Source organism: Pavona decussata, unplaced genomic scaffold (assembly GCF_977016875.1).
Source record: "Pavona decussata unplaced genomic scaffold, jaPavDecu1.1 SCAFFOLD_61, whole genome shotgun sequence".
NCBI lineage: Eukaryota > Metazoa > Cnidaria > Anthozoa > Scleractinia > Agariciidae > Pavona > Pavona decussata.
The window spans coordinates 27961-172139 of NW_028145482.1; the positions used below are offsets into that span (position 1 = coordinate 27961).

The 144179-nt window shown below is 39.1% G+C and overlaps 3 protein-coding genes and 1 long non-coding RNA gene across 16 annotated transcripts; 3 read left to right on the forward strand and 1 right to left on the reverse strand.

The window, feature by feature from the left end:
- The first annotated feature begins 2800 nt into the window (after nucleotides 1–2800).
- LOC146478922 (uncharacterized) lies at nucleotides 2801–31693 on the forward strand. 2 transcript variants are annotated; one of them, XR_014864975.1, is made up of 9 exons: nucleotides 2801–2946; nucleotides 16682–16742; nucleotides 19816–19923; nucleotides 24319–24474; nucleotides 24645–24725; nucleotides 25990–26151; nucleotides 27324–27398; nucleotides 27918–29168; nucleotides 29223–31693. XR_014864975.1 is itself a non-coding variant. In XM_085111177.1 (8 exons), the coding sequence occupies exons 1-8, from the start codon at nucleotides 2801–2803 to the stop codon at nucleotides 28533–28535; spliced, it is 1407 nt and encodes a 468-aa protein (XP_084967303.1). In that variant the 3' UTR covers nucleotides 28536–31693. The 2 variants fall into 2 exon arrangements, 1 of the variants encoding a protein (XP_084967303.1); XM_085111177.1 differs by having other exon boundaries at nucleotides 27918–31693.
- Nucleotides 31694–36886: 5193 nt separating this feature from the next.
- LOC146478923 (TNF receptor-associated factor 2-like) lies at nucleotides 36887–97103 on the forward strand. Of its 11 annotated transcripts, none has more exons than XM_085111213.1 (11): nucleotides 36887–36997; nucleotides 46330–46447; nucleotides 80526–80611; nucleotides 83730–83815; nucleotides 87529–87818; nucleotides 88402–88462; nucleotides 88774–88878; nucleotides 89529–89693; nucleotides 91022–91099; nucleotides 91494–91583; nucleotides 93393–97103. In XM_085111213.1, the coding sequence occupies exons 5-11, from the start codon at nucleotides 87673–87675 to the stop codon at nucleotides 94449–94451; spliced, it is 1704 nt and encodes a 567-aa protein (XP_084967339.1). In that variant the 5' UTR covers nucleotides 36887–36997; nucleotides 46330–46447; nucleotides 80526–80611; nucleotides 83730–83815; nucleotides 87529–87672; the 3' UTR covers nucleotides 94452–97103. The 11 variants fall into 11 exon arrangements, with proteins under 11 accessions (XP_084967339.1, XP_084967340.1, XP_084967347.1 ...); XM_085111214.1 differs by lacking the exon at nucleotides 36887–36997 and adding an exon at nucleotides 43769–46112; XM_085111217.1 differs by lacking the exons at nucleotides 36887–36997; nucleotides 46330–46447 and adding an exon at nucleotides 51796–54740.
- Nucleotides 54896–65302, reverse strand: LOC146478924 (uncharacterized). Its single transcript, XR_014865005.1, has 2 exons — nucleotides 55290–65302; nucleotides 54896–55068 (listed from the first exon to the last, which is right to left on the reverse strand). It is a non-coding gene; the product is annotated as an uncharacterized LOC146478924 (long non-coding RNA).
- A 10936-nt stretch (nucleotides 97104–108039) lies between the features above and the next one.
- On the forward strand, nucleotides 108040–131540 carry LOC146478925 (uncharacterized). Of its 2 annotated transcripts, none has more exons than XM_085111178.1 (9): nucleotides 108040–108121; nucleotides 108429–108592; nucleotides 111845–111917; nucleotides 112425–112496; nucleotides 119827–119901; nucleotides 123896–123964; nucleotides 124849–124923; nucleotides 127331–127402; nucleotides 128776–131540. In XM_085111178.1, exons 2-9 carry the CDS (start codon nucleotides 108483–108485, stop codon nucleotides 129460–129462), a joined length of 1233 nt encoding a protein of 410 aa, XP_084967304.1. In that variant the 5' UTR covers nucleotides 108040–108121; nucleotides 108429–108482; the 3' UTR covers nucleotides 129463–131540. The 2 variants fall into 2 exon arrangements, with proteins under 2 accessions (XP_084967304.1, XP_084967305.1); XM_085111179.1 differs by having other exon boundaries at nucleotides 111845–111911.
- The last annotated feature ends 12639 nt before the right edge of the window (nucleotides 131541–144179 follow it).

Below are 144179 nucleotides of genomic sequence, written 5' to 3' on the forward strand. Positions count from 1 at the left end.
TCAAGACTGTCAATATGCTAATTAGATCCCAACCTGAAAAATGTTTCTCGCTTCCTAGAGGTGGAAATTTCGCGTAAAGTATAAAAAATACCTTTCTAGTAGCTAATAAATAGTAAGATTTAGTAGCAAATGGAAATATATAGTTGATCGCCTGCGGTAGTATTTTTATTTCTGTGTTAGATTTTATGCTTGTACACGCGCATTTGGTTATCTGAGATCAAGACTTTCAATATGCTAATTAGATCTCCACATTCAAAATGTTTATCACTTCATAGCAGCGGGATTTTCGCGTAGCGTATAAGAAATACCTTGAAATCTTGTTGTTAGTAAATAGTAGTAGCAAGTAGAAATAAAAGTATACCGTGTTGTGTTAAAGTACGTTCTTCAATGATTAAAGACGTTACAAAAATATTTTGCAAATGTCATGCAACCTTAATTATAATTTTTCTCTGTCAGATCTGTCACGTACTCGGGTTTGCCCCTAATCTCGTAGCTGCAGGGTGGGAGAGTCAAATAATCCCTCATGCTCCAGATGTTTCCTCCCCTCAAAGTTAAGATTTTTATTTGCCCATTAACTTTGCTTTATTCAGGCTGGGTAACCAGCAGTAAAACTGTGGTTATTAATTGGAAAGGAAACTTCAAATATCTGTGAAGATGATGATTATTGCAATAAAGAAAAGTTGCATAAAGAGTAAAACGAACGAAATAAGTCAAATTAAAACGAACAGGAAAGCGCCCACCATACCTAAGTTTTGTCCTATGTAAGGAATCGAACGCACTCCAATAATCTGTGATTACTACTAGTTGTAACTTATTCCCTTAGTTCTTTTTATTTAAATCTTTTCATTTTTTGGTTCCTCACCTGTTATTAATTTCTAGACATCATTATGCAATATGGAGGCCAACTAGAAAATCAGATGGTTAACTTGGCCTCCATCCTCAATCTACCTTCAAATTTTCAAAACAAACTAAACAAATTTAACCATATAAGAATGTAATGAAAACACTCTAATTAATCTTGAGGAAAATAAAGGTTGTTGTTGTTGTTGTAGCTTAACCGCGAAAGCCCATGATAAAATTGGGACGTTTTATGAAATGAGGGATCATCTAAGGCACAATTCACGAACAAGTTTTGTTTTGCGAGTTGTTTAAATTTAGGTCCTGTATACCTTGTTGCAGGAGGTTTATATGACAATTACAATTTTTGTCTATGTGAAGAAAGTTTTGACAGATATTTTCCATTAATTTTATTCGCAAAACTTCACTGCCACAAAATGTTGACCCACCAAAAATATTGTGAAATTAAGATGCTGTAGAAAGTTCCTGGGAAAGGTTTCCACAGAGCCCCTTCTACATTGAATTATACAATTGCACCACTGTTGAATTTGAGTTTGAGTCACAAAATGTATACATCATCCAGGTTACATTCCATGTATAGCCAAAGTTATAACATAGCATGCATGCCTCCCTATCAAATTCCTATTGGCGTCATCATGGTACATTTCTCAACATTATGCACAGCCGTGCATCTATACTGGATGACATGTGCAAATCAGACAAACTCTGATTTCCATCGCTTAGTGTTTACAAAGTTTCCTCAGAAATGGAAGAAAACAGTGAAGAACTACCCAATTTTTTCATGGAATTAATTCTTCTCCAACTGTACCGTGCACAACATAAACATCATGTTTATTCAAACCTTTGTTCAAGCCTTTAACTTTGATTTGAACATTTGAGTACTTAAACATTCTGTGGGCTTGGAAACTCGTTTGTGTACATTTTCATTGACTTTAAACTAATTCAAAGAAGCAAATTTTCATTGACAATTTCAGATGAAACATTTTCGTTCAGACCATACCATTATGGTGTATTTGTAACCAGCCAATAAGAACTTTTGTTTTTCTATAATAGAGCACTTTGAGAGAATTTTCCATGTACTGCTTTGTTGTCACTGTGTTATAAAAGAAATGTCCCATGCTTTTAGCTGTGTGTATATCGAGTTATGGATGCAACTTGGGAAGTTTGGAGAGCACTCTTAAAAGAAGCTAGAGTTGCTCTCGGCTACACCTTGAGCAACTCTTAAGCTTCTCTCGTGCTCTCCAAACTTCCTGTGGGCATCCATACCTTGATATAAGCACGCTAAGCATGAACCAGTAATTATTCTTAAACATGCCGAGAATTTCGAAGTTCTGTGCCAAATGGTGGCCAAGTCACCTACACCAGAAAATGTTTAGTACCCTGACTGCCATGCATGCCTTGTCTCCTCCCTGCTCCCTGCTTGTAGACTCTAAATCCTTACACTGGGAGAGAAATCCTGGATTTTTTGTAGAACAATGTACATAGCTTATTTGAATGGTAGAAGTTTTTAAAAGTCATGCCAAGGTCCATGAGGTAATCTACCTCTGTCTTATGCCACTTTACGCCAAGGACCATGATTGTATGCCAGTGTACCAAGTGATTTGGAAACCACACCAAAGATCTTTGGCGTAACCAGTACTAGTTGTATGTAAACTGCAGCCTGGTACATCATGACAATATTACGGGATTTCTGCACAGTCCCATACATAAATTATTTATGTATGGGACTGTGCAGAAATCTTGCAAGTTCCCGTAATACTCGGACCGGAACTTTACTGTTATAGTGTCACTTTTCCTTTTGTTTTGCAGTTAGCATCTCCTAAAGTCCAGTGCCTCCAATCAGAGTTTGAACAATGTAACAAAAAAGAGGCTCCCTAGAGAGCCTTTGATTCCGAAACCAGTGAGGGAAACAGAACTGATGTGATTGATCAGTATTTGCAGAATGCCAGGTTACGCCATTTTGGACATAGACAAGAAGAATCTTGACAAAGAGTTTCTTTGTGAATGCTGTGGTTCTGTGTTACGAGGTGCAAAAAGGGCAGGGTGTGGTCACTTTTTCTGTAGTTCCTGTGTTGAACATCGTTTCCGGTAAGTTAAAATAATGATTAATTGAAATCCTAAATTATTTTCGAGCAAATTAAAAGCTTAAATTAAAAAGTAATATTATTGACACTTTTAGTACTTCATTTGGTAAAACTGCTGCTCTAATAATTTATGTTTTTATACTCAGATAAAGATCATAGCACATCATTCCACTTCTGAGATGGTACAAATGTATATAATTATAATTTTTATAGAAAGAATGAGCCATAGGCAACTCACACAACTCATTTAAAAATAACTTCAAAAACATGTTTTCCCTTATGGCTTTTCTAAGTGATTATGTGTAATTATTAAATTCTCAGCCTCGGATATTGCGTTTCTAGTGTTCTGATTGGTTCACTAAATCCTGGTTATCAGCTCATATACCGTAGTTTGACCTTATATGGAAAATGATTGCCCCAGGTGTTGCTAAGCTAAAAAAAATTTTTCGGCGGGAAGTGAAAGTTTCTTCGGAAAAATGGAGGAAAAAAAAAGAAAAGAAAGAAATACCAGACAATGCCATCTCAATATAACAACAACAAAAGCCACAATTATTTAATGGTACGTATCTCTGAAGTTTCCTTTAAAATCAGAAAAATTGCACGATTTTAGGATTTAGATCACATAACAACAACAACAATAACAACCGGTTACCTTCAAAAATTTCAGGATGGCTTGCAAATCCTGGTGGTAAGAGGTTAAAACCGATTGAAGAAATTTCTCAAGAAGAGCCTAATGCCTGCCTTTCTGTTTCTACGCTTTTACGAGGGCTTTAGTCACAAAAGTTCATCTATGAAATCTGTACGAGCGGCGGCCATAATGTTCATTTCCGTCGCCCGGCACCACTCAGTAAAACATTTGTACAAATGTGCACAGCTCTTACGCTTCTCGATAGGCTTGAACTTCAAAAACTTGCACTAAATGCTTGTCGTAGTGAGGTTGTACCTCGTACACTTGGACTGGGCTTGCCTTAAAGTGTTTTTTTTTTTGCGAGGAATTCAGTTCAGCATAAAAAAGCCGTCCTTGATCCCTTCCTTCGCTCAGCACCACACAGCAAAACATTTGCTCAAATGTGCACAACTATAACGCTTCTCGATGAGCTGGAACTTCAAAAGCACTTGAATGCTTGTCTCAGAAAGGTTGTTACTTGCACACTTGAATTTTTCTTGAATTTAAAATGTCAGGCTGTGTCCGATCTACTTTGCTTTCGATTTTTCATTCAACTCCGTTCGCAAAGAGCTGCGCGTGTCATGTGATCATTACGTTGTCGCTTTAGTTGGAAGTTGCCTCAACATCCAGTCGTTTTAATTTGAAAGAAATTTTTACTTAAAATAAAATTCAGTAAACTTCAACAACAATATCCAAACGGGGAGAATTTAATAAAACAATTATTCCATTCCCGCCTGTTGGATATGAGATTGGTTACACCCAACTTGGCGCTTCGCGCCTCGTTGGCTATTTACCATCTCTTATCCAACGCGCGCTCATGGAATAATTGAAGGGGTGCGTGGAATAAGGCCCTAAGTGACTTTTGATGGAAGGTCAAATTCTCCTTTTGTTTCACAAGCCAATACAATGAAAATTGGAAGGAGAATCTAGCAATTTATCAGAAGTCACCTACAGTGTAGGGCTTTTTTCCAGGCACCCCTTCAATTGTTAAATAATAGAGTCCTAAAGTGATGACGTCACCAAAACTAAATTTATAAAATTATGGAATTTGTTAGTATATTTGGAAAGAGCATGATGAAAAATGCCTACTTGCCAAAAATGAGCATCTTATTGCAATTTGGGGGCGAGATATTAGCTCTGTTATGCCCCTATGACTCCACACAAATCCCTCTAATTTTGCGTCAGTTCCTAATGTTTGGAACTTATTCTATCTATTGTTATTTATAAGGCTGCATTTATCTAAGAGATTTTTACGGAAACCACAACCACCTCTTACGATCTCATTAGGGAGTTTAAGAAACGAGGCCGGCAACGGTAACGAGAACGCCACAAAACAATGGGCTTAATGAGCAAAAACAATCGCTTTGCACGTGCGTTTTACATTTTGGTACATTTCTTTACCGTCCTCTGCAAAAAAACAAGGTGAAATGACCAAATTTTAGGTTTTCTCGAGAACGGGAGCGTATGACGCAAAATCTTCTTTATTTTTCCTTACTTTGACGTCGTTCATACTAATTTAGTTCCTGGAGAGTTCGCCAGCATTTTCCAAGTTAAACAAATTTAAATGATTGTGAAAGAGTTACAAAAACGAGAAGTTATATTTTTAAATGACGTTCTCGTTACCGTTGCCGTCCTCGTTTCTTAAACTCCCTATTAATGCATCGCTGACATGCATGGGTTGAGCTACTGTCACTCGAGACCAAAACGTACATGTACGTCAATACGAAAAATTTCGACTAATATCACATGTTGTTTATTTCTCAGTAAATCTGGTATAAGAGATCCATGCAGGACTCAGAACAGAAAATTTTCAAACAAATTGATTGTAAATGGTGAATGAAGTGTTGTTAGTGTTGTCATACTTTGATTAATTTTGTTTGTAATTTGCATGTGTGCTGCTTTTGTTTGTTTTCCACGTCAAGTATTTTTCATCTTTTTATTTTTTTTTCATGGTATGTCTGTAAAGTAGCTGATTAGCTAAGAATATTTACCACGTAAAATAAATGTATTGTATTGTACTGTATAATCAATGAAGCTTTTTTGCCTGCCAAGCGTCAAATAGCATTGGTGCAATATTCAAGCATAACAAGACACCTATGGGCGATTACGTAGGATCAGTTGGTGTATATTTAGCACGAAGTACATGTGGAAATGTATTCTTGTGTCATGATTGAGCTAATGGAATAGTTTGAGTCACAAAGATAGCATAATGTTGTTTCGGTATACAGCTTGTGTTACGCTTCTTATCATCATACCGTATGTCATATAATGTAATGACCTAGGCCTGACTCACGTTCTATTCTGGTTATGTAATGTTTCATCAAAAAACACAAAGAAAAACACACAAAAAGCTTTTCCTAAATGTAATGTTTAGGCATCAGTTTTACAAAGTCCGCAAAACACAATCTGGTCAGTCAAGACCTAATTTTTTTTTGCCGTGAACTGTCCGCCAATTTCCACCATTTAAACTGTTGAGTACTTGTTAGAACTTCTCCTTTCAATTTACCACTTCAAAAGGGTCAATTTTCTTTCTGAGAAATGCATTTTTGAGTCTAAAACTTGTAAACAATATGGCCGCTGAAAGTTCCAACAGCTTGAGATCATGGGTATGTGATGTCACACTAGAAGAAAGACTCTGTCCCCACCCTCCTGACACATGCAGATAATGGGTTCTGATTGGACCTTGCTTGTTGAAGACAATGACAACAATAGAGGACAAAAATATCCCCTCTAGGAGAGAACAGAGTTTAATTCAGGTTAAAATAATTTATGCATCAGATTTTGGGTCACCAATTAATTTATTCATTACATTTTGTGACTACAATGAAGAAAAAAAAATTTTCAATGCAGTCTGTCCGTAATAATTTCCTTTACCTACAGCAAAACTACAAACGAACACAGTCGGCTGCCTGCTGCAATTGAAAAGGCTCCGTGCAAATTATTTGCATATTTTCAATTTTCATTAATACTTGTAAAATGGTCCGTTTCTTTACAGTATAAAACACCAATTTTCAAAAGTACAGACAAAAATATTTCTTTCGACCTCTTAGGTAAGTAAATACACAAAAGCATGGATTAAAAGCAAATTACACCATTGAATGCACGCTTGCAAAAGCTGACAAGATACTTACTTTTGAGACTGACATAAAGCGTACCGCACATTAATGTCAGTAATAAACCATTGATTTTGAGAAAGAGAGGAAAGATATTTTAAATGTCTAGAGGTAATAAATTCCTTAGTAAGATTTTGATTTAACTTGAACATTTCAAGAAGAAGATGAAGGAAGTTTATACATTACATTTATAATTATATTATTGTCGGATAATGCATGTCGGTCATGCAAAGGTATATTTATCTGAGGAAGGCAAATCACTCGCTCGATCTGTTTCCTGGATCTGTTTACAGAAATCCTCATAGGTGGGACACGTACATGTAATCTATGGCCATCAATTTAGATGGCTAGAGAAAATGTTTGAATGGCTCGCGCACGTAAAATTATTCGACAGTGGAAATCCACCTAAAACAGTCCCAAGACTAGTCTCCTGCGTGACGACTCCAAACAATGGCTGCATTTCAAGGCATATCGTTTCATGCGGTTTACAAGTGATTAAATGTGAGAATGAATCTATTCAACAGAAAACAATAAAATTACAATAGGCTATAAGATGCTATTGTGTTGCAAACAGTGTGTGGGTTCTTTAGCATCCCACAGATGGGAAGACTGTACAAGTGTTGTGAGATGTCACATACGGTTTCCCTTGCAAAAATTTCAGCGAGATCTCGCCGAGATTGGCGAGATCTCGGCGAGTTGACCGAGATCTCGCCGAGATTTCAGTAATTCTCGGCGAGAATTTTAGCGGGCAAAAAATTTCTGCGAGATCTCGCCGAGATCGCGTTAATCTCGCCGAGGTAGGCGAGATCTCGCCGAGGTAACCGAGATCTCGACGAGATTTCAGTAATTCTCGGCGTGATTTTTAGAGGGTAAAACTTTCAGCGAGATCTCGCCGAGATTGCGTTAATCTCGCCAAGGGAGGCGAGATCTCGGCGAGATTTCAGTAATTCGCGGCGAGATTTTTAGAGGGCGAAAAATTTCAGCGATATCTCGCCGAGATTGCGGTTGCGTCTTCCATCTCGGCGAGATTCGCGGCGAGATTTTTAGGGGCACCGAGACAGGTGAGATCTCGCCGAGACAAATGTGATCTCGGCGAGAAAACCAAAATCTTGCCGAGACAACCACGATCTCGACAAGACACCGCGATCTTCTCCAGATTCGAAACAAAGACATGTGAACTCTTCAGTGGTAAGGATTAAGTTACGAGCTTGAATGAGTTAAAACTTCAGCTTAACCCTCGGTGAAAATATTGTTTGCTTTCATTTTTTTCATGCTATAACTGGAAATTGATGAGCTTCAACTAATTGATTTAAATTGTTGGTCGAGATCGCGCTTCGGCAGATTAATATTAGTGCGCGTCTTAAGGACGGTGCCTACTAATACCGAAGTATTTTTGTGAGGCTTATGACTATGCGGGAAAAGCAGATCTTAGCAAGGCCTCTTGGAATCCAAAAAGAAAATTGGGGGTAACCACGCATTTTTCAGAGATAATTAAGCCATTATATCTCTAAAAAGCGCCAAAATATAAAGGAATGTATGGGATTTTTCCCTAAATTGAAGCTTAATTATCTCTGAAAAATGCGTGGCTACCCCCAATTTTCTTTTGAGTTACCAAAAGCACTTGCTAAGTTCTGCTTTCTCCGTATAGTTTTAAACCGCGCAAAATTATCCCTGTATTAGTAGGTACCACCCATAGGAAACCCAAGTATCTCGAGATGCGCAGAACGTATGCGCAGTAACAATAGTAGGCACCGTCCTTAAGATAAAAGTGAGAGGAACGCTACTCATACCGGACGCTCGTTAACATATTTATTTACTATCATAAAATGAATTCATTGACCTGATAATCTTATCGTTTTATTGTCTAAATCTTTAACTCACCTTTTAAGGCGATTTTTGTCCCTCAAAAGGCCGTTTCAGTCATGTCGTAATGCCTGCTGCGAACGATTTTTCGGTACAGGTAGCACAAGTTTTAAAAACGCGTTCTTTCCCTTTTCATTACACTGTCTTCAGTTGTCGACATATTTCGATTGTGCTCTTTTCCCTCACAATCTGTCTCTCAATCCTCGTAAACAACTTGCTTGCCACTTGACAAATGGCGCGAAAGTCCCCAACAACAACGTGAATTGGGCGATGTGATTGGTTAATTCAATCACGCCACCCGGCAATCTCGTACCCAGAGTCTTCAGGCTTTTTGGTCAGCGGGGCAACGCCGGGAAGACTCTGGGGACCTGTTCACTGGCGAAAAATGTCTGATTGGCCGAAATTCAACCACGTGACTTAGTAGTTCAGCGCGACGCGCGGAGCCTGGACCGTAACAACAATCCCTATCAAAATGGCGGCCGGTGATCTGCACGATTGCGGACTTTTCAAAATTTTACGACCAGCCTGAAGACATAAGCGTAAAATTTTCAAACTGTCCTTGTCGTGAAATCTCTGTAACGTAGTTTTTTTGTACAGAGGGTTTAAAGTTTGCACAAAAGAGGAAGAAAACAGACGGACATAAACGTTTGTCGCGTGAAGGGTGCACGTGATCGATATATGAGATGTCTTGTTCTCGGCCAAGAGCTATACGTGTGGAGTAATGCTCATCTTGAATTGCGGACCTGCTGATTTAGGAAGAAAAACAAGAGCAGGTGAAGAGTGCCATGGTAATTTGAGAGAATCCGATGAGTCTATGACTCGATTTTCGAGTAGAAACGTAAGTAAATTGCGCGGTTTACCTTCGTAACTGGATGAGAGCCTCTCGAGAAGCAAATGAATACTGGTAATGCTGATGTCTACTTTCACAACAATGGATTAAGCTCAAGTCAATAAATTCCTCAAGATTTTTTACCTTTTATGTGATAGGATAGGGGGAAATGTCCCTACTTAATACCGGCCCACATTTCCACTGCAAAGGTACTATCTTTCAGACATTTCATTGCGAGCGTAAGTTAAAAGAAAATTCTACGAACAAACACTATACTTGACTATCTGTTCTTTTTTATTTCAAAGACAGGCTACAAGCTCTGTCTCTACAAAACAAAACAACTGATGTGGGTTTCAGTGAGTGATTGTTATTCCAATAAGGTCTAACAACAGACCTGAAGTAGCTTGATAACAGACTTGAAGTGGCATTGTTATTTTCATTAATGTAAATGTTGTGGTTCAAATTTTTGTTTGTTTCAGTATAAATATTTTCTTTTAGTTTATACCCATAACATAAATCACCGAACACAAAAAGAAAGGGAAATAAAACTAAAAGTTAGTAAAAGTTAAATTTGAGCCACAAATTTATAAACATGATAAAAAAATGGTAAGTTACACTGAAATTTGTGTCTTGTGTTTTACTTATGTGTAGTTTCAGAAATAATATGCATGTCAATAACAACAAAGCACATGCACACATGAATGGAAGGAATGTCATGTACACGGTATTATTCCAGACAGAAAGTGTCCATTGGTGCTTAACAGCATGAAATGTTATCACTGACAGCGAGCTACAATGTTATCATCCAATATCTTTAATGGTAATGAATTTCCATGGTAACATAATGGAAAATTTATTACATTTGTTTGTTACACAGATGAAGACAAATAAAAGGCAATTCTCTCTCAAACATGGGAAGTAGAATTATTTGTTTCTAAATATTGCATTGTTTACTCTGGTACCAAAAATATTAAAACAAGATTTAAAAGCAAATAGTGGGCAGCCACAGAGTGACCACTGCTTGTAAATTTCTCCATTTATATCCATTCATATTCAATTTCATCCAAGAGAGAAATTTCATACAAGAGAGCTTACATGCAGTTTCACTTTGTAAGTAAGCAAATTAATATTGTACCATTTCAGTGATAGCTTATTAATTTTGATTATTGACAAAATGCACTGATCAAGTAAAAACTTCAACATCCCCCCATCCCCAAGCAACCCTCCAGGTATTTGAACTTTGTAAACTTAGGGTGACAGGTTAATTGTTCAAATTTGTGCCCCCAAGGGCCAAAAAGCCATTCAAATGCACAACCCTTAAGGCCTCTCATTGAAGACAAATTCTCAGCTTCAATGACTTGCTATTACCTTCAAAACGAAAGAATTTTAAGGAAAAAAAGTTGGTTTTTACTTCATTTTGTTATCTTATTCACTCCTCATGGGGCTTTTCAGGGATAATTTGCAACACTCTTTTGGGCAGTTTGCCAGACTGCTTAAGCTGCAGATTACAATAATAATCTGCGGCTTAAGCAGTCTGAAGTAATGAGTTAGAAATAACCCTGTACAGTGAATTTGGATTTGTGATAGACACTAGGGGTGGTCACTGACAGAGATTTGTTATGCCCCTAATAATAATAATAATAATAATAATAACCTTTATTTACCCTCGGCAGTGTTTATAGCACAAGTGCTAGTGGGGCCGAGCATTAAACCTCATAAAGAAATAATATAAATTGAAAATAACATGGTTAAAAATCCCAGCTGGCTATTTACAAGCGCGTCCGAGGAGTTGAACTTGGGGCCACCGAGAAACAACTCCAGCTAGCGGTCAGAGCGGGACTTGAACCCGGGACCACCCGATTTCAAGTCCGGCGCCCTAACCACTCGACCACACTGCCCCCTAGCAGTTCTTTTATGTCCCACAGAGTCAGATTTAAGTGAAAGTACAATGAGATGTAGCCTATGGTTTTTTGTCCTTATCAGAGAAGACTAGAAAGTCTAATCATTTGCAGGTGACAGTGCAAAGGTAGCACTTTCTCCTCAGTTATTTAAAGACCCTGAGAGTTTGTCTGGTCAAAAATCGAACCCAGGCCAACTGCTGCTCAGTCTGGTACTCAACCAACTTTGCTAACCAGGCTGCAGTGTTTCTGTGCTCAGAAATTAAGGAAAAATATGGGTAATAATACCAATGTTTTGAAGAAAAAGGTTTACAAATAACTTCTAGTTTGCTTATCTCAGGGATATGCTAGAGTTTCTCAAATTCCATTTTTAATTCATTTGGAATTCATAATTTTCTACTATGTAAGCATCGCATGAGCATAACAAAACTCTCAAACTGCAATTATTTTATAACATTTATTTCATCTTCCTGGTGGCAAGAAATTTTAGATGGCACTAAAAGTGAACAAAAGATGTCCTATCACTTGAACACTTCTCTGGTTTCAAGGCCTCTTTCAATGCTGCCAACCCTAAAGAAAGAATCAATAATTAAGCCAACATTAATAAATGCAAGTAATTCAAGATCCTTTGCATAACTTCTTTCTTTCCATTATTTACAGTGTATTTTTAGTGTTTTTAAGTCTGGTGGCACTAGTAATAATTATTACTAGTGTAAATGTAATATGTAAATGTTTTTATGTTTTACCATTTGCTTCATCTTATTTTTCTGGACTATCTATTTAAAAATATGAAATTTAAAATAAACAACCATGGAGTAAAAAATAAGATCCCTTGAAAACTAAGACCCCATCAAAAACAATGATGATGTTGTGCAGCATGGATGTGGTATAAAAAATAAAGAGTGGAAAATTATTGCTTAGCATTAAGGTAACAATCCTTATTGGATTTGAATCCATGTGAATAGAGAAATATTAGATTAATTCGCTTTACTCAGTTGCACATGCCATTTAAGTAAGACATTTGTCTTGAAAATAAATAAATTGAGAAAACATTAACACGAAGAGGGAAAATAAAAAAATTAAAATAAAACAAAAAAAAAAAACTGGATGTTACATCATATGCTGACTAATCGATCATGTAACCACCCCATCAAATTCTTTCAAAACTGTTTTAACTTGAAACTCTTATTTGATATATTTTAACTGTACATCATCTACAAACAGCATTGTTTTTAGGTTGTCTAGTGAATAATCATCCCGACAGAAAAGTTGAAAACTTTACTTATTTAGTAATTATATCTGCTCAATAATACATAAATTCCAAGCATTAATTTGCATACATGTAGTTTGAAATGAAGAAATATGCAGGGAATAACCTTTGTTAAAAACTGTAAGTGTCTCCTCTTTTCTCTGAGCAAAATATTCATGAACATATTACAAGCCCTTCGGTCGCGACCACTCAGTGACTTAACATTTACGACTGAATATTACTAGTAAGGAAATCAACCTATTGTACACTCTTCTTGCTTTTCCTTTGACTTATTACAGTGGTGCACAAGATGAGCAATTTAATAGACTAGCAATTGTTCAGTTTAATATGAGCATAACTGTTTATAATAACGCATACCTGTCAACCCCCGGAGTACAAAAATCTGGAGACGTCTAGAAATCTGTTCTCTTTGTTCCGCGGTCCGAGCAGAACCGTGACATCAAGCCTACATTTAGGGATTCAGTTGGGGGGGGGGGGGGGAGGAGGGGGGGCAGCGATGACCCGACGAGAAATAACCAATATTAATAAACATATCTCAAAAAGACTGGGGTAGGTATTTCCCGGGAGATTTGGTGCTCTACCCGGGAGACCGGGAGATTTCATGAAAAACTTGGAGACTCCCGGGAAAACCGGGAGAGTTGGCAGGTATGATAACGTAGCATAACGTAATTAATAATAATAATAATTATAATTCAAACATATTTATTCAGGATTGCTGTATCAGTTTTAAGAAGAAAACTGCTATCAATGCAGGTGCTGTTAAAAAAAATAAAAGGAGATCACAATATGCTGGGAACATTAAACATTACAAGGAAGTTTCAAACAGTCATAAATTCTAAGAATTATTGAAAAAAAATTTGCACCTTTGTAGAAAAAAGTGCTTCTTGCATTCTAAGTTAACTTTTTCAAAAATTATCATTATTTCTAGTTTTCTAGTGGTGGATGTCATGGTTTCTCACATTAAAAGAATTAAAAAGGTATCTGGGAACTCTATTTGAAAAGCATTCATAAAATAGAGGTTTCCAGCCCAGATTGGTCAAAATTATATAACATATCTGATCTGGAAATAGTTGGGAATCGTTAGATGTATAGAGAGCTTAATTACGTATTCAAAAACAAGATCGGCGCCATCATACGATTACAGTCTGTACAGATTTTTCCCTAAATCGAACCATCCACATTCTACTCACGCGTAGGCCAAAATTGGTGCAAAAAATGGGCAACAGATTATATACAGCTGCACCTTCCCTGCCACCTGGTACAAGCTAATTCCTGTATCTTCCTAAAGCCTAAGAGTTGCTCTTCTGACTCTATATAACAACTTTTTGTACCAGGTCGCAAGACACTTGCATTATCATAAAATGTGACAAAAACATACCTTTTTCGCAGCTCTTTCCAGCGAGAACAACGTTTTACATCACCGATTTCTACTCGATCACAAGTTGGAATCTCCGAGTCAAACGTTACCGCAATGTAAAATTTTTTAGACAATACGTTTCACTTGTAATCGGCGATAAAACTGCCCTTGATCTCTCACAGAACTGGCAAAAGCAACAGGTACTCGACTCTCCTACGGCAGCCATTTTCCCTTCCTTGCTTGTGGGCAGTTTTCATCAAAGAACCAATAAGATTCACGGAATCCCATCACGTGATAATTTGCACAGCGCCTGCGCAGACATTTTTCGCCAGTGAATCTGTCCTGCGGTAATAAAATTTGATGTCCCGGCGTTGCCCGCTGACCAAAAAGCCTGAAGACTCTGGGTACGAGATTGGCCACCCGGCGATGCTCGCTTAAGGTGAAAAAAAAGTTTGACTGAAAGTTGAGGTTTGCGAGGCCACAAAAATTAAATATGAAAAGTTAAGCTTCATGACAAGTTAACCATTTGTTTATGGCTGGAAATCATGATAAAAGAACCTGTGGTCAACCGGAGAATAGCACACAAGGGATATGATGGGCACTGGTCAACTAAAATGATGCTGATTAAGTTAACAAACTACGGTACCCGAACTAACTGAACTAAACTGAACTGCACACTTTGAACTCAGTCACCGTACATTTTTTACGGAATGTCCTGGATAATTAATGTGCTGAAGAAGGAGGACTTAAAATTTGCTAAAAGGATGTTCAAGCTCGTTAAGCTATAAGCGTGTTAAGAATCAACTCAGTGGAAGTGACCATCAAGTTTGCGCGAGAATTGAGGTTTTAATGGCTTTCTTCCACAGCCTTGTATGTCTTGATTGAGAAAGAGGTTAGTTTCTTATATTATTTATCCGTATTTCATCTTACTTAATAGCTTAAAGAAACACTGAGAGTAAAAGAGTTTGTTTAAGAAATCGATAGAAGCTTTCACAAAGCGTAATTAGCTACACGAACGATTTCATCTTTATAACTCGAAACCTCGAAGGTAAAATTTTTGAAATAAATTGTTGGTGATTCACAACTTCTATATTCGTTTCCAATTTGAAGCAGTTAGTTGACATAATTCATTTACATCATAAGCTTACCGCTTAGTTTCGCTCTTTTGTCCAGATTTCCCAGCCGTAATGATTCAAATGATACGGTAGAAAGTAAGTTAAGTGGTTGTTTACTTACAGAAGTTATATATTCACTTTTTCGTGGAAAATGCTTAGGGGTGTCTTGAGAACGTAGTTCGGTTATAAGTATCCTTCCAATGTTATTCCGCTGATTAAGAATTTCAAACCAAAAAGCTTTACTTTCACGTCTGGGCCGGGTTGTTCGAAAGCCGATTAACGCTAATCCACAATTAGAAGTTAATCGGCGCTTTTCATCGCGCTCGTTAAAAATGGTTTTAAAGACTAATTTCGAGCTAAAGGTAAAGAAAAGTCTAAGTAAAAGCTGAGGGCCAAAAATCTTTTCGAAGAATCTTTGTTGATTAGCAGTTACACTCGAGTCAAAGTTTGCGTTAATCCAGGATTAGCTTAAACGGGCTTCGAACAACTGAGCAAATTTTCAGTACACCGCTGCGGCTCGCTCGCCGAGATCCTGCCAGGGATTCCTCGCCGCGTTTTTGGCCGCCGAAATTCTCATCTCACCGAGATCTCGTCACTAATCTCTCCACGTTTTTGGTCGCCGAGATTTGGCGAGATCTCGGCGCGTTTTTGGCCGCCGAGATTTTCATCTTGCCGAGATCTCGCCACTAATCTCAGGGCGTTTTTGGCCGCCGAGATTTGGCGAAATCTCGGCGCGTTTTTGGCCGCCGAGATTTTCATCTTGCCGAGATCTCGCCACTAATCTCGGCGCGTTTTTGGCCGCCGACATTTGGCGAGATCTCGGCCGAGATCTCGGAAAAATTTTCACAAGGGTTATCATGCGAGAAGCTAAGGCTAGAAAGTCTGACCATTTGCAGATGCCATCATAAAGGCGGCACTTTCTCCTCAGTTATTTAAAGACACTGAGTGATGGTCTGGCCGGAGTTTGAACCCGCGACCTCCTGTGTGTTAGTGCGGTGCTAATACCAACTGAGCTAACCAGTCAGCTTACCACCCTAGTATACAAGTAGTGTTGATGAGTGTCCCTCTATTTGTAACTTGAAAAACGTTAGGGTAACATTGAAAAACATTGCGTTAACAAACATTTTTCAAGTTCTTCCATTTATGTTTCCAAACACGTGATACTGACAGATCATGAGTTGTTCCTTTCAATAATTAAATTTGGTTCTTTTGCCTGGTGTTCTAGAGATGTTATGCAACTAATAATAATTATTATAAGCTACAGGTGTATGTGTTGTAGTTTAAAATGAATTTCAGGTTAAAATGACTTCAACCTAGTTTGAATTTCACTTTCTTTGTTTCCAAAATATGATAATGATTAGGAGACAAAGGAGAATAAAAATCAAACTAGGTTCAAATCATTTTAACCTGAAATTCATTTTAAACTACAACATATATGACATACATGTACTGTTGTGTATCCTTTATGCCAACAATGATCAAGTCATGGTGACACTTCCCTGTTTTTTTTTTTGTAAGATTTTGTTGTGAGAAGTATTTTACATGATTGTTATTAGCAGCCATAATGTAGCGTTGAAAACTTGTAGAAAAGTATGGTAGTGATTCATTACTGCTCTTTGTTTACTAGGAAAAATAAAGGAGCAGTGTCCTACTGTCCAGAAACTAGGAGGCCACTTTTTTATGTTGAGGTGAGAATGCAAGTGTGTACCCCTGCCCTCACTCTTTTCCCATAGTTAGAATCCTTTTCACTTCTTCAGACTAATGTAAAGATTTTCTTAGTCTTTATTTCTTAAGTAAGAATACCATAGTCATTATTACAATCTGGTTGTCCATACTGTTCATCAGGGGAAAATTAATCACTAAGTAACCTCGCCTCTGGAAACGAGGCAGTGTTCCCATTAACACACAGGTTTATTCAAGCCAGTGCATCCCTGGGGTGTGTGTTGGAGAAGGGGAGGGGGTTTATAGAGCGTTGTTTCCTATCTTCAGCCTTTCCAGCCTTCCTTGGTATTCCCACATACTTCATTGTTTAATTGGGGATTTTAAATGTCTATACAGAAACATTTAATATTAGTAACACTTTTTCAGCCCTCAGTGAAACCAAGTCAAAATAAAATCCCTACAAGATTTCTGTACTCAAAAAGAAGTTAATGGCATGTTGCTGTTGATTTTAAACCAAAAGTTACATGAAATTTATGCAAAACGTATCCCATTGCTTATGGTTTTGTGCTCTGTCAATCTAACAAAGCGGAAACAGGTGGAAAACATACAGACCTGAAATGACCTTGAAATGTTTCTGACCTGAAATGAAGTCCACATGTCAAAGTTTCAGTTACTTTTTAGCAAACCAAAAAACCAAAAATGCAGAAGGGCATTCTTGCCTGAAATCCCTTCAATTGTAAGTTTTAATTTTTAATAAAATGTTTTTGATCAAATTCTATGTTTTCCAGCTTTGTCCTTGCCAAATGTATTCCCCCATCCCCCCTCCCCCCCCCAAAAAAAAAATCACCACAATAATAAAAATATAAGTAAACATTTACATTTACAAGTCATGTATATACAGGGATATGATGTAGCTTAGGAAAGCCTCAACAGGCTCATTTCTTAACCCAACCAGTTCTTTTAGACTGTACACATTAGCCCCAAGTATTTGTTACCCTGGGTGCCAGAGACTTTTCTAGCGCGGTTTCCGGTTTCTGTCAAGTCTTTATAGTGACCCGCGCGAAAAGCCTCTGGACCAGAGCGCCATCCCTTTGATAGCGCCGAACCAATCGTTAGCACGGTTAAATCAGTTGGTCCAGATTTTGGACAAGACGGCTGATTGGCTCCGAACGACCTCCTGAGGGACTCTGAATCTAACAGACGCTACAATTGGTTGACAAGAATAGACCAGCACGTGAAAGAATATTTCCAACTGTGCTGTTAACATCACGTAAGCGTTCCTGCGAGAAGTGTAGTGATTGCGGTTTGTGAGAGTTTGGAAAGGGCATTGAAGGAAAGTATAAGCTATGTGCTAGAAAGGTTTGACGGTGTAGAGAAGTTAAGTGATGAGCAAACAAGTGGGGTATTGAATTTTATTCAACGCAGAGTTTAAAAGTGTTGACGGGCCTGCACGACTCCTGCAGTTCGCTAAAAGATTGGTCTTAAAGCCTTTATAGCATATCTCTGCTTCATGAGATGTTAATCTTGATCATGAAGGGAAAAACTAAAATATACTGAATGGAGATTTTCTTTATGATCATTCTGAGCCGTTAGGAGAAGTTCTTCACATGCCATTGGATATGCTAGCTCTGTGGCATTTGTTTAGGTTCACCGGCTCGGATTAACTGCAAGATATCAGACAGCGCTAAATAAATGCTATTTATGAAGACATAGGATCCGGGGATTTCTTAACTGACTCGTGATTTCATGCTTATCTGCAGTGAGATTGCAGGATGTTCGTTTATCACGTATATGAGAGTCTAATAGATCCGTGTCTTTAGGAGGCAGCGCTAAATATATGTCATCTAGGAAGACATAGGATCCGTGGAATTCGTTACTCGTGATTTCAAGTTGTTGCTATAACCTGCGGTGAGATTGCAGGGTGTTCGTTTATCACGGATATGATATTCTATCAGATCCACGTCTTTACAAAGTTGATTACTGTTGTCTCTCGCTTTCGAGAGAAATTTTCAATATATCGAGACTTGAAGGACGACAACTCTTTCAGCGTAACCTCAAAGCGTTCAATGCGTCGAAAGCACTTCTTGCAAAGAACACGCGGCCCAACAGACAGGTTTTCTTCAACACCGAATAACGAAGAAATTCTCGAACAAATACTTAACTTTTCGGCAGTATCCGATGTCAGGCTGTAATAACCACTATTAGCAACACTTGCCCCACAAAGGCGACAAGAGAGGGCAGATTTTGGATTCAAAACTTTCTTTACGGGAGTTGTATTGACTCCCGCGAACGCCATAGCGAATTGACACCTCTTGAGCTTCTGTAATTGGAAACCCATTTCTGACATTTCTTCACGTGCAGATCCACATGATCACAGTTGGAGACGTCCAATCTGATTGGCGTAAATGTAATGCGATAAAAAAGCTCAAAGGTCAACGGGGACGGTAAAAAGCATCGCTCCGTGCCAGAGGTTTTTCTCGCGGCTTCGCCGCTCGTGGAGCTGTGTCGGCCTTCGGCCGACAAGTCCCGCCGCACGCGAGAAAAACCTCTGGTACCCAGGGTAAGTATTTGTAGACCTTCTGTTGAAATTTCAGCCGTTGATTGGGTCTTTTTCAGAGGGTGAAATTCACCAGTAGCTGGCTCTTGGTGACATCCATTCCTGTCCTGGTATTAAAAAAAGGGTGGGACCCATGAAATGCAAAATGAACCCCTAATTTTTTTGGCACTAGAGTTGTCAACTTAAGTAGGCCGTACCAAAAATAGTCACTGTGGACACTCTGTATTGCTACGAACTGTATTGATTCATTAATCCAGTGAGTTTGACTGAGCCAGATGTCTGAGGTTTGCAGTCCTGCATACCTGATGTAAAGCGTGATGCAGCTAACCCCTGGTTACAAATTAAATAAGTTTTTGAGTTGCCAAAAGGAATTCAAACCCATTGCAAAGTTACTTTATGTACATGTATAGTCAGTAAATCTGAATTTTTGTTTTTTTGCATCTACTGTATAGGATTGAAGGATCAATGAACAGTCTCAGAATTATTTTAATAAGAGAAATGCATAGTAATGATAAATGCGCAAATCTTTTTTTTTTTTTTAGTTCTTGCCGGCAGATGACAGCTTTAATGACAAAGTGCACAACTTATCAGTTCACTGTTTGTTCTTGAGTGAGGGATGTCCATGGACAGGAATACTGGAGAATTTTGAGGTACATGTAAGATGATAATTTTATAAAGCTGCTTAACCAACTTGCAGTACTCTTTGAGAGTGTTCCAGATAAGGAATACAGGTCTCAGCTCAGAAATCCGAGAAAGCTGGCTTTCTGGCTGATAAATTGAATGGTCAACTTGAGAAGATTTGGAAAGACGCGCAAAATTCATCAAACACTGTTTGAGACAAATCAAGAATTTTTAAAAAAAACTCGGATTGTGCACTGCATTCAGTAGCTGGTCATGACAAATAACAAGACAAGATGCTAACACACTGTATCTGAATGAATGATGTGTGAATGATAACTGTCTTACGTTGAATTTTAGGCTCTTTTTTTTGCATAAAAGTGTTGGAATTTTTCCATGTGGCCTTCAATCTAGGTAGAGAACATCGCTCTGTGTTTTCTTACTGGCTTAAACTTATTTTTGGAGAAAAACAAGGCAAAAATTTTGAGTCAGTGCAATTCAATATAAGACAGTTAATGAGTTGTGCTCTAAAGCCCTTGGCTTATTCAATGTATCAAGTGCATAGTTTAGTTTATTTATTTTGCCACACCACAAATATAATGAAAACAAAAAACAAAACAAAAAATAGAACAAATAGATGTACATGTAACAATGGCGAGGAGACCTAAAGGAAACTATGAAGGTTATATTAATTAGGTCTCCTCAGTTATTGTTTTACAAGATGAAATCAAAAAAGAAGATAAGAACATCGCGATGGATACAATTACAATGTCAAACGGAAGGATACAATATGAAAAGAAAAGCTATAAGAAAAGTTAACACTTAAACACATTTGTATGAAAACTACTAATTAAATAGTTATTACAGAAAAATGCCTTAAGTGCTTTCTTAAAGGAGACAGAGGAGGACGAGTTGACGATTTCAGTGCACAAGGAGTTGTAAAATTTAGTTCCTTGGTGAAAAACGGAAAATTGTTTGATGTTATTTCGACAAAGAGGCAAACGATATAAATGAGAGTTTCTTGTATGATAAGAATGAATTTCTTTCTGTAAGGTGAATTTACAGTCAAATTTCAAAGGAAGGGTACAGTTTTGGTAAGAGTACATGAATAAACCTAATTGAAATAGGTGTATGTCATGAAATATGCATAGTTAATACAAAAAACATTATTTTGCACTTTGCTAGTGTCATTTAATTTATTTGACTTATATAGTAATAATAACTAGTGGTTCCTAACAGAAGGTGAAGTGCAGCATACCGATGCTGTAGTAGTAAAGACTGTGGCTGTCGCATCAATTTTGTTTGACTCAAAGAGACACTTTCAATATTAAGCAATTATTGACCAGAAGGACCTGTCTTATTCCAACTTAATCCGTAACATGAATTAATATAAGAAAAATCCTCCAGGAAGAAAAGATGACAAAACAGGTACAAAATGTTCCCAAGATACTTCCTCAGTTCCATTTGTTTTTATTAGTTTTGGATCACACTGGATTGATTTGGCAAGTTGGCCACCTTCAACATTCGCTCAGTTTGGCTTTTTCGTGATTGCACCATAATGGAGTGCTGACCTGTATGGATGATGTGTGAGATTTGGCCGGCTTCAATTCGTTTGTCACACTAGTTCATTGAAAAAAAGAAAAAAAAGGAAAATTAGTAGGAGAAACATTCACCTAATCAGACGTTCTGGAGAGTAAACATCTTAAAAGCATGAAGGAAATGCAGCACTATTTATTTAATAGTAGTCAGCAGTGTTGTTGAAAAGCATTCATGAAGGCAAATCTGGGAAATCCATCCTACAGCTCAAATGAAATCCCTAATCTATATGTCCAACATTGTTAAAAAGCAATACTACTACTACTACTACTACTGCTACTAATAATTATAATAGTAAATTATAATGATAATAATAATAATAATAATAATAATAATAATAATATTAATAATAATGATAATCGATAAGCAGCTAGCGAGGTTTTAGGATTAGAACGTTTAACATTCTTCACATTTAGGATTAATAGGGGTTTTTGAATTTTTCTCATTTTTCTCATTTTAGTGTATGATTGGTCATGTGAATGACTTTTATTTCTTTTACATTTAAATTTACTATAATTATTATTATTTTTTAAAAAAATTGTGCTTGAAAATAGCTCTGTTTTGCTCTGAAATACTCTCTTTTTTAACCGCAATTGAATAACATTGTACAGAATAGGTTTTTAATAGTTCTTTATTCTACTTTTAACATGTAAATACAAATTTTGCTTGGAATATTTTAATAAAGAGATCATTATTATTTAAAAGAAATAATTAAAAAAAGAAAAAACCAATAATAATAATGATAACAACTTATTAATACAATAAAATCTCTAACATTTTAAAATTAAATCAAGATAGGTTTTTCACATTACACAAGAGTGTTACATTTTTACCAGATGAGTCAAGAATTTTTGTTCTCTAATCTTTTTATCATGAATAATTTAAGAAAATTTGTGTAGATAATAATATTTTCTTGTTGATGTAAATTTAGCAGGTACAGGAACCTTTCTGATCGATTGCATGCATGAATAATTGTTACCAGCAAAGAAAATGCTAGCAGGTAATCCTCTGATAAACTAGCCAGAGTCCCTCTAGAGTATGACTTCCACTCCCACACAATACATTATGTGTTGAGTCTCAGGTGTACATGTACAGAACCATATGTGGTACTTCAAGAAAGCATTTGTCATGGCTGCATTAATTTTGATTTAGAAATGTAACAATAACAATAATAACAAAATATAAAAATAACAATAACATTTAATTTTATAGTAATGATGATGATGATAATGATGGTGATCATCATCATGATTAATGATTAATCATGATCATTAACAAGTTTTAAGCGTTTTCTTAAACAACTTAAGCAAAGATCAGTGACTGGTAAAAAAGAATGGTGTTTCAACTGTTCTTTAATTGCTGAGCTCAAGGTTTGAATTAAAAATTAGCATATACATTGTATGTTTGTCTAGCTGAATTTTTGAAAGGGTGTTCCATGAAAACTTTTAATGGCAAAACCCATTTGCACTGCACTCTCGAACTCACATGTTTTAGCGTCTCTCCCCAGTCTCACTCTACGTTTCCACTTTTGCTCCAGACCTTTTGCTTGACGAGACCTCGCATTTCGACCAAACGCAAAAATATGGCTGTTTTGCAGTCTAACATGACTTGAGAAGGCCCATTTTAAAAAATCCAGCTACATTGTATAGTTTCCCTTAAATGTGACATGAAGAGGCGTAGGAATTGCCAAAGCCAGAACTTAGCTGTTTTTCACGATTTGACAACACTCTAGTGTAAAATCTAGCGGACATTTTGAAAAGGACAAGTCCATGAAAACTTCACTCTCACTTCAATCAACACTGGAACATTGGATTTTTGGCCCCAAGAGGGTTCAGAATAATGCAAAATAGAAAAAAAAGGAGTTTTTCAATAAACATTTACAGTGTGAAATTTTATCTGCTGTTGTAGGGTGCTGTTGCGCGTGCTGTATTTGAATTAGAGTTGCACAATGATTGCACGGTTAGATGGTTGTGAAATGAGTAATATGCTAATATCTAAGAAAGTTGTGATTCTTACTAAATTTGGCACAACAAAATCATTTCTGAACTCGTTTATAATCTAATATCTTGCTAACAGCAAATTGTGCTATTGCATTTAAGTCAGCTGATTAGGTGCAGTATTATTTAAATAGGATCACCTGGCTGATTGTTTTCTAAATTATTCTTGCACCAATTCATTACATCAAAAAGGTGCAGCCGGGGATGGTGTTGTGGTAAGAGCACTCACTCACTACTAATGTGGCCTGGCTTCGATTCCTGGACTATATAAGGACTAGTCATAAATTAAGATGAGTTTGTTATTGTTGCTCAATAGGCTCTCCAGGTACAGTGTACTTTGTTTTCACTCTCTCCTTTAGAACCATCATTTTCCAATTCCAATTCTTTATGGAGAGTATCCATTTATATGAATACTCTGTGCTTATAACACTGTTGACACGAACAAAGTGATTTATTTATTTTAAGAGTGGTTTATGCCATTTGGTAAGCCTACCCTTACAAAATCCACATAGTTATATTACATGCAAGTTTGATGGTTTCTTATACTTTTAACTCTCACACCCATATATACTGTATGGTGGGTACATGGAGAAGTGTTCTCAAGTGATTTGGTGCTCTTCCCTGTCTCTTGTAGGAGGCAGGCGTGGTGTGTACATTTTAGTTTTGACAAAACCTCTCTGTGTCGCATGCAATCAGTTGGTCTTGCCAGTTGGAACATTATTCTACTTATATTCGTGCTATATGTGTAGTCTTATAAGTGACAATTTTTAAACTGGTCCGCTTTCACTAGTTTAAGATGCACAAGTTTACTTTTGTTGCAATTTCACCAAACAGGAACATGTAGGTTATTGTGCTTTTGCTACCTTTGACGGAAAAAAGATGGAACTTTGTGGAAAAGGAATTGGATCAAACGCAGCACATAGTAGTCAAATGGATGTGGACATCAAACTAGACTGCAACGAGGGAACACTACCTCAGGAAAGTGCAATGGTGAGTTTTGTATGTCTTGTGTGATCGATTTATGATTTAAAATGTTTTTGGGCAATCATTAACATTTGAATAATGTACTCTTCAAAATTGTGTTGGAAAATAGTCCCTTTAGCCACCCTAGGATTTTTCATTGTTTTCATTGTTTTCATTGTATTTCATGCTTATGGTAGACTTTACAGAAGCAGCATTCAGTGGCTGAAGAGTTTAATGGAAGCCAGGGAGACTTAAATGACAGCTTACAGGTAGCAGAGGTCAGTTTGCATTTCTAACTAAGATACATTACTTGGAACGACTTGAGATCATGCTATTACCTGATAGGTGCTATCACATCCTCAGAATTTCTACAATAATTTGTGGCTGTTTAGCTAAAAAAAAAAAACACAAGAAGTGTTTACAGTGTAACGCGCCGTACCGTGGCCATCCGACAAACTTTTTTTTACTAGCTAGGCAATCAGGATATCTTCCTCCTTGTTCATAAAATACAAAACGACATGTTTTCAATAATTCTGGTTGTGTCACTTACATGTACCTGTTGGACTTTGCAAGGAGGCGTGACCGTTAATCAAATTCGGGTATCCTGATTGGCTAACTTTTAAAAAAAGTTTGTTTGGTGGCCCGGTGAGGCGCGTTGCACTGTAAGAGAGCTACAATAATTTTATTGCTCTGCATATTTGTCACTGAAAACATCAGCCTCTTCCTGTCTCATACTCAAAATAAAAGTCTCGTTGGACTTATTTTCAGAATTTACTTCGAGGAAATGTAAATCAGTTTAAACCCTGATTATATCACAACCGAAAGGCCATAAATTGTTGGTCACATGCATAACAGGGTTATGTGATTAGAAAATGACAGCATAGGTGAGCTTTGTTCTGGCCCGCACGATTAAGAGTCGGTTGCGTTGTGTTTGTAAACAGGGTTGAACCTTTACTTTTATTTAGCGTTAGAGAGGATGTTCTACACTATTGGTTGTGATTATCCAAGTGGATTTCATTATTGTCATTGTCATGATAATGTTACTGTGATTTTGGTGAATTTGCCAATTTTGTGTCAAATTCATGGCTAAACTAACAGCCAAATAGACAATTTTGACGATATGGAGACAAACGGCTAAACTGTAAAACAGGCCAAAAATTAAATTGACAGATTTGCTTAAAGTTGCCCAGACTGGAAAATCCGCCAATTGGTTCCATAACAACGGTTATATCAGGCCCGACACGTGCATAAACGCAAGCATAAGCTTAAGGATAAAAAATTACCTTTCTCTTACGCTCGCCTGTTATGCTCATGGCTATGCTTTTGTTGCAAACCCCTCGGAAAAATCCTGTCAAATCAGCCATTCTGTTAACGTTAAGTTAACCCTAAATTTGCTAATTTCACACGCAGAGCATGGTGTGCTTGACTCAAACCCCGCATGCCGCTGAGTTTTTTCGACTCTTTAGTTGCCCAGTGAAGAGGGGAGCTTTTGTGTAATAAGTGCAATTTGATAGTAGGTTAAACTTCAAATTCGTTCAACAGACAAGCGTTACTACTGATCGCAAGGTAAACTGTGTGTATCCTTCGTGCGATATGTTGGTAGATGATCTTCTTGAGCACTTGGAAACGTTCCATCCTTTTCCTCACTGCAACGGAAGAAAATGTAAATACTGCAAAGGACAAGTTGATCTCAGTATGTGGGAGGTATGTTTCTTCATACTAAACTATGTTTTTTTGGAAGAATGGTTTTAGGAAATTATTAAAGGTGTTGTGCCAGATCATACTGCTCGTAAGGTGATTCCATCCTGCTGAACTTTACCCAAGTCAAACAGTCTAAATAATGTTTTTGCACTTACAATACAAAATTGCAGTTGGTAGTTTTATTTTTTGTAATCGAAACTTTGTGAAATTACGGGATTTATCTTAGCAAGAAAATTTCAATGTCTACATGCGTGAAAATGTTTTTTTTTTTTTTTTAGATATCTTGGTAACATGCAGACTCTGAATCTCAAAATTCAACCAACCGTTAGGCTTTTCACTGCCGTCAATCACTGTAGTGGAGTTCTTGAAAAACAAAAACGTTTGGCTCAACGGGGAAAAAAGGTCGTGCGTGCACTGTGATTGGCGGATTTCGATCCACTTTGTCGGTTTCTGTATTTTTGTGGTCGCCGTGTAATTATGATTGACGGCAGTAAAACACACAAATCGTTAGCTGGGGTAGAAGTCCGTATGTTATTGAAAGGCGCAGTAAAGGAATATTTCTGTATCTCCTTGTGTAGCGTTTTGTTTTACTTAATATGAGTTTCTCGTTTTGTCATTCTTCTACTTACATGCACGTACATGTATCTGTAATTCCACAGAAAAAACGAAAAAAAATTGTTTCCAGCTGTTTCGTAAATGACATGAATATTATGCCAGAATCTCAGTAAAGAAATGCCAATATGTTCCAAGGTCCTCTTCCGCTGCCGTCTCCCTTCTCCCTCTTTCTACTCCTCTTTCCCTTCTTTTCCTCCTCCTCCTCCTCCGATTCCTCACCCATTCCTTTCTCGTTCTCCTTTTACCCCTCCTTCTTCTTTCCCTCCTCTTCCTTCTTCAACCCTCCTCCTACTCTTCCTCCTTTCTCCCCCTTCTCCTCCTTCTCCTCTTCCTTCTCCTCTTCTTCCTCTACTTTCTTTTTCTCCACCTCCAACTCATCTTTCTACTACTCCTCCCGCCTTCTTTGCTCCCCTCCTCCTTATTCTTTCTCTCTTCTCCTCTCTTCTTTCCTTCTCCAGTTGACCTTGCAAAGGCTGGGGGTGGTCTCAACCAGAGCTCTGTATCTAGCATCATTTTTGAAGGAATCAACTTCAACCTGCTTGATTGATTTTTATTTACAGTGGCATTACAAGGAGTGTCCAGCATGGCCAGTCAAGCCCAGCAAATGTGGAAAAGATCAAACTCCTCAAGCTAAGGTAGTTAATCATTAGCTTACTTCCCCCCGCCAACCCCCATTTTTTTTTAAATTGAAATGGGATAGATCGTCAAGCCTTTCGATTTTTGGATAATCTATCAGTGTTAGTGCTCTTTACTCCCATGCCACAATATTCCTCAGTGGTGCTGCTATAATCTGGGTAAAAGGGCTACAAATGTTGCCTTTTATTTGACAATTCAAATTAGATGGGTTACGGTTCCTCTTTGAAAACTGGACAAACTCTTTTATAACACTGCTTAAATTGCGGATCGTGTGATTTCATTACCCAAGAAATTGTGCACCACACTGACCCAATGTGAAGTCGTAAATTGTTAACATGATACCCTGCGATCTGGGAGAAGTAGGGTTAGGAGAGGGGATGGGTGGGGTGCATCAATACCCTTCGTTATGGTGAGACTCTGGCCTTTGGGGCTGCTATTATCCCTTGTGGAAGTTAACTCTTCCACTTACATTTTCGACAGCGTGTTAACAGTTGCTGGTGTTGTCCTTACTTTTTCAGAAAGAGCAAGTGAATGACACCCTGCCATTATCACGAAAACTCAACTTACCTCTTGCTCACGGGGAAGATGTGAAAGAGACCATTGCTCCCTCATTGAAGGGAACTTTGGCAGGAAATTCCGACGCTCCAAGCGCGTCTTCCCTCAGCTCTCTTGATGTACTGATCACTGATCAGCATGAGCAAAGACTGAATCAACTCGAAGATAGGGTTGATTTGCTTTCAAAGGAAAACTTTCAGCTAAGGCAGCAGATCCTCTATCTTAATAATGTATTTGATGACATGAATCGCAAAGTTCAACTCTTGGAACAAGCACTTGCTCATGCACGCTTTTGTCAGAGGGAGGACGACGATATAATACAAGCAAACCTGAACTCTCTACGAAATGAGCAGATGAACCTGCAATCCCAGTTTGATCGTGTAATGGCAAATCCCTTGTCACAGGAAGAACGTGCAAGGTTAATAGGGCAGATGGACGCCATCCAGGAGAGGATTGGTAGACTAGAACAACATATGCTGTCGCACAGGAACATGTTAGCTGAGATATCCACTTCAGTTAGATCGTTGGCCAATGCTGTTGCAAGCGACAGGATACCTGGAGTAGACATAAGACCTGTTTAACGATTATCCCGGTTTAGCCGGTACTTTTCTTCTTGTGGGTAGTGCAGTGAATAGTGCTCTATCCACTATGTAGTCAGGCATGTAAAAGTGAGTGAGTGGATGAGGGAATGAGTGAGTGAGTGAGTGAGTGAGTGAGTCAGTCAGTCAGTCAGTCAGTCAGTCAGTCAGTCAGTCAGTCAGTCAGTCAGTCAGTCAGTCAGTCAGTCAGTGAGTGAGTGAGTGAGTGAGTGAGTCCGTCCGTCCGTCCGTCCGTAAACAAACAGGTCCACAGCGCGTGCACAGTACTACCCACATGTACGCAATGCGCACCTATCTTATTATAAGTTGTCTATTTAGCCATACATTACCTCCAGTTATTAAGTTACAATCGAATTCCAGTGTTCTAGATAACCTGCATAGTCAGGGAGTCAATGAAGAATTTTGAGGGGCCAATTGGTGTGATTCTCTGCAAATCTTAAGTTTACCATTAAATTTGCCAGGTCAAACAGCCAGCTTTCTTGGGATTTTGACCTGGCACCCCTCCCTTATCTGGAACACTGGTTAGCAATAAATAGTCAAAATAATACACATATATATCTAGGAGCGGAATATGGCACGAATGGTGAAACTTATGTGATGCCCTTTGATTAAAATGTAACTTAATGACTTGTATTGCACTCAGGTTACTTACGGTAACATAGCTTGTAGGTCTGAATTTTATTAAGGCGTAGATTTGTTGGGTTACGATGAGTAGAGACCTTGCCAGTGAGGAGCTGCTGTATTGTAATGAATGTTTGTGCTTTACTGGGACCATGTCTGTCCTAAGTAGGCCATTTTCTATTTTCCTTTGAACCTCATTATGTGAAAACAATCTTCCTGCAAAGCTTTTCTTGTGCAAATTAGCTTTGCTTACATTTCAATGAAAACTGATTTTCATTAAAAAAAAAAAAAAAAATACTGTGCACGAAGCCTTGTTTTCATAATGAGGTTCTGGCAACTGAGAAATGGCCTACTACAGATGTACAGCTCACATGAATATTGTAATTCGATTGGGACTAAGTCTGCCCGAAATTAAGCAGGCGTCCGTCTTACAGATGTACAGTTTACATGAATTTTGTTATTCCATTGGGACTAAGTCTGTCTGGAATTAAGTAGGCGTCCGTATTTCAGATTTGGAGTTTACATGAATATTGTAATTCGATTGGGACTAAGTCTGCCCGAAATTAAGCAGGCGTCCGTCTTACAGATGTACAGTTAAGATCAATATTGTTATTCCATTTGGACTAAGTCTGTCTGGAATTAAGTAGGCGTCCGTATTCCAGATTTGCCCTAAATTAAGCAGTCGTCCGTATTAGAGATGTACAGTTTACATGAATATTGTTATTCCATTGGACTTAGTCTGTCTGGAATTAAGTAGGCGTCCGTATTCCAGATTTGGAGTTTACATGAATATTGTAATTACATGAATATTGTATTTCTATTCAGACCAAGTCTGCCTGAAATTGAGCAGGCGTCCGTATTAGAGATGTAGGATGGCTTAAGACAATCAGTGGCCTCCAAATCTGTTTATAAGTGGTTTATTTTAAGTAGATAAATAGTTTTCTAGGCTGGGATGCAAGCCTTCTTGTTACCGTCAGCAGCAGACAAAGTTTAGATATGACTGTTGGCAAAATTGAAAATGGCTTAGAACGTGGCTTTGTTAAACACCGTCTAAACTGCCTTTTAGAAACCGACCCGTACAGTTAAGATCAATATTGTTATTCCATTGGAATAAGTCTGTCTGCAATTAAGTGGGCGTCCGCATTCCAGATGTGGAGGTTATGTTTCACTGGGACCAAGTGAACTATCTGTAATATAAGGATGCCTGTATTTTAAAATTTTTATTTGGGGAGCAATTTCTCTTTTTATTCGCCGACATTTTAATTTTTTGTAGGTTTTAGCTTTTTAGATTTAGCTTACAGCTTAATTGATGTTATGCTACAGAAGTTTTGCCAAGAGTGTCAAGTATTCAATTTAGATTATGAGCTCGAAATCTCTATGGCGTGATTATCACGCATAGAAAGCTAGAGCGAATAATCTAATTGTTTTAGTATAAATCTACTTGTCGTTCAAAACTTGAAAACAAATCCTCTCTACAGATACCTCGAGAACGCGAAGAGGCGGCCGCCATTTTATTGTAAGGCTACTCACTCTACTCACTATCTACTTAACAATTAGATTATGAGCTCGAGATTTCTATCGCGTGATAGCTGATGAGGGCGCAGCCCGAATCAGCTATCATGCATAGAAATCGAGAGCGAATAATCTAATTGTTTTAGTATAAATCTACTAGCCCTTCAAAACTAAACAAGTAAATTAATTATATCCTCATCGCAGACACTTCGAAAACGCGACGAAGCGGCCGCCATTTTGTTGAAAACCGCTACTCACTATCTATCACAGAATAGATAGCGAGTAGCGTAGCCAATCAGAGAACGGCATTCGTGATAGAACAGTAGTAGATTTATACTAAAACAGAATAGATAGTGAGTAGCGTAGCCAATAAGAGAACAGCTTCGTGATAGAACGCTAGTGGATTTATACTAGTCGTATTTCAGTGGAAGTGTTTTTAGAGGTAGGGTTTGTGCGAGGTTTAGTTTTTGGGACCAAGTAAGCTAAGTATTAAGATTGTCCTTAATAAGCATGTGTCCTCATTGTGAAATTATTCGTAAGTGGAGGTTCGACTATACTGAATTTCCTTTTGTATGAAATAGGTCACCTCGTGACAATTAAGCAGTCGTGTAGGTTAATAAGTAGGTAGGAACCTAGATATTATGCATCGAGAAATAGAAAGTAACAGTAATAGTGCGTATTTTTTTTCGTAAAGATAGTTGTATCTGCGCCATATATTCTCGTACCCAGATCTCAGTCGGTTCTGGAATGTCGAAATGGGAGATCTGGGTACGAGATTAGACGCCATATATTCCATAGATTCAATGATGGTTTAAATTAAAAAGGAACGAGTCAACAAGGGAATTCTATGCGTTTGTACACATATATGGATTTATTAGTTGATTTGCAGAACTGCTGTGAGAGTGCTCAATAGAAAAACTAGAACATAATTAGATTTAATCCATATATAGATTTATATAGTTTAAGGGTTGCTTTGGAAAAATAAACGTAAATGCCATCATGCTTTACGTTGTGTAATGTGCTCTTCTTTTTCCCTAACAGAGACGAACCCGCGTTTGATTCCGAACCAACTCTTGCACTTGACAATGCTGCCATTTTTCTGGGCAGTTGCTCAAGTGACAGTCGCTGAAGCCTAGTTACCAGGACTCGCTCTTCTCTTTTTTTCTTAACCCTCAAAAGTCCTACTGTCTTCATGAAAATTCTCGTCACTAGAACTAATACATTCATCAAACAAAAAGGTTTCGTTTTCAGGATCGAAAATTTATGTTGAAATACAAGCTTTCGATTCCCTCTCGATATGAGCTCCCGGCCATCTACCGGGACGTCTTGTCACGTGATATTTTATCAACTTAATCATGAAAGCTTGTGTTTTAACATAAATGTTCGATCCTGAAAACGAAACCTTTTTGTTTAATATAATATGACAGGATCAGGGAACTTTTTTTTCTCTAATACATTTATGTTTATCCTACATTTGTCGTTGGCTGTTTTCAGTTTCTCAGTAAAACTCAGTAGTTTTTGTGTTTTCATCAAAAGCCAGGATTACCTTGCACTATTCTCAACTCATGTCTGCCGAAAACGTGATTCTAAATCTCTCTAATTTCATTAGAGGTTCTAGGGAAGGGGCCTGCCACCTTACTTTTATTAAACCGAGGTTCGTAGAGCCGCAGACCCATCTCGATTTTTCCCTTTCCCCCTATACCCCACTTGGAAGCATGCCAGTGGAGTATTCAAAAGGAGTGGGTGAGACCGTATATCATATGAGGGTTTAGTAATCACCCTAGGGGTTCTATTGTGAAGCCTGTAACTTAGGGAACTGTTTTTTTTGGGGGGGGGGGGCGGGGAGGTTGGGTATTTCACCTGTGTTTGGGGTATAGGGGTGCCGCTGTGAGTTTGAAATACTGACCCTGTTTAGGACGAAAATCACCTAAAATGCCTACCCTGTAAAAGGTAACGCCCTCTATTTTAAGATCCTATTTAAAATACTGCGAAGAAACAATGACGAAGGTAACAGTTATTGCCATAAAGGGTTTATGTGGTGGTTTGAACCTAAAGTTAACAAAAAGAGTGAGTCATAAAAATTGAGTTTTTCTTTAAGCATGATCGTTTATTCAAGAGAGCGGAGATGGACGTTCGCGGCCAGGTGAAACTCCACCATCTTTCATCTACACATAGAAAAACGTGCCTAATTGTTTTGCCTTTCCTCCTATGCCAACTATGGGAACTGGTTATAACAAGTTTGTTCCATAAGGATTCACCATGTCTGGGGTAGGGGGTTATCAAAGACACCACCTATCTCATGAATATTACCAACAAAACTTTATGGCTTCAAAGTTTGAGTTGACACAAACATTCAACCAGTAAGAGTCGGCATTGCTAGTTAATCTGGATAAATGAGGCTTGAATTTCACTGTCCTTTTTTCACTGCTGGATAGAGAGGAGGCTATGCAATAAGACACCACCTTTTGAGGTTGAGGAAGCCCGGGGGGGGGGGGGGGGGTACAGGCAGAAACCACCATCTGTTTTGTGGTTTGGTGGGCACTGTTCGAGTATAATAGTTTTGACTACTTCCCTAATCTGATAATGTGTTGTCAGCGTTATCTTCATAGGGCAGCAGTAGTCGAAGTAGCATTGCACTAATGATTTGTTGAGTGTATTCAGAGTTGGTATAAATATTGACATACGGTCTGGCCCACTTATACCAGAGGAAACCTTGCATATATTTTCTATATTAGAGTTAACGTTGTATCAAGCAGGACTGTAACAGTGGAATGCACCGAGCGAAAACGGGATTGATATTTGGGTATTTGTTCGGAACTCAAATCGAATGCATCAATTTTTTTCCTTTGGTAATAATATATGAGGTAGCATTTGACATCAAATACTAAAGGAACATTTCCAACAGATAATTCGTTAATCGATATCCACTGAGGACGTCCTCTGGCTCAAGATCAGTTATAACCTGTTTGATATTCGAACCTTACGGCACAGCTGTTGGTTGAAGCAGTCCAGTGAACGACAGTTTTGAACAGATGTTTATATAAAGCGAGAGAGGATCTTGTATAAAGCTTCTACGGAAAGATGTCGAACTGGAATTCGCCACTGCGTGTATTGAAAGGGGACTAAAACGTTGAGGTAAGTGGGAGGCCTGTTCTCAGCGAAAACTCGACTTGCCCCTCTTCGTGAAACGAAATATCGCCATAGTCTGTAAGATTCGAACTTGGTCGGCCACCACATCCCACCGATTTCGCTCATATTTGACATGTAAACTTCTTTATGGTTCCCAACCACGAAATGGATGATTTTAAGATTCAATTAATTTGGCTTTGCGAAGTACCGAGAAGGCCGGTCCTGCGAGTCCGCCATTTTGCCAAACCATAGGAGTTGTTGTGAATTCAACTCTCCACTCGTTAACTGGTAGACTCGGTAATTTTTCACACAGATGTATTTGTATAAGTCAATTTAAGAAATGCGCAGTTTCAGTGACGATCGGTTAAGAGATTTGAGGGTACATTTTTCGCATTTTGAAAAGCTTCAAATTTACTAGAAATTGAAAGGCCGATATCTCCAATGTAATCTCGATTAAGAAATAGCCATTCATCCAAAACAAAGATTATTCACTGGTTTAATGATTTCATAAATAGAAAAATGGGGGAAATGTAACAGAGTCGAAAGAAGTGTTAGGGAAGCTTCCACGCTTTTACCATTTTGGTCGCCATATTTAGTCAAGACAAGATATCACTACGTCATGTCAAAACAACCAATATATTGATGTCTGGTACTCCGAATTGAATTATCACCATATATTTTTTTTAAAGCACTCCTATGATTTGGCAAAACGGCGGACTCACAACTTAGGCCTTCTCGGTATTTTTCAAAGTAAAAATAATCGAATCTGTTGAATCATCCATTTCGTAGTTAGGACCATAAAGAAGTTTATATGCCAAATATGAACGAAATCGGTCAGATGCGGTGGCCGCGACTTTTAAATATTCTTTGAATTTTACAGACTTCTTTTACACTTACGAAGCAAGCTGATAAGTGTAAGCATAAGAATAAGCACAAGGCTGGTTTACACCAGCGATCACCTGTGATAAGCATAAACACGAGGTGATATGTACGCAGGCGCAGTGAAATAAAATTTTGGCGCCAAAATTGTAAAACCAAGATGGCGGACGCTGAGGAGGTACTCAGCGACGATGAGATGTGTGGGCTTGTTCTTCTCTTGAGAAGAAGGAGACGGCGAAGGGAAGGAGAAACATAAGAGAAGCCAAAAAGGGTTTCAGTTGGGTGACGGAGATTTTTCGTAGGCGGAAAGATCAAGGCGAACGCAAACATCCCACGAATATTGTATGCTACTCACCAAAAACTACGCAGCGACATCTTTCCAAGCTAAAACGTTTTTTTTTTTTTGTCTCTAAAATCAGCACAGGACTTGTAATATAAGACAGCATAACTGCGAATAGCCTCGGCAAGACGTTCTTGAAGCTCGGAGGTACACACCGCCATCTTGAGAGAGAACATACTTCCAATTCCGCAGACGTCAACTTGTGATTACTTTCCTGTTTTCGTGTGCTTATGCTTGCGTTATCCCGGTTGACACGGGCGACGCAACGACGCATACAATAAGGGCAAGCAAAAAAAAGGAACGATTTCCTTTTCTTGTGCTTGCGTGGCCCCGGTGTACACTTCGTTTCTTGTGCTTATGCTTGCGTCGTACGTATAAACCAGCCTTTAGGCCGTAATGAGTTGTCTGGGAACGCTTAATAAACATATCAGTGATGTATTCAGGACATGATCAGCTTATAGACCGTTGCGTACTTTGTTCATCGAGAAAGCTATATGTTTTGTAGGTCTGATTAAAATCGTCCTTGTCTTTTCTTTGCCGGAGTTGTAGCCTGTGAGTAGGCTCCCAAGTAGAGCATGGGGAGAGGAAAAAGATCGGTGAGCGGAGCGAGCCAAGCACGGTTTGGGGACCACTGGGATGCAAGCCAAAACAACCCGATAGTCATGCATCGTCCTTATCGTGAATATTTTAGAAAGAGTTTCAGTGTAAGCGGTTGAATCTCATCCAAAGCTGTCTTGTGTGACTTTGATTTAGTAATTTAGTTTGATTGTTATAATAACAATCTTTATACAGGAAACCCACATCACGAAAGTGATATTCAGTGGGACCCTGTTTGTTATAAAGGGGTGACAAATGGTCCTTTCAAAAACTGTGAGTCTCACAGAACTTTTGAATTTCAGAGTCTAGCAGCCTCCTTTATTGGCGGTAATGTGCGCCTCGCAGTCTCGTTTTTTTTGTAAGGCTCAGTTAGGAAGTCTCGAAGTCCCGATCTTTTGTTTGTTTGTTTTAATAAATGACGGACGTCTTCTCTTAACTCGATATAGAATTTTAATAACGCAACTTTCAAATTTCTGAGACCAAAATAGGATTTGATTAGCAGGGATTTGCTAAAGCAAAGGCATATAAAAATCCAGGAAAGATTTATCAAGAGCAATAAATAAATCTTTCCTGGTTTTTTCAAAATAGGATTAATCTTGAATTGTCTCAATCTCACAAAACTCGTTTGTAAGACTTCTTTTCAAGCTCATACCAAGATAGACTCTCTCGAATTTCAATTTCAAGACTCTGAACGTGGCTTTTTTAACACTTTAAAGTCTCGGTCTCGCAATTTAAAGCAGTCAAAATGTTTTGGGCTAGCAAGGAAAAACGCTCGTCTCGCATTTACCATTCACTACGCCTTTATATAAGACTTGAGTTTAGTAGGTTCTTATCATTTTCTTTGTATTTAAGTTATACCTTGACAAAATACATGCTAATTGCTGTCCGTCATATTTGACCTGTAAAGGTTAAATTTTTAAATTATTACATTTTTGTCATGGTTCGAGTATGTATTAATTAGGGAATGTCCTCGACAGAAATAACTCCGACGTTTCCTTTTATTTCTTCCTACTATCTTTTTAACATGAAAAAATCTTGTTGTTGTTGTTGCCAGTATGCCTGTGGGCTACTACCCCTCAGAGAAGGAGGAAATAACGTACACGAGGTATCTTATTTTCTTGGAACAAAGGGTGTGCAGACACGGAAGTGACTACTAATTGAGAGTTAAAAAAAATCTTTTTCCTCAACACCATGGAAACATTTCCTCATGAAATAATAACAACAAGATGGTGCTAGTTACGGCTGTGCGTTTAAGTTATATTTAACCGATTAATCCATTGAACCTTGTAGAATTGCCGTTCTTGGCTTTGACTGAACTCCTGTACGACAAGATTGAGGGGAACAATAATCCAAGAAGTTCTGACAGGTAATATTTTTTGTTTTTCTGTACAGATAACCTCCTCCCTGGCTTATACACAGGGAAACTTGTCGACTAGCCGCTGTAAGAGGTGTTTATTGTTACCATAAATATTGGTTGTAAACTAGCGACTCCTCTGGAAGAAGGATCAGTAAGGACAATAGTTTTAAGGATGCAGTCGGAACCTGCGATTGTTCGCTCTTATATCATGCAAGGAGCTGTAGCTAGATGTCTGGCTCCGGTTGTTCAAAGAGTAGATAACTTTATCCAGCGGATAAATCGCTAACTAGCGGAATGGGATGTACTCCAAATAACTAACATTGTAACATTTTTCGGCTGAATATATAGTGATTTATCCACTGGATTAAGTTAAAGAACCGCAGGCATGAACAGCAAGAAAATCCCGCAACCGAAATTATAATTAGTCTTCATTGGTCTGCACCGAATCTTCTGTAGGTGCCAGGGGTAGGCCTCTCCGCAGTTTAGCCATTCCCACACCCACAGACAACCCAGTTAAGTTGACTTAAGTAGTCTCCGTAGACTCGAGGGACGAAGGCTCCTGACTTAAAAGCCCATTTTTATCTAGAAACGCATAATTTGTCAGGGACGAACTTATGCAAACTGATTGTCTCATGTATGTCTGGTAATGCGTCTCGTAGCTCGTCTGAGCACAAGACGGATTATGCGTCTGGACGAACTATAGTGCGTCTTTCAAGACGCATTGAAATCCAGACGGATTACAGGTGTCTAGTATCCCAACGGCCAAAGTCAGCTCAAGCAGTGCAGGTAGTGAGTAGTCAGTTTTGGAAACATCGTGTTCTGTACGTGACATTATAAACACCACATCTGTCAAAGTACTGAGTAGTACTTTACACATTTTACTTTGTTGTTTCATCACCCGGCCCTCTGGAGTCAGGAAACTGGCGATTTTGAAGGTTTTGATTGGATGCGGTAAATGCTGTGGTTAACAAGGCCCATTAAGAATGGAGCAGTCAGCGTGACAGTTCTTGACCTGCACACCAAAATTTGTAACAGTGAATTTGAACTTCGAATGCCGATATCTTGATTTTCTTCGCTGGCTGGCGCTTCTCGTTTTGAATGGATTTTCGATCGAATGGTACGAGATACTTTAAATTTTGTAAACAGTCACCACTAGTCACACCGTTTGTGTGGGCGCCCTGTGGTAATATAGGCTGTTTTCAGTACCCTACTTCCTCATGCCATTGTCGAGCTCGTATGTTTCGATCGAACGTCGGCCATCTTGTTTTGTAATAGCGAGCGCAGCCTGAGGAGAGTGCCAAAACTACCGAGGGGCCTATCGTCAGGTTGCAGTGTGGGCCCCCTCTCTAGCTTTGGCGCTCTCAAACCAAGATGGCGGCAATTAGATTAAAGCATACAATTTCGCAGCGGTTTTTAGTGTCACGCAACGCGTGACGACACTAAAAACGGCTGCGAGGCAGACTAACAATTTCGACAATCTCATAAGAAAATCAGAAGTAAATGAGACTTTTAAAAGTCCAGGGGTAATATTGCTTTGCTTCAAAACAAGTAAGTATGTTTTCGAACATAGCTGTGGACACTGTATACGGTGACTGAGAGGCCTTTAAGAGCCCGATATAGATATGTGATGTTAAGCTGAAAATCGTGGCGGAACGGAACAGTGATGTCCAATACTCAACTCTTGTTCGGGTCGTGAAAGGTCTAAAACTGAATCCCCGCTATAAGCTAAACGTCAACTGGAATTTTCGCAGCTATACATACGTTAGCAGACGGCATGCCCATGGGCTTGCGAACCACGAGGAACTTCGAGTGTGACAGACGGTACTTAACTAAGGAAACCTAAATATACCTACACGGCCACACAAGCAGATAACAAGCATTCAATGAATTTTGGTGGTCGAAGCCTAGCCAAGGTCAACACTGAAGCATGCCTGGCTATTTGCACTCAAATAACTGATATGCATAGCAAAGTTGAACAAAAATAGCACCTGGAATACTGACTGAACATGACTCACAGCTTAAGGAACCTTTTTCATGCTACTATGATTTGCGGTTCATCAACTGAAATGAAATAAGATATTTCCCGTCAGGTTTTGATAGTTTTGAGCGATGATCGATCTCGTAGCTCGTAATCTCACCATGATCATTCCGTTATTCCAAGAATGGACCATTCCAAGCGAAACTCCGCTTTTCAGCTTCTGAAAGTTCAAACCAGAATCCGGAGCCAAGCATACACTTTAAGAGCAGCTGGATGTTGAACTCGCGATTCTAACGCGTGATGGTTGATGAGGAGGGCACAAAGGCGAAAAATCAATCACTTATTAAGAGCCGATTTCTGAAATTATCAAAAATCGGGCGTCAGTCGTGAAATTTCGAATTCCTTCATATTTTGCCCATATAATCTCTATAGTGGAGTATTTTCAAAAATAACGTTAAAAGTTTCATCAGCGTGTTATTTTTTTCGAAATCGAGCAAAGTTTGAAATACGGCAAATTAGCGTCCTTTCGGTCACGAAACTTACTAAAAATTACCCATTTTCATCTCTCTCGTACAAAGAAACGCGATGTCCCCCATTAATGAAATGTTTACAAAATATAAACACATCCCTCTTCTTCATAATGCACTAGTTAAATTTAGATAAGCTTGAAGATTGGAAATGCTTCGGCCGTTAGAAGAAACCCCATTTCGGCAGTTTAAAAATGTAGCAAATTTCATCCAATTTCAACACAAAAGAAACCCAATTGGTACGTCCAGTTTGAATTTAAAATGAAGATATTGTTGAAGCACAACCTTTGAAGTTTACTGTCTTAAAATATTTCTGGCGGCAATGCAAAAGTATCCCGTCGAGAGACCAAAATGTGAAGGGTACTTTGACACGAGGAGAGCCTGTGAAACGAACAACGGCCGTCACGCTACAAATCAAGTCCTTTGTTAAATTATCACTTGCAACAAAGAATATGATTTCTATAAGCTGTACAGAAATTGCTAATAGCAGTTTATTCTCTGTTGAACTTAGTAGGATAACACTTTGTATGATTTTGTCAACTCCTGTATTTTTACACATGTAGAAGTCACTGGGGATTAGGCACATTTTGCCGTTAGTTGTGTAATTGGAAACTGTCTACATTATTCTGCTTCGGCTACTTTCAAAAATACAACAGTCAGGAAATACCAAAAGTCAGAGTATTTCTAAGCCTTAATTCATCTATTGCTTGAGGTTTTAAGACAGGAAATGCAATTACATTAGAATTATCAAGCAAAGATGGTATAAATTCACTTAGAAGAGGTCAAAGTTAACAGCAGAGATCAGCTATGTGATTGTCGCATCGCAGTATAAATATTTATGAAATTGCTATAAACTAGCAGTTTATTCTAGCCCTCAATTCGAAAAAACTCGCTAAGGAGGACTTACCACAGTGATCGGATCTGCAGCGCCAGTAACTCTTTTTAAACAGAAAAAGTTAAAATCCTTGTAACCGCGTGACTCTCACAAACTAAAGCGTGATCAAAACCGCGTGGGACCTGGTAACCGAACTATCTTCCCAAGCCGGCTACGAAGGCGAACAAGTAACAAACGACAAACAATTCCGTATTTTACCTCAGTAAATATGCAGTTCTTCAAGTTCCTAAACCAGCCGTCTAGCCAGATATACACTCCCTGTGCTTGAAAACATTTTTTTTTTGGCGGGGTGGGAACGAATTGGGGGGGGGGGGGGGGGGTCCTTGCGCGTGAGAACTCGCGGACATTTAGAACACAGCTTAGTGCCCTTTTTTCAACAGTCACTTTATATTTTCTACTGTATGGCACTTACCTTTGCAAATATCAAGAACGAAGTGGACAGTCACTATAGTGTTTCCTAACTACAGAAAAAGGCTCACATTAATGGTTGGAGGTTCCATCTATGATACAGTAGCAAGTAGAGTAGACATTGCAAACTGTATGAGGCCACACCTGCATTTTATGTCTACACGTAGCATCTTCCTTGACTGCAAGACAGTCAAATTTTTGTCTTTCAAGTGCAGATAAGATACTCGAGAAGCACAAAAAGCCTGGAATGTCATTCGAGTTCTCTTTTCCTACTGGCTAATGTTCATGTGGCATAATTAAAATTATGCCACATGAACATTAGCCAGTTCAAAGCTCTCAGTTAGTGAGAACGCCCAAAATTTCAAACCAAAACCCGAGGAAGCAAAATGAGTGGAATTGTGTAGAGAGAGAGAGCGCTTTTAAATTCGGGTTCATGTTTTCGCGGTTCTCACTATTCTGGAGCTTTGAACAGGCTAGGCTGCAAAACAGTCTTTTTGTGCGCTGGTCCGTCGTAGGACCATGTGCAGTCGTTTCTTGTAGGAAAATGTCTAGTCTACTTGCTACTGTATCATAGATGGAACCTCCAGCCAATAATGTTAGACTTTTGCTGTAGTTAGGAAACACTATAGTAACTGTCCACTTCGTTCTTGATATTCGCAAAGATAAGTGCCATACTGTAGAAAATATAAAGTGACTGTTGAAAAAAAGGCACTAAGCTGAGTTCTAAACGTCCGCGAGATCTCACGCACAAGAAACCTCCCTCCCCCTCCCCTCCCCCCCCCCCCTCCTCCTCCCCGCCAAGAAAAAAAAACGTTTTCAAGCACGGGGAGTGTATATTTGGCTACACGGCTGGTTTAGGAACTTGAAGAACTGCATATTTACTGAGGTAAAATACGGAATTGTTTGTCGTTTGTTACTTGTTCGCCTTCGTAGCCGGCTTGGGAAGTTAGTTCGGTTACCAGGTCCCACGCGGTTTTGATCACGCTTCAGTTTGTGAGAGTCACGCAGTTACAAGGATTTCAACTTTTTCTGTTTAAAAAGAGTTACTGGCGCTGCAGATCAGATCACTGTGGTAAGTCCTCCTTAGCGAGTTTTTTCGAATTGAGGGCCAGAGTAAACTGCTAGTTTATAGCAATTTCATAAATATTTATACTGCGATGCGACAATCACATAGCTGATCTCTGCTGTTAACTTTGACCTCTTCTAAGTGAATTTATACCATCTTTGCTTGATAGTTCTAATTTAATTGCCTTTCCTGTCTTAAAACCTCAAGCAATAGATGAATTAAGGCTTAGAAATACTCTGACTTTTGGTATTTCCTGACTGTTGTATTTTTGAAAGTAGCCGAAGCAGAATAATGTAAACAGTTTCCAATTACACAACTAACGGCAAAATGTGCCTAATCCCCAGTGACTTCTACATGTGTAAAAATACAGGAGTTGACAAAATCATACAAAGTGTTATCCTACTAAGTTCAACAGAGAATAAACTACTATTAGCAATTTCTGTACAGCTTATAGAAAACATATTCTTTGTCGCAAGTGATAATTTAACAAAGGACTTGATTTGTAGCGTGACGGCCGTTGTTCGTTTCACAGGCTCTCCTCGTGTCAAAGTACCCTTCACATTTTGGTCTCTCGACGGGATACTTTTGCATTGCCGCCAGAAATATTTTAAGACAGTAAACTTCAAAGGTTGTGCTTCAACAATATCTTCATTTTAAATTCAAACTGGACGTACCAATTGGGTTTCTTTTGTGTTGAAATTGGATGAAATTTGCTACATTTTTAAACTGCCGAAATGGGGTTTCTTCTAACGGCCGAAGCATTTCCAATCTTCAAGCTTATCTAAATTTAACTAGTGCATTATGAAGAAGAGGGATGTGTTTATATTTTGTAAACATTTCATAAATGGAGGACATCGTGTTTCTTTGTACGAGCGAGATGAAAATGGGTAATTTTTAGTAAGTTTCGTGACCGAAAGGACGCTAATTTGCCGTATTTCAAACTTTGCCCGATTTCGAAAAAAATAACACGCTGATGAAACTTTTAACGTTATTTTTGAAAATACTCCACTATAGAGATTATATGGGCAAAATATGAAGGAATTCGAAATTTCACGACTGACGCCCGATTTTTGATAATTTCAGAAATCGGCTCTTAAGCGAGGAAATTGAGATCAAATACTCCACTTGTTTTTACTATAAATCCAACTAAAGTAATATTCCATGAAAATAGAGGAGCTTATGTCATTAAGTTGTTATTTTGAAGTTAAAACGTCTCGAACCGAGCGTCTTTTTAATGTGCACTATCTATGGCAAACATAGACGAAGCTGAGCCCAATCAGGTTGTAGCGCTTTGGATAGAAGGTTAGATTTATGCGGTACTCATATACAGATGAACGAAAAGTTTCCTAGAGGAGCGTGATGTAAAAGGTGCTAGAGAGAGCGAGAGATCCTCTGTTACCTTCCGAGATCTTTTCTACGTCAAGTGGAAGAAATGTTCTTCAGGGTCTTTCCTGCAGATCTTGACTCATTCTGTTACAGAAAAAACTCAAGTGTTTTGTCATGTACGACCCACAGCCACTAACATTTCGACAACCTCATTTCATTTCAAGATATTCCGCTTTTCGCGCCTTCAGGAACTGAAGCCCTTTTTCGAAAGAACAGCAGGTATTATTATTATTATTATTATGCGCAGTAAAACTATCTGTATGCACAGTATCAGAAAGCAACACAGGGCGCGTAGCGTAACCTGTGAGCCAAGCGAAACCGAAAATAGCACGTGAATAAATCAATAAAATATATATACATATATATAGATGTCTGAAAGTCTAAAACTCATAACTCATAACTCGTAAACTCATAACTCATAAACTCATAACTCATAAACTAAACTGAGTGAAATCTACTTTTATTGAAAAATGTCCCGTAAAGCATCTCAAAAAGTATATATGAAAGATTTAAGAGCCACAATGTTTAAATTTCAAACATTTTGGGAATGATTAGACCTCAATGGAATTTTTTGTTTCCGGCGTTATTTCCCCTGCATGCAATAAGGGCAATATCCGATACATTTGAAGTCAACATTTTCACCAAATTAGTCTCTACATAAGCACTGATGAGCCTTTGCGTTTCAATCAAATACCACGTGATTGACTGCATGGAATTGTTACGTTTTTTTTATAGAAACAAACTCGAGTTATTTTGAGGAACAGCTTTCCTATATTTAAAACATGTCTTTCCGCCTCTTACTTGACCAAATAAGATCGAAAAAGAGTATGAGTTGTAGAGAAAGCCAACTAGATCGCGTGATTTCTCAACGTTGTTGATAAAAAAAAAAAAACAGTATCACAATCCTTTACGTTTACAGTCAATTTTAGATCTTAATTATGTTGATTCTCTTACTGGCGCAGTAGGCCAAATTTGGCCTTCATAACTTTCCCAATTATCGGACCAGGTGTTTCGTATTTCAGATATAATTTTGCACATCGTCTTTTTCAGATATATTATATTTTGTTACTAAATAAAGATTAAATTCTCTATTGAAGACGTACAGTGCAAAGAAACAATGAATTAGGTCTGTTGCAAAATACAGAACAGGAATTGTCCTCCTGCTTGTTGTTCGTCTTTCTCTTCGTCTTCTTTTCCAATTTTTTAATATTGCTTAACTGTTTATCCTTTCAGTGTTGATTCCACGATTGTACAAACCCTCAGAAAACTTTCTGGCATTAGACCTTGCACAGATGTGATCTAGGAACGTCATTTTCAATGTCGTCTCCGTGTTCATGTACATAAAACCCACCCTTTTGTTTGTTACGAACTGTCTCCGACTGCCCTCAGCTCTTCTCCTTTCATCACTTTCGGAGCCGATACTCATCTCTGAGTATCGCGCGCCCTTTTCCGAATTCCAAGCCTGTTGTGTCCTAATACTTAAGAAATAGATCATGTTTCCCTGATGACTAAATCACATGATTTTTATCATAGATAGTAGTTGATTACGTAATGAATCAGTTCATGTTAACGGCTAGACACGTAGACTGAGTATTCATTGTAGTGGGAGGGGGAGGATAAAATACAACAGTGGCGATGAGGTTAGAGGCATAGGTCTCCATCCTTGCCAAAATGGACACTCAGTGAGAAAAACCTCCAGCCTCTGGTGCTGGCACAGCGTCTCACCAAAGCACCGCACCACTCATCGCACCACAACAACCCATCAACATTCCACGAAGTGGTTTACCTCCTTTCTTTCCCTTCAATCCTCTAACAATCAACTGTTGGTTTTTTGGGCAAAAAAGATTCGTCGTTTCGAGAATCTCTTCATATTCTTACACGAATTCGACCCAACAGTTCGATGCTGACTCCTGTTAACGTACGTGGACGAAGGAACGGATGACATCTTCGACATCCCGCCAAGTTACCGGGACTACAAATCTTAACCACTTGAAATCGATGATACCGGGCAACCAGTTGCACAACCTGCCCGACGCATTCCCCTTGGTATGATCACCGCAGTAAACGCCAAATTAAAGGAAATGCGTGACGAAGGTATAATTGCGAAAGTTGAAGGCCGGCTACCCACATGGCTACCTCCCCTCATTGCAATTCCGCGGCCAAAAGAGCTGTTCATGGACGCTTAGTGTTAGATATATGTGCCTTAAGCACGGCCCTGGTTCGCCGAAGAGTTCAGATTCCAACAGCTGATAAAATCTTGCGCAAACTGGAAGGAGCCACAGTTTTTACAAAGGTGAACCTATCGTGAATCTATCTATCTATTGACGCTAGAAGAAGAATACGGCCTTTGATCACTGCGACGGACAGCATTGTTTCACTGAGCGACTCATCATGGGCGCATCACCCTCGGGAGGACACTTCCATGAAATAATCCACGGATTAATCAACGATATCCCTGGATGGGCCAACATTTCAGAATTTGGCTCTGGTCGAACTCCAAGGAAGCGCACTACACACAGAGCAACTTCTTCAAACCTTGGAAACCAGTAGTATAACCCTAAACTACCCAAATATTTGGGTCGTACAAATAAAATGCTGTACGTGTTTCAGCAATATTAAATCGAGAAAACAAATCCGGCTTCAGCAAAAGGTCATCAAGTATAGAATGTACTTTTGTCCTCAAAACTATAGCACTATTGCATCATCTTTTCGCTAACTTAAGCAAGATCATTTTTGTACTGAACCCGGAAAAAACGCTTCGTTTCTAACTGTGACGTATGGCTATATCACTTTGGTTAATTTAAACTTGTATCAGAAAAACAAATGGTTGAACAGACGTTGTGTTGAAGTATACCTAGAGACAGGTATGAGAGGTCCGCCAGATAAATGTTTAACTGTAATAGGACTTATTTTAGACGACTCGTGTACAACTGAATCTCAAACAATTCCCAATTAATTAATTGTAGACGTTTTTCTCAGTAAGTACAGTACTGGTCTAAAATAGCATATTTTGTAAATACATTTTTAGGTATTTATCGTATTTTATTTCCGTAACTTTTTCGGCTTGTTTGCTTTTAATAGTCATATGTGGTAATAACCTTTCTCATGGTTATCGGCCAGTTCCGCGAGCTTCCGCAATCACCACCAGTCAATTGCAAGCACAACTGAGTAGGTAACTAACACTGAGTGGAACCATAAGGTAAGGATCTTGTTACGTATTTGTATTAGCAAACTTTTGCACCACGTTACTCGTTACATTACCCTATCTTTGTAAACTACATATAATGCTATTGAAGGTAAAGAAGGAGTTGGCTCCCTCCCGGTTCATGGCACCTTAAAACTTATCAGAATTAGTGCGGCATTAATGCATGGTTCCACCGTAAATCTATGTCTAGCTGGTACAGTTTGATTAACATGTGTTTTCAATTTCCTAATTTTGTTATCATTTCCAAAGAACTGGACTTTCATCATTGGGGTTCATATATGAAGCGATTATAAACTACTTTAAACTAAGAATTGATTTAGAGATACACAATCAAGATAAAGGAATCACTTCACCTCAGTGGCTAAGCGGCTGTTTCTACATAACGGGAAGTAATAAAATGTGTTCTCAGTTGTAAGTCGAACCGAATAATTCCTTTAGAATAATTCCGAATAATTCCTTTAGCAGGGTCTGGGTGCTTTAGGCAGAGTATGACAGGAAAGAGATCCATCGAGAGATTTGTTTACAAAAGCTGTAACAACGGGATGTCAATATCCGTCAGCTCTCAACTCAAAGCAGAATAATTGATTAGTTGAAAACAGACTTTATCGAGGTAATTTTTCTCATGTGCCGTTTATTGCGGGCTTGGCTTTGTTAACTGGACTATTTATTTGAGTGAAATCCATGAAAGATTCTTATTTGAACATTACTTTGCGCCATCGATCAGATCGATCATGCGAGGTTGACACGTTTCATAGTTGCAGGAAGCCGTTGATTACTTTTCCTTGTTGCTGTTTTCTCTATTTTATACTGACGTTTTAATATCAAAGTCAACCATTCAGGACAGACTCATGTAAGGCATAACCATACAAAAAGAGAAACGTTATTGATATTTATCATACATAAACTCGGCGGCCCATTTTCAATTTTCTGTTTGAAAGAGGAAACTGTCACAACAGTTCATGTGACACATTTTCAAGATTGGAAGTTGATATCAGTTGATATCTTGTACATTTTGATAGTTTTTACATATTTTAGATTTCTAATGTATTTGCGAATTGTGTGTATTTTTTTTTTTGAGATCCGTTTTGAAAACCATATTTTGTATGAAAAAGTCATCTCAATAAAGATTATTATTATTATTATTATTATTATTATTATTATTATTATGAAGTTAGGATTGAATTAAGATGATGAAACTCTGTTTCACTACCAAGTTTGGTGGTCTTTCCGTAAATTCCTGCAGAATAATAATTGTTTTTAGAAGCGATAAAAGAAGCAGAGACCGATACAACGTAGAATTACGGTTTAAAGGTTACTATATTTCGGCTGGCCAAACCAGCCTTCTTCAGGTATAATGAAAATTTACATTGGGATATACGCTTATATAGCTGACAAATATTTGCGCAATAGCGGAACTACGTTAAACTAAATTGATTGACAGTATAAAATATGAAGCAAATGAAATAATAATAACAAAGAATGAAAAATAGTAAAAGGAAAAAAGCTAGTACATTTCTTCGCGAATATTAAGGCCATGTGGAGAGAGTGTTCTGCCTTTTGAGATTAAAAAGGCTTCCCTGGCCTTACATATTGAGTCTCGGTTAGAGTAGACTTTTTCTATGGGGATTAATTGCATGTCGTTAGCGGTGTGGTTAGGAGCGGTGAGGAAGTGTTCTGCGGCTGTGGTGGGTTTAGATTTAGTGTTAGGGTTATCTATGGTGCAGCGGTGTTCATTAAAGCGGTCTTTTAAGCGTCGTTTAGTCTCTCCTATGTATTGTAAATTACAGCGGTTACATTGGATCATGTAGATTATATTATTAGTTTCACAGGTCAGGTAAGATTTGATAGGGCGCGTTTCACCAGTGGAAAAGAAGGTGTAGTTAGTGAGACCATCGGAAATGTATGGGCAAGTGGCACAATAAATACCGCAACGATAGGAGCCGGAAGGGAGTTGTGGGTGGGGATTAGTCGAGTTAGAAGAAAGTTTAGCCGAAACCAGTAAGTCGCGTAGGTTAGGAGATCGTCTGAAGGCCACAACAGGCAAATTTGGAAAAACCTTTTTGCAGCGGTCAGACGAGCGCAGTAAATGATAATGTTTTTTAATGATGTTGGAGATGTGAGGAAGCGATGGGTTAAAAGTCGTAATATAGCCGAAATATAGTAACCTTTAAACCGTAATTCTACGTTGTATCGGTCTCTGCTTCTTTTATCATTTGTATTTGTTAAGCCGATCTGATCAACAATTGATCCAACGTATACCAGCAGGATTATCGTTCACGGTTGTTGCTTGGACTTGACTCTTTTTAGAAGCCATGCCTTTCAAAGCATACCTGTAGTGTGAAATACTCGACCCCAAAGGGGCTCATTCACGCCTTAATTTTCCTGCTAGCAGAGGTCTCTGACGGTGAGAAAGGAGAGGGACCTTTGCCGGCCCCAGACGAATCTTCTGTTGCGCATGCGCTAGTGTTCCCTGACATCGAGTGACATTTTAGCCACATGTAACACCAGCCTCGCAAACCGGTTTGCGCGCGAAACAGCAGCAGCGGTAGGGCGATATGTTAAATTACTGATAGCTGTATGTGAAAATGACACGGACTCCTCAACAACATCGCAAATTCAAAGAACATAATTCTCCACGGACACCAGTAAAACCAGCAGCTGAAGGCACAGATGGAAACTACCTTTTGTGCGTTAAGCGGCTAGCACATCAGGCGATCGCTAAATACAGGCCGGAGATTGGAAAGCTAAAGTTTGCAGTTTGTTGGAGAGCACTCCTGACTTTCAAAAGCAATCTTCATGGCCTTGTGAGGAATGCTTTTGCAAAGTAGAATCGTAAGTCAAATGAAGTAAGGATTTTGAAGATGGCAAACGCGAAATAATTGAAGTGCGAAACTTGTAAACTAGCGGAAGCCATAACAACTGAGGGCTCAGAAATTTCCGGCGCATAATCTGAACAGAGTATGCGCATTGCATATTCAAGGCAACCGGTTTTGGAAACCGGTTAGTTTCGACCAAAAATCTGGTCGGCGGCTATAGGCTACATGAGAGAACGCGTCGGGGGCCGGCAGAGGTCTCTCTCCTCGCTGTCAGAGACCTGTGCTAGCAGGGAACGCTCTAAGGTGGGGCTCTACCTGAATTTGAGTGAAATTTGAAGAGGTTTTAAGAATGGATAGAAGAAAGAAAATGATTTTTGGAACACTAACAGACAGTCGATAACCACGCAAGAGCACCCCAGGTTGCTAGTGGACTAACTTGGTATCCGTCTATTAATTATTAACTACAAATTCTAATTTTAAAAATTCACTAAATCTTCAACATTTCTTATTTCTCTTAATTTTACCAATCCTTCAAGAATAATTATTTCCTACCAAATATACCTAAAAATCACCCAAAAATTCATAAAACACCCCAAATCATTGATTTGTGTTATGAATGGAGGGTTTTTGTATTGCTTGAAATGCAAACAAGATATTTCCATTTGAATACAATAAAATCTGCAATTCCACAGCGACAAACCAATGAGTGGTGCCGGATCACTTGTAGACCTGGATCAGCAAATTATCTCAAATAGAAAATATTAACGGCAGACTGATCCCAACGGCGGAGGTGACAAGCTTGAGAGAGCAAACAACAAAAGCTAGAATAACTGAAATATATTTGTTTTTTAAAAAAACAAATTTTTTTGCCCGATATTTCGGTTTGCAATACAAACCTTCCTCGGGGGCTGAACGAAAAAGAAAAGTGAGAAACATAAAAGGATCGTTACAAAGAAGATTTAAAATATAAAATGCGTGACAATGATTGGTTGTTTAGGACTAAGTGTGAGACATGACTCAGTTAGAAAGGCTCGTGAAGCTCATTTAATCAACAAAGCTAAAACATTGCACCCTCTTGGTATAAATAGACGTGACGAAACACGCCAATGACATGTCTCACACTTAGTCCTAAACAACCAATCATTGTCACGCATTTTATATTTTAAATCTTCTTTGTAACGATCCTTTTATGTTTCTCACTTTTCTTTTTCGTTCAGCCCCCGAGGAAGGTTTGTATTGCAAACCGAAATATCGGGCAAAAAAATTTGTTTTTTTAAAAAACAAATATATTTCAGTTATTCTAGCTTTTGTTGTTTGCTCTCTCAAGCTTGTCACCTCCGCCGTTGGGATCAGTCTGCCGTTAATATTTTCTATTTCCATTTGACCGATTTTAAGCGGCGTGAAAACGGCTTTCAGGTGAACCCCCACCTTAATTAATAAGTGCACTCACTTGAAACCCGTGAAAAGGCGTCAAAATCTTGCGCATGTTTTCTGCAAAATGTTTAAAGGGGATACTTTTAATACCGGTGAGTCCCTTTTGGTGCTAGAGGATGGACAAAGTTGGGGTTATTATTATTTTTGGAACATCCGGGGGAGGGGTACTTCCTTCCTTCCTTAGGTATATAGATATTTGCCGTCCAAGGGTCCTCAAGAGGTACGGATTTTGAGCTATTTAGACCCAAAAACGGATTTGGATTTTACAGACCAGGTCTCAGATTAGGGTTGGGATCTGAAGGGCTTGGCATGGCACACCACACCAAAAAAAGTCAGACAAATTCCCTACTTCCCACACCTTGTGGAACTGACTCGTAATGTCTCCCTTCGGCTCTCAACTTAACCCCAGAGCTGGTTGCGTTTTGCGCTGCAATGTACGAAAATTTTGCTTTTTTGCCATCACTCAGCTCAAACTGCGCCGAAAATAAAGTTTTAGTATTCCGCTATTATGTCATTTCACAAAACAAGGTCAACAGAATTCGCAAGATATGTTATATGTATTCACCAAATTTAGATGTGGACTGTCACTAAATGAGTGACATTTTAACGACCAATTTTAAAATTAGAATCAGGGGAAGAGTAAAAAATAGTAATTTACAGTCGTTATTTACAAGTTGCGGGGCATCACAGTGAGTTGAGTCATGTTGACAGCCAGTAAAACTTGAAAGAACTCGCTGGGTACAAAAAATGTGCTGACGTTGCACTAACTGGGCAAGAAAAACCAGTCTTCTGTTTTATGCATGACTTCGCATGCGACATGCTAAATATCATGGCCTATAATCGATCGTGACGACTGTCATATTACCGTTGAACGTATTATATTCGTAATTGAACGTAGTGAGAACGGAGCAAAGCATATTCAAAGGTAAGAGGGTAAAAAACTTTTGGAATTGAAAGCTCGTGCATGTTTAAAGTTAGTTTATCTATTCGATTCATGCTAACCATTCAAATGAAAGCTCTTGAGCAGGACATTTTATAGTATATTAAGTGTTTCGAACATTGGAGTCATCCATCGAGCGTGACCATTTGTATAACTTTGTTTAAAAATTTATTTCCATCAGTACATTTTCAGCCTTTTTCACAATTCTACATCTTTATCCGTTTCTGGCAAGCTGTTTAGTTTCATCAGTACCTCACCTAAACTTTTGGCCATCTTAACCAGCTGGCTAAGTCGACAACGAACAGATAACAGGCGACTGATTACCTTTTCAAAGTTGCGAATGCAACAAACAAAAACCTGTCGATATCCAGTGTCTCGTTAAATCAACGTTTTCTCAGGGTGTATAGTAGTAAATAGTTTTTTAACAATTTTTTAATTTTTTAACAAGGTACTAGTGAGCAGCACATAGCAACAAAATATTGTTGACTCATGGGTTTATTCTCCGACCCGTTTCTTCTGATAACTACACACTTCATCAGGGAGTTTGGACGAGATTACATGGGGAACTTATTTATACATAACTTTTACAAATCACGTTCCCGGAAGGGTGTGAACGACAAAACACCCGAAAAATGTGCAGGTTATGACTAAAATCCTGCGTAGAATGTGTGATGTTTAATTTTGGGGCTGACGGATTAAACCCAAAATTAAACATCACACATTCTACGCATAATATTGCAGGCATGGTGGAATCAAACACTTTTGTCAGTGATCTTTCGAGGAAGGCATATTAGTGTTTGTCTAGTTTGCACTTAAATTCGTGTAATAGTTTGTGCAGTTTCGTTCTCCATTCCATACACGGTTATACCTTCCACAGTACTAGCTAGTAGTAGAGCTGGACATCTTCACAGCACATTTATCAGCAGACACTGATACGAAATTGGAAATGAATGTCCTTAAGGACTCCAGGTTAAATTTAACTCGATGATTACGCAGGTTAAAGTGGAAGAAATACACCGCCGTCGATCCCGCATTATTGTACCTTCGACTTATTTGTGATTTGACATTTTTGAACTTTCCTCAGTATGTTACCTCTGATGACAGCTCGTGAGAGCGTGTCTATTTAAGAACAAAAGTGGCAGCGTATCTTGACGAGTACATCTTTAAACATATTTATGTAAACTGCACCTAATGAAGCATTGATCCTTGGAAAAAAAATACTGTAAAAAACCTTTGAAACTAATGTTGTGTATTACGCGGCTTGTTAAATCAGACGTTAAATACGTCAGCCCCAAAATTAAACATCACACATTCTAATGAACATATTTCTCTCGGGAACGTGATTTGTTAAAGTTATGTATACTAAGACAAAGTTCCCCATGTAATTTCGTCCAAACTCCCTGATGAAGTCTGTAGTTATCAGAAGAAACGGGTGGGAGAATAAACCTTGAGTCAACAATATTTCGCTGCGGTGTGCTGCTCACTAGAACCTTGTTAAAAAATAAAAAATCAAATAAAAAAAAAAAGAAGGTTTTCTTTAAGTTTTGACCGATGGTTTACCGAACAAATCTTTACATGCACATAAACCAGTTTAGAGAAAGACAAAAATGCAACTTCAGTTTTCTTAACCTGCTCAAAGAGAAGCAGTTATGTTCTTCTATGTCCTATTTCTAGTATATTTCTTTACTAGTGTACATACAGAAAGTATATGTATCAAATACAAATTAGAAAGTAGAAATATTTGGATGGATGGCACTTATTTAGACACGATAATTTTTAAAGTTACAAAGCTTGTGGCATCGTAAAAGCGAAAAAAAAGAAAAAGCCAAAAAGACAAAACGAAACAAGAGCGAGTTCAAGAACAGTTACAGAAGGACGTGACTTGCCTATGGTTTTTATCCACTTCAGCACGTTTACATTTCGTGCTAGAGAACACGACGGAACTTATAACGGAGACATTTCACGGTTCTTACATTATGGCATGTCTAAGTGTTAGGGGAATCCCCTGAATCGACCATCAAGAACGTGCACCTGATTGGTCTACTGTACGTCTCAACGTCCAATCGGCTTTGACCAGTTGGCAGATATGCCTAGAACCGACGTTGCTTTCAGCTTCATGCTAGTAACATCTGTATCCTACCAAGTCGGGAATCGCCGGGAATTCATTTCTCCTTGAAGATTTGTGAAGCTAACTTCTGTTATTATTCGGAGTGACGGTAGTAAGTCTGTTTAAAGATGTATTCGTCAAGATACGCTGCCACTTTTGTTCTTTAATAAACACGCTCTCACGAGCTGTCATCAGAGGTAACATACTGGGGAAAGTCCAAAAAATATCAATTCACAAGTAAAGCGAAGGTACAGTAATGCGGGATCGACGGCGGTGTATTTCTTCAATTTTAACCTGCGTAATAATCGAGTTAAAAATTTAACCTGGAGTCCTGAAGGACATTCATTTCGTATTTCGTATCAGTGTCTGCGTAGTACTTAAACAATTTTAAAACGAACCTATGGTATATATGTTACATCTTTAAAATGAGCAACGCACTGGAAAACTGAAGAACATAGCTTCATTAACCAGTATTTGTCCATCACTGGTGCAGATAAATGTGCTATGGGGTCATCTTCCACTACTGATGTGAAAGGAAAAATCGTGTTATGGAATGGAAAGCGAAACTACACGAACTATTATTCAATGTTCAAGTCTCCGTGTCGCAAACTAGACAGATACTGATATATGCTTTCCTCGAAATCGATCACTGACAAAAGTGTTCGATTCTACTATGCCAATATTACTGTTATCACTAATAAGAACAAAAAAGGGAACTTTCTATACTTCAAAAGAAACCTGTCCTTGATTGCCACGTCAAAATCGGTAGGCCTCCAAGGTGGTTATGCCACGTAAGTGTCGTGCGTAATTTTGCACCGAGCAGACGGTTTCTTCCGCGGCGGACGCTACGCAAAGGTTTCTCTCCCTTTCATGGCGTAGCGTCCAGTGGAGAAACCACTACTCACAGGGTAGCACTGACTACATCAAACAGGCCAAAAGTTAGAAGGAGGAAAATCCCAATTTCCTATCATGACCGAACTTCGTGAACAGGTGGGAGACTGAGTATTTCAAATTTCTTTTTAAGACAATACTACATACTGCAATACGCTCCGCTTCCCACTCCGTCATGGGCTCATTTCGTCAGTAATAAGCAAAAATTCAGGAAAAAACTTCACTCTGCGTCCGTCATCAAGGCCATATGGTGGTTCACGGTTCATGGTTCATTTATTTTACACTATTTACTGATGGTGTACAATTTATTTTGTTTTGCTATGTAAAAATCCCATACTGTCATTTCTACGGAATTTCCATGGTTAACTTTTTTTTTCATCACGGGAGATTCTCCGCGTAAAGGCATTTTATCCCTCTACATAAGCTTCTAATGTTTTAGAAGTGAAAAATACAAGCAGTGAGCAAGTGTCACCGCATTGCTCGGTGTTTTAAAATAAGTAATGAACGTTCCGTTCTTCATCGATTTTTATGGCTCTACAGAAACAATGATTTACTATTTTCTTATTTCTACCTGTTTCTATTAAACCAGGGAAAGCGTATTTTTGCTCCTTCAAATTAATCAGCTTATACATTGATAAATTTATGTACCTTCTACAATTCTCAGCGCTTCGATAATACGTGCAACTTTCCTCCTCGGCAGTGCTCTCTCATGGTATTGTTTTGCCACGCATTCAGTCAGCTTCCAAATACTGTTGACTGACAGTCAAGGAGTAGACCATTAGCATCGACCAATCACTTCGGCGTTAACCAATCAGCCGTAATTGTATTGGTTATCTTTTAACTGACTGTCACAGACGGATTAGCAGAATAAATTGATAATCACTTTGCCACTGTACACCTCAATAACAATGATCTCCGTCGCTTCTTGCCTGTTTAAAATGATTGTTCCCTGCTACTCCAGATAACTTATAGCTGGGTAACGTCGTCCGTTTAGATCTGTTGGTGAGTCTGTAACGACATGTATCTGCCAGAAACATGTTCATCGTGCTCAGTGGTTTTCTTCAGTAACACGGTGGCCTCGTACTGCCTAGTGATATTTGCGAAACGTAAACGTTTGGTTACGAGGAAAAGCTCGTTGCTGTGTTAATGATAGCTGTTGTCTTTTGACCAAGGAGTTTCCGCAATTTCGCCACAGCTGGTCTCGTATTCACCAAGTAAACTGCGGTCCAAAGGATCTTTGCAGCTGTCTCTGGTTTAAACATGTGTACAAACTTTCGAACTTTGGCTTCTTGCTCGGCTCTTGTGGATTCTTCTCTAGCACTTCACTATAAACAACAGTAAGCCGACTTTGCGTAACTTTAGCTCCTCAAAAAAGACAGATCATCCAAATTCCGTGATCATTCTTGCCGGGTCAGCCTTGTTTCGCCACAACATTCAAATTTCAGGATTCTATGTCAAGTGGCGTCTACTACTTGGTGCCCCTGATGCTCCACTGATAACATTCTTAATTTAATTTCTGCCTGTTGATTATTTTTGTGTATCGCGAAATCACCTGGTATTATTTCTTCTTATCCTCGTTTCCTTCAATGCCATAAACTTGGTTTGGTTGGTGTTTAGAGTCCTTGCATCACATTCTTGACTTCCTTGCATTCCGGAATCACGCGACCCGATCCCGATGTCTTCAAGATAACAACTCTGCTTCTAGTTATTACTGAGTTTAACGTCTCCTTCGGACATCTTTGCGCTCTTTTTCATGGCATCCGTTAAGGTGCAGGTCCTGAATAATAAAAGGCAATAACCAAATGATTTGTTCCTCGTCCAAGGTCGTTACCTTGCTTTACCTGCCTGTGGATCGCTCAAACCGAGTACGACAGACCGCACCTACAGTTTAATGTGTAACACTTGAATAGCTCGGCTGCAGCTGTTATGTTTAGCATGGTATCCGGTGTGGAATTGCGGAATTGGTGTGGTAAATAAGATGCTGATTTCGTAATGGCTGTTTATTATAATGCAGTACCTAACCACACCGTAACTGCATTTTCAAAGCACTGAATGCATAACGTCATTTCTAATTCTGCGTGCATTCCAATCTCATGCAGGTTCCACGTGGTTATTCATCTTAAAAACTGTCACCGCTCTAAAAAGTTCTCCTTTCAGTTCTTTACCCAACACACAGTCTCGTGATCTCGTCGGCCTAAAACGAGTAGAGGTAAGCCTTATCAAACTCGCTGAAACTTTTGAAACTTTTGAAAAGTCACATCGCAAATTTGCAGATGATCTTCACTGTATTTTTAGAGCTTAAAATTACCCAGTGAATTAAAAAGGACCTTTAAATTATAGATTTATCTGATATCGATAGAAAAAGAATGGAGTTATCAAACGAATCTGTATGTAAGCACGGATGGCTAACATTGCCGTAGATTGTAACGGATTGCGACTGACTCAAACCCGTTCATGGCGGTCCATGAAATGAAAATGAGCCAGAAGCCCCAGTGTTCATTGCGTCACTTTGTTTCGGCTCAGCCAAAATAACATCGGATACTGAAATAGAATGAAATTGAATAATAAAATAACAAAATATAACAAAACAACATAAAATAAAATAAAATGCCTGCTCGGTTAAGTTACGCAGAATAAACTCAAAGCACAGAGCTGTAGGTGCACATGGCATGTTCAGATAAATTCCGGTTTGTTATCTCGTTCTTCATTGACTCGCATCAGTTTTCCGCCCAATGTTGCATCAAAGCAAAGACGGAGGCAAACAGGGGACGAGCGCAGTCCTAATTCATTCTAATCTCGTACACAGATGAGTCGCGGCAAAAACTTGTTCACTGGTTAGAACGTTTCTTGCAACTGCACGAGCCGGCTCGAAGCGACATTTCCCGTGTTCGGTGTAGTGTAGTGAATGTTAGGGCCTGGACCCTAGACTTAGTATTTCGTAAGACCCCAGCAATACGCAGGACACTCTTGTAACGCCAAGCAATAAAGAAGCATCTAAGGTAATTATCCCGTGTCACTATACTATATTCGGCAAGATGAGCATCCTGATTCACTGGAGTTAATATTGGCGCTACGTCCCAGGTCAACTGAAGAGCGAGATAAGTGAGAGGCCGGAAGCCGAAAACTCCAATGGGGCTAAAAAAGAAAACCTCTCAAAACTTTCGTTCTTGTCTGACACGGCAAGTTTATTGATGCGCACAGGTGAAGCATAGTAAATGCTTCCTGAACCAGAAACCTGCTTTTTTTGCATCTAAAGTGAGCGACTGATGTTACAAATAGAATATAAGAAAGAGCCTAATTGAGTAATTCAGTTGGCGTGAACATCGGTTCCAAAAGTTGCGCAAATCTCTTTGACCTAACGCCCTGTCATTCAACGGGTCTAGACATTTCTTGGCCGAGGATCCAAAAGGTAACGCTTGTAGGCCGTGTCAGACCACCTTAGACCATTTGTCTCTGAATTAACCGTTTGATGATGTTGTACATTTACAATTTTGAAAAAGCTATTTCTTCTTTTGGCGCGGAATGATTGCGTGACGAACCAAAAGAGCGTCTGTGAGAGATCCTAACAAGCCGTGGGCCGAAAATCCTTTCTGTCTTTAATTTGTCAACAGAGAAGCTCACTGGGGTCTAGAAATCCGACATTCCGTGGTTTCCTACAATTTGCGCGCAACCCTGCGCGCAACTATTAATCTCGATACTTTGTCTTTTCTAACTTAAGTTTCCCGCTCTTTCAATACATTTTTGTTTTCGACTTTGGAAATCAAAAAGAGAGTTTGAAGACTTTTGAACAAAACTTCTTTAAAATACAAAGGTTTGCTCTAGGAGATGTCTGTCTACCATCTCCATCAGATACATAGCATGCGGTCTCTGATTTGTCTTGTATGTCTCTCCTTAAATATAAATAGATTTGTTTCGAAGCGATGAGAGCACGCAACATGAAAAAAGTTTGCTCTTACATGCAAAGCTGGCACGAAAAAAGGTGGCGCTCTTCGTTAGTTCATTTATGCAAAACATATGATAAATGCCGGAGTGATGCCATTCCGCAATCCATGCCAAATACAAGCTCATTCCGCAGTTCTAAGCATTTGCGATTCAAATCCTACAATAACTTTGACTTCTGAGGTGGAATTTCCGCGGAGCTCTATCTTACGAGAACTTCGTGAGCTGTTTACGTCTACTTAGTATTGATGGTTTGCATGTGACGTCATGGCGGCCATGTTGGTGGACAGGAACATTCCATTTTTATGCAACCTTTGTGAACAAATTTTCTTTTGTTTTGTCCACCAACATGGCGGCGATGCAAACCACCTATAGCTCAAGCATTACTAACTTGGGAAGGGAACGATACACCGTTACTAACTGTAAGTCACGAGACCTGCCCTATTTTAGTTTATATAGGCTGTACCAGGGACCAGATTGTACGAAGCCCCCTAGGCCTCCTGGACATGGCCCCAGATAAAACGGCAAAACGTTTAAGTTTAAAAGACATGTTTCGACAGAAACTTCTGTCGTCTTCAGTTAATTAATATACAGAGCGTTGGAAGTTGAATTCATAAGTAGACAAAAATGCTAATTATGATAAATGGTGACAACAAAACTTGAACATGAAACGTGACAATGTGAGAATTATAAGGATAATTTTAGATTAATATGGTGTAATTGTTGATTCAAGGAAAGTTGTTCTCTTTGAATGTGTAAAGCCTCTTTTATCTTGAGTTGGAAAATGGTAGAGGCGTGATCTAAAATATCTAATGAACATAAGGCGCGACAATGTTCAGAATTCTGCAGATGTTTGAAAATGTGAGAGGCCCTATCACTGGCTAAGTGCACGTGCGCGTGTGGAGAATGCCGGGCTGTTTCGCCGACATAACAGGCATTGCAGCCCGCAAATGCAAATATAAGTTCAGACTAGGTGCCCGTGCTAGGGCACTGTGCCCGGGCACTAAAAAGGACGTTGCTCAGACTCCTTGGTGCCCAAGGAGCAATCGCCGGTTCTCCTTCGTCAATTTAGCGCCCGCCATTTTGTTTGCTGTATCGTAAGGAGGCATGAGGATAAAACGTGGGAATTGACCAGTGCCCGTGCCCAGGAACGGTGCCCGAGTACTACCTTTGGAGGTAATGCCCGTGCCCGGGCACGGTGCCCAGATTTTTGCTCGGACACCGACAAAAAGCTTTGTTCAGACTAGTGCCAGTGCCCGAGAACCGGGAACGGGCACCTAGTCTGAACGGGGCCTATACACCACACGCGAACGGAGCCCGTCAGGGACAGGGCCTTTCGCACCAAACATATTACCGGTCTTAAAAGAAGAAAAAACATGTTTGATATTTAAATCATTGCAACGAATCCTTTTCTGAGTGATGACAGAGAAATGGCCCATATAAAGTAGCTTATAAGGTAGATCTGAAAAGCGTTTGACAAAAATTGCGTGCAACGACTAGGGACTAGGAACATTTCTTAGTAGTCATGATGTGCGTGTTACGGTCTCAGAAAATTAGTTGAAGTGATGGCATCGATAGGAGTAGCAAAGCAACAGAAAGGCAATACGCTCATGCACACGAAACTTTGGGAGGTGCGGTTAAGTCCAAACTTCCAAGTGCATCATATTAGTCTGCTCTCGTGCTGTCCAACCTACCAGTCCAGGCGCTTTAGTTCAGACTACCTTGAAGCCTAGACGCCATAAATACCAAGGTTTATTGTAGCCTAGCCCTAACTATAACTTTTTTGACGTGGATTTCCAGAAGCGCTGAAGCATTTTCGACAAAATCGGTGGCGCCAGTGATGATTCCAGTTATGATCGATTTCGATGGCAGCTTCTCTTCGCTTTTACTCGCCCTCGAGGCGTGATTTCTTCGCCGTGAACTCTCGTATCTCCACTATTGAAACTGTCGAATACTCCTTGGAAGTTATTCTTTTGCTTTTCCGTTTGTTTCCAAAAAGTCTGTTTTCTGAAAACAGTTAGAATAATAGAGGACAAAAATATCCCTTCTAGGAGAGAAGAGGGTTCAATCCAGGTTTAATGAATAAATTAATTAAATTTTTGACTACGATGAAGAATACCAAACAAGATGCCTGCTATACTGGCATTACGCGTGATGCTGGGGCTGATTCATTTATTCCAACTGTATGCTTCGCCGATTGATAAACTATCCTTGCTAATGGAATAGTTTGAGTCACGACGATCGCGTTACGTTGTTTTCCGTGTGTTACGCGACTCAGACTATCAGCGGAAATTTGTCAAATTCCATTACGATAACGTAAGCTTCTCAATGACCTCTTTTCTGTCTCGCGTCGTGGCCTAAGACTGTCAAACAAAGCACGACTCCTTCACTAAGAACTCACCAATTTCCACCGTTTTACGTGTCGGGTGCTTCTTAGAAGTTATTCTTTCGATTTACCGCTTCAAAATGGTGAAATTTCCCTTTGAAAACGGCACACTTGAGTCCAGAACATGTTAAAACAATATGGCGCGGCTTAATCCGTCTTTAATAAATATATCAAATGATGCATTGACGTCACACAGGTAGGGGTGAGTGGGTCCCCTCCCTCGCGATATAACCGACAAGAATGGATTTTGATTGGCCTGCTGTTGTTGAAGACAATCAGAACAATACATCCCGAGTAGGAGAGGGGAGAGTTTAATGAACAAGATGCCTGCTATACTGGCATTACGCGTGATGCTGGGGCTGATTCATTTATTTCAACGGTATGTTTCGCCGATTGATAAAACTATCCTTGCTAATGGAATAGTTTGAGTCACGACGATCACGTTACGTTGCTTCCCTTGTGTTACGCGACTTAGACTTTCACCGGATATTTTTGAAATTCTATTATGATAACGTAAGCTTCTCAATGACCTCTTTTCAGTCTCGCGTCGTGGTCTAAGACTGTCAAACAAAGCACGATTCCTTCGCCATGAACTCACCAATTTCCACCGTTTTTAATGTCGAGTGCTTCTTAGAAGTTATTCTTTCGATTTGCCGCTTCAAAATGGTGAAATTGCTGTTTGAAAACGGCACACTTGAGTCCAGAATATGTTATAAACAATATGGTGCAACAATTTAATGCAGTTTTAATGAAGAAATCAAATGATGCGTTGACGTCACACGAGTAAGGGTGAGTGGGCCCCCTCCCTAGCGATATAAGCGACAAGAATGGATTTTGATTGGGCTGCTGTTGTTGAAGACAATCAGAACAATACATCCCGAGTAGGAGAGGGGAGAGTTTAATGAACAAGATGCCTGCTACACTGGCATTACGCGTGATGCTGGGGCTGATTCATTTATTCCAACTGTATACTTCGCAGATTGATAGTTTGAGTCACGACGATCGCGTTACGTTGTTTCCCTTGTATTACGTGACCCAGACTTTCACTGGAAATTTTTGAAATTCTATTACGATAACGTAAGCTTCTCAATGACCTCTTTTCAGTCTCGCGTCGTGGTCTAAGACTGTCAAACAAAGCACGATTCCTTCGCCATGAACTCACCAATTTCCACCGTTTTTAATGTCGAGTGCTTCTTAGAAGTTATTCTTTCGATTTGCCGCTTCAAAATGGTGAAATTGCTGTTTGAAAACGGCACACTTGAGTCCAGAATATGTTATAAACAATATGGTGCAACAATTTAATGCAGTTTTAATGAAGAAATCAAATGATGCGTTGACGTCACACAGGTAAGGGTAAGTGGGTCCCCTCCCTAGCGATATAAGCGACAAGAATGGATTTTGATTGGCCTGCTGTTGTTGAAGACAATCAGAACAATACATCCCGAGTAGGAGAGGGGAGAGTTTAATGAATAAATTAATGTACCGATTTGTGACTACGAGGAAGAAAAAAAAGAAATCGACCCGTTTTTAGACACGGTATGCCCCTTTAGGGCATCCCGCGTAATAAATTAATGTACCGATTTGTAACTACGACGAAGAAAACAAAAAAAAAGAAATCGACCCGTTTTTAGACACGGTATGCCCCCTCAGGGCATCCCGCGTAACAAGATGCCTGCTATACTGGCATTACGCGAGATGCTGGGGCTGATTCATTTATTCCAACTGTATGCTTCGCCGATTGATAAAACTATCCTTGCTAATGGAATAGTTTGAGTCACGACGATCGCGTTACGTTGTTTCTCTTGTGTTACGCTACTCAGGGTTTCAAGGGAAATTGCGGGAATTCCATTGCGATAACGTAAGCTTCTCAATGACCTCTTTTCAGTCTCGCGTCGTGGTCTAAGACTGTCAAACAAAGCACGATTCCTTCGCCAGGAATTTACCAATTTCCACCGTTTTAAATGTCGGGTGCGTCTTAGAAGTCGTTCTTTCGATTTGCCGCCTCAAAATGGTGAAATTTCCGTTTGAAAAGGGCACACTTGAGTCCACAACATGTTAACAATATCGCGCCACAAATTTAATCCGTTTTTGATAAATATATCAAATGATGCGTTGGCGTCACACAGGTAGGGCTGAGTGGGTTCCCTCCCTCGCAATATAAGCGACAAGAATGAATTTTGATTGGCCTGCTTTTGTTGAAGACAATCAGAACAATACATCCCGAGTAGGAGAGGGGAGAGTTTAATGAATAAATTAATATACAGATTTGTGGCTACGAGGAAAAAGAAATCGTCCCGTTTTTAGACACGGTATGCCCCCTCAGGGCATCCCGCGTAATAAATTAATGTACCGATTTGTAACTACGACGAAGAAAAAAAAAAAGAAATCGACCCGTTTTTAGACACGGTATGCCCCCTCAGGGCATCCCGCGTAATAAATTAATGTACCGATTTGTAGCTACTACGAAGAAAAAAAAAGAGAAATCGACCCGTTTTAAGACACGGTATGCCCCCTCGGGGCATCCCGCGTAAAAAAGAAATCGACCCGTTTTTAGACACGGTATGCCCCCTCAGGGCATCCCACGTAATTAATGTACCGATTTGTGACTACGAGGAAGAAAAAAAAGAAATCGACCAGTTTTTAGACACGGTATGCCCCTTCAGGGCATCCCGCGTAAAAAACAAAAAACAAAGGAATTCGACCGAAACCTCAACTCGGTCTGCCACAGGCACCCCGGGTGATAACTGAGCCTACAAAATAAGAAAACTAAGAAAGTGAACTAAGAAAAGGCTAACAGAATTGCGCCGAAAAAACGAGTTGTGCTTGGGCAACATATAGAAGTGACTTCCTTTCTTCTAAGAATATAGTCGGCGTAATACATGAACAGATGCTAACCCGTCTGGCTGGTAAGTGGTTACTCTGTATTCTGAATCATTTCTTACGGAATTAAAGATGCTAGTTCTCAGTAAACTATTTGACCGGGATAATTGCGTTTAGCCAGACTTATTAGCACAACATTTTGCGTGACTCCTCTTGAGAAACCCATTCGTCTAACTGAATGTGCTAACTCTAAACTGATAAGATCTAACAGCCTTTTCCTTTCATGAAATGTAACGCTATTTTTATGTTGATTTCTTGATGGGATCAAGAATACTGGCCGCCGTTCGAAGTTTGTTCTCTGTCTGAATTATATTTTAAAAAAAATCCTATGAAGGAAGATAAGGACAAAGGAACTGAAGAACCGATGAAAACGAGAACGCAGCCGAGATTATTTGATTAACACTGGGTATATTATAATCCGGCTTATTGATTCCAAGCTGTATTATTCAATTCATTCCAAATAACAACAATGTTGGACTTGAGTTATAAATCGATAGAATCATGAAAAATCGATGATATCGATTTGACACACCGAATTAATTTATCGATTTTCACCGTGTACTCCACGATTTCGCTATATATATTACAGCTTTTTCTATATATTGAACTATGCGACATTTTATCCCTCCCTGGGCTTCTTGATGCATATTAAGCGGAAATTGATATCCAACCAAAATGAAAGGAATATACTCCTCAGGCAACCCGAGCGCATGTCACTCGAGAGCGAGGAACAATTAATTGAGTGCAAGCTGTATTTGGATACAGGAAGTCGTTGAGAATTTGGACATTTGAATTCTCATCAGCCGCCTGCACTCAAAGGTCACTGTCCCACTCGTCCTCTAATGACGTGAGCTTGGGCTGTCATGTTTATTTGAATACAACTGGAAAAACTGACTATTCAGTGTGCGGGCGTAGAACAGCCATACTTTCCATCTGTGGTATAACATCCTGATACATGAGAACAGCAGTATAACATCCATACCTAAGAACTGGTGGAAAGGTTGTTATACCTCATATCTGAGTCATATCTGAGGTATGAATGTTATACTTCTAATTTGAAGTATAACTCAAAACTGATTGTATGGTTGTTACACGTCATATCTTCTTAACCAGGATTCTTCGGCTAGTTAAGAGCCTGAGGGATCTTGCTACTCTTATTTCTATGGTTAGAAAACTAGTTAATCGCTGAATAATATCGCAAAATGTTGTGTTTACCTGACCGTTTACTCACCTATTGATACACTTTGGTCAGTTCAAAGAGAGAACGCTGAGAAAAGTTTTTTTTCCCAAAACACAGTGATAGAGACAGAGTGTACCCGGATGTGCTCCAGCTTTTAATGCATCATTTCTCCGATTGTATCATGGCTTACACGTACTCATACAACATTCCGATGACGCTACAACAAAATGAAAATTCGGTGAGCGCAGCAAGGCCATTCAAGGTTGTGACCTTTGGACTTTCTTTACCGCTCAAACATTGGCTAAGAGTCATTTTTGTCCAAAAATGCATACGCAGAATTTAGACTTTGATATATAATGGATTCATTTATGGAAAGTCCTCTCCTTTTAAATAAACTTTTGGAGCAGAAATAACACGAGAAAATTTCTTTGATTTGTGGAGTTCGAAAACCTAGTGCAGTTTGCTTTTGTCACCACTCGCAGAACCGGGGAGATATGCGGCAGGAGATATGTTCATTGTGACCAAACAGGAGGTAAAGGTAGTTATTTAAAGGTTTAATTGCGATTTTAGTCCCTGGAATCTCAAGCCAAAGTGATCATCCGATGCCTATTCACGTATATTCCCTACTGGGGTAGCAAACGTTTTTATATACTCCTTTCGATTTTGTCGTTCTATTTGACCATTCTATGACGTCATTTCGTTGTTAGACTGATAATTTGACAAACCAGTACGTTTTTTTTGTTTCGCTGATCTCCATTAACAATCGACAAATCTCGATACCATTCTTATCGATTTCTTAAGTTATGCTCAATGCTGTTTGATTCAGTTCAGTCTAAGGCAAATTATGTTACGATATTTTTTGTAGGATCTAAAGGTCGGCACACGCAAAGGGACAAGTCCCTGCGACTAGTCCCGGGGACCAAGTCCCTTCGTGTGAACTACACATTTTCATCAAAAAGTTTAGTCACAGGGACCAATGCTTGGTCCCTGCGACTTGTCCCACGAATTCAAACATGTTTTGAATTCGTGGGACAAGTTTCCGGGACTTGTCCTCTCAAATTATGCTGGTCCCCGCGTGTGAGCTGATCGTGGGACAAGTCCCTGCGACCAAATGAAAATAAACCAATCGCTGATCAGTATTTTCGCTCCCATAACCTCTTACGAACTCCGTTTCAAGATGGCGGCTGACGGTGAGGTTGAACAAGTATTTAATTACGTTGAGCGACAAAAACTTAAAAATCGACATAGCATTCGATCGTGGACGTTGAATATAATTACACATAAAAAACTAAACACTAAGACAAGCAAAAAAGAAGAATGGACAAACAAACAAACAAAAAATTAACGATAAAAACCGACGTTTCGGTGTCTTCATGACGCCATTGTCAAGGAGAAATAAAAAATTACAGAGTCTGCGGCAAGGTGTAACAATAAATTAGCATATAGTGTTTAAGGCTAATTAAGTAAATACTTTTGCGCGAATAGAGTCGTTTTGCACGTTCAGAGTGGGTTTTAGGTCTCTGATGAAAAGCATTTCGTTAACCAAACAAACTGTAATTTTTTTATTTCTCCTTGACAATGGCGTCATGAAGACACCGAAACGTCGGTTTTTATCGTTAATTTTTGCATGTCTCTGCATTACCAAATCTTTATTGATAAAAAAAAAATAATAAAAAAAAAAAAAATAACAAAATTACTTACCTCTCCTGGGTATTAGAATAACAACTGGCCTAAAAGATAGCTCAATGGTGCTAGCTAGACACATACACTCAAAAACACTTGTAATAATTTACCAACTGAAGTATCTCGAGAAAAGGATCCCGAAAATTAAAGGCCTTTCAGATCTTCGTGGGAGTCGATTCTCTCTACTTTAGCGGTGATGTCTGTTTTCAAAAAATTGTTACCGTCAACAGTCCATGTCTTACCATTTCGATATTTCTTTTTCAGTTTTCTCGCCTCTTTGAAAAGCTCGGCTCTCCACGCCGCTAAATTTTCATTAATAAATACCTTCTCTGCTCCCACAACTTTCAAGTCCGCTTTTCGAAGATTTAATCTAGCTTTGTACAGTTTGCTCTTTGCGTTATAATTGCTAAATCTGACGATGATAGGTCGGGGCTTTTCTTTGCTTTTCGTGTTCATTCGGTGCACAATGTCTATGTCGCCGGGTGTTAAATTTACTTGTAGAAGGTTTCCTAATGTAACAGCATTCGCTACACGCCGTGTATAACCAGATTGAACTTTCGGGTATATTGCTCAAGGTCATCATGTTTGGCTTCGATATCATTCAGTCTTTCATCCAACTCTTCCAGCTCTTTCTTGGACTCCAATAGCTGCTCCTCGAGTGATTTTACTCTGCTTTTTAAGCCGTTATTTTCTTTGACAAGAGTGTCGACTTGTCCTTTGGTATTTTGCAAAGTTTCCTTTAGCTCTTTGTAATTTCCTTTAAGGGATTCCACGTCTACGACCAGCTTTTCCGTATTTGTTTTGATTTGCGTTAAAACCTTCCATATTTCCATTAGCGAAGGAGTTTCACTCGCGTTGTCGTTATCCGCCATTATTGCAGATGATTCTGTGCCCCACTCTTCGTCTTTCTCTTGCAGGACTGATGTATTACCCTCAAAACTCGATGAACTACTGACCTTCTTTCTTTCCTTCTTCCCATTCTAGGCCTACATGTCTGAATTCACATTTTGTTTAGAATTTTGTGTCCCTCTCTAGAGCGAGCTCGCTAGCATACGCCCATCGTGGACAACCGCTCGACCGAGTCACAGTTTTCTGTATGGTTTTATTGAGTAATAGCAAATTACCTCAAAATTAGTGATTTTGTGGTTTCAATTAATTGCACTAGAAAAGAAACCTCAAATTAAGCAAGCAGGAAAATAAGCCAGTAGCATAACAGCCATAAATATCGACGAGGAACAAACATGTAAAAGAAACGCAGTTTTCTGTGTCTATATCGCCGTCATAAATGAAGTGATTGCATCGACTGACTACTTCTAGATATAAGTAGCTGTTTCCTTGCAGGCAAAACGAATTACAATCCCACAAAAACTTTGAAAAACCTTTATAAATTTTATCCGACTGTTAGGGCCTTCATAGGCGGCAAGGAAAATTGTCATTGATAATTACGTAGCAATCGATCATTAAAAATATAGCGGCAAGACCCGGCAACATACTAGTTATTCAATACTTTCGAGAGGTATACCGTGAAATATCCCACTCGTGACTTGGTTTTACTTATTATACACACAAATCAAGTCACGAGTGGGATATTCACGGTATGCCACGAGAACACTTTGCATAACTAATTTACCCCATGCAACGGCTTATTGAATTAACACAAAACGTCACTCTTTAATGTTTTATCAGCAAATACAATCAGTGAAAAAATACTCAACAGATCGACGTTTATTGAAAGTACCATGATAATCTTGATAAAAAATTAAAAAATATAAATAGGTACTGCTTATTAAATGTATAAAAGCCTTTGTAGGCCACGAGGAACGCCGGGATTTTTTCGTGGAATACTACCCGTTGCATACCGCAGAATATGCAACGGGTTTCTAGCTTCCTGATATTGATTGGCTGTATTCTCTGTGGCATGGGATAAAATACTGCAACCTGTGTAAAACAAGTCGTTGAAAACAAAGTGTGAAAAATAAACTTGTTGACAATATATCAATTTCCAATCCAATTGAAGGGTTACAACTTTTTGTGTCTAATGGGTAAGATACGCAACAATTCTTCTCAGTCTTCTAGTCTTTGAGACAACCATCCACTTTATTATAGAGAATGGCTAGAACCAAACTCTAGTCAGAAATTATTTAACTTGCATGCCTTCCAAAAAATTCAAATCTTCTAGCGTAGGTAAAACAATTGTAAGCAATTTCGTAAAGTACAGCAGTTTCCTGATTGTTGATAGATCAGAAAGGGAATAACCAAGGGAAGTGAATTTTGAACCTTAAAGATACAATACTTCGAAAAGCTCAGTTGACCATCATGATTACTTTGTGTTTGGACTTGTGCTTGCTTTCGTTTTTACTTACCACAGTTGAGCTTCCATCACAAGTGTAAGTCGGTCCCGGCTTAGATACCGAACTCGTGACAGTAGTTTTCCTGAGCTCGTGATGCACATTAAGCTTGCATTTGTTATCTATTTATTTGAATATTGTATTTAGGAGGAAATGAGAACTGGCCCGTAAGTCTTTGGTCATTTGTTGTTTGGTTTTGATACATTGTGCTCTGCGTGCGTGCAAATGAAATGTAAAATTTCCAGCAGTAGAGCGAGTCAGCATATGACTTTGTCTAGGTCATCTACAGTAAGTGACATCAGTATTGGTCACTTTCAATATGACATTGTTTGTTTCCTTTTCTGTGCAGTAGTTTTAGCGCAGTTAACGCCAGATGTAGATGTGCAATGAATTCAATAGTTAGTTATATGACCCTTCATTTTAACGACACTGTCCAGCCGATTAATTAGGTGTTGAGTGTGGTAAAGCTTCCTTAATTAATATATAATCCATTTCCTTCTGCTGCCACATATTCCGTGGATCACGCGCACAGTGAAGCGGTCGTTCCTTCTTCGCTGCGATCTTTGCCATGGATTTCTATAACTTTCTCCTGATAAAAGACCAAATATTTACTGCTACATTCAGCATCAGAGACTTCGCCGGCCGGGTGTCGTTTTATTTCGTTTTTTTACAATTTCCTGATTTCTGTAGCATGACCACTGTGGACTGAAGCACAGTCATCCAATAACAGGTACTCTCAATAATGGTCAAAATACCTATTCGCTGACTATAAATTAATTAAGTAATTAGTGAGAGTTAATGTGGCCTTCAGCAAAGGTTTGAGTTCCAATACCATCACGATCAATTAGTCCCCGGATCATCAACTGATTGTTTCTTGCGTTAAGAGCGAGGACAAATACTGAGCTGCGCATTGAATATAAACATGGCTGTTTCTACCGAGCATAGGGTAACCTTCGTCGGAAGATAACAGAGTTTTAAAAGTGTTGACTGGCCTGCACGACTCCTGAAGTTCGCAGATGAATTGTTTTTTGCCTTTATAGCTAAGCTCTCAGGTCAATTATGTTTATCTTCATCACGAAGGGAAATACTCAAATATACTGAATGTGGAGGTTTTCTTAATGATCATTCTTAGCGGTTAGGAAAATGCCATTGTGTATGCTAGCTGTGTCATTGATACCTTTCCTTTCCATCCTAACATGTATAATATAATGGCTGTAATGTGTGCTGGCTTGCCTGAGCTCGGTTTACAGGGGAAAGAATCAAGACTGCCAGAGTTGGACCAAAATGGCTATGCGCACAGGCTCATAGCCGCTTTTATTCAAAATATGCAGTTTGAATAATCATTGATAGATACATAATCTGGCCCAGTAAAGGTGAAACACTAAGGTATACATTAATGGAAAGCGGTTGGCCTTGGGGAGGAGGCGGGAGAACAAAAGCACGCCTTAATCCGCTGCTGAACCGAGACGAATGACTATGGTATGATCATATTGATCATATGACTGATGCATGAAGCACATAAAGGGGGGTATACCTTATCTCAATAACTTCCACCCCAAGACCCAGGACCACTCGGACCAATTAATTACTAACTAAGGCGGGAAAAGGCATCAAAATTCTATTTGCGGGCAACTCAAAAAGCAAGACAAGCATTAGCATATTGCGCAATGGCTAAGAGGACAAGCAAGGCACCCGTAAATATTTTTGGAATGCATTGGATTTCCACCGTCCTAATTCGTATAACAGCCGAATCTGGGCATCAGAGAAACCCTGCTCTGTAGCATGCGAGGCCGCACCGATACAAAAGCTATGGCCCTTGTAACGGGAGGGGGGAAGGCCACAAAGCTGTATCGCCAAGGAAAGTTGCTAGCTGTGTCATTTGTTTACTAGGTGTATCGGCTCGGATTAGCTGTAAGATATCAGACAGCGTATATCGCGGCTCTGAAAACAGACAAGACATGGGACAGTGATGGGATCTGGGGATGTCGTTACTCGTGATTTCATGCTGATGCTATTTATCTGCAATCAAACGCTCATTTAAGAAAACAAACGGACAAATTTGGAAATCAAAAACTCAATTGGGAAATCAAAAATGAAGCAAAAAAAAAAAAAATGAAACAGATTTTTTTTAAATAAATCAAAATTTCATTCGAAAAATAAAAAATCACACAAAATAAATCAAAAATATATTTTTTTAAATCAAAGAACAAACCTTAACATCAAAATTGATATTTGCATTAAAAACAAACAAACAAAAAAGACAAAAAAAAAAGACAAGAATCAAAATCTTATGCTCTAATTAGACGCTAGGCCTGTAGTGAATGTGGAAAGCACACTAGTCTCATGCGAAGCAGAACGGGGCCCGGCCATTAATAAATGTCATTCAGAGTTTTAAAAGTGTTGACGGGCCTGCACGATTCCTGCAGTTCGCAGAAGCTACATATCATAAAGGAAAAAAACAATTTATCTGCGAACTGCAGGAGTCGTGCAGGCTCGTCATCACTTATAAAACTTTTCTCGTGTAATACTCGTCCATACACGTGCAACAAGCGACAAGTTTTTTTTCGAATAAGTTCTTGAAGCACCACTCTTTTCTCTGACTTTCTTTCACATCCTTTGGAGGTTAAACCTTTTGCATAGTTTTCTTTTTCTGAAAGTCTGTGTTTTGCTTTCGTCCTTCTTAGCTGTGATGTCCAGAAAGTTTAACCAGGCAAAGAAAAGCATTTCTCTTTCTGTGTTTTCTTTTCCCTTTGCGTCCGCAAATTCTGCAGTTAGCCAGTGCTTTCAAAGTTTGTTTACAACGCTTGTGATAGTCGTTATTGGAATGTTCAAAAGTCTTCAGCGAGAGTTCTGCTCTGTTTTCTCGGATTCCGACAAAGTAATCGCGGATCAATTCCTTCTTTTCTGTGGTCCGTTCAACATGCATTTTTTCCAGCTCATGTCCATCAAAACGCATCTTTTAAAATAAAACCATAGTGTCAGTGTCAGTCTTTTATCAACCCGTCTCGAAGTCTTTAAGTACCGGGTAAAATGAAAAGCTTGATAAAAGGGTGATATCCCTTAAATAGACTTCCGGGATCTTTGCAATCCTTTTTTTTTGTTTCGAACTTTTGGCTCTCGTGTTTGTTTATATATATGCGTTATTGACCAAGCGTGAGGTCAAGATGGCTGTATATTGGCCAAGTTCTTTTTTTGCGTTTTTATGGACCGAGACGAAGTCGAGGTCCATAAAAACGCAAAAAAAGAACGAGGCCAATATCCAGCCATCTTGACCGAACAAGCTTGGTCAATAAAGGATTTATTATATGGCTTTACCATCAAGTTAAAACTACAAGATCAAAACAAAACACGGCATGAAACTGCTCTACTCGGAAAGAAATTCTTCATAGCCGGCCGGTGCAAGATTTATTTTCAGTGCATTTTTGGATTAGCATTGAATCGTGGAAAACAACGAATCCTAAATTATCTTAGGGCTCTAACTTTATAATGGTTTAAAGGGAGTATACAATTATTGAGAACGAAAAATTTAGATTCTCGCAAGAACGGGAAGATTTGAATAGAATCCGGCAAACTCGCCATTTTCAGCCGATCGCGCGGTGGCGTAAATAATAAAAATTTTTACAGTTTTCGGCCTCCAATCATTAATTCTTGAATGAAACAATAGATTTTGAGATTATATGCAAACATAAGCCGAAAAAAAGAGCAGGTAAATCAGAAAACTGGGCGAAACTTTGACAAGATTTTGTTGTTTACAACAAGCAAGGCGCGGCTAAATTAAAAACGTGAGCTTCTTCGGCGAACTTAAAAAAAATACTTTTCTGAACTGCTTTAAACACTAACCGCAACTTCCACTACGCTATGATTTAATTACAGTCATTGCAAACCTAGAGAACTTATCAATTTGGCACTCGACTTGAGACAATACGTTTTTCAAAGTCAGTTCTATCTAAAATACTACACGCAGAGCAACTCACCGATTCAACTCACATTCATTGTAGCTGAAACAAAGTTTTCACTACACCAGGACGATTCCATTCTCTTTCCTTTCCTTTAGGTAAATGTTGAGAGTTTACCGAACTTTTTAGTTAGCGTTTTCCCCCAAAACAACGGGAAAATCGAAGAAAACCCGCATTGTTGTTGGGATTAAACTTTCGATGCCAAGCGGACGGGCAACGGGTGATCCCGAGCGGGCAAGATAGCTCCATCTTGCCCGCTCGGGTAGCCAATCACAGCGCAGGATTTGACTCATCTTGCCCGCTCGCGGAGCCAGCCATATAATAATTTCACCTATTACCTTCCGACTAGTTCAGATGCTCTGCCACTGAGCTGTAGGTGACGCGTGGATGCTAAGGCCATTAAATTATAAATTAGGTTCATGTGACAAACATTCTGCAGACTGCCAGGATTTAAATAAATGTGATCTTGTAGTTTATGCCCCAAGTTGATACATGAGAATGATGCGTTATTCAGTCAATGACACACGCAGGTATACTCGGAACTACAAATCAATGCCTACAGGAGTCAAATCTATGACCTTGCGATTTCTAGCTTGTTCGGATACTCTCACTGAGCTACAGGAGACTCGTGGAAGCTAGCCATGCCGAGTGCCTTTGACTGTATCTTCTCCTAGTCGCACAGTAGTACGAGTTTGAGTTTAATTGCTCTATAGATAGGAAAACATACATTAAAACCTCTTTAGAATCATGTTATAGGCATTTCCATTCAATTTTATTTGCAGACACAAACAGAGTGAAAAATGAGTTCTAAGAGTTTGTGCTTAAAAGACAAATGTAATGTTTCGGAGTTCTGGAGACAATGATTTGCGAGTTTCTTCCTTGAGCTAGGGTCAGGCGTGCAGCGTTTCAAAATCCGAAGACTGTTTGTGTTACGAATGCTATCACTGTAAATTTGTGATCTCTTAATTATCGAACATATCTCTATCACAGGTATAGGAGCTTTTACATTCTATACTTGTCCCGCAGAATCTCAAAAATCTGATTTAGACGTTTTAATAACCTGTGAACAGGCTCGTTAGTGAAGTATAGGGCGAAGACAAAAATCGAGCTCGGAGAGGGAGTGGTGGGGGGGGGGGGGGGGAGAAAGAAAGGGAGCCTTTCTTTTCCTTTTCCACTTGGGAACCTGTTCACAGGCTAACGTTTTAACTGCTTAAGTGTTCGGGTTATGCGATCGAGTTTCCTTTTTCCCTACAGTAAGCGGGCCGCAGTGTTCGGAACGGCATTGAATTTTAGCAATGTTAGGTTCAGTGCAAGTGCAAAACTAGACAGAGGAACAATAGAAAAGCCGAAGGGGTACTAGCTAGTTATTTGGATTGAACAGTGTCGCGGGTGATCTCGCAGGATGTGAAAATTAACAAAAATCTCTCCGTTGCTTGAAAGGACAACTTTTGTAGGGATGGCGCAGTGGTGAGAGCACTTCACCTCAATGTGGCGCGGGTTCAATTTCCGGAGTCGCGTCATATGTGGCTTAAGTTTAATTTGTTGCTTGCCCAGCGGTTCTCGGTTTCCGCTCGGAGTATTTATCTTTTATATAAAAGAGTTCGAAAACTGGAACTCGTATCTGAATTACAGAACTCAATTTCATCCGCGTTGTTTCTGCTACTGATCGATTTGCGAATTAATTAATTGCAGGACTACCTGTTGATGTATCCGTTGCTATCTAAGTCACCTGCAGTTGGCTATAATGATATGATCTGCCTTGTTTGCTTTGTTCAATTTTAATAACAAAAAGAAAAAAAAATGTCATTTGTTATCCATTAGTCACACGTGTTACAAGTTGGAACTCAGTTATGGGTTCTTAACTAATGCAAAAGAGTTTTATATGTATCGTCGTAGTGCTTGTTTTTATCCTGTGGGCTAGATCTTGTTACTGTTTGTGAGATTTACCCCTACGCAGTTTTTGGAGAACTAGCTATTAATATAATATCATGGTACGAGTAAATGCGGATTTAGGACAATAGCAATTGGCAATAACGCGAAGTTCAGAACCCTGTGCTAATTTTACCCGTCATTTCACGCTTTTTCTTTGAACTACTTAAAAACATTTCAATCAATCAAGAACTTTATTTCAACACGATAAGAGAAATCAGCAGAACTGGTGGGGTCGCGCATAAAACAAACGAGAATTACTAAAACATAAGAATTACTAAAAACGTATATACAAATTAGAATTAAGAATCACTAAAAACATATATACTGTACAAATCTTCAGAAATCTTGATTTTAAAACTTTAATCAGGATCTCTTCTCGATTCATCCCTGTCACAGTGTCTCAAGAAACGTCGGAGAGCCTTATCACAAGTATAAAGCACCAAGCCATGCTTCAATTTACATTTTTTTGTTTTAGTTATCACTGTGACACGTGACAAGACAACCACGCTTTGGTATTGTTTCTAGCAGATGTTCTAATTTGCTGCCACGCCATGTGTTTCTCAGTATCACCGTGTCAACTGTGTTTTCCCCTTACTGGGCCTGATCTATTCGGATAAATGGAAACAACAGTCGTTAGTTACTTTTCTTAGGAGCTTTTTAAAGGAGTCAGTCAATCATTTAGGGCATGTTTCCTCTTGAGTACCACTCGCATCGAGTCCTATTGTCTAATTGGTCTTGCTATCACTCAAAATCTTAGGTCAGCCTGTCTTAGCCTTACCGTCGCGTCGTTTTGAAATTACCTTCTTTTGTTGTGCACTGAGAAAGCATTTGCAAGATTTGGAGGGCTGTAGCCCGAGTATGCTGTAGTTTCATTTGTATTTGGCTGACAATGCTTACATTTTGGAAGGTAGGTACATTTTAAAAGGAGATTCCCTTTGCAGCATTAGAAAATGGCAAAATGTTCGTTTCAGCACGCAGTACTATATTCAAGCCAGCGTGGAACGCGATTCCACTCTCGCATGCGCTCCTCGCTCGACCTTCTTTGCGTTTTATTTTTACCCTTCTGCGCAAGTCTAAGATAGAGGAACGTTTTACATCCTATGAGTAGAAAAGTAAGTTCATATGCATCTATAGATTCTCTCATGCCCTCGTCTGGTCATGTTTTAGTGGAAATAAATAAAAAAGTCATGCAAATCTGATGTGTGATTCATGACAGCCAAGGCAGTTTTAGTCACTGTCCTGGTCGAAATGTGCGTGCGTGCTTGTCTTGGAGAACGTGATAGCTATGTATGGCCGTGATGAGTTCTATAATATTTCGTTTTGATTTAGACTGGAACATGTGTCATTTTCTTGTGACTGGCGTTCCCAACCCAGCGAGTACTAACGGTTTCCATCCCGTACGCATACGCAGTCGTTTTCCTATTCAGGCGCTCTGTCGCCTCACGCACATGAGTATGGGTTGAATTCAGATTAATCACTCATAATTGGAGGCTCATTGTAGCTCCGAAAGAAAACAATTTACAAGATAGATTCGCTCTCTCTGCACATGCAGATATTGAACTGTCTGAGCACTAATGAACGTAAATCTACATTAGATTGTACTGTGCTGAACCCCGAAATACAAGAAAGTTTTAAAAAGCCCCGGCTCCTTAAAATTTCAAAGTATGCCTAAATGAGTAATTATCAACTGAAATTTGCCAGGATTTGTCTGACGAGTATAACCCAACCATGCACAATAGTGAATATGTACATTTCATTTGAGCTCTCTTGCTTCCAGCATGGTGATTCAGAAAAGATTGGAATTATTTATATACAGCATGTGTTCAGATAAAAATACGAAGCACGCTGTCTTGCTTTACTGAACCAGAGACCACACACAAAGGCATTAAAGAATGAACAAAATAGGAGGAGGTGGTCCGTTAAGCCCTGTTAATCAGTAACCAAATATCAATTGATGCTTGCGGCAAGCATCTCGAATTAGAATTTAAAGAATGTTCTGATTTTTCCCGGCCGACTGGTCATGCCAAAGACGTTTTGCAAAAAGTAAATGGCCAATGAGCTTAAACTGTCAAAATGTGCTGAACGTGACAGTTGGACACCCACTTGATGCGCATGTGGACAGTCAGCCAAGGAATACATTGCACTCAACTCCCGCCTTGATGTAAGTTATGTTGTCCTAGTCAGATCCGTTGAACGAAGAACATTTGGAATCGAATCGGCAATGCATGTCACTTGTGCCATCCTGGCTTTTGGCATTTGTTGTGAACCCTTTAAGCAAAAAAGCGTTTGGTTGTGTAATGTAAGGTTGCCCAATGTTTTGTTAGGCGCTATTGGAAGACTTAATTTTGGCGGTCGAATCCATAACAATAGAATAATGGTCTCTTTATATCATGTTGTCAGAGCGGCGAGTAGATCATTTTTCCTCAGTTGGTTGCAGATTTTCATGGAGTTTGACTAAATTCGACAGTCTGACAGCCTTTCCTATCTGATTCTCTTTCACAATTAACTATTTTTGGTCTATTATCGAACAGTCCGGCTTCGTTTCAGGGACTGCAGTTCATGCACCTTGTTTGCATAGACGAATAAGGCCGGAAATAATGACTGAAGAATGTGCTTGCGAAGCATATATATTTAATAGAGTATTAATACCTGCCGTTTCGCACGGTTAAATCTAACGTTCTTCTTGTCTTCAGGTTGAAGTGATTCATTGCACGTTAAAAAACACTGTTCCTTTATTGATAGAGTTGTGTAGAGAGATTGCTTTTCGCTGGCCTAACGAGTCAGTAGCATTGCCGCTTCCATGATCCAGTTGAAGGCAAACCTGATCTGATTTCACTCTTCTAATCTGCATGTTGTTGTTGAGATATGTACCAGAATTTCCGGACGGAGTCTTATATCGTGAACAACTGAAAAGTGCTGTTTTGATGCCATTTGATAGCTATAGAAAAGCTGTTTAGAATTAGCAATGCGATCCGTTTACATCCTTTCCTCAACAGCATTTGGCGTCATCGATTTAACATGTAGATTTTGCAGATGCAAATGAAAATGCACCCGGTAACCTAGACTCGAACAAAGACGAATAAAGAAATAATTTTATGCCAAGACTGTAAATGTAGATCAGGAATGTTGGCTACATATATACATGTTGAAGCCTGAGCACACCAGTTCATAACCGGCATCAATAAATACAGTCGACTCCCCGATAACTCGAACCTTCAAGGGAAATTGAAAAAGGTTCGAGTTATCGGAAGTTCGAGTTATCGAGGGTAAAATTATATAGGAAATGACCTGAAAGGAAAGGAAATTGGTTCGAGTTGGCGCGAGGTTCGAGTTCGTGAGGGTTCGAGTTATCGGGAGTCGACTGTACTGAGTGCGAGTTCACGTACTAGCCTGTCATCCTTACGACCATTGTCGGTTAAAGCCAGATTACAAAGATGGCAAGCTACAACAGTTAAAACCTTTTCCAGCGCGGCTGACCTTGAAGGGTAACGGAGCGAATCCAACCGCCCAGTGGCATGTCTTAATCGCAACCCAACCGTTAACATTTTGTATGCCAGGGTCCTAGGGGGAGAAGGACCTAGAAGGGGACCCCGAATTGGGGTCGAGACTAAAATGGCCATTCTGTTTCCTTGGAACCTAAGGGTACCAACTTTTCTTCGTATAGGAACCGAGGCGCTTGATTCACTAAGGCCTCTTAAGTTAAGATGTATTCTAAGTATTGCTTTTTTTTTATCGATAGCCAAAGCTTGCATTACAATAGTCTATGATTAACGAAGAAGAGGGTTTCAGTCGTAAATCCATTCCTAGTGAAGCCCACTTGTAGGTCTGAACCTTAGCGCTTTCTGGGGAGCTAATCGCGCGCAATGGCCTGTTGTAAGAATCACTCAATCCGGCTCTAATTCACACAGAAATATCTTACCGTTTGGCTAATTAAGTTGTGGAAATCTTGTGTTTATTCATTCTCCTCGCTATAAAATAACTGATGAATCTTTCTTTACCGTAAGAATGTCATGGAAACTCTACTGACCCAGAGAAATGTCCGCAAAAAATTCCTTTCCAAGAAAACGTAAGCGGCAAACATCATATTCCGTTCAGCCTGTGCGAGACACTCAATTCTGTTAATATTAACGTTAAAAAAAAAATTGTCATATTGTGCCATGATATTGAGAGTAGAATTCAGTTAACTAGATTGATCATTCGTTTACATATTCTGGAAGTGATGGTTATGACCACTGATGATAATACTTACACCTGCACCACCTGTTGCACACAATGAAGCAAGAAATCACAACAAAGTTAACTAAGGAACTCTAAACAAGGTAGCTGAAAGTTTCCGGCTTTCACGCAACGGTTATCCTGACTTACAACGCTGTTCAAACAGTTGTTCGCTTAAACCTTAACACCATAACGTATGTACTAAACAACACTTTCCTAAAAATAATGTGTAGGTGGTCTAGTTAACAATTATTCCATCAGCGCGCGTTGGATATGGGATGATAGATAGCCAACGAGGCGCGGCATAGCGCCAAGTTGGCTACAATTATACTATGTCCAACATCCAAGAAATATTGCTAGGTCTTGCTAATTTTGCTTTGCAATAACAACTAGAAAAAATTAATGGCCTCTATTCTTCGAGCATGGTATAATGGCTCATATATCATGGTCGCTACACCAATTATAAAAACGCTGGAATTGCATTATCCAATGATCGTGTTTTTGTTGATTATTTTTAGGCTGTTTCGGGCGTTCAGACGTTGAGTAGCGCGAAGTATTGCGATGCGCGCGAATGATAAAGCGCCGAGGAGACTGGGGAGAGAATTTTTGTTCAGATAGTGGGAGCGGCATGAAGAGTCCCTCCTCGTTTTTCCCGCCAATTCTGGGGGCCGCTCTACACTATCTCAGTGAAAGGCCTGGAACAGGCCAATTTGATTCCGTCAAACTTTATGCTTACTTTTAAAGTCCTTCAAATTTCCGTTTAAACCATAATAGACGCACAGTTTTGGGGTTGTTAAATTATTTAATTAAAATTGTTCTTGTGAATGTTTGTTGGAATTTTTCAATGTTTTTGCCGGGCTATAAACATTTTGCCACGTAAGTTCGTACTGTTATAAATTGTAGGGTTAGCAAGGTTCAGGCTGATTCATGTATTAGGTTTACGTAACCATGATGTTGACAGTACTAGCCCTTAAAGCTGGGGGATATAGGGGTGGAGGAAAGGAGTTGAGAGGAGGTCGAGCGACAAACCTGCTCTGACCTCTTTGTTGTTATTCTTGGTATCGCAGTAGCTTTCTGTCCTTGAACGAACAACTTCTATAAAGCAATATCGACTGTAATTGACCTTCCTTTCTTGTGTTTTGAAAGACTCTTCTGGGGGAATAAACTGGATATTTGAAAGAAATGTAGATGATTAACTTCTTGCGAGATAAGCCAGTTTGGTGTCAAAATCGAAAGGCTGATTGGGTGCCAATGGTTCGCTGACCTGAGCTCAGATGGCTCAAATTAAACTATTTTCGACCCAAATTTGCATTTGAAAGTGAAAGTTTGATTCCGGGTGTTAATACTGCCTCTTTTCTTTAACAGCGCTTCTCTATCATGGCATCATAGACGTTAACCAAGTGGCAAAGTGAACATCTTTCAACAATAATCTTCTATAGGGCAATTGCAAGGTAAGTGTAATTAGGTATAGAGTTATCCGGCACTTGAAATCAACTGGAGTGAACTAAAAAATATTTCAGTATGAAACTATGAAAGCTATTGCTGTATATTCGAGCTGAAATGCTCTATCCTAACAATAAAACCTTCGGGATTGAAACTCCGCCGCTAGACACCGGACAGGTATCATGATGATAACAGTTACTCAATGTAAATCGTATTTGGCACTGAGAAAAGACGACCGAATAACATAAGCGATACGAAAGTAAAGGCCTTGAATTTGGCTTCTACAGTGACAAACTGCATCTTGAGTGAATACAAAATGTTATAAATATATACATACATACTTTATTGACTCGTCCTCACGGGGCTTACAGAGTCAATGTTACATTATAAAAACTAAAAAGTCACAGGAAGCTAATTATAAAGACATGACAACAATAACATAAGAAGCCTAATTAAAAGAGACATTCCGAAGCATTCGCCTAAGAAGGCGCTTGAAATCAGTCACAGACTCGCTCAGTTTGAGTGTAGGCTGCAACTCATTCCGCAGAGAGGTCGCTCTTTATCGAAAAGTCATTTGACAGCTACACAAGTGAAGTACATGTATTATGTTCAAAAGGTGAGAGTTCAGGCTGCGCAAGCGCAAGCGACGACGTTCATGCGTCGAACGCAAACGCAAGCAGAATGAAATACGCACGTGCATTTCAGTATCCCAAGATGGAGGCAATCTTGCTCTCAGAGTCCGTGTTACCCTTTAGCAGCAGTTGGGAAACGGGGAATCTGCAAACAAGATTAAAGATGGCGGAGGAGGACGCCATCTTTGTTTGAACTTAAACCGTAGAGGTGTGGAACGAGTATTTTTTATCTTGCGTTTTCGTTTCCCTTTGCGTTGGTCCGGTTCACATGTGTGAAATGCAAACGCAAGCGCAAATGCAAGCGCAAGGAAACGAAAAATGTTCCATGTCTTGCGTTGGCTCCTGCGTTTGCATTTGCATTTGCGTTGTCGAAATTCACACGCGTGTTTGCACTTGCACTTGCGTTTGCGGTTGCGTTGCTCGTTTGAACCAGCCAGTATATTGGTAGTCCTTTTTGAAACGGCGGATCTTCTAACGAGCTTAGATGTCAAATACTCAGGAGCACATCCCGTCAGGGACAGCAGGACAGCAAATCGAAAATAAATTTGTGCAAGTGCAAATCTTTTAGCAAAGTAGTTACGTAATCGATGTTTTAGCGCCACACACAAGACGTGCAAAATTCTTTACCGCACATGCGCAGAAGCTATACTGACTAGAAAAACCTCGCGAAGCTAGGGCTGGGTGAACAGTTGATTTGAAGTGAAGGAATGTGCTAAGGCAGCTAGAAAGTATGAATTATTGTCTCGTACTTTGTGATAGTGATTGAGAGGATAGTGCCCTTTTCATGTTCATGCTAGATTCATTCTGCACCCGAATCACGGCGATCAAACATCTGGGAATTATTTACGACACTCGAGACCGGAAATCCGACCCAAAATGACAGTTTTCGACTAATCGATGACTAGACTAACATCTCTACAGTTCTAAGGCCGTGAAAATAATCGAATAGCTTTTCAAACTCACGCTTTCTGAAGAGAAATCCGTGCCAAGGTTTGCTGTGTTTGCTATATTACTTGAAGTCCCGGGTGTTGAAATGAGCAATTTGAAAAGGACAGGTCATAGGGCAGTTTTCAACAAGAAAAAGATATAACTCTTTGGCCTGCTCAAAAATACCCGATAATTTCACCTTGCCTGACAATAAATCATCCCTAAGACCTATTTTCTAGGGCCAAAGACTGTTACTTCCTGAAGGAAAGCTCTCAATATCCGGACCCTGACTTTCAGCCCGAGCATAACAATTACCCGTTGAGCTCACAAAAAAAAATTAATAATAATAATAATAATAATAATAATAATAATAATAATAATAATTAAAAAATATTGCAGGGAGGATATTAGAAGAGGCATACGTTGTAACAACGCTACAGTTATAAGGGTGAAAAATAATCGAATGGCTTTTCAAACTCACGCTTTTTGAAGAGAAAATCCTTGCCCATCCTTGCTAGTGTTTTCCATACCAACTGAAGTCCCGGATGTTGAAATCAACATTTGAAAAGGGAAGGGTTGGCGCCCTTTTCTACCACAAAAATATACTAAGGCTTTGGCTGGGTCAGCAATTCGCGGAAATTTCACGTTGGCCGAAAAGAAATCATCCCTAAGACCTACTTTTTAAAGCCAAAGACTGTCACCTCCTCAAGCAAAGCACACAACACGCTATCCTTTATAGTTCACGCCCGAGTAACTGACAGTTACCCGTTTAGCTCAAAAGAGAACTAAATAGGGAGCATATTAGACGAGACAGGACGCTGCAGTCGTAAGACTTTTTCCCTGGCTAGACTTAATGATGTCCTCAGGAAAACTTTGCTTCAGGAAGCCAAACGAAACGCTAGCTCTAATGACTTAGTTCTGATCTCAGAGCGCGCGCCGAATTCAAAGCCAAATCGTTGCGCGGTTAAAAGACGTTTGAGAAAGAGTGGGGCTAGGTTAGCAAAACAGGGAGGGAGGGGGGGGGGGAAATAATTTTGATTTTCTAAATATCTGCTAATGACCCTTAATATTTTTTTCTTATTGACTTAGAATAAAAAAAAACAATGCCAAAAAAAAAAAAAAACATAAATAAATAAGTAAAATCTCACAAGAGAAACTAACATAAGGCAATATTTCTGGAGCCATGTTTTCCAAAATGCAGGCATATATATATATGTTTTTGTTCGCTCGAATTCGCGCGGCTTAGCTCCGCTCGGGCCTTGGACCCGACCTCGCTACGCTCGGGCCTTCGGCACGAGGAAATGAAATAAATACAAAGTTTACTGAGGTACGCTGTTAGATATGAAAATTTTATCCGTATCAGGATGTGGATGAAAAATGGACTTTCCTGGGAAAATTCTGCGATTCATCAATGTAAGTTTCCATATAGCTACCTGCTGCAGCCAAACACCTGAACACCTGTGCATCAATCAACATTATGCACAACGCTACTTGCGCCAGTTGCCTGCATTAAAGAAGCAACCCATTTTATGTGCATGTTTATAAGTGACATATTTCCCTTGTCTAGGTGTTGCCGTCGATAATTTACTTCAGTGCTTGGTCATCGTCGGTGTTGAACAACTCTTAAATGTGAATTAAACAACGAAAACTAAGGTAACATTTTTTTCTGCTGATGCAATCGTATTATCATAGTTACTCATTCCATGTTGCAATCTTCCCTAGTATTAAATATTTATACCACTCAGTTTACACCCGATCAGAACTGATTGCTCTGCAGTTCCAACTTAGTCGGGGAGCCCAAGCAAGTGAAGAATATTTCGGCTTTAGAAATTATTTAAGATGAAAGACGTTTTTGAAATTTTCAGTTCAGTATTTTTTCGCGTGAAATAATACCAAATATACAATTCATATGAATATTATTTTTGAATCTGAAAATTTCGCTTCGCTTGCACAAGGTAAAATTAAACTGGGTGTTTCTAAGTTAAAAAAAATATAGTACCGGACTATACGCTAATATTGCACTGTACTATTTTATTACAGAAGTATTTCAATAATCCTTTCTCAGTATTCGAAAAACCAAAAAATAAAAAAGGTTATAATGGGAAATTTTATTTGCGTGTGTTCGCCATATGCTTCCCACACATTTTGCGTAATCGCCGTATTTTGCTTGAAGAAGAGGATAATTCAAGACAAAATGCTTCGGTAGCGAATGCAACGTAATAAATGTTTTAATTTTTATTTTAATTTCGACCTGAAAATGTTTTTGTTTTTTGTTTTGAAATGGCGACCAGTAGGCAGTGGGTTATGACAGGTTGTATTATCACTGAAAGATTTGTCACATGATTGGCTAAAAATGTTAAGCTCAAATTTGCATACATTTAAACTGAATATAATGCCAAGCGTTCGGCAAAAGTGCTTCTTGTAAAATTTTCCTGAAATAAGGCAAGCAAGTTTTGTTCTACATAGATATATAGATATAGATATAGAGATATAGCAAGAACATTTTCTCCTGAATTTAAAACTCATTGAAAAGGTCACACTTCCTTAGTGATATTTCAAACCTGATATATTCATCTGCACATGTGCTTCGTAGAGCGAAAGTGCGGTCTACTACCATTGCCTTATTGTTTCGAAATGTTTTAAAAAGATTTTAAATACATACACCCACGCTCACATTTGACCAAAAATTTTTCATTCTTATCAAGAAGGTAAGCTTGCTTACCTGTTGGTTTAAAGTGTCGTCCTGTGGCCGTATCCTATACTAAGCTCCGTAGTGCGATATGTGATGATATTACGACCAAACAATGAAATACTAGCGAATAAGCAGGGGCGCTGGCTTTGCATCGTTTCTCGACTTTCTGCGAAGACTTGCCAACCCAACGAGAAGACAGTATTATCTCGGATTCTTGTACGCTAGTTCGTTATCCTGCGTGGCCATTTCTCCTGAACGCGACCGAAGGTTAATGCCCGAGGAGTATTTCGCTTCGAAGTAGTAATCGTGAAATTAATTGTATAAAGTGGGTTGTAGTTCCTTTTTACTTTTGTTTCCTCATTCACCGGCAGTGGGATGAATGGAGAGACAAGAGACGATATTCGAACCACATGGCACATGGCGTGACTGAACAGCAGAGGTCTCACGTGGCTATCACGTGAAACTGGAAACCATGGAAACAAATTCCATCCGAAAACAAATAAATTTCTTTCGTTTTTGTGCTAACTTATTCTGTCTTTTTACACTTCTGTCGTGTAAGCATGTTATTGCAACCGCGTGCAATACACTTGCGGTTCGATCTTTCTTTTGTCTTCGTAGCAAAACACTTAAATTCATTTTCTTAGATGGGTTGCAAATGGAGTTGTAGGCTTCCACTACCCTGTCACCTTGAAAAAAAAAATTCCCCGGGAGGCCCACATCCCCAAACCACGTTAATCACACCTTCGATTACTGCATTGCCAGCGTGGTTGCCCTGGTGGTGTAGTGGTTATCACACCCGACTAGTATGTGGGGGGACGTGGGTTCAAATCCCACTCACGGCGAATTTTCTATCAAACATTCAAAAATATGATTATTCGTGTATATGTGAGAGAACCACTAACCCTATACACCCCAACGCAACGCAGTAATCGAAGGTATGATTAACGTGGTTTGGTGATGTTGGCCTCCCGGGGAAGATGTCCGCAGTGTCGCGAAGCTAGGGCTGGGTAGAAAGCCCCTTTTACTCGTATTGTAGCATCAAATGAGGAGATTATAAGGTTTCGAAACATAGCAACTATTTTGATGAGCATGGTGTTTTTGTAGTTCTACAGGTTAGTTTGCGGTTGAAATCTATTTCTGACATGAGGAAATGTACAAAGGGGCGTGCAGCGCTGTCGTGTTCGATGAATTTATTTCCCACGGAAAATTATTTTACCGCGGCCACAAAACGTGTAATTTCTTCAATCCAGTCTTTCACAAAAAAAGATTTTGGAAGAAGGGGAAAAGATTCTGCAGAGATATTTCCATCCAGTTAATGTTGATGAACATTCCAGTTTAAATTTGATCCGGCAATGAAAGCAAAAACTTTACCGATGTATGCAAATTTTGCTCCAACAAAGTGCGCCTGATGCTTGCCTGGCTTCTAACTTGTTGCTGCCTAGCAACCTTTCCTTTGTCTGACGTCATTCATATTTTGTTTGTCACTGTTGCCAGGCAACACTGCGGACATCTTCAACGATATATATAAATATATTTTTCGCTCGAATTCGCGCGGCTTAGCCCGGCTCGGCCCGACAAATTTATTAACCTCGCTTCGCGAGGAAAAGATACAAACAGTATAGAATTGATAGTATTGAGAAAAATGCCGCAACAAATTCGTCTGCTTAATTCACGAGATGTTGATCATCCAACCTTGCTGACTCCATCCGCGCTAAGCTATTTACATAACCATAAAAGAAACAAAATGTCTATTATATTGCTTATTGTTTTCACACATATATATTAGTGTTCAAAACACTTTGCCCTGATAATGACGGTAGAGCAAATTTTTACTTATTTTTAGAAGGCTACGTCAATATTGCTTTTTGTTGACGCAGTGGTAACAATGCCACTTTCTAAATTAAAGCAGACACGAGAACTGAAATCGTGGTGTAAACTGCCAAGGGTTGTATTCAGGTAAATGTATTTAGGTTCCTAAATCTGTAAGCATGAAAGGTAATTCAAGCCTAATGTACCCATATCCGAGTTCGCCACTTATAGAGCGTTTTCTTTATTTTATTTGATTTTTTGCTCTTTAGAACGTCATGACATTTTTAAAAAATACTTGCCAGTCAAACTAAAGAGTGGTCAAATTACGAATATGTGTATGTATGGTTGGTACGAGAATGCAAAATACTATATCTTTTTGACAAGATCAGAGCAACCGATAGTAAAATATATAAATTACATTAAAATGATTTAGTTCTAAGAGAAAAATAGTTAAAATTAATAATAATAATAATAATAATAATAATAATAATAATAATAATAATAATAATAATAATAATAATAATAAAAATAATAATAATAATAATTGTATATTTTAAAATGAAAACGTAAAATTAAAGCAGCAAAATGTACCCATGCTTGAGAACTATCGAAAGGGTTGTATTCTCCTCTAACTTTCCTGAAAACCTTTCCAAGATTCCTGTTTACGTTCTCATATAATGGTGGAATCGGGTCATCATACAGGCTTTTATTGTTTGTAAAACAATTCTATCTGTGTGATCCGCACATTTTAATTGTACTTCCGTAAAATTTGCCCTTCTTTTGCTAAAACCCCTAACATTTTAAGGTTTCGTCTTTACTTACTTGTACATGTATTAATGTAAAACGCCGTTTTGATACCCTTTAGGTACCGACCTTTCTCAAGTGTGCAGACGCAGCCGACTTGTGCAGCTGAAAATTCCTCTGGACAAAGTTTTCTTAGCCCTTCTACTGTAGTGCTCAATCTGTACATCTTGGAATAATTTTTGAGCAAAGGACAATTGACGTCAACATGCCTGGATATATAATAGCAAATCCTGACAGAGCAAAAATTGACAATAAGTACTTTTGTGCTTTTTGTAAGTTGTTGTTGAGAGAGGCCATGCAGACAAGCTGTGGTCACTTTTATTGCCAGTCCTGTTTGGGAAATCTCATTCAGTAAGTCTGGTGGATTTTCACTGAATTTAGTATAAGGAAAAATGGCTGATTTGACAATAATATTTTATTGAGCCTGCTGATCATTAAATTCCAGCAGTCAGAGATTACCTATAGATGAGCAAAATTGGACTGAAGATCGTCACAAACAATGAATCCCTTCCAGCTCTTCGTTTCTCTACCAGTTTTTGTGTCGCAGGCTCAACTGTTATGAAAGTGGTGACAGGTAATCGATATGTCCTGTGATGTCACGTGTTGCTATCATTTTTACCTACTAAACTATTTTTTAAGAAATTTTGAGGGCTGACATTACTCGGCTTTTTATTTTTGTGATACAACAAACCCTAAAACGAAAGAGACAGCCATTACCAACCCTGTTCCGTTTCCTTCGAGTGTAGAGGGAAAACCAGAAATGTAAAAAAACAAAACAAAAAAAACAACAACAACAATAAACAAACAAACAAACGAACAAAAACAAAACAAAACTAAAATAATAATGTATGACACAGTCTCACATGCTGCATTTTAAAGCGGTAACAAAGACGCCCATTCTATGTATATTCTATAAAATGCACTCTGTTTCTAGGGACAAAAGTTTGGTAGTGATGGTTTGCCTCGTGGATAATCAGGAACTTCATGCGAATGAGGTACGGAGTTTCTTAAATTTTCTTCGTAGACTAGCAATCTAAATTAGTACTTTCATCAGAAATCTCGCTAATACGTATGGAATAAGAAAGTGCTTTCGTTCCAGAGAAATGGAAAAATGAAATAAAACAGCATAGGCTGTATAATGATGCTTACTTATTCTAAATTTCAGTTCTTCATATTCAGAATAGCGTCATCTGGTGAAAAACCACTTGCCTATTATTGTAATTTAAGCCATTTGCGTGAAGACATAAATTTATGCATTGTTCCAAAACGGGCGTTATAAATGTTATCCGTCCTCTTATTCTCTCAGGTTTTTGCGGACAAATTTATGCGTCGTGAAGTATTTGCCATCATTGTACATTGTTCATTTATGGAAGACGGGTGTAAATGGAAAGGAGAAGTCAGACACTTGGAGGTATTAGTTTTGTAGAATATTCTTTAAAGATTGCGTTTTCACCGTGCCTCATTTTGAACTGAACAACGCTCTTCCAGTTTCCTTTTATTTTCAATTCTGTCTCAAGAGAAACGCCGCTTTCTTTTATAATGACGATAGCTATTGCCATAAAGACCATTGTGTCTGCACCATGTTGTGAAAGCCTTTCTTTCCATCGGAGAAGGAAGGCTCTGCAGCGATTTTCTCAAGTCTGAGCATGCGCAGGTTGCTGCTTGGAAACCGTTTAAAAGCCAGCCCAAATCGCGTGGTCTCGCGTGGCTTGCCCGACAACAACAACATACAACGAAGGCAAGCCGGGTTTTTTTTACTTCTGAAAACCGAACAGTAAGCGCAAGACATGTTCACTTGCTGTGCGAGTTATTTGGTAACTTGAGGAAGAAGTGAGTGAAAAAATAAAACAAAAACAAAGCAACCACAACAACAAATAAATTATTTCTTTCGTTAAAAGCCACAAATTAAGGTGGTACATATGGGTGGACGGGAAAAAAACTTGCCTTGATTTTCGGTCATCTGAAAGAACATACACAAATAGATTTAAATAGGAATCATATTTTGACTCAAGAACTTGACAATTTGATGGCAATATTTAAATTCAATTTTTCGCTTTGCAGGACCACACTAGCAGTTGCGAATACCTGAAAGTTCCTTGTGTACATCCTGAGTGTGGTATGTTGGTGAAAAAAGCTCAACTCCTTGAGCACTTGGAAAATGAATGCTTGTATCGGCTGGTAGAGTGTGAACTTTGTCATGCTCAGATACTTTTAAACAGAATGACGGTACGGTAGATCACGACTTTTATTTGGTGATATAGCTTACTGAAGTTACACGTTGTAGGATAAAATTGTACAAATAGTTACTTTTGTCCTTTTTAATTTTTTGTGTTTTGAATTTTTGAATTGAATTATTCTGTCTTATCATTAATCCTTGAAAAAAGACAGAAATCATCATCAGCATCATCTTTATTTAACCACGATATCACAATCATTTTACATGTACGACAAAAAAATGTGGTCTTCCTGTGAGCCCTGCCAATAAATAAAACTTAAAACTACAATTACAATGTTTTCAAAATACACCCTAAAATTTGCTGAAAAGTATTTCTGTTGTTTAGATAGAAGAGTAATGTAGTTCAAATGTTTGCTATACTGCCGCTTGTAGATCGTTAACTGGGTCATTCGGCTATCCGTTCGCTCGGGCTTCCGCTTGTTCGTTCGTTTGCGTTTCTGGTTTGTTCAGTTGTTCCTCCGTTTGCCCAGTTCTTCTTGCTATTCATGGGCATAAAAATGTCATAAAAATAAAATTTAGCCAATTAAAAGCTGTATTAAAACATTACGAAGAAGTTTATGGCGTTTATGCTACAGAGAAAGACTTCTTCTTTCTCCACTGGTCTGACACTTTCTCCGCGGAAAGGGGTCAAAAAGCGGGAATAATTATAGATGGCTAAAACTCTCGCCTTATCTCTTCTCGCCTCTTCTTGTCATTTCCGTTGCAAGACCTTTTTGGCAAGCTAGCTATTCAGTGGCTATTCCCTGAAATAACATTTATTGCACCAACAAATTCACGTTTTAGCAATACGGCTTCTCAGTCTCGGCCAAGCTCAACAACGTAGGCGTTATCACTTTCCTATTGAATCACCTCAGCAGATCCCTTGAGTGAATCAATGATATCATATTAGGCGGCGGTCAAGCCAGTGTATATTTACTGGTACTCGAGCACCACAAGCAAATCCTCCGTTAGGCTACCTAGAGCCCTGCTTGGGTGCTGCAGTCGGTGATCCTGATACCACAGATGATGCCTTGGGGACAAACCATCTCGACAAACGCTGATGTGTTAGATTTTTAGCAAGAAGGTCTTGGCAGCAGATAGTTGCATGCAGTAGGAAGTTTTTACCACTTGTATTTGGACCCCATTGATCTCACGAATAAGAAAGAGTTTTCCTTTATTTAGACACGGTAAGAAAGCAGAATGACCGGGGTAGTCGTGACAGTGAAGTTATTATCTGCTACTTCTTCCACAAGGTGGCTTGCTTTAGAGCTTTTATCCTTCACCCTGAATTAACTTATACACGTTTACTAGAATAATTTTAGTGATTATTTTCTTGAAGATTCATCAAGAGAATGAATGCCCAGCGTATCCAGTTGTGTGTGACAAATGCAGTAAAGAGGGAATTCCTCGTGGAAAGGTAAGAATGGGAGTGCTCCAAGAGAGAATTTGTGGAGAGGTGGTGCATGTAGCTTGCTTGTGACCAACTCACTTATCTAAAGGACTAGCATACAACCAGGCCTATTAAATTTGCCCATCCCCTTTGCGAACTGTTTGGTCTAGCACGCTGGCCTTATGACAAATGAAAGCACCCGTAGTCGAGCATGAGCGATAGGAACTTAATTTTATCTTACTTGCATGCGTTCGATTCGCTGCTCGTCGACTCACTGTTTTTGATGTGGTGTCAGAAAAGAGATACGAACGGTTAACACACGCCTCCATTCAGAGGATTGTGGAGAATTTTGGTTTCTGAAGAATTGTGGAGAATAGTGGAGTGAACGTAAATACAAATACCATTTTTTTTACCTTTATAGCTGGCGGATCATCAGAATCCTATTATGGGAGACTGCCAGGGCGTACAGGGTCCTTGTCCATTCTCACAGATTGGTTGTTCCAAAAAACAGGTAAGGCTAAAGCACTGTGTTTATTAGAATGCTTGGAATGTGAGGAAAGAAAAAAGATAGACGCTTACAATTGTCAAACGCCGCCGTAGAAGCTCTCCTAAACACCAAGGGATTTCTTTAATTTCAGGCTTCAAGAGAGGAGGACTTACTTGAAATATAAAAATTTAAACGAAATTTACAGTTTACCTTACCGAGATTCTTGGTCACCACTTGCTGAAATGTTGAACAACTAGTTTAAAACGGATTTTAAAAGTTCGCAAATTATCGTTTAGCTTTAGAGTTGATGATAGTACAATGATGTTTTCAGTTTACCTTGCAAAAAGGTGCTTAAAAGGGAAGTGTCAAAACATTTTCATGCTCTATCAAGTGGTTTCCATGTCTCGCTTTGGCATCAGATTACCTTTGATCCTTTGAATTCTACAACCCGACTTTGTAGTTAACGGGCCGAGTTCCCGTACGGTCTCTTAACGAAAAGTATCTAAAGGACAATCGTCCAAAATTCCAATCATGATGAGCCTTAAGACGAACATTTTAAAGAAAATCGTTGATGTAATCGACATCAACCTAAAAGATGTAAAGAAATCCACGAGTTCAAGACTTCTGCCAGAGTTGTGAATGAAAACAGTAATGTTATGACATTATAGGACGAAAACAAGCTTCGCACCAAAATGAGGCTGCGCCTCGTGCACATCTAAGAAAATGTGTCCCACATGGGAGCAAAAGACGCTGTCGCGTCTTATATAATGTTTTTAGCATCTCGGAGCTCCCTCGGCGGGTGGACCGGTGAGGGTGGGACTCTGCAGAGACTCTGCGCCCAGTAACTCTACCCCAATGAGGGGGGTAGGGGGGAGCAGAGACGGGGGAGCATTTTGCTCAAATTTTTTTTCATTTTTTTATTGTTATATTAACATGTTAAAAGGCGCGTTTTAACTCGCATCCACTTCACATGGATGTATCTGGCACTGTAAATTCGATGTAAATGTTTAGAAAGCTATGTTCTTGTCCCCCTTTGAGGGGGCAATTTACCTAAATTTGAATGAAATTTAAAGAGGTTTTAAGAAGGGATAGAAGAAAGAAAATGATTTTTGGAACACCAACAGACAGTTGATACCCACGCAAGAGCACCCCGGGTTGTTAGTGGACTGACTTGGTATCCGTCTATTAATTATTAAATACAAATTCTAATTTTAAAACTTCACTAAATCTTCAATATTTCTTATTTCTCTTAATTTAACCAATCCTTCTAAAAAAAACTACTCCTCCCAAATATCTCCGAAAATCACCCAAAATTTTACAAAATACCCCACAGCACAGATTCACGGGATAATGATAGGGTTTTTGGATTGCTTGTAACGTGAATGAGAAATTGCCATTAAAGCCATGTCAAGTGGCAGAAAAATGGCGTTTAGGTGAATTGCCCCCTTAAAGAAAGAGAGGATGACTACTGATCAGGATCAGAATTTTATTGAAGCAAAATCCATAATCCGACACTCCGACATAATTCGAGTCTATAGACCGATAATTGACTGCATTGAAAAGATCCATGAATCCCTCAAATCCCAAATCCTAGCCTTTACTCTTCTTTATCTGACAATCCGCAGACTCGTTCTTCCAAAGCTTAACCGAGCGGTATAATGGACAATAAGATTAGTGCGACCAATTAAACTTCATTTCAGAGTGGTTTCGCCTCAAAACATAGTCATATAGTATGCCTCCACCATCTTAGTATTCCACCTTGGAGACGAAGTGTATTAGGTTGCCAAAACTGCATATTATATACATAGCATGAATGCGTGCAATATTTGACAGGTACTCAGCCAAAAGGAAAAGAAGGAACATTTAGCGAAGGAACATAGCCACCACACCGTTCTCCTTCTTCAGTTCGCCCTTCGCTTGAGCGGAGAAATGGAATCCTCACTGAGAAGCGATCCCAGAATTGTTTCCAGAACTCCACAGATATTCGCGAACTACGATAATGTCATCCAAGATCTCCTTAACCAGATGCAATTAAGCTCGGAGGCAACTAGGAATGTGCAAGAAAAATTGCGAGAACACAGTGAGAGGATCACCTCCTTAGAGAGAAAACTGGCCTCTGTGAATGTATCGGGTGCAACGCCATCTAGCCAACGTGTTCCGGATGCGGAAGGTAGCTTACCGAATACCGATATTACTAGAAGACTGACGAACCTTGAGAACAAAACTGCGGACCACGAAGTGCTTCTGGTGGAAAATAATCGTACCACGGTGGAGACGAATCGAGAAGTGGCAAATGTTAAAAGACAAGTGGAGACTACCCAAGAGACTGCACGGAGAACGGAGAGGCGGATGGAGTCCATTGAACACACACTGGCTCTCAGAAATGTCACCTTGGCTGATTTAGAAGAGTACGTTAGACAACAGGAGTTTTCAAGCCATGACGGCCAGTTAATATGGAAGATCACTGAACATGCACGAAGACGAAACGAAGCCGTCAGTGGTCAGCAGGTGTCTTTCTACAGCCCGTGCTTCTTTACTAGTCGCTATGGCTACAAGATGTGCGCACGAATTTATCTGAACGGAGATGGCATGGGACGAGGAACGCACATCTCCGTTTTCTTTGTTGTCATGCGCGGCCAGTACGACGCATTACTCCGCTGGCCATTCAGACAGAAGGTCACATTCATGTTGATGGATCAGGATAACGTGGAACACGTGATTGACGCCTTCAGGCCTGATCCAAGCAGCTCATCCTTCCAGAGGCCGAGAAGAGAGACCAACATTGCCAGTGGGTGCCCCATGTTCTGCTCTTTGACTGAATTGAATAACCACGCTTATGTAAGAGATGACACCATGTTTTTAAAAATTATAGTAGATACATCCGATCTGTAGGCGTGAAGTTTTTACTAACAGGCAAACCATTTTATAATTTGAAGCTTGTTTTTCTTGCAAAGGCAATAGGACGCTCTAGGCTTCGCTACAAATATCTTGAACGATGGCCCAAATGCTGTACCGTTTCGGAAGTACTTGGAAAAAATACTAGGAAAAAAGCTGCAAATAGCCCCAGGCCTGTATATATAAAAGTATCAGCGATTACTTTAAAAGACCTCTCTAAAAAAAAACAAAACTTTAGTTTTATTTACAACCACAGAAACGAAGCATTGGGTGTCTGATATTTTTGTATCACCACTATGCATTTAGCCTGATGAAGTCACAAAATCGGATCGCAAACGACGTGTAGGTCTTCTTTGTAAGAAATGTTTGTTCCTTGAAGGTTTCACTTCAGGTGAAATATTAGTGATAGTCAGCGTGATGTGGGAATCTGACGATCCACATTTTAGGATCATGAAGTACTGATTCCCGTCCTCAAAGAGACCAAATTGTGGTCAATGCTAGCGGAGTTCAGGGCTGATATTTGTTCGTGGAGGCGTATTAGCCTAGTTCGTGGATCACTAACCTTTAATTTGTTTTTTAAATCAGAGGGCCGGGTCCAAGGGTCGCTATGAGCTGTGCGTTGTATTCTTGGGCAAAATGCTTTATTCCCTCTTGCCTCTCCCTCCCAAGAGTATTATGGGTTTTCAGTAAACCTGACTGGAACGCTTAATTGAGACCACTGAGGAACTAAATGTTATATAGAAAGAAAATAATATGCTCTAAAGTATCTAACACGAGTACGTAGAATAAGCCATATCTTGGGCTTTTTCAGGGGTTGCTAGTAGTTTATCTGAGATTATTGCCCGTTTAAAAAATGTTATGCAAAGCCACGGAAATACAACTTCAACAACTTAGAGACACTGAGTTGAAAAAAATATATCTGATCACCAAATAATGTCATAATGTCAAAGAATGATGATGATGATGATGATGATGATGATGATGATGATGATGATGATGATGATGATGATGAAGGTGATAGAGCTTCATGGCGCATTTTTAAATGCATGTCCAAATGTGTGTAGACAAATTTTACGCTGAGGATCAAGCTCAACAAAGCGTTGTTTAAAGAGAAACCACGAAAAATATATTTAACAACAATTTAGCATCAGTCCCTCAAGATCACTGACTTTCTTTACCGGTCGAAATACGACTTTGACGTAAGAAGTTTTAAAATATATCACCACATTTCGTCATTTTCAAGAGCAAACATAAACATTTTAACTGAGTTTTAAACATATTTTGACGGAACTGAGGTGCGAGATTTATACACAAAATCAATTCCGTGTTCTCTGATAAGCTCAACCGGCTGCAAATGAAATAAGCCGGATACATGACGTAGCTAGTAATTTGACTGAAGGGAGTGTTTCGGTATTATGCAATGCGTGCAGTTTCGAAAAGACAATGGGCCAGTTATTTAAACAGAGTCCAACTTAGGCCGCGGCTTAAGACAATCAGTGGACTTCCAAGTCTGTTTATGAGTGGTTTATTTTAAGTAGGTAAATAGTTTCCTAGTCTGGGATGCAAGCCTTCTCAGTTGTTACCGTCGGCAGTACGCAATGTTTAGATATGATTGTTGGCAAAGTTGAAAATGACTTAGAACATGGTTTTGTTAAACACCGTCTAAACTGTCTTTGAATAACTGACCCAGTGAGTTTTATAGATTATTAAAGGAACCTAATCCAAACGAAAATTGTCATTGCCCGTAATTTTAATTAGTCACTCGCACAAAGCGTTAACGTTTATAAGTTCTTTGAAGCTGAGGGGTTTTGCCAGAACGTCTGTGGTGGCTTTTCTTGCAACTTTAAGGGCTAATGCGGTTGTCGTCAGAAGCAAATCCAGTACGCTTAGTATTTTCTTCCTCACGGTTTTCCTTTGTTACACACAATTTCAGCCGTAATATGAGGACTCTTTTTCTTGTACGATTCCTGGCCGGACTCCGACAAAGTCATCACTGGTTTGATATCAGCCGATAAAGCGTGTCTTGCCGAAGTCCAGCACCACAGGTTTCCAGTTTTCTTTTGGTATTTTCAAACGATGCCAGTTATTAGCCTTTAAATCGTTCTGAAGAACGCCACGACGTTGAATGTGGTCAAGACGCCACGATTACTTTCCTTAGGATAAATAATCAGGAGTTGTTTTCCATTTTGTTCGATCGATCGTCGATACACGCAATAAAGGAATACGTAGTTCTTAGGTGATAGGTGCTTAGATGTAAGGGAGGTGACCTTTTATTACCAGGTAGCAAACAGTTTATATATATTTTTGTAATCTCATGTTTATCGACATGAAGAGAAATTAAGGCAACTTTTCAAGGGGTTTTATTTTTAAAATAAGTTTTCATTCACACCTCCCAAACATGGTATACACAAACAGTACCCTTTTACCCTTTTATTCAATTAGATTTTAAATTTTATTCAATTTAGAATACAATACTTATACCATACAGTTTTAAATTACGATTTCGAATTTACTTTCACAAACACTTGTCATGTCCACATATACTTTTATGTAGAAATTTTATCGAGCTAGATTTAAGGTCGATAAAAATTAGAGATCTATCAAGAAAAAAAAACTGAAAACAACAACAAAAAAGAGAAACAGAAAGAGGAAAGAGAAACAACTGAACAAAGAAGCAAAACCAAAATAATTAAAGTTTTAAATTATACAAAACATAATGCAACTCTGCAGTGGAGCCAAGCGTGTGTTTAGCCTCCATCTGAGATTTGCAAAACATAGCTAGAAGGCGAGTAGCCTGGGTACATCCGCCACCTTCCCTCAGGAGGAGGCGAGTGGCACGAGTGAAAGAGTCGAAGAACAGGATATGGCCAACAATCTTTTTAACTGTTTTATTTATTCGTGAATTCTCATTATCCAAGTTCTCTTTTAATTTTTTATTTGGAACGAAGATTTATGTATCTAGCAATCACTTGAAAATACGGCTCATACTGTAGGGGTGCCTATGAAGATCGGTGTATTTTAATGAGCTTATCTGTGTTTTTAATTCATTATATAAATAACCGTGTTGTAAATTGACAGGTATACTATTCAAGTTTAAGATCCTAACACACCTGCCATTTGAAATTCCGTAGCCTGAGTGTATTTCAAATATTTGAGGACGTTATGTTTCAAGGTACTCAGTGTTCCAAGTGTTGCAGTTGTATATATTACAAGTTTGCAATTATAACTAGTCCTTTACAAAACGATATTATAGGTGTTTTATCGGCAAGGAAAGAGTTTCAGCTAAAGCGTTGCGTTCTCTTTCAATGCTGCCTTGCATGACTTTGATTTAGTAATTTAGTTAGTTATATTGATTGTTATAACAATAAGACCTAGTTTAGTACATTTTTTTACCATCTCTTTGAACTTAATTATATGGTTACTTGAAAAGTGGTCAAACTGAATTTACTTTTAATCTAACAAAATATGGGCTACTGTAATAGTGAATTTACTTTTAATCTAACGAAATATAGGCTATTGTAATAGTAGTAGTTGTTGTAGTGGCAGTAGTAGTAGTAAGTAGTAATCTTTATTTATATTTACCCACGGTCAAATTTGATCAGGTTTGAGACGAAATATACAATACAATCCTAAAATTCTAATTGCTATGATTATCCTACGTGTTTGACCTACGCATGCCTTGGGCTGCTGCATGCCCCTCAGAGAAGGTGGAAATAGCATCTACGCGGTGTCTCAGTTCCTTCCTGATTGTTCGAACGAAGTGCTGTAGACTCGGACAGTAATCTGTGTTTTTGCTTTTTAGAGGGCCACAAGTTTTTACGTGTCACCCTCTTAAAATAAAGACTTAGTTTACTACTACTTTACTTCACTGCCAATTGACAGTTTTTAAAAAAATTCTTTTCCTTCAAGCTACAATCTTAATATATAGTCAAACCCCTGGTTCGTGCACGAAAGAGCTTGTTTGACAATCACCATAACGTGTTTATAATTACCATAAACATTGATCTTACTGACAAATAGTGACTTGTTTAGCACATACACTGATACATACATGCATATGCACGCGTACATACAAACATACACAAGTACATATTCAATAACCCAAGCAGTCGGAAGACTATACAGGATATTAAGAATATTCAGAAGCGTTCTGGGCGGGAAAGGAAACAGAAATGTAAAAATGTCTAACTAGCTGGTATTGTAACACAAAGCAATAAACAAAAACATGTGGCAGAACACAACTATGTATTTCAACTGTCCTCCATGGTGGGCGAGCACATGCTTTTCTCAGTCATGCGCACAACACTATAGATACGCAATGCGTATACAATAGCTGGTAAACTAAGTGAATAAATAGACATGTATCGAGTGAATAAATCGCATCGTCATACTACACCACTGCACAATATTGCCTTATAGTTGGTATAGCGTTCCTTTGGAAAACAGCAGTTGACTCTGCTTTAATGACAGACACAGGCAGGCTGTTCCAAAGCGGGATTGTACTAAGGAGAAAAGAGAACTTGTAGGCATTGCTATGAGCATTGATTTGTCTAAATTTGCAAATTTTTACTTCATGTGTTAAAATCGAATAAGTTAGGTCATTTTATGTGTACTGCCAATGTGGCTATTATTGATAATAAATAAGTAGACTTCTAGTGGAATACTGTGTTTTTGATTTTGTGTAGACTATCAGTAGTCCCACTGGACTTCCTAATTTTTCCCAGAAAGTAAAGCAGAAAAAACTGACATAAGATCGCAAAGAGAAGCAACGCGCAGTTTCCTAGATTTAGAAAGAACATCCACCAGAAAGCGACTACATAACAGGGGCACCCAACGATAGTTTTCTCTCTGATTCTTTGAAAGGTTATTTTAGGCTATCCGGAGTGCCTTTAGAGCTCTGTATTTTCATTTTACGCCGCGCTATAATATTTTTATCTGTTAGGTCATTCTAGGGGAACTTGAGTCTTTTCGAAATTACTAGGGCATCTTTATCTATTTTCCGAAAGCCTTAGGTCTTATTTCCTTTCCGAAAATCTTAGCTCACCTTTTTTGTTTCCCGAAACGACATTTTTATCAATCCGAAAACACTAGACCTTAAATTTCCCATATCACTAACGTTCGTGGTGAAATTAAATTCCCTTTAGAAAATTGGAGGGGATTAAGGGCCTTCCGAACAGATAATTTACCGAAACGATCTGTTGGGTGCCCCTGACATAAGGTGCAATGTAATATGAAAAGAACCTGGAAGACAAGCAAACAAACAACAACAACAAATTAAACAGACCTTCTGGAGAAGCAAAAACGAAAGAATCACCTACAAATTTGAGGTTTCCGATGCGGAATCACGATTTAGCGCTAATGTTTAAGGCTCAATTACGTTGGCGGAGACATAAAGAAAAACTCATTTCCGTAGCGTTACTTCGTGTTTTCGCAAGTGCGTGCTATCACGAAAATACGCTAACGGAAACATGCATTTCCTTCAAAGGAAATCTGACGGAAACATACAAAAAAGTGGTCCGGTTCCGCTGTTACCGCAGCGACACGTGTTAGCCGTTATGTTTCCATAACGTTTTCACGCGTTTCCGCAACGTTTCAGTTTGACATTTCGTCCTGTGTAGGACGAACTAGTATGCCCACTATAAGCTAGGTTGACTGATGATGGAAATGTTAAATGTGCTAGATTGTGGACTGTTGAATATATCACAGTTGCAGCATCTATAGGTGGCGACGGACCTCAAGAGTGTCCCAGCCAAGCGACTTTGCATGGTGGTAACATTGGAAAATCTTGATAAGTCTGAACAGGCAAATCTTATAGCAGATCGTTGTACAGCTTCCAGTGAACTTATGTGCTGCCCGGCTTCCGAAAGTATTCCATGCAGCTGACTCATATTCCAGATGAGGTCTCACAAGAGGAGTGTACACTTGAGTCTTATCATACTGGCTGCTTTAAGAAAAGTCTCTACATGCATAGTAGGTCTAGTGTCTTTGTAGCCTTATTTTTAACAGACTTGACATGGGAATCCCATTCTAGGTTATCCTGGAAAAAACCAAGATATTTATGACAGGTAATCGGAACTTAGCTTACGATTATTCGCACTTATATCATGCAAGGAGCTGTCTGAAAAGCACATTCTGCAACAGAACTTACAATCAGTCTTCATATAGATCTACAGGGAAGTCATGGGAGTAAAATAGAAGGCAGTAGGCAGTAGATTTGACTAGACTTCCTCTCGTCAACAGCCATTATGACTTCAAAGACCGTTGTTAGATCTGAACAGAAATGAACAATGGACTGAACTTATAAATGAATATTCTTTCTGCCGAATACGAACACTAGTTAAGTGACATTCCATGTGGAATACCGAGCGGGAAGTCGATTTTTTGCATTTTGTTTAAAGAAATTTTACTTCATCATTCTTTTGTCAGTCAAAGTTTGACATGGATTATCTTCCTGCCCGCTTCCTGACAAGCATGAGCCAGTTAGCGAGACTGGAGAGGCTGGGATGTGTTCCGGTAACGAGAAGATTGTCGCTGCACTGCTGCTGCCATGGCTGGTACTTCTTCTCGTCCCAATCGTCAGCGTCCCCAGAGGAGGATTCGTGTGTCTCATTATCTGATGTTCACTAACCTGTCCTCTCCTGACATGGACCTGTCACCTGATGAGGATCCAGCTGCGTCCAAGCTCGTCAGATCCTTTGATGAAGTCTGGCGTGAGCAAGTGAGGTGGGGAGAGCTGCGTTCCGCGTGGAACAGTCGCACGTTGAAGAAGGTTAGTGACAATATTGTCTTCTTGGTGCCCCCCCTTTTCCCTCTCCTACCATCCTGTTTGGCTTCACGTCTGGCATCGGCCCTGCTCCCGTGCTGGTCAGTTATCCTAATCCTCACCTCCGTCTCGATGCTTCCATCCCTCCGGGCAGTCCCAACTACTTTCTGAATCCCTGGGTCCCATCTTCTAGCAGGTGTTGCTTCGCTAGTGAGGGAGCTCGAGATGGGGCTATGGATGTGGTTGACCTTTCTGACCTCACCACCCAATTGTTGGACATGAACCTCGTTATCATAACTGCGTCTTATTATCATGATGTCCCTGACTACCGTGCTGATGTGTGGCTTCCCATCGCCTCTCCAGGACTTCTGCCAGATGCCTCTCCTTCTGTTTTTCCTGTGTGACCTTCTGGAGTGAGTGGCCGGAGCGTCTCGCTCTCTAGTTTGTCTCCGCTTGTGTTGTTTTTGTTTGTAATGTTTTCATCTGTGTTCTTTCTTTGAGGCTCCGTGTGCATGTGCTTGGTGTCCTTTATTAATTGGTCTACTGCACGGGCGTCTCGAGTTTCCGTCTTGTGAGCCCTCAGACGCAAGTTTTGGGGGCTTTTTGTGTTTTGTTGCCTTAACTTTTGAGGAGGCGGGGTTCGACACCCCGGCGAAGTTGGCGGCCTGGTGCCCCTCCGTTTGTGGTGGACCCACGCCTTTGGCATTGCACTTCTCCGCCTAGGGTGGGATTAGATGATATGTCCAGGAGCCATTGCACTAACCCTATTGGGGGCTGCCTGTTCGCCCCAAACACAAAAAAATTATATTGTCAGTCACCGTTGGTCTTCAACAAGAGCGCATCGCGCAATCTTCAAGTAAAGGTAAGGAATCTCTAGTCCTTTTAGAACGCTTTTACAGTATAAGTGTTTGTCTGTTTCAGTCGCTAGACTGCTCTGCTGTTTTCGTCTCTGTTTATTTTAGTTTTCGTACATGTTGTAAGTTCTGTTTATTCGTTTCGTTTCAGTTTAAACCGCAACCTCAAAATCAACCCTTAACTCAACAGTTGTAACCTACACAGTTTTCTTTCAACAACAACAACAACAACAACAATTTATTATGACAAAAGACAAATCATCAAATCGGATGGTAGGAGAGGGAGACAAATTTCATTATCGGTCAGAACTTTTCAGATCTTGATTCTAAAAGCGTAACGAAAATTTAGATTCCTTGCTGTAACTGGACAAGCTCGCAACTTCTCGTACCCCCAAGTCAGTTCTTTTCCTCCCGTGAAAAAAATTATTGAGCTCTATTCAATAGCCTAAAACCGACCGTTTGGAAAAGTTAACTATGCCTAAATTCCTCTGACGTTTTTGCGAACTCATTTTAGGGTCTTGCTTTACAGGCTTTGGTATTTATTTAATTTCCAAGGCTCAACTATATTCAGCAAGACTGAGATAAGATTATTCTTTGTAGAAATTGAGTAGCTCTGAGTGGTTTCTGGAACGAAGAGAATCTGAGCTGAAATGTCTTCTCTCTGGTTGCATTTCACTGATGGGCTGCACAGAAATGAGATCGATGCATGAACTGTATGATAGACATCACAGAGTGTCCCCTACCCTAAATTCTTGCTAAAACAGGATAGTACAGTCCTAATACTGTAGCTCCCATTGTTTTCTGCGGGGGATCCACTGTTCCAAACCAATGACTTATTGTTTCTTTCTCCAATCACAGACCTCGTCTGGATAGCTACTGTCTTTCCTAAAACACAAATAATTCTGTCGAACATGAAGTCATATGAAAACAACAAAAAGGTCTGTCTTATATAAAGTACCCAAAATCAGGTTAGGTGTATTTCTGGACATAAGTGGTATGTTGAGGCTTACACCCAGAAGCCTTTTCCAGGCATCCAGATAAAAGGGGGGAAAAAAGACACCTCGTGAAAAAAATTGCGGCGAAGGGAAAAAGAATTTCAGAATTTTTTCTTTCTTCTGCATATGGTTTCCGAATATCCACAAACTGTCGGTCCGAAATAGCAGGGTCGTAACATGGTATATCCGGGACCCATTGATCCCTATTTTCTTGTCGTAACTTTTATCCCTGAGCCCCATTTTCCCCAAAATGTTGATCCCTGAGCCCTGATGAAAAAATTGATCCCATTCTTTTTTTACACTATTTCAACTCAGAAAACTTCGTTTATGTCCATATATAAAATATAGAACACGTTCAAATGAGCTGATGAGAAAAACATTAACTCTAAGTCTTAGTTGAAGTTGTAAGTTCTATCATAGCTTTAAAGATATAGATGAGTAGACCTCTGTGCATTATTGTTAATCCATACCTCAAAAGTAGGCCACTTCCCTTTACGTATCACACATCTTGAAAGATCTTGCGGCGGAAACTTGAGCTTTTTATATGTAACGTTCATCAAGAGTATTTACTAAGGTTTATTATTAGTGTTGCTCATGATCATACGAGCAAGGCAGGTTTTTAAGCCAATCAGAAGAAAGCACAAGAATCGAAATTCGAATAAATCAGTATATATAATTTAGCCAAACAGCAGTAACAGTCGTTGGTCCCCAGTGGAATTAACAGCACTGTAAGGAACTTCTGAACGAAGGTCTTCCTCTAGCTTTCCAATTCCTGTACAGTACGAATATCTACTTGCTCGAATAAATTGTCCAGTTAATAAATGTCCGGTCTCTTGTAACCAAATATTTTACGTGGGCCGTTGAATCTACAGGCAGCGGACATACCTTTTGACATTGAGATCTTTTTCCTCCTTCTGGCTGACAGGCGTTAGTGGTCTACAGTAATGTATTATTGAAAAAGTGTAATCGTTTGTCTCACGATGTAGTCACTTAATGATGTAGATCTCGACGTTTCAACTGCGTACTGCGAGTGTTTATCAGGAATTGCAACATCTTGAACTTATATGACTCCAAGCTCGGTTCTGGTTGATCGGTTCTTAACTGCTGGGATTGGTGCATTTTGTTTGAGCTGTTGCCTCTCTGGTCCGTTGTCTTACGGATCTCCTACTGCTATGTTTCTTGGTTAAGACATCCCTGTTGATGTTGTTGGGGTTTAGATCAATTACCAATAGCAAGCCACCTGCTTTACATGAAGTAGAAAAATGAAATGGTGCAGGCCACAGGTTCTACAGCTCAACAGCTTTTCTGTATCAAGCCCGCCATTGGCTTTTCCTGATTTAATAACTAGATTGTCAAAGGACATATCTGGTTGTAGGTCTTCCAGACCTACTCCTTCCAGCTTCGAATCTAATGGGCTCTGAAAAGTTGTCCACCTGACCTTGCTCCCCTGGCCTCATCACCACTTGACTCCGATGAATCATCTGATTCAACTGACCCCTGGAGCAATGCAACTAGGCGTTGTTCTTTATGGTGGCTCAAACAGAAGTTGTTTCCATCTTTTATTATCTCAACTTTCTCGATGATACACTCCGATGAATTTCTGTCGTCCTAATGCCCAGTCTTGTATACAAGGGGATCTTCATCTGACTGTTCCAGCCATCTCAAACTCATGCAATCTTCCAGGAATGCATCACCGTTATGGTGGAGATCTTCTGAAAGAACTGCAAGGAAGAAAGGAATAACATACCTCTTGTAGTTGTGCTTGAGAGCAACTACATCGCCTTTTGAAAAGATAATCTCGTATTCCTCGACGGCGTCATGAGCTGTAGATTGTCCTTCACTCCCTCTGACAGGAAAAAACACAGAAACTTGCATCGGTACACTCACCTCCTGTGGCAGCTAGGTGAGTTACTTCGTGAAGAAGTTCTCCTTCGGTATGAAGCGCGGTGTTTTGATCTACACATTAATAGATCATTAAAAACCATTAGATTCAGTGGAAGATTGGGACATTTCATGGACATTTCTTTTGCAGAGTTTCACAAATATCGTTTTTAGTTTGATAGATGTACTTTCCCGAGGTCAATCATTAACATAATATTTGTTCAATTTCTCAGCTAGGGCGGAGGGAGGGGATAAAAAAATTCCTGTATCAGCTGAAAGGCAGTGTGTATGGCCCTAAGGGCTGAAATTATTGTAGTTCAATATTGTCAATTAAGTCTGTAAACCAGTTGTACCAAAAAAAAAAAAAAAAAAGAGCCAACGGACAAATGAGGACTGAAAACATTGTGCAGGAAAAAAAATCACCCATTCCCTGCTCAAAAATCAAGTAGTTGGCCCCCAACTGGTGGCGTTCCATGCTGAGTGCTTTATAATAAAATTCCCGCAGACTATGCTACGTGAACCGCGTATGCAACATTCCTTTCACTAATAAAACCGTTTATTTCATAACTAAAACTAAAGAAAATAAATAATAAAAGCTTTATTACTTTGCTTTCACCGAGTTAAGTCTCCAGTGTTCCACTTATTTTTCACTAATTGTATATATCGACGCTATTTCAGATTATTTATCATACAGGCACTTATAAGCTATACAGTAACGGAATGTGTCCTTTACTTTCCCGGTCCAATACTAGTACTGGTAGCTGAACCGATCTCGGTTTCTCATTAGAGTTCGAGATAACCCTAAAAATTAGAGCAGATTTATTGCAGAACTTATTGAATTGCGAGAAAACATTTATTTTGTAACGAAGCGCGCGAATTCATAGTACAAGTATACTACTTTAGACGGCCATTCTAATTATTTAAGCACTATTAAAATGATTAAAGGTTAATTTATTAGTCAAAAAATACTAACCTTGATTTATGGTCGCCCTTTGACTTTTTGGAGGCGATGACTAGGCGATAAGGCGATCGGGACCTATCAGTAAATCAAGTAAATTCCGCTTTTAAGGAATCGGTTTGTCTATTGTCCTGTATTGTTATGCTTGAAGACTTGCCAGGAGTGAGTACAAAGTAAAACCAGTCAAAGATGTACTTACGTACCTTTCTCTGTCCCGCGACTTCTTTTTCTCCTTTTTCCTCTTACCCATTTCTCACAAAAAAAGATATGTCAGGATATGTACACAGCGCGTTGAGAAGAGCCGAGAGAGCCGTAGGCAGAGTTGCGTAACAAGGCGAGGAAAGTGCGCTCAACAATTGAAGTAATTAAGAATGCGATACCATGTTTTTGTCAAACAACCCGCGCATGACAGGAATTGCCCCCAGCCCGAAGCAAGAAGAGGAAATGTACGTCGGCCAGGAAATTCTATGGGCAGAAACCTTATTACGCGGAAAAATATTGTGATAAGAGATTTTTTACCGTGTGTTCATGGTGTGGCAATTCTGATCCCTGATTCGAGCTCAAAAGCCTTGTGATCCCTGATCCCACTGTCTTCTGAGCCCTGAGCCCTTTCCTCTGAGCCCTGATCCCAGTCATATTTTGGGCTTTGAGCCCTGAGCCCATATACCATGTTACGACCCTGAAATAGGATATCTACAAAGCCTTTTATATGTATAATGTGGATGTTATGTTCCGAGTGCTGCACGTACCTGTAGTTCAGAGACGATTAAGTGTAAGTTCACTTCGTTGTCAACTAGTAAGCCCCTTTCTTTAGGCCTGCATTTTCCACTGACTAAAGGCCAGTCAATTCCCTTTCTTTGTCGACATTGTTTTTTTCCCCGAAGTTGAGATTTTTGGCCCTGTCAACACTCAACAGGCTAGCTGAGATTATATATATTTTAAAACTTTTACCATGTTTTTTATCCTTCAAGACCGGATTTCGTCAGGTCCGTCAGTAGCCCCTACACTAGTCTGGGGGATAATAGAGGCTGAACTTAAATTCACAACAAAAGAAAAGCATATATTTTGGTGTTGGAACGTTCGAAAATTATGAATTCCTATAGGCTTTCTCTGTCAGCAAATTAAGCTTATAGTACGATCATAGTTCACAGCATAGGGTTATTTTTCTGCCCTTTGCTACAAGTATAAATAATTCAGTATTTTGAGCACTGAATTTCGTGCCTCAATACCAGACCAGTTCTGCTCGAATATACAGAATAATTTCTTTAGCGACTGCCTCACCCCTTACGCTTATGTTTATGGCACTGGGAATGGGTTTGGGCTGGGAAATTGGATTTAATTGACTCCCCCGGCCACAACCCTTTCAGGACCCGCGCTCAAGATCAAAATGAAACAGTACTAAGAATGGTAGCACTTCGAAGAAAGGATCCACCCAACTCTCCTCATAGCTAACGGGAAGACCTCATGAACGTGTTCCAGTTACTGTCTGCTAAGAAAGACATTTCTCAGTATAAATCCCAGCTAAAAGTCCTGCTCACATCCCTGGAGATGTTGACCCCCCGCAGTTTAATCGGTCCAGTAATGGGGGTAAAGCTCTCTTTACAAGCCTCAGCTCCACCACCATGAGTCTCCCTGAAAAGCCCGCTTGCAGGCCGTGGATTTCGCCAGGTAACCAGCGACGAGTTCGTGCATCGAGGGGTCGATCACACATTAATACCACTCGCCTGTAATTCAGGAAGTGAGCTCCACACAGGTGTGAATCAGGAGCGGGAATGGAACATTGTTTTCCTTTCCTGTGCATGAGGGGGCCTGTAATCTGCCTCCTGTCACCCTCCCCTCGAGGTAGTATCAAGAAATTGTGTTTCACACGAATTATGGGATATGGGACGGTCCCGAATAGTTTGTATGTTGCTTTTGCTTGCTTTCGCTTTATTCGTGTTACGTAGTCCAATACATTTCACTTGTGGCACTTTTAAAGTCACAAATTGGCAAGATTTCCGCACAGCCCCATACATTAATTATGTATACATTTTGTGACTCAAACTCTATTCATGCTCGTTCTTTGTGTAAGAGGGTTAGTGTGACAGTGATGCATGTATAATTAATGTATGGGGCTGTGCGGAAATCTTTCCCACAAATTTCCAAAGAGTGAAATCTTGAGGTTTCTGGATATCTTGGGGGACGTTTTGGGCACGAATCGCTCACGCTGAAAAGAGGTGACGGGATCTCTGATATAGTGAACTAACGACGTAGCTAAACTAGCTTACAGTTGTTATTCAAGCACTCTCCTTGTTCAATTGTTCTTTACGACTAATAATTTTTTGTTGTATATGGATAATCCGATAATTGTTGTAATGTTTCAAGTGTTATGTGTATGAGAAAGTTAACCAGAAACTCTCAGAACTTTTGTGAGATAAGATCATAATGAGAGCTGGCCCTTTTAAGTGGAGAGTAAATTCACGATTCGATAAGCTGAGGGTTTAAAAGTAACTTACCGCATGTATTTAATATTCTGTCTTTCAGTCATGAAGTTGCTGACACTCGCCGATATTTGTCTTCATTTCAAACGGCGCAAATATGGACAACTTTGAGAACACCGTGTGTGTTTCATGCGGAGTACGAAAAAATGACGCTTTATTGTTTGGCAATTTTTGTCGCTGTTCTGGTTCCTATCACGATGAATTGTGGTAAGTAAGCTTAAATGCGTAATTTTTCACTGAACAGAAAGAATTAGGGTCAGTTATTAAAATGCAGTTTAGACGGTGCTTAACAAAACAACGTTCTAAGCCATTTTCAATTTTGCCAACAGTCGTATCTAAGCATTGTCTGCTGCTGACAGTAAGAGGAAGGCAGCTTGCACCCCAGACAAGAAAACTCTTTAAGGGGTCTATGTACTTAACACACATTTGGAGGCCCACTAGGGTTTTTAGCTGCATGCGCACGCAAAACCCACCCACCCCATAGTAAAAGGTGAACGTGTCAGCTAAATAAATCAAAATGTCTATCAAAATAATTTGTGCGCCCAGTTCTAACACTGGAAGTGAAATCGCGCAAACCAGAAGTGAAAGCTGCAAGGAACATTTGTTGTTATCTCGAAATTTTGCTCGGCAACCTACATGTATCTTGATTTTTTGCGTGCATGTAACAGTCAGTATGCCACTTCAAATAGAAATGTTTGGGAGAAAATTATCCAGTAGAATTCATGCCCGAGCCCAAAGGGGGTCAGCCCAAAGAGCGTCTGCATAGGTACAGAGCTAGAGCTATTACTTGAAACCTGACACAGCTATACGCACAAAGGAATCATTTGTAACAGTTTGTGCTGGCAATTTATGAAGTCATGTAAAAGTTGAAATCTTGAATCCTGCTCTGTTGACCTATGCGACTCTCGCATCCCAACCCCATAATGACGCGAAATCCTGGTCCTGTTCATAGTTGAAATTCCTGCTTCCCAACCCTGATTTTAGCTTGCATCCTAAATATCACCACAAAAAACAAACAAACAAAAACAAAAACATTTCTTGCATCCTGCCACACCTATTGTGGACCCTCTGACTATAGCAGAGGTGTCAGAGACGGGCTAGACTTAGCATTTTACATTCAGATTGTGCCAATCAGCAAAAATGGCCTAGCAAAATAGTGTCCAGCCAATTGTTGTGATTAATTGGCTCACAAAATTTGCATTCATTTTTCTTGTGTGCCCATTTCTGCTTTATTATAATGCTTATTGCTGCAAGTTGTCATCTAATAATAATTATTACATACCAGGTAACTACAGTGGATTCAGATTGTATGATTTTATCCCACAACTTTTCAAGATAGCAGGCAGCAATAATTTGCAATTGAAAATTGCCACGATCAACTTAAAGAAACACCTTAAGTGCCTGTGACAAATGGCGACCAAATTAACTTGCAATTAAATTTGCGTCAGCGACTCGCACAACTGTGTCACTAGCTAATTTAGTAAACTGTGAAGTTGGTCATTTCATGTTGTTTTGCAGAAGATGTCCGAGACATGTACAAGCACTTACATTGAATATGCTAATAAAAAAAAGCCATTGTTTTGCTCATCGGATCTTTTTTTCCTAAGTTCTTATTTTGGTTACTGTCATGCGAAACTTCACCTGACACAAATTTGTAACTTTAAGCGATGAAACGAAATAATTAAAAGAGTGGAAGATATCGATTAATCCATGGATCAGATGAGATAAGAAATAGAGATAAATACCACAACTTGCAGCTATTAAGCTGAATTACTTGTGTTACATACAGCATGTTTAAAATTTCAAACAATAAAAATCCTAACTACACTACATGTAATTGACACATCAATTGCACTATTGAGCTCTAGAAAATTTTGATAACCCATGGAATTAGAGATCACTAAAAATTCCATTTCGAGGAACTGGGGGGCTCGAAAGCCAATATTTTCCAACATGCAGTGCTGGAAACAACAGTTGGCCATCAGATAATGTTCAATCATGTTTCTAAAGGTTGCAGCAAAACATTGGTTAATATTCAAATTTGGTCAATATTCAAATTCTGATTGATCTGAATAGACCATTTCCGAGTTGCTGTGAACCTCATTATGAAAGCGAGGCTAGGTGCCAAGTTTTTATTATGAAAATTAGTTTTCATTCATATGCAAACAAAACTAATTTTCATATGAAAAGTTTTGCACTTAGCCTCGCTTTCATATTGAGGTTCACAGCAACTCGGAAATGGCCCATTGGGTTGCTGTTTTTTATTCCGATAGCATAATTTGACTGTTGTGTATCAAACGGTTACAAGAAAGTAATCACAACTTTAGCTAGATACTATAATTCTGTTTCTTCAATGTGGCATGAAATTCTCAGGCTGTGTTTATAACTTAGTGATATACAACTTCAGTGACCTTATTTTAAAGCCTAAGAACACAAGTTCTGTAAAGTACAGTCATGCAGTTTAATGTTTTTTAAAGAGTATGCATGCATGCTGTTATGGAGATGATTTGAACTTAATAGTGATGGAATTTGTATTCCTCTGAAGAGTTGAATATATACTCTCTAAGATATTTTTATGTTTTGGGATTTTGCAGACTGAACTGTTTTCAGCTATGACCTTAAGTTACTACTGTATGTGATAACACTAGTTTACTTTAGTACTCTAGCTCCTATAATGTCTAAAAAAGTTCAGAAAAGTGCAAAATAAAATAGGCCATTTCCGAGTTGCTTTGAACCTCATCATTAAAGCGAGGCTAAGTGTAAAATTCTTGTTGATTAAAAATTAGTTTTCATTGATATGCAAACAAAACTAATTTTCATATCAAAAGCTTTGCACTTAGCCTTGCTTTCATAATAAGGTTCACAGCAACTTGGAAATGGCCCATTGAATGAGGTGGAAGAGCTAATGTTAGGCGAGGGTCTACATTCTGATTATAATCTGAAATTACACCATATAAACTACTCCCATAGATCAGATGGAATAAACATGTGACATTTTGTGTATCAGGTACATGTATATACAGAGCTTCTCATTTCTAAGAAGTCCAAAAAAGTTAATTTGAAAAAAAAAAATTTTTACTTCACAAACTGAAACCTGGCCTTTCAAATACAGTTTTAAAATCAAATAGGAATGTTCCACTTACAAAATGGAAGTCATGGAAATTTGTACTGTTCAGTGATATAATTATAATAACCCCTTTTCTTCATTGATCAACTGTTGGGCTTCATTTGTAGCCAGTTTATTTGAACAAGAGTTCTCGTCCCAGCCTACCTGTGAGTCTACAGCAAATTTTGCTCAAAAGGCATGTGGCTGTTTGACTGCCCATTCTTTCTAGGGTGCTTTTTTTGCTCATTGCAAAGGAATGATGAATGATACAAATTAGTATGATTTATGTTGATATCTAGTGTTATTGATGGTAAATAATTATTTAATACATTTTTCAACAAATATTTTTATAGGCCCAATTTTTCCAGGATGTTTGTGGTTGGGCAAAGAAGAGAGCTGCCCCCATCTTTTTGTCGCCAGGTAAGTGTACTGTAAATAATTCAAGGCTGCTAAGTATGTTTACCAGGCTAATACAAGAATTGTAGCACTAAGTTTTGTAAAAAGGTAAAGTCACACTATGAACCTTAGTGGCCCGCACAACCAAAGCTTAACCTGTGGTGTCTGTAGCATGAAGGAACTAGCTGAGGACTATTGCTTCAGTCAACTCCTCCCTGGATGGGCAGGGTTCTTCCTAGTACTTAGTACATGTATGTGGCCCATACCCATTTATACACCTGGGTGAAGAGTGACAATGTGGAGCAAGGCTTCTTGTTTGAGGAATAAACACAGCAATGAAGAGACTGACCTAGTCTTGAATCACTGCATGGCCCTCTAATCTTCTGGCCATTTGATTGAAAGTCTGACACACTAACCTCTACACTGCCTTGCGTCTAGGAAGTTTTGTACTGAGGTGCAATGCCTTTATAAATGAGCCATCTTTTATTGCTACTTGTAATGTTAGTGACAAGGTTTTGTATGTGTTCATTTTACTAGAATGGACCTGAGCAAGATCCAGCCATTAAAGATGACATTGGTGTCAAAACTGTAGCCTCTTCCCGTAATGAGGTGAGTAACATTTAATTAGTAGATGAGGTACATTAGCATACTCCTTGCGTTGTCATGTTGTTTAACTATAGCTTAGCCAAGGCTAACAACTTTATTAGATGCCGGTATATTAATACTGGTAATAGTTATCACAGGTTAAAAATTGTGGTCGACATGCATATGGCAATTTGATAGACTACTTGTCTTCATGTGAAAATGAAGCCAGATTCTTGCATCAAACAGTGATTTTGTTACAAATTCCTCTGGTGAGTCCTGGGTCTTATCTCATGAAAAATCATGAGTCCCAGTCCAAAAACCAATGAGTCCCACATTAGAGATGCTTGAGCCTTAATGTAACTGTGAGGGAATTCTTTCCGTTAAACTTTGTACATACATCATAGTACACTGTACATTAAAGTTTTTCTCTTCATCGTATTTCAGCCAACCATAAGTCTTAAACAGTTTGGCAGGAATTTTCTTATTTTTTTGTTCCCTTCGTTTTCTGAAACAACGGCCACATTTGAAAGACTTGAAAAGCTGGTAGGAACACTGTCAAACCCCGGGAACAGTCGGAACACTTTCAGTAGGACTTCGTTGTTTGAACCAGTATGAAGTGGCCACCCTTCAAAACTTAAATGTTTTGCCCTGGCAGAGGTTGCGAAATCTTTTTGGGTGGCATTTTCTTATTGTTTGTCAGCTTTAACATTAAGGTGAACTATATATCGGACTCTACATATAAGTTCCAATTGTTGGCGGCATCTTGGTTCACCCATGTGCTTTCTGTATAATTGGTAAACATAATGAGTAACCACTCCATCAGATAATCAAAATGGCAACAATTAAATAAAAGAAATTTTATTGGTCAGGAGTATGTTGCATGCAAATGCTTTGGTTGATTTGTTCAGAAATTACTTCTGGTTCTATTTTAAAGACGATATTGTTCTCTTGACTTGAAGAGGGTTTTATTATGTTTAATAACACAAACAAGACATCCTTTAAAAACATCTTTAGTTGATCGATTGTTCTTTGCGTCCTATAGGACGCTTGCTGTGAATTATTTTGCGTCTTTGGGAATTTTTATGCATCAGGGATGCAGGATGCAGGGGTTACAAAATCACTGATCAAAACGAGGTAATTTTGCAGGACAGAGAAACAAAATGGTCGCCAACCTTGATTTGTTCCGCACGCATTTGCACAGGCAACCCAAATTTGGACTTGCAGTCTCCCATTGTTGACCGCAATTACGTATTAGCACATAACAGTTTGCACTGATAAACTCAGTAGTACATGTACTAGTAGCTCCTTGCTAAGTAGTGACAGAATATTTGAGTTTGAAAATAGTACATTATGACTAGCAACTGGAAATCTGCTGGTGGATATTTTACTAGTATATATATACTGGGAAGAATTATAATTGTTTTTGTGCACAACTTTAGTGAAACTTTGCCTCGTCTAAAAGGAATATATGCAAATGAACTGGACAACATCAAGAGACTCAACTCAGTTTAACGTAAAGGGGAAGTACGTATCACGAAAATATGATGTCATTTCAAAAATGTTTGTCTGACAACAGAAACAAAAAATAATTGTCTTGTTTTGTTATAAATTATCACCCCAGTGCAATAAAAGTGTTGATTAGTGCCTCTGGCCAGAGACAGAGTGGGTCGGAATGGATTAAAACTTGAAAAATATTAGGCTAATGTATTTCAAGTTTTCGTATTTTTGTGTCCAAAATGCGCAAGAGCAGAGTACGAGTTGTTCCTTTCAAGAATTGACTTGATTTCTCTCCTCTCATTGTTCTAGAATTATTTTGTAGCTATGTGAAGGTCTTATTTCACCATTTTTAACAAAAGAGGTCAAAAACCCCATGATACTTCCCCTTTAAACGCCAAACTTCATAATTATGAGAATGGGTAAAGCTTGACCGTTGGGCCAAATGCTGAACATAATTTGTCAGTCCAAATGCATTATTGTTTGGGCAGCACTAAAAGCCGGAATCCGGAATCTTGAATTATCTGGAATCCAGAATCTGGAATCCGGAATCCGGAATGCAAAATATTATCTGTTTTCAGTTTGCAGCTTGTTAAATTACACTGCAAAACACCCGAAATGACAGACACGTTACGGCAACATGACAACTCGCAACTCGGTAGTTCGACAATTATTATTATTTAGTATTTGTGGGTAATAATTATATAGAATAAATAAATAAATTTTGACCCGGAATAAAATCAGTAAATCCACCAAATGATTTCATCAGACTTTGCTCCTTTAACACGCGAACGGTTCCGATTTGCTGTCACTTACCTGGAACTTTCCCTCACTCTACCTGTAGTCTCACTTCGCTACCTCGCGACAAATTTAACAGCCTTTAGCCGGAAAATGGATGAAACAAAAGAGAAAGAAAGTATGCACTTAGGTTAACTTACCGCTTCTTAATTGGAGAGTCTGCCTGCATCTGTACAGTCTGAAGCAATTCACGTTGTCTCTCATCTGTACCATAAGACATTGCTTCCTTTTTAAACAGCGTTTTCTTTTATGCCAATGAGTTATTTAAATATAATAAGTTTTTTTGTTCCGTATTTTTTACGCTTAGTCATATATTTCACCATAAAATATTTCTCTCTCCGTATTGTAGTGTCCGATTCCCGCTTCCAATTCCGGATAATTTCTGGATTCAGGATTCCAGCTTTTAGTGCTGCCCTTATTGTTTTGATGTTGGGACTAAAAAATGTATTATCTGGGGGAGCAACAAATTTTTTCATGAAATGTTTGACATTTGTCCCACAGTCGATCTTCACTCATCCTAGATCTATCTGTCTGATCAGATGGATGTAATGTGTTGGTCGGTCCATATTGAGTCAGACGAACTCAATTGAATTGAGTCAAATGTTGTTAGTTCATATTGTGAAATTCGACGTTAGACCTGGGCAGGCCTTCAGGTTTAATCTCTCCTTGTTTTCACTTTACAACAGGCGTGTGAAAGCTTAATTCTCTCTGATCATGGCAAAAAAAAAAAAAAAAAAATTCCTTGTTACTTAACATTGTAGATTCTGATTGGCCATTTCTTAAATAACTTAATATACATTTAATATACATTTAATCTCAGTGTTTTGCCAATTGTCAACAAACCTCTGACAAAAACAAAATGGACCTCACAATTTTGTCCTTCCATCTCGTAAAAATGTAAACGTTTACAATGCTGTATAATTAACAAAATACAGTAATGTGCAGTAACATTTATGTCATAATTCTGCATATTTTGAACTTTGCCAAAAAAAAAAAAAATGTCACAATCAAAGTGGAGAAAACTTAAGAAAACGTAAATAGGGTAACACATCCACTGGTGGAACCTGCTATTTGTGATTTAAAATCAATTGAGTTGTTTGCACAAAATATAGTCATGCCTCAACTAATAATTAGCTTCCCTTTTGATGTGTGTAGGACAAGAACATTAGTAGAGCCTTTGTTATCTTCCCAGCACCACAAGGGCTGGATTGTGCAAGGTAAAGACACTTAAAGAGGTTTAAGATGGAAAAATAGAAACCAGAATAACAAGCGTTTGGGGCAGTTGGCACGCAAACTTTATCAAGCAATAAGGGGTGATCCTAAGTTACAGTGACAGATAGATTAAGATAGTGACAAATAGTGTGGTAATCCAGTTCCTCCACATAGGAGGGTGCATAGGCAAACTAAATTTTTACTAAGTTTTTGTTTGTGTGCATACTGCCAGAATAATACCCTGGGATATATTTACTTTAATTCCATTCTAAACTTGTCAGTCAGTGGATAGGGTGTGAATTCTGTTATTCACAGTCCATTTGCAAACTTGGTCGCCACCCTTGCATCAGGAACCTGATCGTACAGTACCGCCTAGAACTATAGACTGACCCATTTGCCGCGTCGTTGCAGCGGGACCTACTCGCGGGTTTCCCTCGATATTCCCGCAGTAGGACGTTTTTTTTCCTCGGTTCGGTTGCGGTATGGCTCCAAAGTTGCCGCGGGAAAGTTCACCTAGGTAAAACCTCGGTTAAGAAAAGACGCGGTAGAGTTTTAATACGCTTTTGTCTCCTTTGCTTTGTGTTTTGGTTCGTCAACTTCTAATGGCAAAATCGCACCAAGAACATTAACTAAGGATGACGATCATGTGCGATACACATACGATTCTCGGCCCTTGAAGGCTTGATCCATTTGAAGAAAATGAGAATCCGTTTTCGAGTATCCGACCACATTTGAAAAATCCTTTGAGGAAGATTCTGATTTAATATCTCAAAACTCGGTATACCCAAAATATTTGAAGACTTCTTGTGGACAATGCGCAATATTCACTATCGAAGCTTCGAAGCGGGCAGATTTGCTCAAGAAAAAAACAAGCAAACTTGAATTTTCGACACAGTCTGTGGAGTTCCGTTTGCCGGACCTTTTAAAATCATTTATAAATTGAAAACGAATAATATTTCGGCATGTTTTGTGCCGCTCAGCGCCCGATCGCGAATATTGTCGGTCATTGTCACTCGGACTCCTGACGTGACAAGCTGTTTGATGCAACACGGCAGTGTTCCAGAATGTTAGTCCGCTGTTTACTTTGTATTTTTTGCCAAGTTATTTCAATTTTAAGTTAGGAGAAGCAAAAGAAAAAAAAACTGACCTATGAAATTGACGGATTATAAAACATATGTTCGCGCTTGACGATGTTATTGTAACTTGAAACTCTTGTGTCGACTTTGCAAATTTTGTCGCTTGTGTCTACAGTCTATTTTAAACCTCTTTCTTTTAAAATGAACTTGGCACTGCAACAAGAATAATATTCCCTCTCAATATCCGATGTTTTAGAACACAAGCTTGCTCTAAAATTCAGGAGATATTTTTAGCGGCTGTTTGGTCGGACACGTACAAAAAAAGCTGACGAATCAGAAGCAGCGGTTCCCACGAGTGCAAAACAAATGTCAAACTTGCTCCTATGCAAATTACGGTTGATTTACAAGACGTTTGCCCCGTCGGTTGTATCGAAATGAACAAATTAAGAAAACTAAATTTTTAAAAAGGGATTTTTTATGACAATTCAGCGAACTCTCTATCGTAAACTTACACTGAGTGTTTCGAAAAGCAGGTAAATCAACGTACACGTATTCCAGACGTATTTCACTGCGTATTTAACATACCCTCGGAGATACACATAACAAGCTTCTTTCAAGTGTTGGATTGTTAGTTACTTTTATTATCTCTGAAAAGACGGAATACAAACATTTGCCGAGCAAAGATTCATGATTTCAATATTTGAATTGTTACGCGAACTACCCAACGCCATTTTGACTTCAAATTACTCCTTCGATTAAGCACCGATTCTTCGCACCTTGAACACTTGCAGTATAAATGTCGTCACTCACGCTAACGCTTATTTCAGAAATGCAACCAGTCCCCATTGTTCTTTCCCGCGGCACGCCTCGTCTTTTCGCCCGCGGCAAATTTACCGCGGCACACTGTACCTCGTCTTCACCGCGGAACGACCGTGTTTTCACCTAGGTGGACGCGCGGCCACTACCCGCGGTAAAGACGAGGTATGCCCTAGTCCTGATGGGTCAATAGTTCCAGGCGGTACTGTAGATGGTGGCCAAAGCCCAGCCTAAAAGCTATAGTGAGCTCGACCACAAACTGGGCTTCATCATCATCATCATCATCATCTTCCTTATTTAACACCATGTCTTATCACCATATATAAACAAATAATCTTGCCATGAACCACGTGAAGGGAAAAAACAAGGAAAATCTACATGATACTGTGATAAAATACTTCTTGTTAAAACCATTTTGAAAGTTGAACTAATTAACTGCATTTTCAATTAAAAGTCAAAAAATTAGTGTTGATCATCATCATCATCATCATCAGCCAACTGCACTGCAGTTGGTCACAAGCTTTCTCCACACCTTCCGGTCTTTTACCATGCTTCGAATCTCTTCTGGCGTTGGTGGGTGTGCCTGACTGATTACACTGGCAATGTACTGATGAAACATCAGCTTTGGGTGACTGGGCTTACTTTTGCCATATGTTAAGGTTTGGAAAAGGGCGTACCTGTTGACCAATTCATTCCCTGGTTTCCTGAGGATATGCCCTAAGAAGTGAAGCTGTTGTTGTTGAATCAGCTGGATGAGCAGATATTGTTTCACTCTCTTGATGACTTCTTCGTTGACTTATCATCAGTGCTGAGAAGAATGTATAAATGTATAAAAGAATTTTTTCATGGATAAAATAGGTCTGTGTGTTGAGATTGTGGGTTGAGTTATTTAATAAAAAGCATCTTGTACACAAGGCATTCAAACTTTGTACTGCATTTGGTTTTCATTTAGATGATGTGAGCTCCCATGGGCCTCCAAAAGGTGTTTACCAATATTGCTGAGCTCTTGTGTTCAACAATGTGCTGATGAAGAATGAGCAGTATAGCCAACATAATTATGTTGGCTACAGGAATTGTAGGAATTTCCGGTCTGAATTTTCATTTAGCTTTGCTTTAAAACACAAAAGTACCTAGTCTCTCTTTCCCAGTATATTTACCAGGCTAATACGAGAATTGTAGCACTAAGTTTGAATTCGTAAAAAGGTAAGGTACTCACAGTACAAACCTTAGTGTCCCACACAGCCAGAGTTTAACCCACGGTGTCTGTAGCATGAAGCAACCACTGTACTATTGCTACAGAACTCCCCCCTGGATGGGATGCTAGTCCATCACAGGATTCCCTGTAGTAGCATGTCGTTGCCGGGTACCCATTTATACACCTGGGTGAAGAGAGACAATGTGTAGTATGGCGTCTTGTCTAAGGAAACAACACAGCAACGAAGAGAAGATCGAAGATCGAAGATCGAAAGTCTGACACACTAACCACTTCTGACAACACCGTACATGTACATCCAGACCAGGTTTTGTACAGAGATGCAATGCCTACATAAATAAGCATTAATGCTTATTTATGTAGATGTTCCCTGTCAGCTGGTATGGAAATTCTATGGAACATTGGGCTCTCAACAAGCCATATCATTTCCATAGATAAGGTAGAGTGTGGTCATGTCCCACTGCTATGGGATATCTATGGGTATTGATTTCCCATAGCTTTACCATACATTGGCTAGCATGGGATTTTCTTCCCATATGATTTCCATAGCTCAAAGTTTCACCAAAACAGACCCCATATCAGTTCCATATCATCCCCCAACCTTTCCATACCTTTCCCATATATGGGACAGATATGGCCCAGTCTTTGCCATATCATTCCCATAGTTTTGCTTTGGTAAGGGTTGTATTATAATTATTACTTGTGACGGTTGACTGCAAGGTTTTGTTTGTGTTTATTTTACTAGAATCAACCTGAGCCAGATCCTGCCATTGAAGATGGTGTTGTTGGTGCCAAAGATGCAGCCTCTTTCACTAATGTGGTGAGTAACAATTGGATGAGGTACAAACCATACATGTAGTTCTTGCATTTTTATGTTGGTTTAAACTTAGCTATAAGCAGGGCTTCTGATATTTCGCGCGGTCGCGGAGCCGCGAAATTCAGAAAAAAAGCGTAATACCGCGAAATTCGTTAAAAATCCTACCAAATACATGTCGGTACAACATATTTGAAACTTATCTTGGCTACTGGGGCTGTTTACTTTCCATAAATGCAAATTTATCTTGAAATTTCGTCACTGCCAAGAGTATAAAACATAATGTACGATAGCTACCAGGCGTTCTTAGATTAATGTTGCGAAAAACTGGGCACAAGAAATGAGAAGACTTTTCGGTGACACTCAGAGATACGGTGTGGGAAAGGAAACTGCTGTTTGTAGTAATGCAGGCACATGTTTAATCGTACGTGCAGGGCACGATTGTAGACATAACAATGTTTTAACTTCACAAATGGATTTGAACCTTCGATCACGAACAATCTTGCCTTGTAAACTGCAAAGCAACACAAGAGATCAAGGAGAGAAAAGAAATTTATTGCGTTGCTGTGTTGGGCTCTAAATTGCAGCTCAAAAAAAGGTTAACCGGTCGGGCGTTGCGGTAAAGCTTATGTTTTTCTTGTAGCTCGAAACAAGTACAATTGCCTGGAGAACTGTGTTGGATGAACTTTTGTGTTTTCTTTCTTGCCCTGAATTTGACATCCTTCCAATATATCTTTTTTTTTGTGGAATCTTTCTTCTTAGCTTTCTTCTTTGTTTTTCGGCGAAAATTTGCCCCGAAAATTCCCGCAAAATTCCCACTAAATCGGCCGTTTTTTCCGCGAATTTGTCTCCAAAAATCCCGCAAAATTTGACTTTTTTTTCCCGCGAATTATCAGAAGCCCTGTATAAGGCTTACAACTTTAGTAGCGAGTAAAAGTTTGCACTGATGAACTAGTGGCTCTCTGTCCTGGCTAGGTAGTGACAAGTTATTTGAAAATTTTTGATCAAAGTGGAAGTGGATAGTGGTGGATATTTCGCATTGAGGTGAATGCCTCTACTATCCACCAATACTGCAATCTCGTACCCAGAGTCCTCAGGCTCTTTGGCCACCAGTTGGTCACCAGGAGAGACTCTGGGGAACTAGAATTTTATTACTGCAGGATTCCTGCGATAAACCAATGCCAACTGTCACGGGACATCCAATCAGAGTCCCTTCTGGTGCCCACCTGCTGACCAAAAAACCATGAGGACTCTGGGTACGAGATTGCCAATACTGTGGTTTTAGAATAATGAATTATTTTGTTTTTGTGTATATTTTTAGTCAACCTTGCCCTGTCCTCTTAAAGCGTGGGCTTGTGGTAATACTCATTCAACAAATAACAATGCAATATGACTTTCAGTGAATCTAATTGACTCCATCCTTTAATAGACAATTCAACACATTTCGGGTGTACTGGACAACCCACAACAAACTATTCTGCACACTTATTTAGACTTTCGCCAACAAAAAAAAAAAAAAGGGAAAGGAAATGTCACACAACTACATGAAATAAAAGAGAGAAGATAAAGAAAAAATAAATAGCATAAATGGTCTCCGCTTGGCAGGCTATTTGTGAGTTTGAGTTGGCACAAGAACATTAGTAGAGCCTTTGTTATCTTACCAGCACTGCACGGGCTGGGTTGTACAAGGTAAAGGCACTAAGAGGTTTAATTCTCGGTTTTCACTGTCACCTGTCACACCATTCCATGAATGAAGTCAAGAAATTGACATGGTATAGAGGATAAATAAATAAGGCATCTGTCCAAGTGTCAGGTCTGTGCGGCATTCCGTACTCGAGTTATTTGACCAAAATTAATGTTCCACATAAATTTATAGAGCTTAGTATGGAGACGCCACGTTTGTGTCCCTCTGAGGGGCACAACTGAAACATGGCGGCCGGAAATAGGAAAAAACATCTGGAGTTCACTTTAGCCAGAAAAGATGTTTGTTTGCCCTTGTGAATTTTCGAATTTTAGATTAATATTTCTCCTCAAACTTAAATTGTTTAGAATGCTGAAAATCACACGAAGAGTCATTTTTAAGATACGGAAAAGCTCTGTCACGGTCGTCCTCCTGGTGTCACGCACGATGGAAACTCGGAAATTGAAACTGTTCTATTTTCAAAAGGAAGCACGACATCGAGCTAAGAAATTGTGAACAGACATATTTTTAGGTAATCTTTCCTTGAATGAAGGTAAAAATTTTGTAGGCCTCCCAGTTTTGAATTTTAGAATTTGGTGACGTCACGTGAAAACCAAGAATAATTATGGCAAGATAGAAGCCACAATGTTGGCATGCAGACTTTATCAAGCAAAAGGGGATGACCCTAACTTAATTAAATGTGACACATAGATTGGTAATCTGGCTCCTCTGCATTGGAGGGTACATATATTCACTAAGTTTTTGTTTGTGTGCATACTGCCAGAATAATGTCCGGGAATATGTTTAATAAAAGAACCTAATCTGGGTCTTCAAGGCCTTAATTCCATGCCAAAATTGTGTGGATAGGGTGGTTTTATTTGCAGCATACTCTTCTTATTGTTTTTTTTCCACGTGTGAATTCTGTTATTCACAGTCCATTTGCAAACTTGGCCGCCACCCTTGCATCAGGAACCTGATTGTAGACCGTGGCCAAAGCCCAGCCTGAACCCTGCGGTGTGCTTGGCCACAAACTGGGCTTCATCATCATCATCATCATCATCATCATCATCAGCAGCAGCACCATTGTCATGATTAAAATCTTCCTTATTCTTAACACAATGCCATATCACTTGAAACAAATAGTCTTCCCATGAGCCATGTGAACTTGACAAAAAAGGACAAAGTACATGAAACACATTATTGCTTAGGCTCGGCAGCTTGAGTCAGGCTGGCCAAGGGATAAAAATACTGGTTTGGCCTGACCGTGGTAGTCTATATTGGTGTTACTACAATAGAGTGGTCAGTGTGGATAGGGTACCCTATTGTTGAGAAAATGAAAACCATCTGATTTGGTGCATTATGCAGAATAATGGCAACTGAGAGAAAACGTCATGAAAGGTTGATTTATTATGTAATGTTGCCATTATCTCACAAATTGATTTTATTATAGTAAGATTTTTACAACCATATCACTATATTTGACAATATAATAATGGAGAGTAATATATATAATTTATATATATTTAAAAAAAATACAATTTCAAACAGGAACGAACACTGTGATACAGTGTTTGGACTTATTTTTTAAATTCATTGTAGGTTTTTCTGCCACTGTTCACAAAAAAAAAAAAAAAAACTGGCATCAAATCCCAACATGCTTCATGTGGTCACAGCAAAGTTTTTGGTAACTACAGTATGGAAATTCTCTGGCGATTTCTTGCCTTGTTCGTAGTAATTCCGAGTCTAAATTGCATTTAGCTTTGGTTTAAAGCACAAAAGTACCTGGTCTCTTTTTCCCAACATTTTTCTGGGCTAATACTGAGAATTGTAGTGCTAAGTTTTGTAAAAAGGTAAAGGCACACTATGAACCTTAAAGTGACCCACACGACCGGAGCTTAACCTGTGGTGTCTGTAGCATGAATTTACTAGGACTATTGCTATTGTTGTAATTTTATTTTTGAGCAAGAGTGAGTACAAATAAAGATTGATTGATTAACAGAACTACTCCCTGGTAGGGATTTCAGTCCATTGCAGGGTTTGCCCTAGTATGACACGTATGTCACCGGTAGCCAATTATACACCTGGGTTGAGCAAAGCTTCTTGTCTAAGGACACAACACAGCAATGAAGAAACCAACCAAGCCTCAAATCCCTGACCCTGTGAACTTCTGATTGTCTGATCGAAAGTCTAATGCATTTTATACTGCTGTTTCTTCACACCCAGTTTTGTACTGAGATACAATGTCTATATAAATGAGCATTCTATTATTGTTGCTTGTGATTTTTGACAGCAAAGTTTTGTATGTGTTTATTTTACTAGAATGAACCTGAGCAAGATCCAACCATTGAAGATGACATTGGTGCCAAAGCTCCGGGTTTCTCTAATGAGGTGAGTTACAAGTGAATGAGGAACGTCCTTACATGCCATACATGTACTTCTTGCATTGTCATGTTGTCTAACCTACATGTAGTAGAGGGTGGCACATAACAGTTTGTACCCAGATGAACTAGTGGCTCTCTGCCTTAAGAAGTGACAACATATTTGACAAATAATATATACCTTTAAGGTACTGGCATCAACTTGATCTTAACAGAAAGTTAAGATTGCCGAGGCAAAGTGATTTTTAAAGTGAACCGGCTAAGAGCAATATGTAACTTAATTTTCATAAGAATAAATGTACATGTATACTGGTTGTTAGAATGACTGTGACTATTGACTATTGTCATCATTCGTTTGATCTGTCTGGTTAGTAACGTAAGCAATGGTCCATATGTACATGCACAAAAAAAGGTACAAGTATATGAGTATTGTAGCACTAATTAAGTTTCGTAAAAAGGTAAAGTCGCACTATGAACCTTAGTGTCCCACACAGCCAGAGCTTAACCCACGGTGTGGGTAGCATGAAGCAACTACTGGACTATTGCTACAGAACTCCTCCCTGGATGGGATGCTAGTCCGTTGCAGGATTCCCTCCTGTAGCATGTTGCTGCCAGGTACCAATTTGTACACCAGGGTGAAGAGAGAGAATGTGGAGCAAGGCTTCTTGCCTAAGGAAACAACGCAGCAATGAAGAGACCGACCTAGCCTCAAACCACTGACGTTCCAATCTTCTGTTATCTGATTGAGAGTCTGACACACTTAAACCACTACTGACAACACCGTACATCCAGACCAAGTTTTGTACTGAGATGCAGTTCCTACATTAATAAGCATTCTATTATTGCTACTTGTGATGGTCGACTGCAAGGTTTTGTTTGTGTTTATTTTACTAGAATGAACCTGAGCAAGATCGGGCCATTGAAGATGGCTTTGGTGGTGCCAAAGCTGCAAGTTCTTCCACTAATGTGGTGAGTAACAAGAAGATGAGGTACATGCTATACTTCTTGCATTGTCATGTAGGCTAACAACTAGTCTTTATTTGCGCTGATGAACTAGTGGCTCTCTGTTCTGGCAAAGTAGTAACAAAATATTTGACAATTTTTGATCAAAGTGGAAGTGGATAGTGGCGGATTATTTCTCATTGGGGTGAATTTTAACCTCTGCTATCCAGCAATACTGTGGTTTTAGAATAATAAATTATTTGCTTTTGTGTATATTTTTAGTGAACCTTGCCCCGTCCTCTTAAAGCATGTGCTTGCGGTAATATTCATTCAACAAATAACAATGCAATATGACTTTCAGTGAATAGAATCGACTCCATCCTTTAATTTAATTCAACTAATTTCCGGTGTATTGGACGACCCTCAACAAACTATTCCGCACAACTACTGTCACACAACTACATGTAAATAAAAGAGAGAAGATAAAGAAAAAATAAATAGCATAAAAAAATGGTCTTTGCATGGCAGGCAACAGTATTTGCGAGTTTGAGTCGTTTGCACAAAATATTGGCCATGTCTCACTAGTAATTATAATAAAATTTCGATATAACGCGCGCGCTGATTGGTTGAAACAGCGTGCTTTATCAGAGCACAGATGCACGGAGCAACAATGTCACGCCATCAACCCGTTTGGGAAATTCCTGGACTTCTCTCTCGGTTTTATTTATTTATTATTATTATAATTTTTCGATCCAGACGTCTTTTATAACCTAGAAAACGTAAACGAGCTGGACATAGACCATCCTGTGCATGCAAGGTAAAAAAACAGTACAAATAACACGGTGATTGAAAGTGAAGTTTCCGAAGAAGTTAGCGACTAAAACGCAGAGCCAAGTAGAAATATAAACAAACCGAGATTTGCAAACATGTCAACCGACGAAATGGTCGAAATTACATCGAAGGCAGAGACGATAAACACCAAAGATAGCATAAAATGGACAGCTCAAGTTTTACAACGAAAGATGTAAAAATGTCACAAGCTTAAACAAGTGTTAAAAGGTCCCGTAAATGCTCGTTTGCTATATTCTCGTACAAAAAGATCAGACAAAAAATTGAGAGAACTGAAAATTTAATTAGCTGACGAATACACAAATATATAAGCTTACAAGATCCTTACATTTTTGGTGCAAGTTCTATCACGCCGCATCATGGCCACCTCCGCTCACCGCAGTGAAGGAAATTACAACGCTCGCCCTTCGAGTGAACGACTTACAGCTTGTTCAGATATCCTCTCTGGAGCATTGAGTGGGAAGCCACAGCAGTCACAGCAGCCTTTTTCCTAACGGTGTCAACAGTTCGAGCAGTCCTCTTGCTCCCGTGAATTCGAATGTTGTTCATTCACAAAACACAGCGCAGCAGTTGGTTTATTACCGGCCGCAATCTTTAAAGCAGTTTGTTTTCGAATTGCCATGTTGATGACGTCCAGATTTTCACGAGCCACAAATCCACCTGATTTCAATGAACATTTTACTTTTCCATCCTGATTTTTGAAAGGGAAAACTGAAGAAGGGCTGACGCTACTGGCGTTACATTCGAACTGAGCAAAGTTTGTAAACTTTGATGCCTTGTTTTGACATGTCTGACAGCTTTCGTGTTGTTCAACCAATCAAATCATTTGAAACATTCTAACAGGGATTGTGATTGGCTTATTTTAGCGTGCTTTATCAGAGTACAGATGCACGCTGACGCCAGATCTGTTCGTTCGGAAAATGAAGTTGGTTTTGAAAATGAGTGTGAATGCGGGGGGAAATAAAAGAATTCTTTATCATAAAACAAATAAACTCAAGAAGTAGGGAGAAACACTCGACTGCGTCTCGTGTTTCCCCCTACACTTCTTTCGTGCTCTAGCCGCTTCCTGCGTGCTTTACAACAGAACAGAGCACAGTCAAGGCTTCTTTATTTGTTAATTAGCTTACCTTTTCATATTTCCCAGTCTGAATATTCATTTAGCTTTGGTTGAAAGCACAAAAGCACATGTTCTCTCTCCAAATATATTTACCGGATTTGTAGCACTACGGTTTCTAAATTGGTAAAGTCGCACTATGAATCTAATTGCCCGACATGACCGGAGCTAAACCCGTGGTGTCTGTAGCATGAAGCAACTAGGAGTATTGCTATAGAATTTCTCCCTGGATGGGATGACACTCCATCGCAGGGTTCCTCCTAGTAGTATGTCGCCGGTAGCCATTTATACACTTGGGTGAAGAGAGACAATGTGGAGCAAAGTTGCTTGTCTGAGGAAACAACGCAGAGACCAATGAGATCCAGACCACGTTTTTCACTGAGATGCAATGCGTATATAAATGAGCATTCTATTGTTGATACTTGTTATGGTTGACAGCAAGATTTGTTGTATATGTGTTTATTTTACTAGAATGAAACTGAGCGAGATTACACCGTTGAAGATGACGTTGGTGCCGTTGCTGCAGCCTCTTCCAGTATTGAGGTGAGTAAAAAGTGGATGAAGTACATACCATACTAAGCGATATGTCATAATTATTGTCTAACTTAGCTGCAAGGCTAACAGCGTTTGCAGAGGGTCAGACATAACAGAGGGTCACACATAACAGTTTGCACTATTGAACAATTGGCTCTCTAAGTAGTGACATAATTTGTGACAATTTTGTGGCCAAAGTGGAAGTAGATAGTGGTGAGTTTTGTTTAACAACTCAAAGACGTTTGAAATCTTCTCTTTAATCGGAGCAACCGAAATCCTCAATTTCATACCACTACATTGTACATTGTAGTCGTTTCTAATTAAGCATTTAAAGGGGAAGTATCACGAAAATTTGATGTCATTTCAAAACCCAAAAATGTTTGTCTGAAAAAAGAAACAAAAAAATAATTGTCAGTTTTGTTATAAATTATCACCTCAGTGCAATAAAACTGTCAATTAGTACCTCTGGCCAGAGACAGAGTAGGTCGGTATGGATTGAAACTTGAAAAATATTAGGCTGTTTTTCAAGTTTGCGTATTTTTGTTTCTAAAATGCGCTAGAACAGATCACGAGTTGTTTCTTTCAAGAATTGAGCTGATTTCTTTCCTCTCGTTGTTCTAGAATAATTTTGTAGCAAAGTGAAGGTCTTATTTCACCATTTTGAACAAAAGAGGTCAAAAATCCCATGATACTTCCCCTTTAATCTTAAAAAGGTGATTCAATGTTTCGTCAATCGTAATGTCAACAAGCGTCTCTTAGGAAAACAAAACGGATGTCATAATGTTGTCCTGCTCTTAAAACCTAAACATTAACAGTGCTGAAAATATATGCTAGTGAACTATCGTGAGGTCCCTATTGGGAAATTATTGGACAGGTCGAGTTCTCTTTTTTTTTTGAGCAAGTTTATGGCCGAGCCGCAGGCGAGGTCTATAAACTTGCAGCTGACTGGTATACCCATATGCCGCAAATAAATCAACCCATGGTTTATTAACATAAAAATAGCAACTCAAAACAATGATTTAAGACTGGGAGTTGAAGTCTTGTTTGCCTTTGTGAAATAAAAATGCTTTTGATTTATGTAAATTAGGCGTACTCAATTGCATGCTTGAATGCTTTTCGTTTTTTCCTCCCATATAAATCAGAACCTGCATGAAACAAACTGCATGATGAAATGACTCCCTCTTGTCAGACTTCATTATTTTGTTTCCACGTAACATACGCACCTGAGGTCGTATGCAGGTAATCTATTTTATTCTTTAGTTCCTTACTGTTGGAAATAAGGGTTTTTATTTTTCATATGATTTCGAACCAACAACCACTTCGTAAATTACTCTGGGACGTGAGAAAGTAACCCTGGCTTGGTGGTATGTTTACATTTGTAGAGGACAGAGATATCCGGAGTAGCAAATACAAACAACTGTCGGTCATTACGACTCTTGGACAGGCTGAAGAAGCAGTTCACTGAGTCTCCTCACCAGCCACCCGAAGTCTACCAAACCTTGAAAAACCTGGACTACCTTGTGACCGGTGCAGGTAAAAATAACATTCCAAACAAAGAACCTCCATCGTCAAACGTGGAGATCGTCTCGTCAGAGAAGGTTATGGCTGGCGGAATGTCTCATGGTTCCCAAATGCGAGAGTCTAGGGACCCTGATGTGATGTCGTACATACTTCAGAGAATGGCCCCGCAAGATTTACGCATTCATCATTTGGAGAATAAGCTAACCGTGCATGACTCACTATTGGAAGAAAACAGTTGTTTTAGACTGCATTTAGGCCGTGAGATGACACACCAACGTAACGCGATCCAACAGCTTCAATTGGATCTTCAACGCTTAGCTTTAAACGCTGAAGCATTAAAACGAAACTTCATGCAGGCCCACATCGACATCAGGCGGCTGCAGGAGATTATAAGTCAAGTCAACCAACAGATTGCCGTCTTACAGAGAGAAACGGAATTTAACAGACAAAGGATCGAAATTCTTTTTCGAACGTTTGATGAAATGAACGAGAAGGTAACGGCATATCTAAACTTGCTTCGTCAAACGGAAATAAGAAGTGTGGAGTGATTTTAACTTTCACTTCAGTCTATATCTTATATAGCTATGCTATAATATTGTACTACAGCTGTGTTCGCAATAGTTACGCCTCTGTACGAAGTTTTCTAAAGTGACTGACAAGAACGTTTTTATTTTTGTTCTTCCTTGTTGGTGATCATGTGGAGAGCAAAACTAATACTGTAGAAGCCCGTTATCTTGAACTCTCAAGGGAAACCAGAAATTGTTCGATTTAGATGGTTAGTTTTGACTTTCAATTATCCTGTTTTACTCGTGATAAATCAAATCGGACGTTGCGCGGTCGTCCGATTTTGTTAATCACTCATATGATTACAGACCGAATTGGACTTTACTCAGTCCTATTACTAATATTAATAGTTAATAAAATATCGTGGTTTTATCATTCTTTAACAATCCTGAGTCACTTTGGCGCCGTTAGTTTGTTTTATAAGCTCCTTTTGATAAGAACGTTTAGTTTGGGAATCAGTTTTAGCCAAACTTTTAAGAACATATTACGGTCAGAGCGAAGTCTGAGATCGACGTTTCCATGCATTACACAGTAAATATTAAAGATTTCAACACGTCAATAAGCCAAGCCTTCTGGCATTTCGAGCTTTAGAAGCGACGTTCTTGAAATTGAGTTCGAGTTATCGGGGTAAATATGGGCCAAGGAAAAGTAAAATAAGTCTCATTAGCGCCGGGTGGGGGGAAGGGGGGTTCGAGTTAACTGATAGTGTATGACTGGAGTCAAATCCAGGGGAAATAGGATTTTGTTTAAGTTAACCGAGCTCGAGTTGGCTGGGTTCTACTTTTTGTAGAAATCTCCTAACATTTTTAAAATTTTTAAAATTTTTATGTCTGTACTTCTTAGAATAAATTGAAACTTGACATTATTGAAGTTTAGATACTTTTATCGGTAGACGTTTTTATAAGACAGGACGCCATTTACAACGGTGTCGTACAACTCAATTGCATAAGTTATCGTACAGGCACAATTTGAAATACCATCGAGTAGGTTATAAGAAGTACAAAGTCTCTCTATTTTATTTTATTTTTTGTCAATGAGACTATAATTTCAATATAAAATAGTTTTATAGTTAAGCGACAAGTTTATAGTAGCAGTCCAAGAGAACATATTGATGTCAAATTAAATGAAAGCAGTGATAATTTTCAGATGGGGGAGAACTTACATGAAATACATCGTCTGTAAGCCTACGCATAGCGCGCGTCTTACAATAGTTATTGGACGTGCTAAGGCAGAGATTACAGTTATTAAGTTAAAGTACATTTCAAGGAGGAAATTTGGTTTAAGTTATAGTAATGGTATAGTAATAGTATTTATGGTATATGTGTCATTAAGGTATTTCAAATATAAATGAAAATTATAATAATAATAATAATAATAATAATAATAATAATAATAATAAATTTAAACAGCTAGTAATGTAGAAATGTCTGCGTTGTACCTAACGTACTACTATTTTAATATATCGATTAGATGTTATTTAATTGAAGTAAATGGCGGCTTTAAAAAGGTCCGCTTAGTGTATATCCAATCGAAGAAAAAGTCGGGCAAAATGTAGAAAACAAAAACGATGGGAAATAAGGGATTGTGGGAAAATTGCGCTGGCAAGCTTGTTTTCTTTTTATTGGTATTAAACGGTTTTTTCTACCAAGAAAGTCTGCAGTGAAGGACTAAAAACACTATGCTATCAGTACATGTCAGCTCCATGTGTATCTCGAACACAGGACATGGCAGCATTGTCAGTTTTTCATTTTTTCAGAATACCATCGCATCATATTGTTTGTTGGCTTATACCAATTGCCTGACAAGGTTTTTGTAGTTTAGTTAACTAGAGATTGTGAGGTCTGGAATTGACGCATAAAAATTCCTGGTTTTAAGGGGACATTTTCGGATTTTAAATAGTTTAGTGCCGCGAGATAGCATCAAAGACGATTTTTTGGAGAAAAATTCCCATTGCTGAAATTGCGCAACCTGCGGTTCTAGTTGATTCATCGAGAAACCGGCGATCATCAGTTACAGGTTGTAAAAAATATGAAAATAATCGCAAAACTCGCTTACGCTAGATCGCATTTTGATGAAAGAAAAAAGAAACCGATTCACAGATGGACAGTCAATCTATTACTCGTTCTTTGATGAGATCTCCAGTAAGACAGTATTTAGTCATTTTTGACAGTAATATAACCTTCAATTTCGACTTGGATGATGTATGGAATTAAATTTACAATAAGATTTTTTATCGACAGGGCTTACAAAGGAGAACTGATTCTTTGAAAACAATTAGACCATTTACTGACAATGTTTACGTCAATAGGCACAATTTTTTTCCTTGGTTTACTTTAGAAAGTCAAACGTGTTCTTTGATTCGGCTGTTGATTCAGGACTAGAAAATATTTCCGCATTTATTGGCTTGTTTGGTTATTCGCTCCAGCAAGGTTGCACCGGAGGAACAATTAACTACATGTAGTTCATACCACAATTTGTGGATCGCTTACCTAGTTGAATTGTGGTCGACGCAGTTTTGGCGGGAAAACAGCTGGCCCCAGTTGTTCAAAGAGCGCATAACTTTATCCACTGGATAAGTCGCTATCCAGCGGAGCATATGCACTCCAACCAATGCTTTTGGCAAGTTTTCCAGACAATCCCATTCTTGAATTTGACATATGCTTCTCCTCTGTTTACAAATTGTTGGGCTATCGGGAAAATCTTGCACACTTTTCACCTGCCGGATAGCGACCTATCCAGTGGATTAAGTTATCCGCTCTTTGAACAACTGGGGCCTGATCGCGCCGCGCAAAGATACTCCAAAATAAATAAACGTCTAATTAAGTTCGAAACAGACTAAATCAATATTGTTCTTCTCTACTCCGTATACTAGGGGTTACACATCAATTTTAGATACTGGGTAACATATATAGATTCAAACACCAATGAAATACCAGGTAAGCTTTCGCGCAAAAACATGATATCTTCGCACGTGAAAATAACATATAATCTTCAAACGTGAATAGATCACCGTTGCTTTGGTTACATAATAAATCGCGCCTTTTGCAATGTTTTGGTATTTTACTGGTGTTTATATAATTCTCGGTTTTCACTGTCACGCCATTGGAAAAAAAAATCGAAACCATTCCATGAATGAAGTCAAGAAATTGACATGGTATAGAGGATAAATAAATGAGGCATCTCTCCAAGTGTCAGGTCTGTGCGGCATTCCGTACTCGAGTTATTTGACAAAATGTTCCACATAAATTTATAGAGCTTAGTATGGAGACGCCATGTTTGTGTCCCTCTGAGGGGCACAAACATGGCGGCCGGAAATAGGAAAAAACATCTGGAGTTCACTTTTGCCAGAAAAGAGGTTTGTTTGCCCTTGTAAATTTTCGAATGTTTAGATTAACATTTCTCCTCAAACTTAAATTGTTTAGAATGATGAAAATCACCCGAAGAGTCATTTTTAAGATACGGAAAAGCTCTGTCACGGCCGTCCTCCTGATGTCACGCACGATGGAAACTCGGAAATTGAAACTGTTCTATTTTCAAAAGGAAGCACGACATCGAGCTAAGAAATTGTGAACAGACATATTTTTAGGTAATCCTTCCTTGAATGAAGGTAAAAATTTTGTAGGCCTCCCAGTTTTGAATTCTAGAATTTGGTGACGTCACGTGAAAACCGAGAATAAACACTCGAAGAGAAATTTCGTATCTACGCACGGTCATGTAATATCCTCTATTTTTTTTAGCTACTAGATGTAAATAGGACTACTTTTTTTTATCTTTTACATGTCAACTATTTTTGTTACGTTTGTACTGATGAAGCCCGAAGGGCGAAACGTCTAAAAATATTAAAGGACTTGTTAGAAGTTTGCTGTTTGGTCATTCTTGGTATAGGTTCTTAACCTTTTTAGTGGAAGCGTGTAGTACATGGGAGCCTCAAAAGCGGCATCATCCGGTTTGTTAACCACCATTCATCATACAGCCATATAACTACAGAAAATTCAGTGCGGCGAAAGTAAGAAGTACTCTTCAGTGCCACCGAACAAGGTTAAACTTGTGTACTCTGCTAAACGCTGAACCCAATACACTAGCTCTGTAAATTAAGGAAATGGTCTCAGATTCTTACCTTTCTAGATAAGCAATTCTCTTTTTCCAGTACAATTTGCTTTACGCTGTCTTGAGCTCTCACTTGTGAAGCGAAATACGCATACTGGTAAAATTTCCCGACTTTTATTAAAATCTTTGTAGGTTCGCTCCCTTCAAGGTCTGTTCGTGTTTTATCTATTTTTGAGTATAATTTCGACTTAAAACTCCATAACAACTCTGGTTCTACCGGAATTTCAACTCCTAGACGTTTGGTAGAACACAAAGTTTTGTGGAACATCACCAACTGCACCTTTTGGGGCTTAAGGAAAATAAAAATAAAAGACACTCACTAGGCACCTTTTGAAGGGGGGTTTTCAAATTTCAAACATTGACATCAATCATGTTTATACAGAAGTCTTCTGACCAAGGGCCAACGACAATAACTATGGAGCGAAACCTAACCTTATCTTTCTGTCAAATACTTTTTGTTTTCCCGAGTTTCGATCTTGTATCCGTGACTTCGCACCCGGCCATTGTAGTATCGTTATGACGGTTCAATTTCCCGGCTGCATCGTAACAAGCTGGCCTACTTCAATGAACGCGGAAATAAATGTCAACAGCTGAAGCGCTTTATTCTTATGGAAATATATAATTTCCGCTGGAATTAGTGGTCATGACGTTCATTTCTTTGAAGGTAAGGAATCTATAGTCTTGAGCCATGCTGTCTCGATAAGTTGAAAGCTTACTTTCTTCATGTTTCTGTGTCAGTGGGTGTACATACTTTTATATACAGAGGCATTTAACTCGCCGTTGTACAACGGCGAGATTTAAGTGTCCTTTATATACAGAGGCATTTAACTCGCCGTTGTACAACGGCGAGATTTAAGTGTCCTTTATATACAGAGGCATTTACCTCGCCGTTGTACAACGGCGAGATTTTAGTGTCCTTTATATACATAGGCATTCACTTCGCCGTTGTACAACGGCGAGATTTTGATCGGTAATAGATAAGTTGTTTTTTACATATTGCAAAGTTGGCGAATTTTTACTCGTTCTGTATATTGAAACAATCGCATAATACGTGTTTGTCTGATCACCGTGTGTCAGTCGTAAATGGAAAACTGGTGAGCGCATTCTTCGCTTGAAACATCAGTCCTTTGAATTCAGTCCACAGATGCCCTGTATTGTATCCATTCTTCTTTACTAAAGCAGTAGGTAGTAGTAACTTTGAACCCTTTACTTGGTTGATGGAGGTAAAGGAATGGTGTGCACTATTTCGCTGTCACCAAAATCATATATTTATAAGTCATATTATTGATATCATTTTATTATTCCAAAAGTTAACTTTCAATTTTCTAAACGCCTAAGTCATTGAAAACTTCTGCGTTTAACCTACACTAGATTACTGTTTCACTTCCTCGTGCACCCCTCCTGGGAAAGTCTTTTACCGAAAGGTATCTCTCTACGACATGCAAGCGTTGAATTGAAACAGATTGCTTCCAGCATCCATGCGAGTGCTCCATACTCAAGGTCGTTTCCGGGAATTTAATGAATTCTGATTGTACCCGCGAATACGTTGACTTCTCATTAAACTTTTTGTGATCGTGAATTCTGCGGAAGGGTCTCAATTTGTCCAACTACATGCGAACCAGTTCGTTTCGAGACCTTTAGTTTTGCATTTGACCGTCAAATTCAGCGCCAGGGTAGTGTGTTCGAACGCTCTTTTGGCTCTTGTTGGAATTTGAACAAGGAAATTTTTAAGAGTTCGAATGCCCGGGGGGGATGTCTTAACTTCCAACTGATCGGCGCATAACATTCTTGTGAACAGCGGCAGACACTGTTCAGTTTCAGTTCAGTTGATTTCAGCACGATTTTACGCCAACGATTTCCAAAACAAACTTTACATTGGCTATTTCTGGTAACCGCATTCTCATCATTCAGTATTGATTCACATCATATTCATTCTGCTATCACAAGCAGAATGAATAGAATGCAGAGATTTAATAAAGGGTCGGGCAGTGTGAAAATTGATCATCTGTAAACACGACTTCAGTCGGCTTGCTGCATTTTTTTTTTATCTCGACCATGCTTTTTCATAAAACAACATATCGGAGTTCACTATCTTGCTCAGGCGCACTTAATTCTCTTCAGTGCTCGCCTGTTTAAAATTTTGTTTAAACCCCTGATTTATGCCATTTCGTTTATCCGGAATACGGAATAGGTCCTAAAAGGACATGATTACTGAAGGTTCCGACTATTCGTATTCCGTATTCAGCCCTTTTAATCGATATCAGCAAAACGGCACATCAGCATCTTTACCAACTTGACGAAACTTGATCAGTGCCGGAGGTTGTAATAGGCCACTTGAATCCACAGTGTAAATGACGTCCATAAGTGGAATTCTTGACGCTCCGTGGCTTCTGGCATGCAGAATAGACAATTTTAGATTGAATGCGTAGAATGCCTAAAATTAAGTAAACTACAAGAACTCAGTATTTCTTCTAATTCAAGAAAAATCATACACGGGTCGGGTCGAAACATATAGGCGCACCCACTCACACGAGGAGCTGAGGTTTCCCTCATCCGCGAATTTATAGACCGTGGAACAGGGGAACCTGCGGAAGGAACCTACTTAAATGACTTATTTTTATACTACTCACTTGGGGCATTCAACCCAATACACCAAAACCGGTTTAAGTTGAAACAGTTGTTTCCAATAGAGCACGACCTAAATTACGCCAATACGCATTCGAGAGTGGGAATAAAACTTTATATCTGTAAAATTTTCGCGACGAAGGAATCCACCTTAACAGACGATCACCTCGAAGATTCACGGACAGGTAACCACCGGTCCGTGAATATTCGATCGAGCAAATTTTACCGGCGCACGGTGGTAAATGAAATATGAGACTTGTGTGACGCGTTTATCACTCCTATCTGATTTCAGTTTAAAAAGACCTTTAAACGGCGGGAGGTGAATAAGTGTCCTTCGGAAGTTGTCAAGAGGCAGGAAAAGATCCGGCTTCTTTACCTTTCACCAGGATGTCAACTTCTGCCCATTCTAGCACGCAATCTTGAAAACGCCGCACGTACTTGTCAGTAGTCGCCAGTCAGCTTTGCACTAGCCTGCGAATACAGCCGCCTCTCATCGCTCCCGGCCCCCGAGGGGCGTTTGAGAGGCGGCTGTATTCGCAAGCTAACATTGCCCAGTTTTCATGAGATTTGGATAGGACTGAAAACGTATGGTGCAACGAACTCTAAATGTCCGTGTTTATGTGGTATGAGCGGTTTTCGCTGGAGGCTATTGTAACCTCCTCGATCCAACCTGATGCACTACTCTAAAAGATCAGAAACGTATCCTGATTGAGGACCGAATAAGACGACCTGTGTGTTGGTTTAATTTCTGTCCAGCCAGTGTATTTTAATAACGACAACGATATCTGCGGTAATCACTTTTCAACAAGAGAGGTACACGTCACTCATAGGCCTGACATAATTAATTTACGTACACGTCACGGCAAAGAACGAATCGAAGTATCACTGCCTCCGTACGTTGGTATATTTTGACTAAGTCAGCCCGGATAAGGTACGACAAGTTATTTATTATTATGGATTAACACGTTAAGGAACTACTGACTACTTCGGTCCGCTTCTTGTCATCACTGATCTTCTCTTCGTAGATCAGTACACCGCACACGAACTTATGTTTTATTTGTTTTGCCTCGCTGTTTACTACACATTGAGTTAATGTAAGCTTCACAGGGCAGTTGTTTATTTAATTATTTTACTAAGAAGTTAATGCGAAGTCAGAGTCAACTTTGTGATTCGCTATCGGTTCTGAAAATCTTATTCACGTATAGGACACGTCAGATATTTTGTTTCTTCATCGTTTCACTTCCGGTTGATTAAAATACCGCGCAAGACGGGAGAATGAGGATAGCATTATTGTAGGGCTGTGACGTCAATACAGGAAAGCATTATAGTCTCGCCGTTTCTCTATTCGTCAGTTGTTTTATTTTGAGTCTAAAAATGCCATTAATACTTTCGTCCAGTTTTCGTACAGTTTTCTTCTTCTGCACTCGAAAAGCAACATAAATAGTCGACCCTTGACGAAGTTGAGCTTCAGTTGATCAAACAAAGGTCAACGATTCAAGCATTGTCATTAAATACGTGCTGCGGTCTTCCTGTTTTTAGAAGAATGTGCTGATTGTTCAACTCTATTAATACGTGCTGTGGACTCCCTGTTTTAAAAAATGTGCTGATTGTTCAATTCTTAATTTTAAACCTGTTTAAATGTGACTGAAACTAGATATAAATTTGTGGAAACAGCCGCCGCCTCAAAAGGACCGGTATCGGTAACGTATTACGGCAAACAGAACATAACTCCCAATCCGACGTTGAATGCCTGCTTCTTGTGTTTCTCAGTTAGTTAGTTTAATTCCATTATCGGTGTGCTGATTAAGAACTTTGTTCTTGACAGTTCAGGCGTGCCAAAGCAGGCACGGCATACTCTGAAAATTTTGATTGGACTCAGGACCCTGGAATTTTCAAAAAAATTAACCAGTAGCATTTTATAGAAAAGACATGACTGAGTTGTTGCGTTTTTTAACACTATTTTACGCTATTCCAACTTTAAACTCGGGTATTTCGATAAGGGAAGTGGTCAAAAACACTATACTCGAACAGGTCTACCAAACAACAAAATAGATGATGGTCTCTGCCTGCACTCCCTTCCTCAACCTTGAAAAGATGGTGTTTTATTGAATAGCCACCCCTCTATTCAGCAGAAAAAAATAACCGTGAGATTCAAACCTCACTTTTTCTTGTTATCTAGCAATGTTGACTCTTGCTAGCTGAATATTTCTGTATCAACTCAAATTTTAAAGCCAATAAAATTGTGTCGTAATGTTCTTTTGTTTATTGTTTGACACCAGATGCAATTTACCGAATTGTAAAGTAATAAAAGAGAATCCGACGAAACCACGAGGCTTATGTAGCATGTAGTTCTTCAACTAATGCTAAATTACAGAGATTAATAGAACGCGCGACAGTGGCGAAATAGGTGAAATGACAATTAGTGCTAATACAATAACAAAGAGGGAAAGAAAAAAGGAAGAGATAAGTGGTATCTTCGATAATGGAAGACATCTTTTCCAACAAACTTGTTATGACCAGTTCCTTAAAGGCATATGGTGTAAAACAATTCTCTATAGGTCTAGTGATCTGCCTTTTCTATAAATATAGTCCATTGCGAGTCTTAAATTTATTTTGATACCTAAATAATTTCAATCCACAGTCCAGATTTCATACCACTCCACTTCATCTTTTTTAAACATTAATAAATATTATAGAGTGCTCGTGTACTCCTAAGATTGCAACAAAGTTGTTCTTATCCGGATTTTATCTCAGTAACCGAATCGGAACTTGCTGCTTGTTTTGTTATGACTTAGCTTTGCAGCTTAAGAACAGAAGGCACATCAGTTGAGTAACTTTCTAGGAAGTAGTAAGGGGTAAGCAGTTGCCTTGTTTGGCTGGAGTCTTCAGTAGTTAACGTTTTGTATGATGTACAGGATGGGCTGAAAAGTTGAGGAATGGCTAGTAAGGGTAGCTTTATGAACTGACACAATCAGGGAAATGAAATTAGATTTTTTGATTCACAGAAGCCAGTTGAGTTGTGAACAGTTCTTAGAGAGGATCGATCTAAATTCAAGACAAATCTGAGATTGAAGGAACTCACAAAGGTAAGGAAAAAGCATGGTAACGTTAACTGAAGACCGGCTGTATAATCTCGAAGATAACAGTTTTACACGGTACCAATTACAGTCCAACCTCCCTGTTAGACCACCTCTCGCAAGCGACCACCTCCCTTAAGCGACAACTTTTCCAAAATACTTAAGTTTTCTCGGTCAATTCACTATAGTTGGAACCTCTTGTAAATGACCACCTCTCGTAAGCGACCGAGACCACTTTTTGGGCTGACGGTTTTTAACGGTTTTGACGGTTTTCTATCGTTCTTAACCTCTCTTAAGCGACCACCTGACAGAAGACCCGATCTCTCGACGGGCGCCAATTTGTATATGTAATATATTGGAGCACGTAAGCCATAAACTAAGAGACATTTTCAGTCTTCGCGTTGACAGCATTGAACTGTCGTAGTTTGGGGCGGTGATTTTTAGGCTTAAACTAGCAGTTTAATATGCGGACAGCTCATATGATCCGTAAAAGGCTAATAATCATACGGTTATTAAAAATGACTGGAAAATTATACCCACTGCGGTCTGACCTCTCGTAAGCGACCACCTCCCGTAAGCGACCATCAAGGCTTGACATTTTGGGCGGTCGCTTACGGGAGGTTCAACTACAGTAGACAGCTTCTTTCGCGCTCTTCCAACATAAATATGCACTGAGAGTTCATTAACATTTAACACGTAAGAAATTGCCTCCAAACAAATCCAACGCTTCGCTTTCGCCTAAACCACTTACAATCTCGTGAAAAAAAGGGGACCATCTTCATGTACACAACAATGCGGCCAGGTTAGTTTTAAAATTAAACTGACGATGCCCTTCTCTGACCGATTACGCCAACAGACTTTTTCGTTTGCCCAGTTACCGAAAAATGTACCACGAAACCAAGAAAATTTCGCGAAAGGAAAGGATAATTATCTTTCCGAGTGCAAAAACAAAAAAACAAACAAACGAAAGAAAAAAAGGTAGGGGTTCAAATAACTTTAACCGATCCATAGCACCTAAATATGCAAAAGTATACTTATGTGGATAACAGTACAACTTAATAAAAACTCTTTTTGCGATACTCCAAAACGCTGGTGGGCACTAATACTTGTCATATGTATCACCAACCTCGATTCCATAACAATCGGAACTACTTCAGCATATTGTTATGCCACAATTCTATCATAGACACAGCCTTGAAAACCTTTTAAAGTCTACGAGACACACAGTTCTCACAACTCAACCAAGCACGCCGTTCTTGCACCATTGGTCACGTGACTTACAATAGCTAGTTAAGGGGGAACCCACAGGGAAACACCTAACGCTACACTACTCAGCCCTTTGCGAGCACTCTCAAAGTGCTCGTCCACTACGCAATTCACTTCCAAGTGCAAGGAAAAAATCTGAAAACAATTTCGATTTCATTTAACAGACTGAGAGCCTCTAATGATAAACGTGATTGGCTTCTGAACACTGTTTTCGCTTTTCATTATACAGTTCTCAGGAAATAAACGCATTAAAAACTTGTCTAGTTGTCTAGACTGTTCCATGATGTCCGCGAACATTTCAGGTCCACAGTTCTTACAAAAACTGTTCCTTAATGTCAATCAGCCATTGAGCATTCAATGTTAAGCTCAGTGGAGTAATCCAGTTAACCAGCCACCCAAGTTCCGTACCAACTTAGTGGCTTTCGCTGCCTTGAAGGTCTCCCGTGAGCACTGGAATCTATCTCAGGTACGACTTGCAAAGTCGACTCTTGTGTTTGACGACGAAAATTCCTTGGGTTGTGGTCATCCACACCGGAAGCTGGCAATTCCGCGTGAGGATCGGGTGCTCTTAAATCATCTGGCTGGTCATTTTTATTAACCCCAATGCCATCGGTATTCTGAGTTCTCGGGTTAGCATCATCTTCTTCTCCTCCCACCGTCGACTCTGGTTCAACAAGCTCAACTCCCTGAAACCTCATTAACCGGAGCTGACTGTCCGTCTTCGAGCAAAAAAGGAGTATTTTCACGTCTGATTCCTCTCTCTGATTCGATAACTGCGAAATAGTATGTCTTTTTTGAATCCAAGCTTTCGCCGATCAACGGCTATCTCAGGTACGGCTTTTTGGAATCCATCTCTCCAGTGGGGATCCTAGGTAAGACTTTAATCGGTCTGCATGAATGACCTTTGGCTTGGCCTCCACGCTCTTCTGGATACGGTAAACTACATCGGACAGCACTGATATGACCAGATGAGGGCATTTCCTTCTTTTTTTTTCCCCGGACATTGTACAGCCAAACAGAATCACCAGTAGTGAATGGTTTGCCAGCAAGCCGTTTGTTCCTTATCTGGCGTACATGCATGGCTGCCTTTTTCAAATGCTGTCTAGCCAAATAGTGTGGGTGTGTGGGTTTCAAATCACAATGGGTGGAGGGGGGGGGGGGGGGGGGGCAGTGCCTGTTCCAATTTTGTGCTGGACCATATCTGTGGTGCCCAAGTCCCGTCGGAAAGGGAGAACACATGTTGGTAATGCTGACTTATTACTCGATCTTGACTGAAAACACGCTCATGGCTCTCCTCATGCATAAAGCTTCAGTGAAGTGACATCAACAACCGGCTTAGCTAGAGCAACCACAATCTCGGCAGCCAAGTTGAAAGCGTCGTTAGAAACATTGAAAACACACAAAGAAACCACTGTGTCCTCTTTAACATCCACCAGAGTCCTTGCAATATAAACGCCCTCCCTTTTGTTGCAAATGTGAGTTCAGACAAAGCTCCAACAATTGCTTGCCTAATGAAGAGGCCTTTGGATGTAAGTTAGTACAACGATAGTGAGCAGTAACTGGTACAATCAGCTCAGTGTTAGGTTCAATAATTTATGACCGTTCCACGACACAACTGAAACTAAAAGGTTGGTTCTTGAAATCAAAATAATCGAATACTTCTCCATTAATCGACAGTTGGTTTTTCACAATGTCAAAATGCGAATCAACTTGTGACAGAAGGTCCATACCCAGAATGCGGCCCTCATCCTCATTCTCAGCCACAACCACATGCATTTTAAACTCTTTAGTACCTAAGCGCACTACATGTCCCACACCATGTGTTCTTGATTGGTGACCATCAGCAAGGGCAATCCCAGAGTTTACTGAACACAAACTGAACTTGACACAAGCAGGGAAGGAATTATTAATGTTTTTTTTTTTTTTTTTTTTTTTTAAATAAACTTTATTGACAAATCAACAAACCGTACAACATTACATAATCTTTTACAATACTCTAATTATAGCTGGAAGCACAAAAAAAAAATAAAAATAACAAAAAAATAGATATGATAATAGTAATAATAATACAGTGTAATAAAAACAATTATACTAATAACAATAACAATAGTCGTGATAGTAAAAGAATGGTGATGACAGATTTTAGCAGTAAACACTTCTCTTTTAGTAAATTGGAAAGTCAAAAACACAGTAGTGAGCAGTGCCAAGAACGAAAATTAGAAGAAAATTAATGAATGCTGTAAAAACAATAGCTTCTCAAAAGCAAGGAGGCCAATTGGGAAAAGCATACTAATTTGTTAAAGGCTTGTCATAGAAACTAATAATAATTATTGAAGAGGGGCATTAAAGGATCCCACTTCTTCGAAGTAGGAGCTTGTTTGTAGGATTCAATTTTAAATTGGGACTTGAGGACCGCCAAAAACATATTTAGTTGAGGGACCTTGTTACTGGTTTTGCAGCGCCATATGTAATGTCTGGCAATTAGAAAACAGAAATTCAATTGAAGAGCAAACTTTGTTGTGTCCGGCTTTAGTCCCAAAAAGATTGCGATGTCCGTCAAATAGTCGTGAGGTATAAGTTCACATTCAAGAAGTTTAACAGTCAGAACCCTCCAGAAAAAACTAACTTTTGGACAATACCAGAAAAGATGAATAATATTTTCAGGAGCTTTACTGCAAAAAGAGCATTGTGGGTCTTGTTTGATACCAATTTTTGTTAGAAAAAAGTTAGTAGGAAGAATTCTGTGCAAGAGTCTGTATTGAAAGTTAATGAGGGCCGAACTTTTAGTGCCCTTGGATGCCAAGGTGTAAGCTGCTTTCCAATCAGCCTTACAAGTTTCAAACTATTCTATTACCTTTGGAGCTTTCAAGAAATGAGTTAAGGAAAGAATCCGGTTTAACCGAAACATCTGTACTGGATTCATTTGGGAAATTTTTATTATAAAGGCTGTTCAAGAAACTGTTGTTTTGTTTTTATAAGACCTTCAAAATTGACCTCAGACCAAATTTCTAACAGTTCTGTCGTGAAGTTGTTCTTTACTGGAAAAGTCTTGAGGGAATCAGTCTTGTTTAAATTGCCCTTAAAGATAAGGCTGCCGCCATGTTTTTCGAGCTCAAGGAAGACAATTTCTTTCCATTTTGCGTGGTTCGAAGTATCCAGATACTTTCCAATCCAAGTAGTTTTGAGCGATTTGTTAAAAGAAGATAAGTCAACCATTTTTAGACCGCCATTCTCGTAATCATTTATCAACACGGTTCGTTTAATCTTATCACCCTTGTTGTTCCAAAGAAATCTATAAAAAATGTCATTTATCTCATTAATAAAACTTTGGTTTGTCGCAAGAGGTGTTAAAATATAAGTGAGTTGGGATAAGACTAGACTCTTGATAACCTGAATTTTGCCAATTAAAGTTCAACGTCGGTATTCCCAACAGCTCAGAATATTTCTTATCTTGTCCACCTTTTCTGTATAATTCATATTTAAAGTGACAGCTGGGTCAGTAGAAATCCATACTCCAAGGACTTTGGTTTTAATCTCGGGCCATTTAAAATTCTTTTCGGGGGAGAGTTTTTCTTTCTTACCCTTCATTGACCCGATCCATAGAGCTTCAGTTTTCTTGTCATTAA

What these genes read in the sequence shown, in the direction of transcription:
- LOC146478922 (XM_085111177.1), top strand. Translation starts at nt 2,801, where the DNA reads ATGCCAGGTTACGCCATTTTGGACATAGACAAGAAGAATCTTGACAAA. An exon ending in GAATACTGGAGAATTTTGAG is followed by an intron (nt 19,924 to 24,318) that starts GTACATGTAAGA and finishes TTCACCAAACAG; the next exon opens with GAACATGTAGGTTATTGTGC. An exon ending in TTGATCTCAGTATGTGGGAG is followed by an intron (nt 26,152 to 27,323) that starts GTATGTTTCTTC and finishes TTTTATTTACAG; the next exon opens with TGGCATTACAAGGAGTGTCC.
- LOC146478925 (XM_085111178.1), top strand. Translation starts at nt 108,483, where the DNA reads ATGGACAACTTTGAGAACACCGTGTGTGTTTCATGCGGAGTACGAAAA. An exon ending in TAGCCTCTTCCCGTAATGAG is followed by an intron (nt 112,497 to 119,826) that starts GTGAGTAACATT and finishes TTATTTTACTAG; the next exon opens with AATCAACCTGAGCCAGATCC. An exon ending in CAAGTTCTTCCACTAATGTG is followed by an intron (nt 124,924 to 127,330) that starts GTGAGTAACAAG and finishes TTATTTTACTAG; the next exon opens with AATGAAACTGAGCGAGATTA.
- LOC146478923 (XM_085111213.1), top strand. Translation starts at nt 87,673, where the DNA reads ATGCCTGGATATATAATAGCAAATCCTGACAGAGCAAAAATTGACAAT. An exon ending in TGTTTGGGAAATCTCATTCA is followed by an intron (nt 87,819 to 88,401) that starts GTAAGTCTGGTG and finishes CTCTGTTTCTAG; the next exon opens with GGACAAAAGTTTGGTAGTGA. An exon ending in GAGAAGTCAGACACTTGGAG is followed by an intron (nt 88,879 to 89,528) that starts GTATTAGTTTTG and finishes TTCGCTTTGCAG; the next exon opens with GACCACACTAGCAGTTGCGA.